This window comes from Triticum urartu, chromosome 6A (assembly GCF_056163025.1).
Source record: "Triticum urartu cultivar PI428250 chromosome 6A, HENAU_Tu73, whole genome shotgun sequence".
NCBI classification, from domain to species: domain Eukaryota; kingdom Viridiplantae; phylum Streptophyta; class Magnoliopsida; order Poales; family Poaceae; genus Triticum; species Triticum urartu.
The window spans coordinates 501,988,441-502,132,619 of NC_141878.1; the positions used below are offsets into that span (position 1 = coordinate 501,988,441).

Consider the following 144,179-nt stretch of genomic DNA (forward strand, 5'->3'; position numbering starts at 1 on the left):
CGTTCTCGATAACATGTGCCGCGTCCTCCTCGTATCCCTCCTCACACGTGTAGAATGTCTGCAATCAAATGAGACAATATTGATTAGTACAATTAATAACTAGCTAGTTGAAGATTTTTAAATGTGTAAAGGAGAAATTACCCAGAACTTTCTGATCACCATGTTTGCCCTCATGTCGCACACGACACCGTCGATAATCTCATCCGGCGGGGCCGGGGCAGCCATGTAGTGCTCCCAGCTCAATCCAAGCTCTGGAAGCCGACCCTCACCAGGCAACGTGACAAACCCCGGGAAGTTTTGCCGGCAAAGAACTCCAAGGACAGAGTTGGGCCGGCGGACACTATGATGGTGGTCCCAACCCCTGCAGCATGACAAGGCCAACGCATTAGTTATTTGAAGAAACGTGAATGCAGAAGGTACAAAAATATTAAATGCACTTACGTACCTCTCCCCATCAGGGAAAATCAACCACCTCTGCTCGCGGGTCACCGGCACGGACGGGAGCCGTGTAGCACCACGCTGGTAGACGTTGCCCCCCTCCTCCCCTTCCTCATCAGTCGGCTCCCCGCCATCATCAGCATGGCCACTCGGCTCCCCGCCATGCTCAGGCTGACCCGACCAGGTACCCCATCCAGACGTGTGCTCCTCCGGGGTCTCGTGGGCCGAAGGCCCGTCGACCCGAGGCTCGTGGGCCGAGGACTCGTGGACCGGAGGCTCGTGGACCAGAGTCCGTGCAGCCTCCTCCTCCTCAGACGAGTCCACCCTAGCAGTCACGTGCTCGGTTGAAACAGCTGGGGGCGGTGGCGAGGAAGGCGCCGTAAGAGTCACCCTACCTCCTCTCCCGCGACCACGTGCTCCACCTCCTCTCTTCTTCTTACCTCGTCCCCTGCTGGGCACCGCGGTCGACGAAGAAGGGCCCGGCGGTGTCGCCATACTGTCCAGCAACGCTCGACGGAGAGGTGCGTGTGGAATGGAAGACCTCGCACCACGCGCCGACGAAGAAGGGACCTCGGCGCGCTCCCGACCAGCGCCCACCATCTTTCAACACCTGCCATGACAAAGAATAAACGAAATTAGTACAACATAAAAAAGTACCGACATGAATAATAATATGTATATCACTTAAGTGTATCATCATCAAGTACAATATAAAAAAATTGAATACCTGACACTACTAATAATCTCGATCAGTATCATCAATAAATGCATAATCATCATCATCACTATAATCAATGATGGGCTCATAGGGTTCATTGGCATCAACATGTGCAAGGCCACCTTGACGTAATTGGTCAAGCATTGACAGGTCATCCGCAGCAGTAACCTCTTCTTGTTCCGGCTCTTCTTGTTCCTCCTCTGGGGTGATGTAGGATTCATTGTCGCTGTCTACTTTAATGTTTTGGGGTGAAGTATAGCGGTTCTTGAAACGCTTTTTGGAAAGACGTGTCTCTTGGAAGAATTCTCCTTCATATGTGTCTGGGTTAATGTGAGGTTCATAATCCTCTTCCTTTGGGGGAGAAAGTCTAGCACGTGGCAGCACTTCATAAACGACATCCCAACCTTTCAGATTTGGATTAGTTTGCCAGGCCCATGGTAGATAGAATACTTGGGTCGCCTGTTGAGCCATAATATAGACATCAGGAACATCTAAATGAGTGCTTTGGTTGATTTCAACTAGCCCTATATGTTCATGAGTCCTAGTCTCCTTCGGCTGAAACCAATAACATTTGAAGACTACGACATTCGGTGGGTTTTCACCATAGAACAGAAGTTCATAAATTGCTTCAACTCTCCCATAATACTCGGTACCTCCTTCGCCGATAGCAGATACACAACAATTTGTAGACTTTCGGTCGGCCATAGATAGCTCTTTGCCATAGGTACGAAAGCGATACCCGTTGATGTCGTACTTGTCAAATGAACGGACCTTATAGTCAAAACCATTAGCGACTTGTCTCAATTCGGCGTCCATAGACTCTGAATTAGCCTACAAGTTTAATATGAAAGGATTGTTGCATTATGCACAAATTAGCGAATGAAATGAAATTGTCTAATAGAAATTACCGTTTGTTTGAACCAAGAGATGAAACCGGGATAGCCAACTCCTTGCTTTGCGAGAAGCTCATACTCTTCGACGGAATCCTTTTGGATCTCCGCTCCATACGAGAATATGGCGACGTATCGACTGTATGACATATCCAGGAATAAGAGTAGTTCAAAGGAAATAGAAGTTGCGAAACAATGTATCGAGAACTTACTCGATGTACGGCCGCACTTCTATCAGGTTGTTGAAGATATACAACGAAATGGTCCGCCATTCTTCGTTATCCAAAGATACTGGATGTGAAACACTAGTTGGTGCGAGATTCCCTTTGAATAGGCTGAGGTTGGATCCACCCTTTTTAGGCTCGTCAGCATTGTACCGAGGCTTCGGATTATGCAAATGACGATTTTTGGCTTCGTAGTGCGCTGTTACGAAGTTTGCCGCCTCCTCTGTGATGAATGCCTCAGCCATCGATGCTTCAATTCTACGTTTATTTTTACATTTTTCTCGAAGCGTCTTCTGCATCCTCTCAGTTGGGTAGCACCAACGATTTTGCACGGCCCCCCCCCAATCTTGCCTCGGTCGGGAGATGCCAAATCAAATGCTGCATTGGATTAAAGAAGCCTGGTGGAAAGATCTTCTCTAACTTGCAGATCAACTCCGGTGCCAACTCTTCCATTTCTTCTAGCACGCCAGGCGATAGTTCTTTCGCACAAAGAACACGGAAGAAATAGCTGAGTTCTGCCAGTACTAGCCATTCATCCTCAGGGATGAAGCCACGCAACATCACCGGCATTACCCGCTCAATCCATATGTGCCAATCATGACTCTTGAGACCAAATATCTTCAGTTTATCAAGATTCGCTCCCCTCTTTAGATTCGCTGCATACCCATCGGGGAACATCAACTGCTGTTGCACCCACAAGAGAATTTCCCTCATAGCTGGCCTTCCAAGATTGAACCATGCCTTTGGCTTCGTCCAGTTCTGCTTTCCTTTCGGTTCTTTCATGTTTTGTAACGGCCTATCACATAGCGCCTCCAGATCGACTCTAGCCTTAGTATTATCCTTTGACTTCCCATCTATGCCGAACAATGTACCAAAAAGTGCCTCGGCGATATTCTTCTCAGTGTGCATCACGTCGATGTTGTGTGGGCAAAGGAGGTCTTTGAAGTAAGGCAGATCCCATAAGCATGTTTTGTGAGTCCACGCGTGCTTAGTATTATACCCCTTGAAGTACCCTGGACATTGTGGATCTGGCTCGAGAGCGTTTAACTGATCGAGGGTCTGTTGGCCTGTCAATGCAGGTGGTGCAGAGTTTTTGACAACTCTACCCCTGATGAAGTTCTTCTTGTCTTTCTTGAACTTATGGCGAGGATCCAAGAACTGTCTATGCATGTCGAAGCAAGAAAACTTGCGACCGGCCTGAAGCCAACGAAACTCAAGAGCTCCCTTGCATGTGGGGCACGGGAACCTTCCATGCACACACCAGCCAACGAATAGCGCATGCGCCGGCAAGTCATGCGTCGAGTACATGTACCAGACACGCATTATGAAGTTCCGTTTGCTAAAGGCGTCGTATGTCTTGAACCCATTATCCCAGGCTTCTTGCAATTCATCCTTAAGCGGCTGCATGTACACATTCATATTTTTGCCCGGATAGTTGGGTCCTGGAATTATCAACGTCAAGAAAATGTTCTTTCTTTGCATAATCTGTCCGGGGGGAGATTGAGTGGAAAGACAAATACGGGCCAACAACTGTATTGGGCTGCCATCATACCAAACACACTGAACCCATCCGTGCTGATGCCGACTCGAGGATGCCTCGGATCTGCCGCTTTGTCAGCATGTAATTCATCAAACTTTTTCCACGCAACACCATCCGATGTGTGTACCATCATCAGATTCCCATCTGCATCTAGTTCGGTTCTTTTGCCTATTTTGTGCCATGTCATCTGTCTGGCCGTCTCTTCGACCATGAAAAGACGTTGAAGTCTTGGTACGATTGGCATATACCGAAGAACACTAACGGGGATTTTGGTCTGTGTCTTCTCACCCATACCGTTGTCTACCACAATATACCTAGAAGACTTGCAAATGGGACAATAGTTCAAGTCCGCATAGTCAAGCCTAAATAAGGCACATCCTTTCTCACAGGCATGTATCTTCTCATAGGGCATCTTCAGTGCACGGAGGATTTTGTCCGACTAGTACAGGTTTGCAGGCATTACATGGCCTTTGGGTAGAAAGCGTCCAAATACTGTCATAATTGTGTCATAGCATTCTCTGCCCAAGTTGAACTGAGCCTTCAGAGCCATTACTTGTGAGATGGCATCCAACTGACAGAGCTCAGTGTGCTTGTGGAGCGGACGTTTCGAAGACTCCAACATTTCATTGAAGGCCTTTGCAGATTCCTCCATCTCCTCGTCCGAATCCTAAGCATCATCATAGCCTTGCACCATGTTTTCCATCCCGGTACCATGCTCGTCCGTGCGACGACGATCCACCTCAGCTCGGTCACATTGGGCAGACTCACCATGAAATGTCCACACCGTATAATCGGGTGTAAAATCACTCTTCTGCAGGTGTTTGCCCATTTCAGCCTCTGTCTTCTTTTCCCAATTGCCGCACCGGAAACAGGGGCACCAGGTTTTCTTTTGGCCATTTGCAAATGCGGCTTGCACAAACCCCTTAGTTTTTGTGAACCATTCAGCGCTCCATTTGTTCTGACCAGTGTGACCGGTATACATCCAAGCACGGTCACTCATCTTGACTTTCAGAGCTACTGGACACACAACAATTATATATGTAATTCACCATGTATATATTCATCAGTTGATCTACTTTGTCAATTTTATTACGTCCATGCAACCTACACTCTAATAGGTAATGATAGGTCCTAATCCCACCCGTGTATGTGTAGATTGGGTTCATTTTCCCATGCTATGCTCCGGATCTGACGCAAAATTTTGGCAGCACGTCCCCGCTGTTCTCCTGATACACGTCTCTGCAATAAACAGAGAGGGTGTGTACCTGGAGAACAACAGGGGAGGCACTGACGAAATATATGCGTCGGATCCGGAGCAAAGCATATGGGAAAACGAACCCAATCTACACATACTCGGGCTGTCCATGGATAGCGTTGGACAATTCGAAAGAATCAAGGTTATAAATATGCAAATGCATGCATATTTATAACTATGACGCTTTCGAACGGGAGACACATATTGGTTACGCATACTGATGATTCAAGACACATATATAGCTAGCTATCAAGTTTCATCGGAATAGATCAAATAATTAATGGGGGAGGAGGACTTGTCATTTGTGCTCACCCATGAATGAAGGGGCAGAGCTCGTCAAACGCACGGCGAGGTCGTCGAACACCAAACCTCGCAGCGATGAAACAACTGCACATTTAAAACTACACGATCAACACAATTATATATGATGTTTTTCATAACAAAATCGAAAAATATATGATCTAACTAATAATTCACAAATATATGACCCCGTCGGCCTCTGGAAGGCCAAAGAACACCTTTTCGGGAGGTGTCGGTGGTCGGGGTGTCCTGTCGGTGTCGGGGTGTCGTGTCGGGGTCAGGGTGCTGTTTCGGGGTCGGGGGGTCGGGGTGTCGTGTCGATGTCGGGGTAGTGCCGTGTCGGTGTCGGGGTGTTGTTTCGGGGTCGGGGTGTGGTGTTGGGGTCAGGGTGTCGGGTCAGGCTCGGGGTCGGGGTGTCGGGTCAGGCTCGGGGGGTCGGGGTGTCGGGGTCGGGGTCGGGGTGTCGGGTCAGGCTCGGGGGGTCGGGGTCGGGGTCGGGGTGTCGGGGTCGGGGTCGGGGTCGGGGTCGGGGTGTCGGGGTCGGGGTCGGGGTCTCGGGGTCGGGGTGTCGTGTCGGGGTGCCGGGTCGGGGTCTGGGTACTGTGTCGGGTCGGGTTTTTTTTCCTTTTCTTCTTCTTCCTCTTCTTCCTTTTCTTCCTTTTTATCCTTCTTCTTCTTCTTCTTCTTCTTCTTCTTCTTCTTCTTCTTCCTCCTCCTCCTCCTCCTTTCCTTTTTCCTCTTCTTCTTCTCCTCCTCTCCTCTTTTTTCTTCTTCTTCTTCCTCTTCTTCTTTTTTCTTCTCCTCCTCCTCCTCTTCTCCTTCTTCTCCTCTCCTCTTTTTCTCTTCTTCTTCTTTCCTAAAACTAAACTAAACCTAAACCTAAAACTAGAAAAACAGAAAAAGGAAAAAACTAAATCTAAACCTAAAACTAAACTAAAACTAAACCTATAAACCTAAAACTAATCCTAAAACTAAAACTAAATCTAAACTAAACATAAACCTAAAACTAAAAAAACAGAAAAAAGGAAAAAAGGAAGCAGAGACTCACCTGGGTGGAGGAGGGGGGCGGTGCGGCCTGGGGCGGCGGAGGAGCGGGGCGGGGCGGCGGAGGAGGGGGGCGGGGCGGCGGGGCGCGGAGGTGCCGGGGCGCCGGGGCGTGGCGGCGCCCAGACGGCAGGGCGGCGGGGGCGATGGGGCGGGGGGGCGCCGGGGCGGCGGCGGGATGGTGGGGCGACGGGGCGGGGGGCGGCGGGGTGGTGCGACGGGGCGGTGGCGAGAGGTGGGAGAGAAAGAGAGAGAGAGGGGGGGTGTGGGGCGCGGCCGTTAACGTTACGTGGGGCCCTCCCTCTTTGCCGTCCGCCACCCTTTGCCGTCCGCCTTCTTGCTCTTTGCCGTCCGCTAGCGGACGGCAAAGAGGGGGGCCGTTAGGTTTTTTTTGCAGCTCGTCAGTGGGGCCCCTCCCTCTTTGCCGTCCGCTAGCGGACGGCAAAGAACTGGCTGATGGTAAATTTGGTCTTTGCCATCAGCCAGTTCTTTGCCGTCTGCTTTTTGGAAGCTGATGGCAAAGAGCTTCTTTGCCGTCTGCTAGCGGACGGCAAAGAACTGGCAGATGGCAAAGTAGCTGATTCCAGTAGTGTTAATGGTAATTAATACTCATGTGATCTTGATCATGAATATGCTTTGTGAGTAGTTACGTTTGTTCCTGAGGACATGTGAGAAGTCTTGTTATAAGTAATCATGTGAATTTGGTATTCGTTCGATATTTTGATGAGATGTATGTTTTCTTTCCTCTAGTGGTGTTATGTGAACATCGACTACATGACACTTCACCAATGTTTGGGCCTAGGGGAAGGCATTGGGAAGTAATAAGTAGATGCTGGGTTGCTAGAGTGACAGAAGCTTAAACCCTAGTTTTTGCGTTGCTTCGTAAGGGGCTGATTTGGACCCATATGTTTCATGCTATGGTTAGATTAATCTTAATTCTTCTTTCGTAGTTGCAGCTGATTGCGAGAGGGTTAATCATAAGTGGAAGGCTTGTCCAAGGAAGGGCAGCACCCAAGCACCGGTCTACCCACATATCAAATTATCAAAGTAACGAATACGAACCATATGAGCATGAAGAAAACTAGTTTGACAACAATTCACATGTGTCCCCGGGAGCGCTTTGCTTTATATAAGAGTTCGTCTAGATTTGTCCTTTGCTACAAAAAGGATTGGGCCACCTTGATGCACCTTGTTTACTTTTGTTACTTGTTACCCGTTACGAATTATCTTATCACACAACTATCTGTTACCGATAATTTCAGTGCTTGTAGAGAATACCTTGCTGAAAACTGCTTGTCATTTCCTTCTGCTCCTCACTGGGTTCGACACTCTTACTTATCGAAAGGACTACGATAGATCCCCTATACTTGTGGGTCATTAGTCGCCAAGTTAGGGTACGAACTCGACCCCTTTGTGCTTTCTCTTAATCCGATTCTTGCACAAATATCATTGCCATTATTCTTACCATGAATGAGATCAATCTATCCACTGAAAATCCCATTAGAATAGATTTGATGCAAAAACTTAGGGTTAGATTTCCGTCGAACTCATCTTGGACCGACCGATCTAAATATTTTGGTCTCACCGATTTGGCCCCGGCCATTGCACATGTACTACTCGGTCTGACCGAAGTGTACGAATCGGTGTGACCGAGTTCACTTTCACTATGAACCCCTAGCATCTCGAAGTCACCGAACTGCATTTCGGTCTGACCAAAATTGTATGTTTAGATTCTAAAGTTGCTTCGGTGTCACCGAGTTTGACATATCGGTAGCTCCGAAATGCTTTCTGTAGAAAACTAAAATTAAGTTTTTGTCTCGACTTTTTGCAAATAGCATGCTTTGTGATGCTCATCCACTCTACCTATACCTATCTATTCAGAGGGTTAGTGTTAGAGATGCCAGACGACAGTGATAGTCAGAACAGGTCAGAGGAGCAGGTGAATCTTAGTGAGGGCACTAGTCCCTCTAACAACAACTATGATGAAGGTAGCAGAAGCACCCCAAGCAATTTGCCTAAGGCTGTAACAAGTACAAGGAATAAGAGAACCTCAGATTCAAAAGATGAGGACTTTGTTGTTGATGAGGAGGTCACCTCAAAGAAGAAGGTGCTCAAGAAGGAATAAGTTGCTGCTGCCATCAAGCCTGGTATGCATAAGAAGGCTCCTGCCAAGAGGAAGCCAATGTCAAAAGCCAGAGCCTCCACTCTAGAAACCATGGAACCAAGAGAGGAAGAGGATGCTGGAGGAAAGAAAAGGAAGGCAAGAGTCAAGAAGACTATGGCCAGAGTTATTGGGAAACCTTCCATGATGAGAGAATCAAATGAGGAAGAGGAGGAGGAAGAGCCAGCTGCACCACCTCCAAAGTCTCAGAAGCTCATGGGAGATGCTATCAAGTCTGGGGCTGCTCCATCTAAGCCCAAGACAACCCCCAAGCCTCCAACTCAAGCTCAAGCCCCAAAACCTTCTGCACCCAAGAGATCGACTAGGAACATTTCAGCTGCAGAGAAGAAGAAGGACCCATTGCCTAAAGTTCAAGAGGATGAGGAGCAGCAAGTGCTCAGAAAATTGAAGCCAGATATTCCTGATCACAATGATGATCATCTAGTTGCTGAGAGTATGAAGCTGAGAAAGGATGTAGGTCTCAGATTGTGGAGACGGATTGATCCATACGCTATAAGGAGGAGAAATGTTGTTGATTATTGCTTTCACACCAAAAACAACAAGATTTCTATGAGACGGTGTTGTTGGACAAGAAGCCCATTGTCAGTGACATGAGATGGGTTGATTGGACATACATTGAGGACAATGAGGATTACTTCCCAGGAGTTCATGAGAGTTTCAGAATGGACGGTGTTGACACTTTTGTTGGACAAAAGTTGACAAAATGGAACGATGAAATGATTATGCAATTCTATTCGACTGCTCATTTCTATCCAGATGGCAAGATAGTCTGGATGACAGAAGGCACAAGGTATCCATCATCAATTGCTGAATGGGCCTAGTTGATCAGTACCCCTGAGGAAGCTGAAGATGACATAGATGTGTATGCCAAGCCCAGGAAGGATCACAACTCTATGGCTCACATGTACAAGAAAATTCCTGATGATGCATTGGAAACTCACAAGTTTGGATCCATCTATTATCTGTTGTCAGGTCTAACCACGATGAACAATATATTGAGGCACACCTTGTTGCCCAAGTCAGGAGATGATAGAATGATCCGTGGTCACTCGATCAACCTGCTTCATATGTTTGGTGTGCCAGAGAAGTTGAAGGTGGTGAGTTTGATTGTTGAAACTGTGAAGAGAACTGCAGCTGATCAGAAAAGATCATGTGGATATGCCCCTCACATCCAGACGCTAATCAACTCCAAGATGGGGACAGGGACATATCTTCTTGATAGAGAGCATCTTCCCCTAAGGCCAGAATTTGAGGACAACGTGGTTGTCATGGATGCGTCACATCCTACTTCAGTAGAAGCTGAGGAGAAGAGAGAGAGAAAGTAAAGACAGCAAAGACTTCAACAATGTCAGATGCTTCAGTTGTCAATCTCAAGACCAAGCAAGATCAACTCAGTTATCTACTTGAGGAAACCGTGAGAATAGAGAAAGGACTAGCCACCCTGACTCAAAATCAAGAGAGTCTTGAGAGGATCTTTGAGACTAAACTTCATGATCTAGATGTGAAGGTCACCGAGATTCAGACCACTGTTGAGAAGCTACAAGAAGAGACTGAAGACAGGAGTGACGCTCCACCGACGCCGCAGACGCGCACACAGCCTACTGTGAGAGTCCGCGGGCAAGGGAGAGGGCGACGGCATCGGAGGTGGCCACATAGTCCTCCTGCTGCCGCCAGGGTTGCTGACGGTGCACGATGAGGATGAGCGGCTCCTCGCAGCTATCTACCGCCGCTCATTTGCGACAACAGAGACGGATGCCCACCGGCTCCATTGAAAAAATGCGAAGACGCTTCAGCTAGGTCTAGAGTAGTCTGCACATAGGTAGGGGAGAGGCCAGCGGCGGAGGCGAGAGCAGCGAAGCTCAAGAGGCAAGAGAACCGCGTCGTCCAGAGGAATGAACCACTTCATCGGCTCCTCCTTGTCCACTGGCTCCATTGAGAAAATGCGAAGACGCTTCAGCTTGGTCTGGAGTAGTCCGCACATAGGCAACGGAGAGGCCAGCGGCGGAGGCGAGAGCAGCGAAGCTCAAGAGACGGATGCCCACCGGCTCCATTGAAAAAATGCGAAGACGCTTCAGCTAGGTCTGGAGTAGTCCACACATAGGCAGCGGAGAGGCTAGCGGCGGAGGCGAGAGCAGCGAAGCTCAAGAGACGGATGCCCACCGGCTCCATTGAAAAAATGCGAAGATGCTTCAGCTAGGTCTGTAGTAGTCCGCACATAGGCAGCAGAGAGGCCAGCGGCAGAGGCGAGAGCAGCGAAGCTCAAGAGGCAAGAGAACCGTGTCGTCCAGAGGAATGAACCACTTCATCGACTCCTCCTTGTCCTCCTCCACGTCACTGGAGGCTCCGATGATGGCTCCGACGACACCCTCCCGCACCCCACCCTGCTCCTGTCGCCGACGCCTACAACAGAGCTGGTAACCGAAAGGGCGATGGGACAGCGAGGAAGTGGTGAAGAAGCTCGACCCTCTCTCCATCTGTATTTTCGTTCTTAGTAATTCTAGTTTAGAACATATGTCTGTCGGCTGAACTGTGGTGCTATTTTGGTCTATGTTCGGATTTTGCGGATTTCTATCTGCCGGTTTATATGTCTGTTTGTTGAATGTCTATTTGTTTCGTTGATGATCTAAGTAGTTTAATTTCATGTTGCATTCTTACTATGAATTTGGTGTATCAGATATAAGGTACACTACTGTGGACGCAGAGATTTAAAAATTGATCGGGCACATCCGCGAACGTATGATTTGGTATGCATGACCGTAGATGCTCTTACAATCAATACGGCTTGTTATCATCTCAGTGAAGTGAAGGGCGTGGACTCTGATGACTAGAGGGGTCGTGGGGCTGAGCACCCCCTCTTGGGTTCTCCTTGTGCATGTGGTTTGGAGACTTCAGACTGATCTTGTACTTTGATTTCCCTCTATCAGTGAAATGATACGCAACACGTGTGTATTCGTGAAAAATAAAAAGAAGGAGGGATCGTATCAGAGCTCTGGCCACAACACAAAGCATTATCCCTGTTTCTTTCAACAATAGCTGTATAGGCGGACAACATCACACCACTCACACACACTCACAATACAATACAATACAATACAACACAATACTGATAGGGTACTGCTACACACAACGTCCCTGATGACATGAGACTGCTGAACAGCAATTCAGCACGCGTTGGGCCTGAACCTGACGACACCCTGGCTGACATCGTAGAGCACCTCAAAGGTACGCTGCTGCACATTGCCGATAATGCCGTGCATACCGTCATCGTCTGTAGGCGCGAACGCGAGGCAGTTCTCCAGCATGATACCGTTGGCATCGAGGTAGACAACAGCGCCCCCGTCCAATACCAGCACGACGGACGGTATCATGACTTTCTCCTGGCCAGCCAAGTCAAAGCACGTGTCCATGAGGCTCCTCGGCGGCGCAGCAGGGTACTGCGTCATGTTGGCCTTGAACGCCGACGAGAGCTCCTGGTACGCCGTTGGTGGTAGCCGCGTGACGACGGTGTCGGAGTCCATGAACGTCCCGGCGGAGAAGACGGTGGGTGGTAGGCTGAGTTGATTTCCGGCCACGATTATGCCCTGGAGGACGACGAAGTAGAACGTCGCCTCCGCTTCGGATCTTACCATCCGGGTCGTCACGAATCCCGACGTGTTGCTGGGCGCACCGAGAGTCAGGAAACCGGAGAGGAACGGGCTAGGCGGCAAGCAGTATGAGAAGGCGTTCCCAAACGTTGCCGCCGTCTGCGACACGAGGGATTGTGCTTTGCCGCCTAGCCCCATGAGCCCGTCGGTTAGGTCATCGAACCCCGTCTCGTCGTGGCTGCACCCAAACTGGAAGCGGAAAGGTGCAACAGCACCCGGGAGTCCCGGCACCATTTTATTTGGTGCGTACAACGACGCCAAGATTCGTGTTTTGGAGACTGTAGTAGCAGGCCATTTACCGTGTCAGGCTAATTAGGCAGGCAATTTGCAGACACTGCAGCAGAGAGAGTAGGTATGGGTGTAGGGCACTGACCAGCTTTGTCAGTCTATTTCGCTCATCTAATAGGGTCGCAGGTAGGCAATAGGTGCATGCAATAGGTGCCCTAGCCTGTATGGCGACATGCATGACATAACGGTCACTGTTCATGAGTGTGACGCATGCAGCAGGCTTATCCTGCATGGTCGTTTTGTGCTGCAATATTCATGAGAGCTCATAGCAGCCTAAGGCCTCATTTGGTTTGGAGGAATTTCATAGGAATTCTAGAGGATAGGATTCTTATAGGAATTATTTTTATTTAGAGCCCTTTGGTTCATAGGAATAGATTTCTATTCCTACATAGGATTGGTTACTATCCTCCACATTTCATATGAAAATAAAAATGAGCCTAGACTCAATGAAAAAATTCATTTGGTGTCAACCAAATGACATCTCATTTTCTATTCCTACTCATAGGATTTAGGATACATGCCATCTTATTTTCTACAAGATTTCTATTTTTACGATAATTCTATCCTATGAACCAAAAAAGACCTAACAAGTTACTTTTTGCTCTAAAAAAGTTACTTTTTGATAGCAATATATATATACGGCTGTTGACCGTGATGGGTCATGGTGGAACCAGAAAGCAGAAACGAAACATTTTCGATGGCACGCGTGACTTTGAACAGTGGATTCAGTAAATACCAACCCTTGTCAAGCGAAGAGCAGAGTATGAATCACGGGCCGACATGTCCAATCGGCGGACTGGAAAGTGACAAAAGAATCTGCCTAAAATGTTACAGTGCCCTACAAAACCCAGTTCGCTCAGTTACTGTTTGAATAGGCCTGCTAAACCAAGTAGTAATGTAGTGCGTGGCATAGATTCCTAGGTCCAGACCGGGGGTGCCGGGGCACCCGGGTCTTGAAAATCCACTCTCAACTGGAAGTTGCTGACGACTGTCGCCGAGCCTGAGCCCGAGCCCGCTAGCGCCAGCGTGTCGGAGCCGTATGTCCCACCGGTGCTCGAGCCGTCGCTGTAGTGTACCAAGTACTGGCAGTCGGAGCTCATGCAGCCGTTTCCCTCCTCTCCGAGCTGCGAGCATTCCGCGGAGCTGCAGGAGATCGCCGCGTAGGTGGTCGACTTGCTGGGGTCGTAGCCGCCCGAGGTGCGCCAGTGCACCCATGACACATTGCTGGCTGTGTCCAGGATCACGGTTTACTGAACCGCCGGGGAGCCGAGGCCGACGGTGATCACATACTCCAGGGTGCCCACGGTGTATCCCAGTTCAGTCGGCACGCTGACCTCAGATTGCTGGATACCGTCGAGGCGGCGCTGGACGTAGGCGGCTCGAACCTTGTCGCGGCGGAGCAGATCCTCCAACGTAGGCGCCTCCTTGGTGGGCAGCGGCGAGCACGGACCGTGCCTGTGGTTCAAGGCAACCGTGGCTCCACCTCTACTGGACGACGATGGAATCATTGGGAAATAAACGCAAGGACGGAAGGAACAAATCGTGAATAAGTTGCAGAAAGCTACGACGATTCGTCCAAACTGGTACTGATCAGTAGTTGTAGGACATACCTTTGGGCTCGGAGCAGACAGCTTGAGGCTTCACTAGTAGAAAACATGGCTTTGGTTCAGGTCGGGTTAGCCCATTAGTCCTGGTTCAGTCAGAACCGGAACCAATGGGGGCATTGGTCCCGGTTCGTGAGCCCAGGGGGCCGGCCGGGCCACGTGGGCCATTGGTTCATATATGTTCATATATGCAAAAGTTCTATATGAATGTGGCTATATGTATGTTCATGGAAAATAATTTTGCTCGATAATCTTTTTGTTCACGATGTTCATATAATTTTTTTCATGTATGTATGAATGTCGATATGAATTGTACATATGATATTTTTTTATTCATAGATGAATATGTATGTGGCTATGTATGTGTATGTGGCTATGTGAATATGCAAAGAAGAGGAGATGAAGAAGATGGTATATTTTCTTATTCGTGGGTGTGTCGAGAGGGTCGTCGATAACTTTAGTACATTTTAGGTAATTTTCATTTTAAGTCATTTTAGGTCGTGGGTGTGTCGAGAGGGCGGCCGAGGGGTCGAGGGTCGTCGAACATGAGAGGGGGGATGATAGATGATGATGAGGGGGGAGGGGGGACGTCGGACATTCAAGAGAGAGGCGGGGAAGAAGGGGAAGAAGAGGGAGAAAAAGAGGAGAGGAAGTCTTCTCCTCCTCTATTCTTTCTTCTTTTCTTTCTTCTTCTTCTTCCTATATGTATTAGTTTTTTTATTTAGGTTGTTAATTAGTAGATATTAATTTTGTTCATATATGTATGGATGCATGTGATATGTATGTATGTATGTATGTATGTATCGGGTATGTCGTTGTCGATATACCCCCTACCCGATAACTTCGACATGAGGGGGTCGAGAGGGGGTCTAGGGTCGCCGAGGGGTCGAGGGTCGTCGAACATGAGAGGAAGAAGAGGATAAAAAAAGAAGAGGAAGAAGAAAAAAAAGAGGAGAAGAAAGAATAGAGGAGATCCGAAAGAATAGAGGAGGATCTCCTCTATTCTTTCTTCTCCTCTTTTTTTTTCTTCTTCTTCCTCTTTTTTTATCGGGAACGAGGGTCGTCGAGGGTCGCCGAGCGGTAGAGGAAACCCTAAATAGCAAGTATCGTGGGTGTGAGATACATGTGGTCGTCGGTGTCGGATACTACATCCACGTCCCGCAAGTGACGTGGGCGACCCTGACCCTCGACGACCTTCATTTCCGATAAAATAAAGAGAAAGAAGAAGAAAAAAAGAGAACAAAAAGAGGTGTCCTCTTTATTTTATAGGAAATGAGGGTCGTCGAGGGTCAGGGTCGCCGAGTGGTAGAGGAAACCCTAAATAGCAAGTATCGTGGGTGTGAAATACATGTGGCCGTCGGTGTCGGATACTACATCCACGTCCCACAAGTGACGCGGGCTTCGACACCCACGTCACTTGTGGGACGTGGATGTAGTGTCCGACACCGACGGCCACATGTATCTCACACCCACGATACTTACTATTTAGGGTTTCCTCTACCGCTCGGTGACCGTCGACGACCCTCGTCCCCGATAAAAAAAAGAGGAAGAAGAAAAAAAAAGAGGAGAAGAAAGAATAGAGGAGTAAGAACCCCTCTATTCTTTCTTCTCCTCTTTTAAAGAATAGAGGAGTAAGAACTCCTCTATTCTTTCTTCTCCTCTTTTTTTTCTCTTCCTTTTTTTATCCTTGAAGCGTTGTCGAGGCCACCCCAAACCCTAGAGAAGCAGCGTCGAGGCCACTAATTAATATTAGTTCTACGTTTGCCACTAATATATCCATCTATCATGTTTGAGTAATAATTGTCATGTTGTCAATATTTGTAGAAACTATGGACACCGCCCGAGACGAAGTACAAAAAGAGTTGTTGGGGGACATAATCGCACGAGGAAGTGATGCCGTCTGCTCGTTGTTTCTCAACGACACCGATGGTCTGGAAGCAGCTGGCTATGATTATGATGGCTCCGGTGACCTAATGCCGGTGCAAGGAGACCGTGAGGACGGCTCCGGTGACCCAATGCCGGTGCAAGAAGGAGACCGTGATGACGTCTCCGGTGACCGAACCGAGTCCGGCCAGGTATATATATTAGTTAAGCTTCTGCTGACTAGCTAATTGATGCATTCATTGTTTTGGTATGTACACATATTAATTAAGTCTTTATTCTTTTTTCTAGCCCTCCGGATCGAGCACAACTTCGGTAAAGAGACGAGGCCCGAAGAAAAAGTTGAGCTCGGATGAAAAGTTTGAGATCATAGCAATCGCGCCCGACGGCCAACCGATTGAACCCCTCCGGACAAAGAGCGCATTTGTTGCTCAGTGCGGGGTTTTGTTTAGGGACAAGATCCTGATCAGCATCCAACAATGGTTAAAGCCGGCTACAGAATACCCTGAGGTGTCTTATGTCAATGATATGCAGAAAAATAATCTTTGGACTGAGCTGAAGTCAAATTTCACCCTACCGCCAGAGGATGATCCAGAGAAGCCAGTTAAAGAGCAATTAATCAAGTCTTTTGCTCTTAAGAGGATGGAAGAACTATTCAGGAGGTGGAAGAAAGAGCTGAATAAGTTTGTCGAAAATGAAGAGACACCAGAATTCAAGGGCAGATATGAGAAGATCAGAGATCACTGGCCCGCATTTGTGGCCCACAAGACATCGGAAAAGAGTAAGAAGATGTCAGCGACAAACAAGCAAAATGATGCGAAGAAGAAGCATCACCATCGCACGGGGTCAGGTGGCTACCTCGTAGCTCGGCCTAAGTGGGCCAAGACTGAGAATGATCTGGTTGATAAAGGGATCGAACCAGAGACAATTAACTGGCCAGACCGTTGCCGGACTTGGTTCTTCGGGGCTGGCGGAACCTTGGACCCTGTAACAGGGAAGTGCATTTGGACGAACGATCAAATGGACATACCAGTCAGGAAGCTTCAGCAGTATATCGAAGCAGCGCAGCAAGGGACGTTCTTTCCAGACAGAGAGAACGACGAGCTCACAATGGCCCTCGGGAATCCTGAGCACCCTGTACGGACACGAGGCACGCCAGGCTCCATTCCGTGGAAGGTTGGGTTTCCGGACGCAGGCGGTTACAAATCCCAGGAGAGGAGGAAAAAATTGCAGCAGACCCAAATGCAGGCGCTGCAAGCAAGGGTACAAGCGATGGAGGAACGAGAAGCAAATCGCAGCAAACGTACTGCCGAAGCTTCCCCCGAAGCTACCCCGCCATCTCAGCGGAGAAGCAGCGTGGCTTCCACCGAGCTGCTTCAGCCGGAGCATGCCTTGACGGCTCCTGCCAGCTATCCCGTGGATGCTATCACGGATTCTCAAAATTGCCACCTTATGACGCAATGGATGAATTTGAAGGTCAAGGCGGCTGTTGGCTCTGTTTATCCTACTGAACCCGGCGCAACTTTTCACTGCCGGCCGATTCCAGAAGGATATGCTAGGGTGATGGTGAATGACATAACGGAGGGATTTGAGGACCTCCAGTTTGACCACCCTACCGGTGAAGGGGAGACTAGGCTGGGGTCTGTTCGGAAGACTCCATACCTATGGCAGAAGGAGCTCATCAACCTTTCGAACTGGACGCCTCCGCCTCCTCCTCCTCCTCCGGCAAGTCAGGGCACTCCGCCTCCTCCACCGCCTCCTCCACCGGCGAGTCAGGGCACTCCGCCTCCTCTTCCGGCGAGTGACGATCAGGGCACTCGACCGGCTCCTTCTCCGGCGCGTGGCGGCACTCCGCCTCCTTCTCCGCCTGCGCCGACGCGCCCGAGTAGCCAGCCTCCTCCTTCTCCGCCTCGTCAGCAAGGGCGGAAGAGACCTGCCGCCGCTCCGGCTGCTCCGGCGTGTCGTAGTCCTTCTCCTCCGCCTCATAAGCAAGTAAAGAAGACAACCACTCCGTCTGCTCTGCCGGCGTCTAGCAGTACAGCCAGAGGCGGGAGGAAATACAGATTCGGTCCTTCTCTGAAGACTCCAGAGAAGTTACCATACGAGAGGACCCCGGAGGAGAACGCCGAGATCGCACGAGAAGAAGTGAGGAACTACTTTGAAGGGGTGAAAGCAAAGAAACATCCACCTCCGGAGGAAAAGGTAGATCCGGTGAAAGCGAAGCGCACTCTGGCTGCCCTGACAAAACCACCCAAGTCTCCGCCGAAAGGAAACTATGAGTGCATTATTGGAAAGGAATTTGCCGAAGCGGAGCGGTCGGGAAGTACTGTCAGTGATCAAAGGTTGAAAGAACGACGAGCTGGGAAACAAATTGCCCAGCTCGGCGAACAAGCGAAGCAATCGTGCCCCCCGCTCAAGGTTCCTAGCGACAACGTCGCTAATGATCCGAGAATGGTGCCCGGTTATAGCAATCTTGGCGATTACCTGCCCGACGATGTACATTATGATTTCATGGAGGTGCAGATACCAAGATACGAGTACGGGAAGCCTCTCGTCAAAGATGAAAGATCTCTATCAACGATGATGCGAAGATTGCATGATTGGTACTTGAAAATCTGCAGAGACTCTGGGGGGAGGAGTACTTTGTATGTGAAAGTTAAAAAGGAGCATGACCTCGTTGGAATTGAACTATTGCCTGTTCCATTCGAGGAGTTCTTTCAGTTTTTCAATCAATTGGCCCTCGATAAAACAACGGTCACCTGCTACTGTCTGTAAGTAGTACTACTTCTGTTATTAAGTCTCTCTATATAGCTCTGCTCTTTCATTGCATGTATTTATAATCATCCTCACTATATTATGCAGATTGAAGATCGCCGAATTAAAGAAAAGACAAGTCGGTGATATTGGGTTCATTAACACATATCTCATAGATGCAACTCAGGTTAAATTTCATGCCGCAGATACCGAGGCCAACTTACTACGATCGTTGGTAATAAATGAAAACAAAGATATAATACTCTTTCCTTACAATTTCAAGTGAGTGTTACTGTCTTGTGCGTATTCGGTTTTCCTTATATATTAGTCAAGGTTATAGTAATGTAATTGATGAGTTATGCATGCATGTGCAGTTATCACTATATTCTCCTAGAGATTAAGCTTGAGTAGGGACTAGTAACCGTCTTAGACTCAAAACGAAAAGATCCCCAGGACTATGCGGACATGACTCAAATGCTCGAGAAGTAAGTTAAATCGATCATTATCCACCATATTAGCAACTTTGTTCATTTCCTGATATATCAAGTAATTGTTTTCTTTGTCTGGCAGGGTTTGGAAAAAATTCTCCAAAAAAGCTCCAGGACTCCCAAAGAAGCTGCAATTTAGACACCCGAAAGTAAGTACTATAGTAGCATGTTCCGCGCATCACCTATTGATTCAAGCGCTAGTTTCATCAATACCATTTGGCATTCTTTCTTATCAGTTTGATTGACCTCTATTTCTTGTAAAGTGGTTGTGGTAGGAACAAGGGAATGATTTCTATGGATACTACATTTGCGAGTCCATCCGCCACACGACCTGTGAGTGGGGCTACACTAACGAACAATATGAAGTACGTAAATAACAACATTCACAATTTTATTTTATTACCATCATTTGTGTTGAGTTTCATTCATTCATATATATATGTATTGACCCCCTTCTTCAAATTAGATGTTTTGGAAGCGGGATGAACTCCTAGCACCAGCTCGCATGCGAGCAATTCAAGAGGAATTGGCGGCATTCTTTCTTGACCATGTGATCGCTGAAGACGGAGAATACTATATGGACCATGAGTCCGTATGATTATATTTGTAAGAGATAATTATTGTATATATGTAGCCGGTAGTGTCGGATAGATATACGAGAACTTGTTGTCCGACCAATCTCTCGGAGACGGAGAGGTGGTCGATATCACTTCTCTCTGTATGCATATATGTTCATGACAATCTTCTGTTTCCTTCATTTGCTTACTAGCTAGCTAGCGTGTCTAGTCCTCTCTATACGTATGTATAGTACGTAGCGTCGACCAAGCACGGACATAAGAGAGGACACTTCTCTCTATTAATTATAGCTAGCTAACACAATATATGAAACACCTAAATTAACCCCCCAAAACCCCAACCCCCCCCTTTAAAAAAAACAAAAATCTCAGCCACAGAAATGCTGACGTGTGGATGCCTATTGGTCCCAGTTGATGCCACCAACCGGGACCAAAGGGTCTCCTGTCTGGACTCCTCGCACAGGCCACGTGGAGGCCCATCTGTCCCGGTTCTGGATTGAACCAGGACTAAAGGGACATGGCATTAGTACCGACCCTTTAGTCTCAGTTCAGGAACCGAGACAAAAGGTTCTTACGAACCGGGACAACAGGCCCTTTTTCTACCAATGCTTGAGCTCGCTCGATGAGAGGATCTTGTAGGTCTGGTCGCCCCCTACACTGCCAACGAGACCATGGCACGTAATCGACACCATCAGGAGAATGAGCTTCGAGAAGAAGGCCATGGGCAGGTGCAGCCGCGTATCGTCGTGCTTGCCTTGCTAGCTACTAGTGATCGAGTGAGTGATTGCAGCGGCTATGCAAACAACGAAGGGGCCGGGCTACTTATAGGAGGAAATGCAGCTTAGGGAGTACTCAGGAAATTTTGCATGTGTGTACTCAGGAGTATCGTCGCCATGCAGTAGTGCGACGGCGTGAGAGGTAAACATCAACGCAAGAATCTTTCTCATGATGTGGCTTCCTAGAGTCGATTTTCACCAAAGTTATTTTAGCCGAAACCAATAACTGCACATGCGGCAGGAAATGGATTGTCATGAAAGAACGGATCAAGTATTAGAGTCGGTTGCAAAGCAAAAAAGTCGACTCCAATGACTCACTCGGTGAGTTGGATTTCGTACGGACTATACGATAAAAAGGTTTCTTGCGGTAGTTCGTTGCAATCGACTACTGCAATAATCGCACATGTGGCAGTATTAGGGGAAATAAGATTGTAAAGAAAGAACCGGCTGAATTGTTAAAAGCCAGCCACTAGTGCGGTTAAGTCTATCACACACGGTTAAAACCTCCTTTTCCACATGGGTGTGTGAACCGTTGCCTTGCAATGTTATTCAATAGGGGTGCATCGCACACTCGCTCTGGGATAACCATGTGTGATAGGATTTGAGGATGCAGACGTTTTTGCAAAAGCAATCATATGCAACGCCTGAACATATCGCAGACCTCATTTTTGAGGTAGGCGTTTGCGATACATACAAAGTCCCACACATTTTGTCCGTAGAGATCATATGGGATGATAGACCTGTCGCACGCGCTATACTGTGGCGCAACATTTATGATGCGCCGAACATCAAAGACGATTCATAAAGAGACTAGATGTTTGATAAGAGGCCTACTATACACACTCTACTCTTCCACGCCATTTGCTATGCAACATACATCACACACTTTTTATACTCCCTTCGTTCATTTTTATAAGACATTTTAGACAGTTGAAATTGAACTGTTTTAGGTGTTGTCTTAAATGTCTAAACAGTCTTATAAAAATGAACAGAGGGAGTAATTGTAAATGTGTGATGTGCTATCCATATTTCACACATTATATATTAGTTAAGTATGTGCAATAAGGGTGCATATCACACACGCTCTTTAATGGTGTATCATTTTCAATGTGTCTATCATCATGCACATCTTTGGAAGACGAAACGTGTGTGTGGTAGTGGTTGATCAGACATATTTGCCGATGTCAAAATGTGTGTGTTGTTGGAGTTCTTTGCACTCGTTTTGCATCAACAAAACGTGTGCGTAATTAAGGCTCATCGCACAAGTTTTGCTTTGTGAAACCATGTGCACTGTAATAACCTGCATAACTCGTTTTTCCCATAGTTTAATCCCTACAGTTGAAAATTCACAAGAATTTGAATGTGAAAGTAGGCAATCACATATTTTCACATCCATCATACATACCCAATTTACATAGGTTCAACCACCATTGCATAATTCAAATCACAATAGCATATGTTCAAGTATTACAGAAGAACCAAATTAAAATAAGAACCACAGTAGCATTAAAGATGATAAAGAGAGAGGCGAAAGAGAAAGAGATTCTGATTGTTGGGTGTAGGTGAAGAAGTTGAATGCTAATATTGTGCCCTCCTCCATGATGGAGTAGACAACTTTAATCTAACCCCTTGTGATGACCCCCATCATCCTTTCCCATCTTGAAGAAGACTTCTAGTCATCATCGTAGTCTGTGTAAAATACTTTCGTTTTCATCCTTATGATAACCTATCATTTTCCTCCACTACCCCGGCCGGTGGGCGCTACCACACACCGCCTCACCGCCCTGCCCTCCCTTCAACCTCCCCCACTGTTGTTGCTAGCCACCGCCCTGGCCATTCCTAAAAACCTCTGGTGATCCATTACTTCATCCTAAGATAGATGGTGGGGCTAGTTTTTCTCCGGCAAGGTCTGGCCAAGAGGTTAGGAAGAAGAAGAAAAAGTGACTGGCACGAGAAAGAATTTTAGGCACCCGAAAATAGCAAATCCGTGTGTTCTTAGGAGTATCGTCGGCATGCAGTAGATGTGCTTGCATTATTGTGCATTGACGATGGTGTTCGTGCACGCATCACCCCGCTTCCCGTTTGCCCCGCCGACGTGGATAGCCATCAACTTTGTGGTGCAAGCTGGCAAATGAAAGCACAGCAGCACAGCACAACACGCATTCTGTAACCAGCAAAAAAATTATCTTGCCATCCTATTGATTGACAGATCTACAAGGCAGTTGAAGCGGAGGTTCTTTTTAGCTCAAAGGACACACCATCATCGATGAGAATGTTCACAGCGACACTCAGCAGGCCTTGCAAACTACATAAGGAGTAGAATCTAAGATATATGATGGGATGCGGTCTACCCCGGGCACAGGCTACAGGGCATCTCTACATTTGTTTACTCCCTCTGTTTCAAAATAGATGACCCAACTTTATATAGGGCACCATGGCACGCATCACCCCGCTTACGGAGGGAGTATATCTGTTGGGAATAAACCATGACCTGGGCACGATGACGACTGTCGTGCGTGCGCCGGGTCGGGTCTAGCAATGAGGTAATGCATACTACACCTGGGAATTTTGTTGCGGTAAGTAGCATGTAGTATGTGATAGAGTGATGTGGATCGAGTCGGTTAGATCATTCCGATGAACCTAACTTCTGCTTGTCCAGATGAGCTCGATCCAGCGCCAGCCATGGTGAAGTAGGGGCCGGTGATGGCAGAGAGATGGCGGCGGTGGTGTGCTTCCCGTGAGCACCGCGCTAACCCTAGATCGGTAGGGGTTGTAGATGGGGATTGTGGCAGCGATTAACCTCGTGACTCGTGCCCCGGCCCCCACCTCTGTTAATATAGCGCAGGTCACAGGGGCCCACCAACCATGGTTTGGTTGGGCGCCCCCGATCAGGGCGCGATGCAAGGGCCCGTTCGACCCGTTGGGTTCGAACGGGGGAGAGATCAACCTAACATTCTCCCCCTTGATCTCAACTTTACTTTTAACCTTATACTTTCTAGTTTATTTGTTTCATCACATATTGGTACATAGAGCATGTTTCATCGTCACAGCTTAATTGCTGATAGAATCATACAGCTACAACATACGTTTTGTTTAGAAACAATTTTTTTCCTTTTGGGGATATCCAGGAATCATAAGGCTTTCCCGTAAACCCATGCTGGCTAAGTGTTCCTTGAACAGATTGGGTGGTAAGCCTTTTGTTAGCGGATCCACAAGCATATCCTTTGTCCTTATATGCTTGAGACTTATAATTTGATCCTGAATTTGATCTTTCACAACATAATACCTTATCTCTATTGTTTTGGCAGCATTACTCTACTTGTTGTGAGCGTAAAATACTGCAGGCTGGTTGTCACAGTATATTTTTAGTGGTTTGTGAATACAAACTATCACTTTCAAGTCGGGTATAAATTTCTTTAGCCATATCGCTTGCCCCGTGGCTTCGAAGCATGCTATGAATTCTGCACACATCGTGGATGATGCAACTATCGACTGCCTGGAGGTTTTCCATGAAATAGCTCCCCCAGCGAGAGTGAAGACGTATCCTGACGTGGATTTTTATCATCTCTGTCCCCCGCAAAATCTGCGTCTGAATACCCTTTTATCTCTAGGGAATCACTTCTCGTGTATATTATCATGTAGTCCTTCGTGCCTTGCACATAACGCAATGATTTCTCTACCATCTTCCAGTGCTCCATGCCTGGACTCTCTTGATATCCACCGAGCACCCCGGTCATAAAAGCTAAGTCAGGGCGAGTGCACACTTGTGCATAGTGTAAGCTGCCAACTGCCGAAGCATATGGTACTGCTTTCATTTGATCGATCTCGTACTGGTTCTTGGGACATTGGAATTTCCCAAAACTATCGCCCTTAACTATAGGAGTAGGTGTGGCTTTACTCGCATGCATATTATACTTTTTAAGAACCTTTTCTAAATATGCTTTCTGCAATAGTCCTAAGACTCCATTGTTCCTATCTCAGTGAATTTCTATGCCCAAAACATTTGTTGCTTCACCAAGATCTATTATGTCAAAATTTGAGGATAAGAACTTCTTTGTTTCTTGCAGTAGACTAACATCACTGCTAGCAAGCAGGATATCATCCACATACAAGATTAGGAAAATATATTTCCCATTTTTAAACTTTGCATAAATGCAATTATCCTCAATATTTTCTCTAAATCCAAAACTTTTAATCATTTGATTAAACTTTAGATACCACTGTCTAGAGGCTTGTATTAATCCATAAATGGATTTCTTCAGGTGGTGTTGGGGATATTATTACTGGAGGTAAACCGGCCTTATGTAGCCGGGTTGACTCTTTGAAGATTAGAAGCCCATGAAGATGTAAAGATGATGGCGCTTTACGGAGGGCCCAAAGGCGGGTTATAGTCTGTAAATGTAAACCGGCCTAGTCATGTAACTTGTATAGTAAGATAGAAAGAGAGAGGCCGAACCGAATACGTTTATAATCCGGCTTCGGGACTCTGTAGTCCGGCGGGCGTCAACCTATGTATATAAAGGGATGACCCGGCCGCGGTTTAGAAACAGACAATAACAACTCGAGAGCCAGACAAAGCGGATTCGCTCCCTGGCCTTCGAAACCCTAGCAATACCAATCACAACTAGACGTAGGCTTTTACCTTCATTGAAGGGGCCGAACTAGTATAAACTCCCATGTCCCCTTGTCCGGTTTAACCCCTTTAAGCTAACCCGTTGCGATGGCTCCACGACTAAGTCCTTTCACGAGGACATCTGCCGTGACAAACCCACGACAGTTGGCGCCCACCGTGGGGCTATCGCACGATGGTTTTGAGTTCTTGAAGGGCAGCTTCGATGGACTCAAGGGATACGCTGTGGGCCGGATGACGAAGATTCGCCGCGGCAAGCTCTACATCGACAACACAGGATGGGGTCCCGAGGCCGATTCAATCGAATACGGGTACCAGGTCCCCTTTGGTGGGATTCACGTCTTCATCGGCAAGATCGGCGAACCGGCCCCCGAGCCAGACATCTGCACCGACATCATCGAAACGGCTCGGCGTGCAAGTTCTTCGCCGGTTCAGCCCAAGGCAAGGCATGTTTTCGTAGGTGTCGTCCATGGATCGGTGTACGAGGACGGACCGGTGTCCGATGGAGAAACCGTAGTCTGCTCTGATGACGAGTCTTCTGGGGAAACCGAATCGCTTTACCAGTTGCAGGATGGCCGGATTGAGGGAGGATCCGAGGGCAACAGTATTCTGGATTCCCCCGGTCTTCCAAACCGGGCAGCCATCTTCATGGCCGGTACACAATCGGCGCCTCATTCATCTACCGCCGCAGCAATGCTCTCCGGTTCAACGACGGCCACACCAGCAGGGGCAAGAAGCTCGGCGCCACCTCTAGCCCAAGTCTTGTCTGATTTGTTCGACGCTCTGGCAACATTGATGTCCGCGGAGGTAGACACAACAGCCAGGGATCAGCATGATGCGGAGATTGTAAAGGTGAAAGATCAGATAGCCCAGACTAAAGCGGACCTCGCAGCAGAGAACGCCAGGATGGCTACGGAGCGGGCCGAGTTGGAAGCACAGGCTTACCGGATTAGACTGGATCAGAATGTTTCAGAGGAAGTCATGAGAAGAAGGTACCGATCACGTCTCCCGTCGGTTTATGAGCCGCAGAATCTTTTCAACACACCAGGCGCAGGAGCTGGTAACCAACCCACGCTAAACCGGGCGGGGGCGCCGGGAGCAGGAGCGCCGGTTCAGCCGCGCACGACGGACCTGCCTCGCCAGAACAACGTTGTGCCATCAACGCCGCCCAGGCATTATTCCAACCCGTTGGACAACATTGTGGCCGCCGCTTCATGCCTGGTGGTCCTCCCAACCGATGGCGAGTCACCAGTTGCAGTGGAAGCGCGTCGGGCCAGGGATCTCCTTCAGACAGCACTAAATCAACAGCAAGCATATTCACACAGCTGTGAGAGGATTCATTCCACTCCCCGTCCAAGCCGGAGTTATAGCAGACACATGGAGGACGAACCGGCCGTGTCCAATAGTGCACGTCGCTGAAATTCGCCACGAGGGAACAACTCGGTTGGGGGAGGTGCTGATGCGCAAGATGTTGTGGACCATTGCCGCGCACGTCGAGAGGTCGAGTTGACAGCTCGACACGGAGCAGGACAGCATACTCCGGTTCACCCCACCGCCTCTGTGGAGCCAGGGGCGATGTTCAGTTCCTTAGGGGTACCGTGTTTAACTCCCACTTTGCGTAATGTGCGACTACCCAAGGATTTCAAGGGACCTCGTAAGGTACCAAATTACACCGCCGATTTGCAGCCAGAGGCGTGGGTGGAGAGCTATGAGATGGCAATGGAGATGTTAGATGTGGATGAGGCGGTGTGTGCTAAATATTTCACCATGATGTTGGAAGGAACAGCTCGCACTTGGTTGAAGAGCTTGCCGACCAACTCTATTGGATCATGCCGAACTGAAGCACCGGTTTATCCAAAACTTCAAGGATACGTGTAAGCAGCCAATGTCAATTGTAGATCTGGTCGCTTGTGTCCAAGAGGAAGGGGAGTCCACGACCCATTGGGTCAAACGGGTCTCGGCGATTTTGCATTCATCAGATCGTATCAATGCAGACACCACAGTGTTAACGTTAGAGGGCAATTGCCATTTCAAACCGTTGAAACAGAAGTTGGGAAGGCTCAAACGTCACTGCAACGACATGTCAACACTCATGGCCGCTTTGGTTAAATATGGCGATCCAGATAATACCAAGGATCCGGATTCAGGGGAGGACAAACCTGAGAAGGGTAAGAAGAACGGCAATGCCAAAGGCCAACAACATAATCCGGTAGGCCATGGAAACGCTGGTAAGCGCAAGGCCGACCGTGGTTTGGACTTTGTCGCAAATACCAACGCACATGAGAATGGCCAGCGCCGTAAAGGCAAGCAGTCCCAGAAGGGTGGAGGTCCAGGCAACAATTTGGAGCGTTTGTTAAATCAGCCCTGTCCAAAGCACGGATCGAAGGAGAAACCGGCATCACATCTCTGGAAAGATTGTTATATCATGCAGGATTTCAAGAATTCCAATATGTTCCAATATGACAGCGGCCCGCCCGGCGGTTCAGGAGGAGGTTTCCACGGGCCGGGTAACGGAGGTGGTGGTTCCGGTTCATGGTTTCCAGGCAATCAAACCGGACACGTCAATCAAGGACACCAAGGCAACCAGGGAGGTTACAACCATCAGGGGAGTCAGCAGCAGCAGTCGGGTTATCAGAGCAATCCCAAACAGCTGAACAGCGGGCAATATCATGTCTTCACTACTAGTTTGTGCAAACATGATCAGAAGCTTCACAAAAGTGCAGTCAACTCTGTTGAGCCGGCAGTACCTCAGTATTTACGTTGGTCGGAGCAACCTATTTTGTGGAGTAGAGAGGATCACCCGCCCCGGGTTGATAATCCAGGTTATTTGTCCTTGGTGGTAGCCCCTCAAGTTGGGGGATACAAGTTCACTAAAGTGCTCATGGATGGGGGAAGTAGTATCAATATTTTGTATTATGATACATTCCGCCGTATGGGGTTGACAGATAAGGATCTTAAACCGTCGAATACGGTATTTCATGGTGTGGTGCCTGGTAAGTCTGCATATCCTGTTGGTAAGATAGCTTTGGAGGTAGCTTTTGGAGATGACTACGATTCAAGGTCAGAAACATTGACATTTGAGGTGGTGAAGATCAAAAGTCCGTACCATGCCTTGTTTGGGCGGCCGGTTTATGCTAAGTTTATGGCAAGGCCATGTTATGTTTACCTACAGCTTAAAATGCCAGGTCATAAGGGGACTATCATAGTACATGGAAGTAGAAAGATTGCTTTGGAGTGTGAAGAAGGCGATGTGGCTTATGCTGAGTCGGTTTGTGCCACGGAGGAGTTAAAATTCTATAAGGAGCAAGTTGATCTGGCAGACATGACCTCCTTAAAAAAGCCAACTACGGAACATGATCCAGCATTGAAGTTCAAATCAGCTACAGACACTAAGATGGTTGACTTTGTCCCTGGCGATTCATCCAAACAGTTCAGCATCAGTGGTAACCTGGATCCCAAATAGGAAAGCGCGCTCATCGAGTTCATCCATGAGAATCGGGACATCTTTGCATGGAAACATTCTGACATGCCAGGTGTACCAAGAGAACTCACTAAGCACACACTCAACATTGATCCTAAATTCAAACCGGTACGACAGTTCCTCCGCCGTTTCAACGAGGAAAGACGCAAGGCTATAGGTGAAGAGGTAGCCCGTTTGTTGGCTGCTGGGTTTATTGTTGTAGTTTTTCATCCAGAGTGGTTAGCCAATCCGGTGCTGGTTCTTAAGAAAAACGGCACTTGGCGCATGTGTGTGGACTACACAGATGTAAATAAGGCTTGCCCTGCAGACCCCTTTGCTCTCCCTCGCATTGATCAGATAATTGATGCTACGGCGGGTTGTGACCGTTTGTGTTTTTTGGATGCTTACTATGGTTATCATCAGATCAAAATGGCAGTTAAGGACGAGGAGAAGACAACCTTTATAACTCCCTTTGGAGCCTTCTTCTATGTTTCCATGCCCTTTGGACTCAAGAGTGCCCAGGAAACTTACCAGCGATGTGTTCAGAATTGCCTTCATAAGCAAATTGGGCGCAATGTTCATGCGTATGTGGATGATATTGTGGTCAAATCCAGAAAGGAGGGAACATTGATAGATGATCTACGGGAAACCTTTGACAATCTCTGGGTTTACAAGATGATGCTCAATCCGGAGAAGTGTGTTTTCGATGTCCCGGCAGGCAAGCTCTTAGGCTTTCTGGTTTCAAATAGATGCATTGAGGCTAATCCGGAAAAGATTGCAGCAATTACGTCCTTGGCTAAACCGGCGTGTATTAACGACGTGCAACGTCTGGCCGGCCGGATTATAGCCTTAAGCCGGTTTATCAGCCGCCTTGGAGAGAAGGCCATCCCCATATATCAGATGCTCAAGAAAACAGATAACTTTGTCTAGAGTGAGGCAGCTGATAAGGCGTTTGAAGATCCGAAGAGGCAGCTAGTGGAACCGCCCGTGCTGGCAGCACCGATCGATAAAGAGCCATTGTTATTATATGTGGCTGCTAATGCCCGGGCTGTCAGCGTAGCCATTGTGGTAGAGCGCAAGGAGCCTGGCAAAGAGTATCCGGTTCAACGGCCGGTTTATTATATCAGTGAGGTGCTCATTGAGTCAAAGCAGAGGTATCCACATTGGCAGAAACTGGTGTATGGGGTGTTTATGGCAAGCCGGAAGCTTAAACACTATTTTCAGGGCCATCCTATCACAGTGGTCAGTTCAGCTCCTCTGGGCGACATCATTCAAAACAGGGAGGCAACTGGCCAGATTGCCAAGTGGGCCATTGAGCTTGGACCTCATGGGCTCAAATATATACCCCGCACGGCAATCAAGTCCCAGGCACTCGTAGATTTCATCAACAATTGGACGGAGTTACAGGCACCTGAGGAGAAACCAGATAATACATATTGGACTATTCATTTTGATGGGTCCAGACAGTTAGAGGGTTCGGGGGCTGGAGTCGTATTAACTTCCCCACGAGGTGACAAGTTTTGTTATGTCCTCCGTTTAATGTTCTCTTGTACTAACAATGTAGCTGAATATGAGGCTTTACTCCACGGTCTTCGGATGGCTAAAGAGATGAATTTAAGCCAGGTTAAGTGCTTCGGCGATTCAGATCTAGTGGCTCAGCACGTGTCTGGCACTTGGGATTCTAAGGACCCACTCATGGCTGCATATCGGCGAGAGGTGGACGCAGTGGCTGGTCACTTTAAAGGTTATCAGGTGGACCATATACACCGGCGGAAGAATGAAGCGGCGGACGCTTTAAGTCGTCTTGGTTCCTAACGTAAACCGGTTCCGCCCAATGTCTTTCTTGATGTATTGCACAATCCGTCAGTCAAAATACCAACCGAAGAAGATTTGGCTATTCCTGATCCGGAGGCTCAGTTGGTGGCAGCTCTGCATGCCATACCGGATTGGACGATTCCATATCTGGATTACATGAACCGGGGCGAGTTACCAGCTGAGGAAATGTTGGCTCGAAAGATAATCCGGCGGTCCAAGTCCATGACCATACTCAACAGGGAGTTACATCGTTACAGTGTTTCAGGAGCAATTCAGCGATGCATTTCTCCTCAAGAAGGTTGTGAGATTTTGCGAGAAATTCATGAAGGGGATTGCGGTCACCACGCCGGTTCAAAGTCGTTGGTTGCCAAAGCTTTTCGCCACGGTTTTTACTGGTTGACGGCGCATGCTGATGCGGAGGATTTAGTCAAAAGATGTGATGGATGTCAAAAGTTTGCCCGCCGTGCGCACGTTCCGGCTCAAGAGTTGCGGATGATTCCAATTACGTGGCCGTTTGCAACTTGGGGGCTGGATATGGTTGGACCCTTCAAGCACTCCAAGGACAAGAAGACCCATCTGTTAGTACCAGTTGATAAATTCACTAAATGGGTAGAGGCAGAGCCAGTCAGCAAGTGTGATGCAGCCACGACGGTTCAATTAATCAAAAAGGTGATATTCCGGTTTGGCTTTCCACATAGCATTATAACAGATAATGGTACTAACTTATCAAAAGGAGAGATGGAAGAATTCTATCAACGTGAGCACATCCCGCTTGATCTAGCATCAGTGGCTCACCCCCAATCAAATGGTCAAGCGGAAAGGGCAAATCAAGAAATTCTACGGGGTATCAAACCAAGGCTTATGGTTCCCTTAAAGAGGATGCCGGGTTGTTGGGTCGAGGAGCTACCTTCTGTGTTATGGAGCATCGACACCACACCCAATAGGTCTACGGGTTACACGCCTTTCTTCATGGTTTATGGAGCAGAAGCGGTTCTTCCCAGTGACATCCGTCACGATTCGCCCTGTGTGGCAGCTTATGTTGAAGCTGATAATGAGAAGGCACGTCAGGATTCTCTGGACCTGTTGGATGAAGAGCGGGATCTTGCAGAAGCACGTTCGGCGATCTATCAACAAGATCTTCGACGTTATCACAGCCGTCGGGTTAAAACTAGAACCTTTCAAGAAGGTGATTTGGTGCTCCGGCTCATCCGGGATCAGACTGATATGCACAAGTTATCCCCTCCTTGGGAAGGACCCTTTATGGTCAGCAAAAATCTGCACAACGGATCCTACTACCTCATTGATGTTCGAGAGCATGAAGACTCACGTCAATCGATGGAGGAGACAAAGCGGCCATGGAACATAGCTCTCCTTCGGCCTTACTATACTTGAAGCCATAGGCTCTTCACCTGTACATATTTATGACAGTGTATATACCATATAATAAACCGGAGCCTCCGTTATAAGCGGGGTATCTGTTCTTTCTTATATCATATGTGTGCTTTTACAAGTTAACGGTTAAAGCGAAGTCTTTGTTAAACCGGCTTTAGCAGCTGCATAAAGATAAAGAAAATCACTAGGGGGCTTGGTCATGTTTGAACCACAGCTACACCTCTTGATAGGCATTTCAGCCACACAAGGAAAAATTTGTGGAGCCAAAGAGAGTATTGTACACAGTACAAACTCAAACATAGGCACACGCTGAGCATCGCTCACAAAGTTACTTGGGGGCTCTTTTTTTGCAAAGCAACAAAGAGTTTGAAAGGACCCTCGTAATTGGCTATCAAGCCATGGCTTGGATGCCTGGTGTATTCACCTAAAACCCCGGGTTAACCTGCCTTCATCAAGTAAGCCACTCCTATCCAGGTAATCCTGGCATGACCCATCGAACGTTTGACAAGTCAATCTTTTACAGACCCTGAACTTGTCATAGTTAAAATGATGGTTGGTTAATTGGAGGCCCATCTTAAAAGGCTTTGTTAAATGGTTTAACTCAGAGGCCTGGCAGCCCATGAAAAGCCTCGATTTGGAGCCTGGCAGCTCGTAAAAAGCCTCGCATATTTTCCTATTTGAATTTTGTTTGTTGACAATCATAAGTATTTTTTGATAAACCGGCGTCCTTGACCCGTTTTGCTTTCCAACCACCAGTTGTTGGCACATGATCAATTATAAACCGGTGGTCATTGACCCGGTCTGGTTTGACTAAATCACCAGTGTTATCAAGAAAATCCGGTAGTTATACCGGTCCGGTTTAATAGATAGACCAGCATTATGAAGATGAAATTATCAAACGTATCGGGTTGGTGTTAAACACCTTTGCTGTATACACGTTTGGTCAATCAATTAGGTATGTTCTGTACATTATTTTTTGTACAAACACTTGATTATTCAGCTAAAGTACTATATACTTCTTGGATATTATGACATGTTTAGCGGTAAACCGCTAGACACTTTTAAGTTTTTTGGACCCAGGAAGGCAAGTCATCATAGGCTATGCATAAAAGATATCCCGAAGGGTGGCACAGATTGTCACAAAGCGTTATGAAACATGCTCGATGGCATGGCAGATAAACAAAGTTTCAGCTATCCGATTACATGAAGCTTCAAAGCGGTTCAAACAGTGCCATTGTTTTTCACAGTAGCCATATAAACCGGCGACCGGATCAGGACTCTTCATCACGACGGTTTGACGGTTGCGGATCAGTTGGTGTCGGCACTTCTTCATCCCTCCCCAGCCGCTGGAAATCAGCCGTTGACCAATCGATTCCAGTTAAATCTTGGAACACTACTTCCTCATGGATAAGATCAGAAGGGTTAATATCAGGAGCATAAGTGTGCTTACGAATCGGAGGCACAAGTTCTTCGACTTCATGGATATCGGCCGGCTGTCTTTTCCCTTCTGCATCATAAAACGGTTGAAAATGGGACAAATCGGTGTCCTCAGCCAATTTGCTGGCCGCTGGCCGCATCTGTTTGGTCATCCTCCGAAGATCATCATTGTCAAAGTTTGAACCGTCTTCTTTAATGCCTGGATATCCTTTAATGATATCCTCCGCTTCAAGGTCTGGAATCCAGGCCTTGGCTCGAATAAGGGCGGTTAATGCTCCTGCTCTCGCAGCGGCTCTTTTCAACTCGACAATACGCGTCGACAACATGCCCAGCTTCTCAAGGGTCTCCTTAATCAATGTTGGCACCGGTTTGTTATAAGCCGCTGTACTAATGGCTCGCTGAGATCCAGAGTATAGCTGCTCAACCAATGTATATGCCGCTTTGAGCTTCATCCGCATATCTGCACCAAGATGAGTGATCTGGGTTCCTGCCAAAGATTTTATCAACATTTTGGTTAGTTTTAAGATTCATTGACTGGTACAACATACATAAGCAGACACTTACCAAAGATATCAGAGGTCATAGCGTTGATTTGGCGCTTCAAACCGGCTAGTTCTTCAACCACCGGTTTCAGGGCTTCCTCGGCATCTACAGATCTTTTGGTCAAACCGGCTTTTTCGGTTTCCCATTCAGCACGATCTTGGTTGAAGGATTCTTTTAATTTTTCCATTCCGGCCAGGGCCTGCGTCAGCTCCTCTTTGGCTTTTGCAGCTTCGGCTTGTTGAGACTTCACATTTTCTTGCAAGTCAGAGTTTTGGGCATCTTTGCTTCTCAGTTCAGCCTGCAACATTGAAGGTATATTCAACAAAACAACATATTTATGCACTAAGTATAAAGCATATAACAAGTTATCCACTTCATACTTGGGGGCTAATGCCTATTTGCTCTCAAATACTACCCTCTATACAAGTCTCCAGAACAATGCAAGCATTATCCTTGACACTTGGGGGCTAATGTATGTTTGTTTTAAACCGGCGGTGTGGATTAAAAACCGGATTAACTTGCCAAGTTAAACCGGCCTTTGGGGGCTATGCTGCAGAACGTTATCTATTTTTTTCAAACATGAGTCTTATCTATGATTGAGGACACGCCTTTGCAAGGATCAATGATGGGATGCTTGAAGTGTTACAAAGACCCGGTTTATGATTAACAATCATAAAACAGCTCTTGGAGGCTACTTAGAATAGTATTTCAGCTATAAATCAATGTACAAGGGAGAAGCATTTACCTCATATCGTTCTTTCATCAAATTCACCAAATCGGCTTCATAATCCCGGTTTGAGTGCAGATGGTTCAAGAAGCTGGAATGAAGCTCATCAACGTTAAGATGAGCATAGTTTGATAAGTCGCTACTCCATTTACCTTTATCCCTGGCAATTTGCTCTTCTTTGGCACTATGCTGAGCCAAAATGATGGGATGACCACGAGAGCTATGGCCTATTCTAGTAATAATAACGTCATCACCTTGGCCTTCAGTATTTTTGGTGGATGATGATGGAATTTCAGTGTCTTTCATTGGATTAGCCCGGTTTGGTTCTGCCGGTTCAGTATCAGGGGCGGCAGGCTCAGCATCTGTTGGTTCGTCAGTATGTTGGCCGTCAAGGGGCGGATCATCAAAAGTTGTTTCAGGATGGAGGCTTTCCGGTTCACCAGTCTGCTCCGGTTCACCTCTTGGTTCTTCTTCTTCGGCAACAGGGTCTTCTGGCGAATTGGTGACCGGAGCTTTCTTGCTGGGTCTGGCTTTGGCCCTGCAAACAGAATAAAAAAGGATTAACATCCTATTCAAAATATGCAGGGCGCATTGAAAGGAAAGGTTTTTCATAACTCACCCGGCCACAGTTTTCAAAGGGGGGGTTGAGTTGCTGTCGATTCACCAGAAGAGGAAGGAGGTGTCAACTGGTAATTTGAATCGGACAGATCAAGAGGCTGTCTGAAATAACCTGCCTTGGGGTAAGAATGGTCAGAAGTAGGAGAGACCTCAGACAGGCGCTTCCGAACCAGAGTATCAGGTAAACCGGTAGAGGTGACCTGTTGGCCACTGTGCCAGGTTGTCCGGCGAGCTTCATGTTGTTGAGTCTTCAAAATAAATGTTGGATCCAAGTGAGCAAGAGGATGAGAAAAGCTTACTTTCCGGATTGCTTGGCGAGTTTTTTGTGTTGGCATAGAGTCTGAACCGGAGGAAAGAGTAATTACCTCTACGTCATCAGCCTGACTAGCTTCTGCCTCCTCCTGAGGAAGATCATTGTTAACAAGATGCATAAAAAGAGATCCAAGTGAGTCAAGTTCTACCTCAACTTATGGGTCATCAATATCTTCATCAAGTTCCATATTAATCCGGTCAGCCGTTTTCCGCTTTGACGTCTGTTTTACGGCTTTGGTCTTCAGGCGGGTTGGTTTGACCACTTTGTCTCCAGTTCGCTTTGCCACTTTCTCTATGGATTTCCGTTTCCAGAAAGGGTCATCACCCTATATATATATATATATAAAGAAGAAGGGTTACAGCTTGTATAAGTTAAAGATATTAGAGATGAATAGGAAGTGTAATGCTTACAGCAGGCGGTTTGTTGTTGGTATAGAAGGGACTCAGACCGGTTTGACTACAGACCAGTTTCGATTCATTCAAAATTTTCTTTACACCTTCAGTAACTTCTTCCTTAGATAATTGGATGTTGCAGTGGCGTTGAGGATCGTCAACTTCACCGGTATATTCGCACATTAAACCGGGACGCCGGCTTAGCGGCAAGATACTCCAGGATATCCAACAGCGTACAAAATCCACACCTGTTAAACCATTTGCCATAAAGGCCCGGAGCTTGGCGATTTGGGGAGCGTATTTTTCCCTTTCTGAAGAGCTCAGGCGTTGTGGCATTGGGTGAGTATTGGATAATCTATGATCACGGAAGCCGGGGAGGGGATTTTCATCCTCAGGCGAAGTGTCTCTGCAATAGAACCATGTTTGGTTCCATTCCTTTGGGTGGCTATGGTGTTTGGCATGAGGAAATTCCACTTCTTTCCGCTTTTGAATCGAGACACCACCAAGCTCTGTGTTCGGGCCATTCACAAACTCTGTGCGCCGGTTTAAGTGAAAGAAATCCCGGAACAATTCTGCAGTTGGTTCTTCTTGTAAATAGACTTCACACAAGACATGGAAATTGCATAAGTTGGAGACTGAGTTGGGACCAATATCTTGTGGATGCAGTTGGAAACTGGCAAGCACATCTCGATAAAATTTTGACCCTGGCGGTTTGAAACCACGGCCTATATGGTCAACAAAGATTACCACCTCGCCTTGTCTTGGGGTTCGAGGATTCTCTGTTCCTGGAACTCGCCATTTGATCTCAGTTTTCTTAGGCAGAGAGCCGATGCTAACCATCTCATTCAATTGAGCCTCAGTAACCCAGGAACGAGCCCAGTTGCAGGCAGTGAATTGTTTGGTCATTGCAAAGCAAACAAACTGAAAATGAAAGGCCGGTTTATAAATTACGCATGATTATACACAAGAGACAAGGGAGTAAGAAACATGCTGATATGATAAATGGTACAACCCAGAGACTAGTATAATGAGAGAGAAAGGTAATGCTAGCACAGGGTTGATCAGACACTGTTAAACCGGAGTATAATTATGAAGGTAACATGCTCTTCCGGTTTATCAAAGGGCTAATGGCATAGACTATTTATACAATGTTAAACCGCTTACATTGGTGCGAGGAGAAACGGATCTCACAGGAACATAGAAACAGATCTCACAGTGATGTATAAAACTTTCGGATCTAAAGATAAGACAGAAAAGCAAGAATAATTGGATCTTGAAGGGGTGCAGAACTGAAGCAATTTTTGACAGACTAGATCGGTTCTTTGCGCATCAGGATTTGTGATGACCATGGTAGGTAAGCTACGAGAAGAGATGCATCAAGCATGAAGTGTCCATCTATTAAAGGAAGAACAGGGAAGAATAGCACTGATGAACTTCGGAAGAACTGCGAAGAATGTTGAAACCCTAGAACAGATCTATGGTGAAAAAAGCAGAGAACTTACCGGAGCTGGTGAGGAAGCGGAAGGGCGCCGCAGTATTCTGGTGCGTTCAGGGTGATGCAGCAGCCAAGGTCGGAGCAGAGGCAACGGTCGACGGTGGCGGCGGAGCTCCAGAGGCTGAGCGGCGCGAGGAAGATGACGTGAAGAGGCACGGGGGGAAATGGTGAAAATGACCCCTCGGTCCTATTTATAAGGCGAAGTGATAAAATGGAAAGTACGGGAATCGAGGAGCCCAAAAAATGGATAAGTTAATAAAGGTGTCGCCTCGATGACTGGATATATATTAAATGAAGGAAATCTCTGACATCAACGGATGGATGACGTCAGGGCGGTTCATCGTAATTTTGAAGTATGACGTCACGGCGGTTTACAAGATCAAAAATGAAGATAAGAGAGAAGATTTTTTCTAAAGTGTGGAAGATTGACATGAACAAGTTCAAACCAATCTGGGGCCTAATGTTGGGGATATTATTACTGGAGGTAAACCGGCCTTATGTAGCCGGGTTGACTCTTTGAAGATTAGAAGCCCATGAAGATGTAAAGATGATGGCGCTTTACGGAGGGCCCAAAGGCGGGTTACAGTCTGTAAATGTAAATCGGCCTAGTCATGTAACTTGTATAGTAAGATAGAAAGAGAGAGGCCGAATCGGATACGTTTATAATCCGGCTTCGGGACTCTGTAGCCCGGCGGGCGTCAACCTATGTATATAAAGGGACGACCCGGCCGCGGTTTAGAAACAGACAACAACAACTCGAGAGCCAGACAAAGCGGATTCGCTCCCTGGCCTTCGAAACCCTAGCAATACCAATCACAACTAGACGTAGGCTTTTACCTTCAAAGAAGGGGCCGAACTAGTATAAACTCACGTGTCCCCTTGTCCGGTTTAACCCCTTTAAGCTAACCCGTTGCGATGGCTCCACGACTAAGTCCTTTCACGAGGACATCTGCCGTGACAAACCCACGACAGGCGGCATCCCATATTTTCCTTGCCTTCCATGATAAAACCCTTGGGTTGTTTCATGTAGACCTTTTCTTTTAAATCACCATTCAGAAATGCCGTCTTAACGTCCATTTGATGTAACTCTAAATCAAAATGAGCAACTAATGCCATTCTGATTCTGAAGGAATCCTTACATGAGACTGGAGCAAATGTCTCATTGTAATCTATCCCTTCTCTATTTGTAAATCCTTTTGCCACGAGTCGTGCTTTATACTTTTCTACATTCCCTTTAGAGTCATACTTAATTTTGTAGACCCATTTACAGCCTACTGTTTTGGCTCCTTTAGGAATTTCCTCTAAGTCCCAAACATCTTTGGAACTCATTGATTTCATCTCGTCTTCCATTGCATTCACCCACTTCGATGAATGAGGGCTTCTCGTGACTTCTTCATATGAGTTGGGATCTTTTTCCATATGAACCATTTCTGTGTTATAAACTTTAAAGTCAGTAGAAATAGCTGACTTTCTTGGTCTTGTAGACCTTCTAAGGGCCTCAGTTTCTGGCACATTCTGTGCCTCAACATCTGGCACTTCTTGTAAAATTTGCTGCTGCACCTCCCTTTCATGCTCAACAACGGGTTCATTCGGCTCCTGACGGACAGGTTCCGGGTCTACTCCCATAGCTGTCATGGGTGGAGTTGCAACTGGTAGTGAGAAAAATGGCTCCTAAATCATCATATTAGGTGCATGCACCCTCTTCTTCTCAAGATCAATTTTCCGAGCTACCAAGCTCGCCCTCATGATTTCGTCCTCTAAGAAGACTGCATGTCTTGTTTCTACAGACTTTGTATATCTGTCTGGGCAGTAGAAACAAAAACCCTTTGATCTGTCTGGATAGCCAATGAAGTGGCAACTCACTGTTTTGGGATCTAACTTTGCAATGTTTGGATTAAACATTTTGGCCTCAGCAGGGCACCCCCACAGCCTGAAGTGTTGTAGGGAGGGCACCCTTCCTGTCCATAGCTCGTACGGTGTTTTGGACACCGACTTGCTTGGTACTCTATTGAGAATGTGAATGGTGGTTTTAAGCGCCTCCATCCATAATCCCAGTGGCGAGTTGGAATAACTCATCATGATACACACCATATCCATAAGTGTACGATTGCGCCTTTCAGCTACTCCATTTTGTTGAGGCTCGCCCGGCATTGAATACTGGGCTACTATGCCAGTCTCCTGCAAGAACTTTCCAAAAGGTCCAGGGACTTGGCCATATGGAGTGTGCCGACCGTAGTATTCTCCCCCACGGTCGGACCTTACTATCTTTATTCTTTTATCATGCTGATTTTCAACTTCGGATTTGAATATTTTAAATTTATCCAACACTTCCGATCTTTCTTTGATTGGATAAATATAACCATAGCGAGAGTGATCATCTGTGAATGTTATGAATGAGTCATATACATCCACACTTTTTACCGGAAATGGTCCAGAAATGTCAGTGTGGATGATTTCTAGTGTGCTTGTGCTATGGATTGCACCTTTTTGATTTGTTTTATATACTTTCCTTTAATGCAATCTACGCATTGTTCTAAGTCTGAGAATTCTAACGACGGAAGAATTTCACTTTTGACTAATCTTTCTATTCCCCCCTTTGAAATATGGCCCAAGCGACAGTGCCATAATTTCGATGAGTCGAATGTTCTCTTTCTTTTCTTTTGTTCTTTATTCACGCCGAAACATGTTCTTTCACATTGCATACAGAATAAACTTTTTCATGAAGTGATAACAAATAAAGCTCATCGTGTAGTAAAGCATCACCCATATAAGCATTATTATACCATATGGCACACTTGCCATGTCCAAAATAGCACATAATTATCTTTGTCCAAACATGAAACGCTAATTAAGTTTCTATTACATGAAGGAACATAAAGAACATCTCTAAGTAGAAGCTTGAATCCATCAGCTAACACCAAGGATATGTCGTCGACAACTTCAACTTCCGCTTGAATTCCATTTGCTACTTCAATGCCTCTCTCTCTTCTTAGCGTAGTCCGGGTCGAATGGAATCCCTGTGAACAATTTGCAACATGAACAGTTGCTCCTGAGTCAATCCACCAAGTAGATTTCGAAAACTGTGTGTACAAGGATTCATTAACTAAGGAAAAAATGTTGTTACCTTGCTTTTTCCATTAAGGACTTCAGCCAATCAGGGCAGTCTTTCTTGTAATGCACGGTCTTCTTACAGTGGAGACAAGTGTCTTTGTCCACTAGGAAAGTGTCGGGGATATACCCCGCGGTATGACCTGGCTGGGACTTGGTGTTTCATTGGTAACCCGTCGGAGGATTGGCGACTCACGAAGTGACCCGCCCGGATCTCTCCACTCACTGATGACCCGGCCGAATCAGGTGACTCATTGGTGACCCGGCAGGCGGGTCAGAGGAGCAACAAGACCGAGTGGCCCAGAAGGCGGTTCATGGAAGTCCGGCTCAAGCTATGGTGGGTCGGCTTAAGAGGAAAGCATATAGAATATTCCCTTACAAAGGAAGCAAGACTAGGACTCTACATGTAATGGAGTAATCCTAATCCTACTAGGATTAGTCATGCAACCCACCCCTTCAACTTATATAAGGAGGGGTGTCGATGTCAAAACCGGCGGATCTCAGGTAGGGGGTCCCGAACTGTGCGTCTGAGGTTGATGGTAATAGGAGAAAGGGAACACAATGTTTACCCAGGTTCGGGCCCTCTCGATGGAGGTAAAACCCTACGTCCTGCTAGATTAATATTGATCAGTATAGGGGTTACAAGAGTTGATCTAACACGAGATCATAATGTCTAAAACCGTACAAGTCTAGTCTATATGATTATGATTGCCTCTATGGACTAAACCCTCCGGTTTATATAGACACTGGAGGGAATTAGGGTTGTACAAAGTCGGTTGCATAGAAAGGGAATAGTACATCCGGCCACCTAGCTTGCCGTCTACGCGAAGGTGAGTCCTATCCGGACATGGGAGAAAGTCTTCTATCTGGTATCTTCATGGCCCAATAGTCCGGCCCATGTCAACAGGCCGGCTGCCCGAGGACCCCTTAGTCCATGACACCCTCAGTAGCCCCATAACCAGACTTCAATGACGAGGTGTCCGGCGCGCAGATTGTCTTCGGCATTGCAACGCGGGTTCCCCCTCCGATTGCTTTAAAGTCCCTGACTTAAAGAGCGGTATTCGGCTTTCCCATTTAATGTCTCGCCCATCGGCTTCCACGCCTTTCTGACTTTGGCTTCCACATGGCGAAAGAATACGAGAGGTTGGGGTATTTTTGCACATACCACCCTGACCATACAAGAGAGGTGCCTATTTAAAGGGAATAGATCTCAGATCCATTCCACACCCTGCGAAAAAATTCTCAGAGCTCACTAGGAGGAACCACTCCAACATGGCTAGTGCTCCCAGCTCTCCCTCTCGTCCCCACGGCTCCGAAAAAGGTGATTGGGAGAGATGTTCTGTATCTCACGGTCAGCTGACGAAGCTGCAAAAACAGGGCTTCCTTCCTCCCACGGATCTGGTCCCCGGCTGAGCAGGATTGACATCCTTCAATGGCGGGGTTCAGGCGGAGAATTTCCCCAATCCGTCCAGGGGGAACGAGTATGCTTCGTTCCCTTCTTGCTAAGAGCCATCGGATTTCCAATTCATCCCTTCCTCCGAGGACCTCTAGAGTATTATGGCCTCCAACTGCACGGTTTCACTCCCGCCTCCATCCTGCACATCACGGCTTACGTTGCTCTATGCGAGCTATTCCTGGGATGTGAGGCCCATTTTGAATTATGGAGAAAAATGTTCTGCCTTGTCCCTCATAATCAAGGGGGATCAATATTCAAAGTGGGAGGAGCCGAGGTATGGCGCATCGTCGGGACCGGATACCTGTCTGGCACGCCGAAGAAGGCTTCCGAAGAGTGGCCTTCCGAATGGTTCTATATCGACAACGTCGCTCTTCCTGACCCAGTCCGAATGGGTCTCCCCGAATTTTCAAGTGCTCCATTGAAGAAACGCCATAGTTGGCACCCTCAGAGCCTCGAGGAGGAGGATAGCGCGTAATTCGGTCAGTTGATGGGCAAGATTAAGATGCTCGCCCAGTCCAGATTATCAATAATCGAGGTAATGGCGATCTCCATAATGCGGGGGGTCCAACCACTCCAATACAGAGGGCTTCCCATGTGGCACTATAATGGGGAAGATGACGCCTCACGCTATGGTCGGAAAGGTCCGAAAACCCCTGCCGCCTTGACCAAAATATTGGCCGAACTATACAAAGGGGAGAAGGAGGAGTTTACCCGTCTCCAGTGTCGAGATGGATTTTCCATGTATAATCCTCCTAGCTGGGTGAGCTCCAATCCCACCATTTTACTCCTCTCCCTGAATCATTTTTGATGGATAGTAACCTATCCACCCGCAACAGGAATGGCGGAAGGCTACCGAGGGGATCCATAGCCCCGCCTCCAGCCGGAGGGTCACAACCGGGAACTTGACCCCGGATTCGAAGAAGATCCGGACATATTTGTGGAGCTCGAGAATGGAGTATTCTATCAGACGAGCTACGATGGTACGGAAGTACCTATCATCGCCAATTATCCCGGCTCCTCCCTACTTCGCATGTAAGTAACTTAAGAGACTCCTTTTTCGAAAGAGTTTCCTTATTATGCCTCTCCCACCGCACTATTTCGTGTTCCAAAGGGGAGGCGCTCGACGTCACAACGTGTACCAGAAGCATCTCCGATGAGAGCGGCGCCCACGCCGAGCACGTCTTCGAAGAGAAAGGAAAACGACAATACAGCAGAACCTTCATCAAAGAGGTAAGAATTTCTTTTTGAAAATAGATCTCCTGATCGCCACATCAAATCATGATGCCATTCGCCGCATTCTATCAGGAAAAGTGTTCGCCGGACTATGTCCGGAGATCCTGCCGGTCGTGCCTCTACTAGTCAGGTTCCAGACCCTGCCCTAAGGACGGGGGCTGACACGGGAGTGGCGCCAAACTGTCCTTCCGCAGAGGATTCGGATGATATGTCCGTCATGAACTCTGAAGTGGAGAGTGCCATGAATCATCATCGTCGGAGGGCCACTCTCCGTGACCCCGACTTTTCAAGGGAGGCATTCGATGCCTTCGGCTCGGTCGATGTGTACATCCGAGCTACTTGAGATGGGCTTGCCAGAGCCACGGACCAGCATCTAAAAGATATGCGGGTAAGTGTAGATTTAATAATCATAGACCAGTAGCCCCCGAGACTTAAAGCAGGTGATATAACTGATTTAAGGATCATTGTATAATCAGGCACTTATGGAGAAGAATAGCCTGCTGTCTCAAGAGTTAGAAAAATGTCGGACTCAACTAACTGCGGCTACCACCGAATTGGAAAAATCCAAGGAGGCACCACCTGGTAATGTTTCTCCCCAGCAGAAAGAAGTATATTCATACACCAGTTATATTAACACTGTTGTGTTTCTGCTGACAGAATCAGTAGAGCAACTGAGAGAGAAACTGAAGGATGCCCAGGCTGGTGAACAAGATGCCAAAAGGCAACATGTGAAAGCCGAACATGTGCTGACGCGGGTCGGGGATGAAAGCAACAAGCTGCAGGATTCCCATGCCCAACTGGGCGAAGAACTAAAAGATGTTTGAGGCCAACTAGCTGACGCCGTCAACGAGAATAGGAGGCTACAAGGCGGCATATTCAGTATGTTTTTCAAACTTTCCTCCCTATAATTCGGCGAGGGCCGAAACTAACAGATTTATGTCTACAGGTATGCTGACTGGCCATCCCGAGGAAGAAATGCCCGGATCTCAAGGCGACCTGCTACAAGAGCTATCCCAGATGCACGAGCGAGTTCGGCAGGCGATGCGCAGTGTTGCCAAGGCTTTATAGCCATTCGCCTCTCCTCCAGGAGGTATGGCGGAGCTCATGGTGCTGTTCAAAGGGGCACGGCGGCGTATTCGATTATGGAAGATATCAGCCTGCCGAGAAGGTGCGCAAGAGGCCTGGGCCATGGTAAAAACACGGTATACCAAGCTTGATCCGAATCATATGGCCCGGGTCGGACCGCTAGGGTCAGATGGGAAAGAAATTCCCGTTAATTTGGTATATGACCAAGTAGAAGTAGCTGCCAAATATTCCCAATAGGATTGTAAGCTAGACAACCTGCTGGACGGTATAGAGGAGGAAGTTTTTGAGTCCAAGTGACTATGTACTTTCCTTAATATATTTGTTCCTAGCTGGATTGTAAAACGATTGTCATGGCCGACCATTTCACTTCGACCTCTGGACCCGAAGGTGCGGAGTGTTTCCGAATACTCGAGCGGTAAAATAGACCGGGGTATGCGTGGAAACCATGCATAGGGGTCATAGTTGCTTGAACAGACAAGTTGTATCCGGCTAGCTATGTTATATTACATTGTGATTGTAAGAAACATATTCCAGATAGTTCCTTTAAGGGTTCCTTTCCCTGGGGTGTGCATGTGTTAATATGCATGTCCGAACTATGATTGAAAACATCACAGTATAGGTAACATATGGGGGTTCATAGTAGAAGAAATGTAAAACATCTTTAGTCTGCCGACCGAATATTCCCTTAAGAACGCTAGCTTTCGGCTTCACCCAGTCTAAGGTACACATCCGGATGACCTGGCAATAACAATCGCAGAGGTGCTCCCTTTATGCCCTAACCAAACTGACGGGAACATAGGGCATAAGCACAGGAGCCAGGCAACCCAGCTTGGCCAAAACTTAAGTCATATCGATGCATATAATGGCGAAGAAAAGGTACATATGAGGAAAAACGCATATGTGATGAGCTTGATGCTCGAAAAATAACAATAATAAGCTTCTGTGGAAGAAGCCCCCAGGTATAATGGACGTACACATTTGAGAATGCGTACGTCATAGATGTATGGTTTAGCCGCACAAAAGCTTTAAGGCTAAAAAAAGAGGGCGAAGAGAGAGGATAAAAAATAATGTAAACAATAGGGAGGAGGAAGCAAACGAAGGGTTCGGCGCTAGGCATAGAATCTTCGGAGTCTGGCCGCATTCTAGGGGTTCGGTTCTAGGCGTTTGTCTGATGCATCACGCACGCGGTACGCCCCTCTAGTGAGAACTTCGTCAATGATGAAGGGACCCTCCCACTTGGCCTTGAGTTTGTCCTTTTTCTTCTCCGGCAAGCGTAGAACGAGTTCACCAACATTGTAAGTCTTGGCCCTTACTTCTCTGCTTTGATATCTGTGGGCCTGCTGTTGACAAAATGCGGAACGGGCTTTTGCAACGTCGCGCTCCTCCTCCAGGGCATCTAAGCCGTCCTGCCGATCAAGCTCGGCCTCTCTCTCTTCGTACATGCGCACTCAAGGTGAGTCATGAATAATGTCGCAGGGTAACCCAGCCTCTGCGCCGTACACCATGAAGAAAGGTGTATATCCGATAGTGCGATTGGGTGTGGTCCGTAGCCCCCAGAGTACAGAGTCGAGCTCCTCAACCCAGTGCTTGTCTGATTCTCTCAAAGACCGCACTAGTCTGGGTTTGATGCCGATCATAATAAGACCATTGGCTCGTTCTACTTGGCCATTTGTTTGCGGATGATAGACGGAGGCGTAATCGAGCTTAATGCCTAAATTAGCACACCAGGCTTTCACCTCACCGACTGTAAAATTAGAGCCGTTGTCGGTGATGATGCTGTCTGGGACACCGTAACGATGCACAACACCGGATAGAAAGTCTATCACTGGTCCAGCTTAGGCCGTTTTAACTGGTTTGGCCTCTATCCACTTAGTGAACTTATCTACCATGACTAGCAGATATTTTTTCTTATGGCTGCCTCCTTTAAGGGGTCCAACCATGTCAAGCCCCCAGACCACGAAAGGCCAAGTGATGGGGATTGTTTGTAGAGCAGTGTGTGGCATATGGCTTTGCTTGGCGAAAAGCTGGCATCCGACGCAACGTTGGATAAGGACCTATGCATCTTCTCAGGCCGTCGGCCAGTAGAAACCTGTACGGAAGGCCTTGCTTACAAGGGCCCAAGCTACGGCATGGTGACCACCGAGACCGGCATGAATTTCAGCCAAGAGCTGCCGCCCCTCTTCCTCGGAGATACATCTTTGGAGTACTCCTATAGCGCTTTTCTTGTAGAGTTCTCCTTCGTGGACCTTATAAGTTTTAGAATGTCGAACAATGCAGCGAGCCTCATTCTGATCCTCAGGGAGCTCTCGCCTATTGAGGTAGGCCAAGAAGGGTTCGGTCCATGTGACGATGACTGCCATGATAAGATGGGTCGATGGTGTTATTTCGGTGGCAGAGCCTCCGATGATATCGGTATGTTCGGAGTCTGGGGTTATGGTCGGATCCGGACTGACGTTGCCGCTCTCCACTTGCCACACCACGGATGGCTTGAAAAGCCTTTCCAAAAAGATGTTAGGTGGCACGGGGTCGCGCTTGGCGCCGATGCGAGCAAGGACATCCACCGCTTGATTACTTTCTCAAGCCACATGGTGAAATTCGAGCCCCTCGAACCGAGCCGACATTTTGAGAACGGCGTTATGGTAGGCCGCCATCTTTGGATCCTTGGCATCGAAATCTCCATTTATTTGAGATATCGTGAGGTTCGAGTCCCCGCGCACTTCCAGGCATTGTATGCCCATGGAGACAGCCATCTGAAGACCATGCAATAAGGCCTCGTATTCGGCTGCATTGTTGGAGTCTGTGTATAATATTTGGAGTACGCACTGAACTATATCTCCAGTGGGGGATGTTAAGACAACGCCCGCCCCTAAGCCCGCCAGCATTTTGGAACCATCGAAGTGCATGACCCAGTTGGAATATGTGATGTACTCTTTAGGGAGTTCGGCTTCTGTCCATTCGGCGTCGAAGTCTTCTAGTACTTGGGATTTCATGGCCTGGTGTGGCTTATATGTTATATCGAATGGAAGGAGCTCAATGGCCCACTTGGCAATCCGGCCCGTGGCGTCGCGATTTTTTTATTATGTCGTTCAGTGGAACTTCGGAAACCACCGTGATCGAGCACTCTTGGAAATAGTGTCGTAGCTTATGGGATGCCATGAAGACCGCGTATGATATCTTTTGATAATGAGGGTACCGGGATTTGCATGGAGTTAGGACAGTGGATACGTAGTATACCGGCTTCTAGAGCAAGAATTGTGTCCGACCTCCTCTCGTTCGATGACGAGTACTACGCTCACCACCTGGTGTGTTGCACATATGTATAATAACATTGGTTCGCTGACGCTTGGCGCGGCTAGGATTGGGTTGCTTGCTAAAAGAGCCTTTATTTCTTCCACCCCGGTCGTTGTTGCATCTGTCCACTCGAAGCGATCGGTGCGTCGGATAAGTCGATAAAGTGGCAATGCTTTTTCTCCTAGTCTAGAGATAAAGTGGCTTAAAGCTGCCATGCATCCAGCTAGTTTTTGGACCTGTTTAAGGTCTGTTGGTGTAGCCAATTGTGATAAAGCTCGGATTTTGGCTGGATTTGCCTCGATTCCTGTACTGGAAACAATGAAGCCCAGTAGTTTTCAAGAGGGGACGCCGAAAACACATTTTTTCAGATTGAGCTTAATGTCATATGTCCGGAGATTGTCGAATGTGAGACGTAAGTCATCTATTAATGACTCGACGCGCTTAGTCTTGATGACGACGTTGTCCACATATGCTTCAAGTGTCTTGCCGATTTGTTTCTCCATGCATGTTTGAATCATGCGTTGGTAGGTGGCACCGGTGTTTTTGAGCCCAAAGGGCATAGTGTTGAAGCAGAAAGGCCCGTATGGGGTAATAAATGTTGTTGCGGCTTGGTCAGATTCCTTCACTTTAATTTGATGGTATCCGGAATATGCGTCGAGGAAACACAGTGAGTCGTGTCCTACAGTGGCATCAATAATTTGATCGATGCGGGGGAGGGGGAATGGATCCTTAGGGCAAGCTTTGTTGAGGTCTTTGAAATCGACGCACAAATGCCAGGATTTATCCTTCTTTGGCACCATCACAAGGTTTGCTAGCTAGTCCGGATGTTTTATTTCTCTCATCAATCCGGCCTCAATTAGCTTGGCTATCTCCTCCCCCATAGCTTGTCGTTTGGGTTCGAAAAAGCGCCGTAGTGTTTGCTTAACTGGCTTATATCCCTTCAATATATTGAGGCTGTGCTCAGCCAACCTGCGTGGGATTCCTGGCATATCAGAAGGGTGCCAGGCGAATATGTCCCAGTTCTCGCGTAGGAACGCTCGTAGTGCGGCGTCCACCATCGGGTCCAGCTGTGCACCGATGGAGGTTGTCTTCTTTGGGTCCGGTGGATGGACTTGAAATTTGACTATTTCATCTGCTGGTTTGAAGGAGGTGGATTTGGAGCGCTTGTCGAGGATTACGTCGTCCCTATCCACCGCCGAGCATAGCGAAGTTTACTCTTCGGCCGCAAGGGCCTCAGAGAGTGCCTCGAGGGCCAGGGAGGCTGTTTTGTTTTCAGCGCGGATGGCTATATCCGGATCACTAGCGAGAATGATAATACCGTTGGGCCCGGGCATTTTGGGCTTCATATACCCGTAATGAGGTATGGCTTGAAACCGTGTGAATGCATCTCACCCCAACAGGGTGTGGTATCCACTGTTGAAAGGGGCCACTTGGAAGGTTATCTCTTCAGACCGATAGTTCTCTGGCGTGCCGAATACCATGTCAAGTGTGATTTTTCCCGCGCACCGTGCCTCCCGACTGGGAATAATTCCTCGGAAAGTTGTGCTACTTTGCTCGATACGGCTTCTGTCTATTTCCATTTTACTGAGTGTGTCCTCGTAGATGAGGTTTAATCTGCTGCCGCCGTCCATGAGCACCTTGGTGAGTTGAAAACCGTCCACAATTGGATTGAGGACCAAGGCAGCTGGTGCCCGGACTGACCGGGTTTTTGGTTCGTCACTAGCATTGAAAGTTATGGCCATGTCGTTCCAAGGATTTATTGTTACGACTTGACAGACTTCGGCAAGGTCACGGAGTGCCCTTTTGCGCCGATTGTTTGAAGCAAAAGTCCCGAAGACCGTCAATACTCTGCGGTCGTCGTGTTCCGGGGGGAGTTGTTCCGACGTATTTTTGGTGAGGATATTGTCGGTGTCAAAACCGGCAGATCTCGGGTAGGGGGTCCCGAACTGTGCGTCTAAGGCGGATGGTAACAGGAGGCAGGGGACACGATGTTTTACCCAGGTTCGGGCCCTCTCGATGGAGGTAATACCCTATGTCCTGCTTGATTGTTCTTGATGACATGAGTATTACAAGAGTTGATCTACCACGAGATCAGAGAGGCTAAACCCTAGAAGCTAGCCTATGGTATGATTGTATGTTGTCCTATGGACTAAAACCCTCCGGTTTTTATAGACGCCGGAGGGGGCTAGGGTTACACAAGGTCGGTTACAAAGGAGGAGATATCCATATCCGTATCGCCTAGCTTGCCTTCCACGCCAAGTAGAGTCCCATCCGGGCACGGGACGAAGTCTTCAATCTTGTATCTTCATAGTCCAACAGTCCGGCCAAAGGATATAGTTCGGCTGTCCGGAGACCCCCTAATCCAGGACTCCCTCAGTAGCCCCTGAACCAGGCTTCAATGATGATGAGTCCGGCGCGCAGTATTGTCTTCGGCATTGCAAGGCGGGTTCCTCCTCCGTATACACCACGGAAGAGTTTGAATACAAGGATAGTGTCCGACCCTGCAAAATAAGTTCCACATACCACCATAGAGAGAATAATATTTCCACAAATCTAATCTGCTGACACGTTTTGGCAGCATGACATCACGCCACGGCCCGGTAATTATTAGAACCATTTTTCTTTAACCAGCTCCGCACATAACGCGAGGCGGTTTCTTGACATGTCTTGTCAAAGCAGAGATCGTGTTCCCCTTATCACGGGATTCTCATCAATACCAACGTGGGTAACCCAACCATGCTTGTTGGTATGACTCCTAGATCTTAGGTAAGTCTCAAATGGCCACGAGGGGGACGCCTGATATTCACCCTCTTTATAAAAGGGCAGGGCTTTTTCTTTTTTTTCCTCCCGCGCTCAATCGAATCCTTCCCCTGCCTCGAGTTCTAACACCCAAAGCTCAGGTCAGGCGCTTCGGACCTTCAATCATGTCCGGATCCAGCCTTCAAGGCCGGTGGATGCCTTCCTCCGTCACAGAGGAGGACATCAAGAAGTTGAGGGAGGCCAGATATCTGACCGCCGAAATTTCGCATAGGCTGCCCGCCCGAGGGCAGGTCGTCCCTACTCCCGAACCCAACGAGAGCGTCGTGTTCATCTCCCACTTCCTCCGAGGGCTAGGCCTCGCTCTGGATCCCTTTGTTAGGGGTCTTATGTACTATTACGGGCTGGATTTTCATGATCTGGCCCCGCATTCCCTTCTTCACATCTCATCATTCATTGTCGTATGTGAGGCCTTCCTCCGCATTGCCCCTCACTTCGGTCTATGGCTCAAGACCTTCGATGTGAAGCCGAAGATGGTCGAGGGGCAGTACGCAGCGTGTGGAGGTGTTTTAATAAGCAAAATTGCTGACGCTCCATGGCCAAAGGGTTCCTTTCCATACGTGTCCGGATTGTGGCAGCGGGAGTTGTTCTACATCACAGTTCCCCGAAGTGCCAAATGGGTAGCTGCCCCCGCCTTTCGCTCGGGCCCCCCACCACAACTGATGTCATGGATCAACAGGGGGCTGAGCTGGGGTCCAGCCAAGGACGTGCCAATATTGCAGAGCCGTATCCGAGATCTCTTCGAGGGAGATTTCAGTCTAGTTATGGTAATGCAAGTTATGCTGGTTCGTCGAGTCCAGCCTTGCAGACGCCGACCCCTCCGTATGTGGGAATTCAACCCGGAAGGACCGTGAGCTATTCAGCATCTCCTCAGCATGACGCACGAGGAGATGTAAAAATCGTTCTTCGGACCCCAAATAGAGTGTCCGGACACCACCGAGGACATGGGCCTAAGCTGTAACCGCCCCGCTGCCCAAGTAAGTAATCCCATGGATGAACACACTCTCCTTTTATTTATCATGACATCATTCTGAAGAATCGCTCTTTGACCAGGAGTGGATAACAAAGGCTAAGCTGATTCGGTGTTGGGCTCCCCTTCCCGGCGGACTGGACAATCCGGTGCTGGAAAAGATGCTCGATCCAGCACCTTGTCTAGTGCCCTCAAAGGAAGATGAAGGGGGGAATAAAGAGGACGAAAGCGGTCCTCCATCGCTATTTATTCCAATCGAGGGAATGAGCGCCTCCGTGAGGGAGGATAACCAAGGGCAAGAATCTGACATTCTTTCTCCCCGGGGAAGGAAGAGGACCACCTCTGAAGATCCGGAAACTAAGGTTTTCAAACGGGAGAAGAAATCTCCGCCAGATGGTCCTGCCTCGGAGGGTATTCTGGCCGCACAATGTCCGCGCGGGGATCAGCCCTCTACCGAGCTGTAAGTAATCAAAAAGTACTTAATAGTGAAGATATCCTATCTTACTTCCGAAGACAATAATCGATGCTTATAAATTGTAGTCCGGATCATAGCCCTTCTCCACAGAGTTCATCTTCAGGGGATCTTCTTCCGGGGATGATGGAGAGCGAAACGCCTCCCCCGGACTCCCCAACTCAAGAAGCGGGCGACCTTGAAGTGTTGTCGCGAAGGGCATCTCCGGATCCACTAGGTCCAGAGGATAACCCTTTGGCTGCCTGGAATCCCCAGTATCTGGCTCCTAAGGAGAGCGACAGCGAGGGTCCGATAGTGTGCGGTCGGACGCGCTGAAGGATCTTTTGAGGCAAGCTGCCGTCTCGGAAGCGCATCATACGCTAATGGGTACGGTAATTGAGAGGATTTCATCCGCTGAAAGCGGGTTGCATGAAGCTTTTATGAGTCTGCTGAAAGGCTTCGAGGTACGTGAAATAATGTATGCTTTTAACAGTACCGCATACGTTAGGTATGCCCATGTAGATAGTAGCCCCTGAGACTCTGGTTGTCGTTGAGAACGGTGGCAAACAGAGGATCATAGTCCCAGGTAATAACCAGACCGCCTTTATGTGCAGGTGGTTGAAGCTCCAGTGGCTAGCCGGACTGATGGATTTGCCGAACTAAAGCGGCAGCTGGATGCGGCAGATGCCGACATCGTGCTTGTCAACAAGCGGCTTGACGAGGCACAGGGTTCGTGATTTTTCTGGTGATCGTCACATAGTAAGAGCAGCATGATGCCAGTATCTTTAATATGTTGTGACTGCAGATGGAGCTGCCACTGTGGAGAACCTTCGGGTGGAGCTTGCCCGAGCCAAGGAGCAAGCAAGGAGTAGCAATGCGGCCGCTGTAAAGGCGGCCGAGGAGTTAAGGGCCGAACAGGCCGCGCATTGCGAGAGCAAAGAAAAAATAGCCAAGATGGTCGTGGAGTTAAAAGATCCCGCTGACCGTTACCGGCTTCTTGAAGAAGAAAACTGGGCGAAGGCGACGGACCTGGAGAAGGCCCGGGTGGCTTCCAAGGAAGCCCGCTCCAAAATTAGAGTGATGAAGGAGGAGCTGAATCAAGCCGCGAATATCATTTCTGGGAAGCCCTTCTTGTTGCGGATTAAGTTCGGAGATCCGAAATATGCTCCTCTGGACCGGCTATGGAGTTCTGCAGACGAGTACATGGATTTGGCTGCAAGTGTTGCTGATGCGGCCGAGTACTTCAAGGATCAGAAAGGTCCCGAAGTGGAGAAGCTGTTCTGGTCACAGTTTCACGCTCTAGTCCGTCCGCTGTTGCTGAATGAGCAATTAACCGGTTGGGCCGAGCTCCATAGGTTGTCCGGACTTGCCATGAGGTCCGTTTGTGGATCACCTGTGGCCGGGAGGGCCAAGGCCGCGTAGCTACTTTAGCTTAGTGCAGCAATTCCTTGAAGTTGTGCCACACATCAGTGCTGTAAAGAGATCAGCGTGCATAGAAGGTGCGCGGATGGCCCTAGCCCGTGTCAAAACATACTGGGCGGATATGGAGGCCACCACTGTTGCGGCACAGGGTTCGGCCATAGACCGAGTGGCTGCCGAGCACTACTTTGAAGAAGTCCTTGAAGGCGCTCGCTCGATAGAGGATCAGTGCTCAAAAAATATTATTTTCTAGTGACATGTAGTCCCATTGTACAAACAATGTTGTTCTGAATTAATCAAGGCTGTATTTATACTTTTGCCCGAAAGTACTATGATACCTCCTGTGCGGCCATTTGTGTATATATGTATATAACCTGAAAGTTTGCAGTCATCGGCTTCCGCCCCCATGCATATAATGCGGGGGTGTTCGCAAAAGATGCATATGCACACCTGATCCAACGTCTTGGTCCGTTAAGGAGGTGATAGCGTAGCGAACAAGGCAATCGGACTATATTGCTTTAAAACTTTCACTTAGCCATAGGAGTTTGATAGTGGGGCTACTACATAGACCCTGGTACTTATGCGCGCGTCCAAATACGGTGCGCGTACGTACATGACCGGGAAATGGCCCTTCGTTAATGCGGATGAATCCCGAAGATTCCGATTAGTCATCGAGTGGTTGACCAGTCTCTCGCTATATCATGACAGTCAGTTTTCGGCTTTCTCTACCGAGGTGCTCATCCGGATGAACCAGGGCACAATCGCAGTAGTTCTCCCAATGCTACCTTAGTCGATATAACGGAACGCAAGGTACCAAAATGTGGGAGCCGGGCAAACCCAACATTTGACCAAAGACATGATTTGGAGATGATGCATATAGGGCCAAACTCGCGATACCGAACACTCCCTAAGGGGTTTGGTCTTTATAACAGATACCGGGCTAAACAATGCCCTTTATAAGAAACCCCATGTGTCCAGTACGTGCAAAATCCTGGCGTGGCCACATGCCAATAACGTCGGCATCCTTCTCGGTTGTATGGAGTATCCGGAGGATGTGAGCAACAAGAGACAGTAAAAAAGGTTTACGCAGGGCCTTAATCTAAACAGAAACCTTCGGGCGGGTCCCTGCAGCACGTCTGCGCCTGTATCTCTGCTGTGCCGTGTCCTGGACGGGTGTAGCACGATTGCAACCTGCAAAAGGAAAGAATTTAGGTGCCGAAAAGAAGAATAAGTTAACAGAATTCCAGAGAAGCCTAGTTGAGCCGGGCTGGCCCAGATTATACGCGGGAAGCCCCTGGTATCATTTTATGAGGGTTCGAAAACCAATCTCATGCATGTATGATGGAACGCCGGACTCTTCTAACCGTGTCCGTGGTCTTGACGACCTGCCATTTTTCTAGTTGGTGAGGCCGCATCGTGTGCGACTGTTAGAGCCGCCGCGTCCTCTTCCGTACATGAAGGATGGTTGGTATTTCCGCTAAATGTAATGACGCCTCGTGGACCGGGCATCTTGAGCTTGAGAAAACCATAATGCGGTATTGCGTTGAAACGAGCGAAAGCCGCCCTTCCGAGTAGTGCTTGGAAATCACTTCGGAATGGGGCGATGTGAAAAGTTAACGTTCCACTTCGAAAGTTATCGGGAGAACCGAATACCACCTCTAGTAGTAGAGAGCCCGTACAGTGGGCCTCTTGGCCTGGTATTACTCCCTTGAAGGTAGTATTACTGTGGCTTATATGTGTCGGGTCTATCCCCATTTTGCGGACTGTGTCTTGATATATCATATTGAGATCAGTGCCGCTGTCCATGAGGACCCTTGTGAAATGGTACCCATTTATTATTGGGTCTAACACCAAGGCCATCAGTCCTTCGCGCCGGATATGTGTATCGTGATTGAAAGTGCAACCATCCCTAGGTGGTTTTGGTAATTCATAACAACATATAGCTCATTGAGCTAATGCTATTCCAAGATGATTATTTCAGGAAAGCTCAATGATTGGCATGGCATGGATGTGAAAGTGGAACCCTCAAAATGCTAAGGAAAAAGGATTGGATCAAGCTCAAAAGCTCAAGACTCTTCATTTTATATTTTAGTGATCCAAGATCACATTGAGTCTTTAGGAAAATCCAATACTATCAAGGAGGGATGAGGTGTTGCTTAATGAGCCTCTTGCTTCATGTGCTTAGTGATATGCTCCAAAAACCCTCAACTACTTTCCCATATCCACATTTGACCTAAACCCTAAGCCAAACTCGGTCCTACCGATTCTTCCTATCCAGCACCACCGAGTTTCACTTGTCATTAGCCACTGCCAAACCCTAGCAATTCAGTTCTACCGATAGGGATCTCGGTCTCACCGAGATGGGATTGCAAACTCTCTATTTCCCTTTCGTAACTTTTTGGTCTCACCGAAAGAGCGAATCGGTCCCACCGAGATTGCAATGTAAATTCAGTGTTTCCCCTTTGTAACTTTTCGGTCTCACCGAAAGAGCAAATCGGTCCCACCGAGTTTGCCTGACCAACTCTCTGGTTAGCTAATTACCAAATTCGGTCTCACCGAGTTTGTGTAATCGGTCTCACCGAGATTACGTTATGCCCAAACCCTAACCATATCGGTCCTACCGAGTTGCATGTCAGTCCCACCGAAAATCTCTAACGGTCACTAGGTTTACCTTTTCGGTCCGACCGAGTTTGTGATTCGGTCCCACCGAGATTGGAAAACTGTGTGTAACGGTTGGATTTTGTGTGGAGGCTATATATACCCCTCCACCTCCTCTTCATTCGAGGAGAGAGCCATCAGAACACATACACCATTCGAACTCGTATGTTCTGAGAGAGAACCACCTACTCATGTGTTGAGACCAAGATATTCCATTCCTACCATATGAATCTTGATCTCTAGCCTTCCCAAGTTGCTTTCCACTCAAATCTTCTTTCCACCAAATCCAAATCCTATGAGAGAGAGTTGAGTGTTGGGGAGACTATCATTTGAAGCACCAGAGCAAGGAGTTCATTACCTACACACCATTTGTTACTTCTTGGAGAGTGGTGTCTCCTAGATTGGCTAGGTGTCACTTGGGAGCCTCCGACAAGATTGTGGAGTTGAACCAAGAAGTTTGTAAGGGCAAGGAGATTGCCTACTTCGTGAAGATCTACCGCTAGTGAGGCAAGTCCTGTGTGGGCGATGGCCATGGTGGGATAGACAAGGTTGCTTCTTCGTGGACCCTTTGTGGGTGGTTGCTTCTTCGTGGACCCTTCGTGGGTGGAGCCCTGTGTGGACTCGCGCAACCATTACCCTTTGTGGGTGGAGCCCTGTGTGGACTCTCGCAACCGTTACCCTTTGTGGATTGAAGTCTCCATCAACGTGGATGTAGGATAGCACCACCTATCCGAACCACGGGAAAAACATCCGTGTCTCATATTGCGTTTGAATTCTCCAAACCCTTCCCTTTACATTCTTGCAAGTTGCATGCTTTACTTTCCGCTGCCAATATACTCTTTGCATGCTTGCTTGAATTATGTGATGATTGCTTGACTTGTCCTAAAATAGCTAAAATCTGCTAAGAACTAAAATTGGGAAAAGGTTAAGCTTTTATTTGGTCAAGTAGTCTAATCACCTCCCTCTAGACATACTTTCGATCCTACAAGTGGTATCAGAGCTTTGGTCTCCATTTGCTTTTATCTCCATAGCTTTGGTGGTCATAGCCTTGGTTTCACAACCTAGGAGAGTATGGCGTCTAGCGAGGGAAATTACCACCGTAGAGGTCCCTACTTTGATGGTACTAATTTTGCTAGTTGGAAGCATAAAATGAAAATGCATATTCTTGGACATAACCCCGCCGTTTGGGCTATTGTGTGTGTTGGTTTGCAAGGTGACTTCTTTGATGGGAGAGAACCAAACCGTGAAGCTACCGCGGATGAGTTGAAGATGTTGCAATACAATGCTCAAGCTTGTGATATTCTCTTCAACGGATTGTGCCCCGAAGAATTCAACAAAATCAGCCGTCTTGAGAATGCGAAGGAAATTTGGGACACTTTGATTGATATGCACGAAGGTACCGACTCCGTCAAGGAATCCAAGTTGGATGTACTTCAAAGCCAACTTGACAAGTTCAAGATGAAGGATGGTGAAGGTGTCGCTGAAATGTACTCTAGGCTTGCTCTCATCACAAATGAGATTGCCGGCTTAGGAAGTGAAGAGATGACCGACAGATTCATCATCAAGAAGATTCTAAGAGCCTTGGATGGAAAATATGATACCGTGTGCACATTGATCCAAATGATGCCCAATTACAAAGATCTCAAGCCAACGGAGGTGATTGGAAGAATTGTTGCTCATGAGATGTCACTTAAGGATAAAGAGGAACTTCACAACAAATCAAGTGGTGCCTATAAAGCCTCATGTGAAGCCCCTACATCATCAAGTGAGAAACAAGACTTCAATGAAGAATTGAGCTTAATGGTGAAGAACTTCAACAAGTTCTACAAGAGTAGAAGCAAAGATAGAAGCTTCAAGTCAAGGTCCTACAATGACAAAAGATCTTCTAGTCGAGAGCGAAACTGCTACAGTTGTGGAAGACCCGGACACTATTCCAATGAGTGTATGGCTCCCTACAAGAGAAGAGAAGATTCTCCAAAAAGAAGAAGCAAAGAATCACCACCAAGAGAGAGGAGGAGTAGAGATGATCGTTATGAACGAAGATACTCACGGAGAAGCAAGGATTCGGAAAGGAAGGAAAAATCATCAAGGAGCTACACAAGACGAAGACATCAAGCTCATGTTGGTGAATGGGTATCCGGCTCCGACTCCGACAGCCACTCCGAGAGAAGTTATCACTCCGACTCCGAAGATACTCAAGATGAAGGTGTTGCCGGTCTAGCACTTGTGTCAACCAACTCCTACGACATATTTGACTCACCAAATGAAGGAATTGGAAGATGCTTCATGGCCAAAGGTCCTAAGGTAACACACCCCGAGTATGTTGATTTCAACAGTGATGAAGATGACTTGTTAGGTGATGATTTGCTTGTTGACAACTCTAGTGATGAATACTATGATGAAACGTCAATTAAACATGCTAATCAAGATAAAACGAATGACAATGATAAGGAGAAGATTGAGGCTCTAACTAAAGAACTAAACACTCTTAAATTAGCTCATGAAACTATCTTCGAAGATCATCGAGAACTTTTAAGAGCTCATGAGAAATTACGCTTTGAAAAGCTCAATCTTGAGCAAGAGCATGAGTTCTTAAAAGCAATCAATGATGATCTCCGCAAGAAAATCTCTTCTTACATTGCCAAGCGTTTACTCTTATCCACTTACATGCCTCAAGTCAAGTCTAGTAACAAGAACAAGAAAGATTCTTCCTCTAGCAGTAACAATGATCATGCTAAATCCAATATTGTTGCTTCTAGTAGTTCTCTTGATTCCACTAATGATTCTCTTAGCCAAGTTACACTTGAGCAAGAAAATAGTTTATTGAAGGGAATTATAGAGAAATGAGTGTACAAAAGCCTTGCCGGGAGTAAGCAATTCAAGGAAATTGTGCGCAAGCAAGGAATGCACTGGAAGAATCAAGGTGTTGGTTTTGAACGAAAGTTCAATGCCAATGGAGTTAAGTGGGAAGAATATCAATACCCCAACACAAAGTTTGTTCCTCAACAAGAGAAGTATACTTCTTTCAAGGGGACACAAGCTCAAGATGATCTTCCACCACAAGACTACAAGCAAAAAGGCAAGGACAAGCTTCAAGAGGAAATTGACGCATTTGAAGAAGCTCCTAAGACCTTAGTCAAGTGGATTCCCAAGACTACTTCAAGTTCCACTTCATCAAGTACGACTACAACTCCAAGGATTCCCATCAAGATGATGTGGATCCAAAAGAAGAAGAACTAGAGAGTTCTTGAGGGTGACTCCGCCAACATACTTCACTCTTATCATTTTGGCAAGAACAAGTGCAATCAACTTCCACATCTTGCACTAGTTCAAGGAGTCACAAACCCTCTTGTTGGTAAGACAAGGGACAAGGTAACCTAAAAGTTTTCATGGACATCATCTTTTGTGTGCATCACTCTATGTCTATGGATATCCTTGTTTGTTCCTTGTGGGACTAACCCATGTAGGTATTGAAAGTGCAATTCACTCAAATGGATAGCTCCAAGTGATCTACATCAACATTGAGCATCCACATCTTCAACATCTACATGAAGTCATCATCGACAAAACCCAAGGTTAGTTCATCCCTCTTAGGGGGGATGTCACATCTAGGGGGAGCTTTACTCTAAGACTTGAGCTAAAGGTACTCTAAAGATGTCAACACAACAATGCTTTATATAAAAGTGGTAACCCCACTTGAGCTTAAACGATGAGTATGACCTATGATCAAGTGCTCTCACTTGACTCCTAAGTCAATATACTCATATATAGATGACCTTGTCATCACAAATTGCTTGATAGATGCTAGAATTGGTTGTGCATGCCTTGCCACATATTTCATTTGCCATCTTATTGTGTGAGCATGCTGGTTGCATATTTTGCTCATTCGAGGACATCCACTTGTTGTTTTGATTATTTGGTTTTATTTTCTTTTGCCAAGTGGATGGACAAGAATGCCTAAGTACCTCCTCTAGCTATCTATGCTTTTCTCGTCTCAAACTCTATTCATGCTGCATCACAAAATTTGATCAAGTCAGATTCGAACCACTCTGTGTGAGGAGCGCTCGGAGTCCCCGATTCGTCATAGACTTAAACTTCCAAAACCTCTTTATGATTCTCGGTCTGACCGATACCCCACTTTCGGTCCTACCGAGATCATTAAGTTGATCTAGGTTTTCGATCTCGGTGCAACCGATTTGAACATTTCGGTCACACCGAGTTTCAGTAACTGCCTGTAGTTATGAATCTCGGTGCCACCGAGTTGTTCCACTCGGTCACACCGACAGGGTCGGGCTATCTATAGTCACGGGCAAAATTTGGAAATTTCTCCGAACCCCTTCGCCCGCGCGATAGCCTGCTCTGCCAACGTGGTCTCCGGATCGTCTTCTCGCCGCCAGCCGCCTCCAGTCGTTGGTCTCCGTCGCCGTCAACGGGAATTCTTCCCCGCCGTTGCTGCCGTAGCGAGTCTCCGCCGAACTAGGGTATGGACTCGATCACAGTGCTATTCCCCGTCCGATTCCTAGCACATTGTGTTCTTCATGATTCTTGCCACGATTGAAACACTCCTATCCAGTCAATACGCCCGTAGATTAGCTTTGATTCAAAAAAATTAGGGATAGGTTTCCGCCGAAACCATCTCGAACCCATCGAGTTGAAAAACTCGGTCCCACCGATTTGGCTTATGCCATTGCACAAGTGAGACTCGGTCTGACCGAGAATTACTTATCGGTGTGACCGATTTTGGAACTCTGTGAAACCCTAGCAGTCTCGGTGCCACCGAACTGTGACTCGGTCCTACCGAGTTCACTGGTTTAGGTTCCAAAACTGCTTCGGTATCACCGAGTTTGAAAATCGGTAGATCCGAGATGATTTCAGTGGGAAACTAAAACTAAGTTTTTGGATCATTCTTTTGCAAAAATCTCTGCATTTTGTGATGCTCATCTTTTCTACCTCATCTATAAACTGTTCACAGGGTCAGCAGTCAGAGTTTGCAGCATGTCTGATCAAAGTGACAGCCAGAACATGTCAGAGCAGCAGGTGCACATGAGTGAGGGCACTAGTCCCTCCAGCTCTTCAAATGAGGGCAGCAGGAGCACCCCTAGCAACTTGCCAAAAGCTGCCACCAGACAGAGGAAGAAGAGAACTTCTGATTCCGAAGATGAAGATTATGTGGCAGAGGAAGAGGCCACATCAAAGAGAGTTGAGCCAGCTCAAGGCACAAAGCCAGGGCTGAAAATCAAAAGGCCAGCAGGCAGGCAGCCCATGTCAAAGGCAAGAGCTTCAACTGAGAAGCCTGCACCCAAAGAGCCAGTTGCTGCTGAGGGAAAGAAAAGAAAGGAAAGGGTCAAGAAGACCGTAGCCATAGTGCTAGGAAAGGCTTCCATCATGGAAGAGGAAGAGGAAGAAGAGGTAGTTGCACCAGCACCCAAGGCACCCAAGCTGATGGGTGATGCCATAAGATCAGGGGCTACTGCATCTAAGCCCAAAGCTGCCTCCAAGCCAAAACCAAAGAGGAATACAAGGAGCATTCCTGCAGCTGAGAAGAACAAGGCCCCAGTGCCTGAAACTGTTGCTGAAGAAGAGGATGAAGAGCAAGTTCTGAGAAAGCTCAAGCGCAAGATCCCAGACCACAACGATGCGCATCCTGTGGCTGAGGACATGAAGCTCAGGAGAGATTCAGGGCTGAGGAAGTGGAGAGAAGCAGACCCGTATGCTTCAAGGAGGAGGACTGCTGTTGACTACAGATTCCACACTAAGGAACAGCAGGACTTGTATGAGACAGTGCTGCTTGATAAGAAGCCAATAGTCTGTGATATGAGATGGGTTGACTGGCAGTACATCAAGGACAATGAGGAGCACTATCCTGGAGTGCAAGACAGCTTCATAGCTTGTGGAGTAGCTGACTTTGTTGGGCAGAAGCTCACAAAGTGGAATGAGGAGCTTATAATGCAGTTCTACTTCACAGCACATTTTTATTCAGATGGGAGGATCACATGGATGTCTGAGGGTACAAGGTACCAATCCACAGTTGCTGAGTGGGCACAGATCATTAATGCCCCAGAGGAGCATGATGATGACTTGGACATATATGCCAAGAAGAAGATGGACCATAACTCTATGTCCAATATGTACAAGGAAATTCCCAATGAAGCTCTTGACACCTTCAAATTTGGGTCTGTGCATTACCTTCTGTCAGGGCTGCCAACTATCAATTGGATCTTGAGGCACACCTTATTGCCCAAGTCTGGAGATCACAAGATGATTAGAGACCATGCTATCAACTTGCTACATGTATTTGATGTACCTCAGAAGTTCAAGATGATGAGCCTCATAGTGGAAACTATCAAAAGGACTGCAGCAGATCAGAAGAGGAGTTGCGGATATGCCCCTCAGATCCAGGAGCTCATTAACTCCAAGATGGGCACGGGCATATATTTATTGGACAAGGAACACATGCCCATCAGTCCAGATTTTGAGGACAATCAAGTTGTCATGACTGAGAACGAGCCATCATCTGCTCAAGCATACGCAAAGAAGGAGAAGGCAAGGAAGGAGAAAGCTGCCAAGATGCCAACTCAAGAGGAGGCATCTGAGTATTTCTTGAAGACCAAACAAGAGCAGCTTGGTTACCTGATTGCATCCACCCTGTGGATTCAGCAAGGACTAGCCACCCTAACTCAAAACCAGGCAAGCCTAGAGAGAATCATGGAACAAAAGTTCTATGACTTGGATGTCAAGGTAACGGAGATTCAGACTACAGTGGAGCAGCTCCAAGATGATATGCAGGAGAGGAGAGGCAGGACTACCACTCATGCCTTTGCCAGAGTGCCACGAGGTCCGAGGTCGTCTGCCGTGCCAGTTGCTGACACAAGAGCCACCACCTCAGCACCAGCTACAGCCTCAGTTCCACCAGCTCTAGCATCTACTTCAGCTCCAACTCCAGCGTCTACTTCAGCGTCTACAGAAGCCTTCATCCTTGGAGTGATCCAGACTCCACCACCACCAGAAGATCAAGCCTGAGCGTCGATCTAGTACTATGCATTTTCTAGGAACTTTTTGGTAACTTGTTGCCAAAGGGGGAGAAAAATGTATAGATCATAGGCTTCGAGAGAGAGAGAGAGTGTGCTTTTCTCTCTTGCCTTATTTGGTGGTTTTTCAGACTTGTTTGCTTTTGAGTGCTTGAGATACTACGTCATTATTTGTGAGACATTGATGATCATGTGCTTGATCATAAGCTACACTTAATGCTTGCTTAATGCTATTATCTTATCTATCTTGTGTGATCTTTCACTATTCTTGGTGATGAGTGCATGTATTTCATTCTTATCATTTTAAGCGCTCCACCAAGATGTATGTGACATGGAAGAGTAACCCATGACTCTAACTCCTTGTGCATTTGCAGTCCAAAGCAAATTTTAAATATGCACAAATTTAGGGGGAGCTCTTACTTATCACATACTTCTCAAAGCGACGATATATTTCATGCTTATTATCATTTGTCAAAGCTTTGATCTATATGTTGTCATCAATTACCAAAAAGGGGGAGATTGAAAGTGCAACTATCCCTAGGTGGTTTTGGTAATTCATAACAACATATAGCTCATTGAGCTAATGCTATTCCAAGATGATTATTTCAGGAAAGCTCAATGATTGGCATGGCATGGATGTGAAAGTGGAACCCTCAAAATGCTAAGAAAAAAGGATTGGCTCAAGCTCAAAAGCTCAAGACTCTTCATTTTATATTTTAGTGATCCAAGATCACATTGAGTCTTTAGGAAAAGCCAATACTATCAAGGAGGGATGAGGTGTTGCTTAATGAGCCTCTTGCTTCATGTGCTTAGTGATATGCTCCAAAAACCCTCAACTACTTTCCCATATCCACATTTGACCTAAACCCTAAGCCAAACTCGGTCCTACCGATTCTTCCTATCCGGCGCCACCGAGTTTCACTTGTCATTAGCCACTGCCAAACCCTAGCAATTCGGTTCTACCGATAGGGATCTCGGTCTCACCGAGATGGGATTGCAAACTCTCTGTTTCCCTTTCGTAACTTTTCGGTCTCACCGAAAGAGCGAATCGGTCCCACCGAGATTGCAATGTAAATTCAGTGTTTCCCCTTTGTAACTTTTTGGTCTCACCGAAAGAGCAAATCGGTCCCACCGAGTTTGCCTGACCAACTCTCTGGTTAGCTAATTACCAAATTCGGTCTCACCGAGTTTGTGTAATCAGTCTCACCGAGATTACGTTATGCCCAAACCCTAACCATATCGGTCCTACCGAGTTGCATGTCAGTCCCACCGAAAATCTCTAACGGTCACTAGGTTTACCTTTTCGGTCCGACCGAGTTTGTGATTCGGTCCCACTGAGATTGGAAAATTGTGTGTAATGGTTGGATTTTGTGTGGAGGCTATATATACCCCTCCACCTCCTCTTCATTCGAGGAGAGAGCCATCAGAACACATACACCATTCGAACTCGTATGTTCTGAGAGAGAACCACCTACTCATGTGTTGAGACCAAGATATTCCATTCCTACCATATGAATCTTGATCTCTAACCTTCCCAAGTTGCTTTCCACTCAAATCTTCTTTCCACCAAATCCAAATCCTATGAGAGAGAGTTGAGTGTTGGGGAGACTATCATTTGAAGCACCAGAGCAAGGAGTTCATTACCTACACACCATTTGTTACTTCTTGGAGAGTGGTGTCTCCTAGATTGGCTAGGTGTCACTTGGGAGCCTCCGACAATATTGTGGAGTTGAACCAAGAAGTTTGTAAGGGCAAGGAGATCGCCTACTTCGTGAAGATCTACCGCTAGTGAGGCAAGTCCTGTGTGGGCGATGGCCATGGTGGGATAGACAAGGTTGCTTCTTCGTGGACCCTTTGTGGGTGGTTGCTTCTTCGTGGACCCTTCGTGGGTGGAGCCCTGTGTGGACTCGCGCAACCATTACCCTTTGTGGGTGGAGCCCTGTGTGGACTCTCGCAACCGTTACCCTTTGTGGGTTGAAGTCTCCATCAACGTGGATGTAGGATAGCACCACCTATCCGAACCACGGGAAAAACATCCGTGTCTCATATTGCGTTTGAATTCTCCAAACCCTTCCCTTTACATTCTTGCAAGTTGCATGCTTTACTTTCCGCTGCCAATATACTCTTTGCATGCTTGCTTGAATTATGTGATGATTGCTTGACTTGTCCTAAAATAGCTAAAATCTGCCAAGAACTAAAATTGGGAAAAGGATAAGCTTTTATTTGGTCAAGTAGTCTAATCACCCCCCTCTAGACATACTTTTGATCCTACAGTGATCCCTACGATAAAAAGTGATCGGGAAGGCCAGCCAGGGGTTGGACCTAGGGGTGACGGGCTCTATGGCGCGTGTGTACCGGAGTGCATGATTGCTTCTCCTCCTTGTCACATGGATCACGTTTACCGCTTTAACCTCCCATGGGAACTTTTTCTGTCCTCCGGTGCTTAGCTAGCGAGGTTCATCCTCGTCTTCGCTTGGTGTCTCTTCCCCTTTGTGTTCGGCGTTTAGCTTACCGGCCTGCTTGAAGACCCAACATTCTCTATGGGTATGATTTGCAGGTTTGTCTGGGGTGTCATGAATCTGACAGAGTTTGTCAAGAATTTTGTTTAGGCCAGATTGTCCTTCTCTGCTGCCTTTGAAAGGCTTTTTCTGCTGACCTGGTCGGGAGCCCCTGAATCCGGTGTTTACCGCCGTATTATCTGGGCTACCTTCTTTATTTGGACGCTTGTTTTTGTTGCGTCGTGATTTACCATTGCCATCCCTTACTTCGGATGTGCTTGGGTCGCTGGTGCTGCTACGGGCCAACCAACTGTCCTCGCCCGCACAAAAGCGGGTCATGAGGCTTGTTAGGGCTGCCATTGTTCTCGGTTTTTCTTGACCGAGGTGTCTGGCGAGCCATTCGTCTCGGACGCTGTGTTTAAAAGTTGTTAAGGCTTCGACGTCCGGACAGTCGACTATTTGGTTCTTCTTGGTGAGGGACCTGTTCCAAAGCTTTCGGGCGGACTCTCCGGATTGTTGGATTATATGACTTAAATCGTCTGCATCCGGAGGTCGGACATAAGTCCCTTGAAAATTGGACCAGAAAGCGTCCTCGAGCTCGTCCCAACTTCCAATTGAGTTTTCAGGGAGGCTTTTCAGCCAGTGCCTAGCTGGCCCTTTAAGCTTGAGGCGGAAGTATTTAATGGCATGGAGATCGTCTCCACGAGCCATGTGAATATGGAGGATGAAGTCCTCTATCCAGACTCCAAGGTATGTGGTTCCGTCGTACGCCTCTATGTTTACTGGTTTGAATCCTTCTGGGAATTCGTGATCCAGCACCTTATCAGTGAAACATAGTGGGTGTGCGGCACCTCTGTATTGGGATGCGCCATAGTGTTCGGACGGTTGTTGTATTCGGTGTTGGTTGTGTACCGTATCGCGCTTCCTAGATCCATAGATAGATCTTGTCGCGTCGGATTTTTGACGCAAGTTCTCATGTAGAACGTGTGTTGATTTATGCGTGTCTTTGTTAGCCGCTCTATCGCGTTCATAGGGCGGTGGATCCGGCCGGTTGGCCGTACCACTTATCGGCTGTATGGGCTCTAAGGCCTCGTCGTCGAATTCCGGTAATAGCTTGTGCTTTGGATAGCTATTTGGGTGGTAGCTTCGACCATACTTTGTTACTTTGTTCCACTTGCTGTTGAGCGTATCTTATGCGACCTTGAGCCTTTGCTTCTGTTTCTTCAGGCTTCTCGCTGTGGCAGTAAGCCTCTTGCGGAGGTTCTCTTGCTCCAAGTGTGTTTCCGGGATGATGGGTGCATCATCGTCCGGACTGTTTTCTTCCCTAGATGGGGATTGATGATGCTTATCTTCGGCGTCATCGTGTTCGGACGTCGGATCTGTACTATGTTTGCTGTTTGCATCTTGATCGTTTTCTGCCACCGAGGTGGTCCAGTTGTCGTCTTTTTCGAAGTCGCGTGGACTATTGTTATCGCTGTTTTTGCTATGGCAGGACTTAGGGTGGCGCCACTGACGTCGGCGCTTGGGTTGCTTCTTGGAGGGGTCATCCTCCGCTTTCTCTTCACCATTGGCTTCGTTGGGGGTGTCCACCATGTACACGTCATGTGATGAAGTAGCGGTCCAGCGCCCTATGGGCGGCGGTTCCGGTTCGTCTCCGGCTTCGTCATCCATACCGTCGAAGTCCTCGGAGCCGAAGTCGAGCATGTCGGTTAAGTCGTTGACAGTGGCTACTAAGTGGGTGGTGGGTGGGCGAGAATTTCTTCGTCGTCCACATCCCATTCTAGCCGGACATAGTTCGGCCAAGGTTCTCCTGACATGGAGAGAGACCTTAATGAATTTAGCACATCTCCAAAAGGTGAGTGCTGAAAGATATCTGCGGAGGTGAACTCCATGATCGGCGCCCAGTCGGACTCCATGGGCGAGGATACGAGCGGCTCGGAGTCCGTGACCGAAGGTGAATCCAATGGTTCGGCAACACGGCTCTCGTAAGGGGTGAGGTCAGTATCCGGCTCTATCGCCGCTGAGAGTACGGCCTCCATGGCGGGGTCCATCCCTCCGCTCTCGGATGGCGCGACTCGCTCCGGATTAAAGGTCGGAGTAGCTGCGGATGCTATCTCCCGAACACCGTCTGATAGCAGAGTTACGTCTTGCTCGTCGTGACTGCACGGCACGTCCGGCATGGGCTCGAATCCGTCAAAGATCAAGTCTCCGCGGATATCGGCCGTGTAGTTCAAGTTTCCAAATCTGACCTGATGGCCAGGGGCATAGCTCTCAATCTGCTCCAGATGGCCAAGCGAGTTGGCCCGAAGTGCAAAGTCGCCGAATATGAAGATCTGTCCGGGGAGGAAAGCCTCACCCTGGACCGCATCGCTAGCGATGATCGAAGGAGCCATCGAGCCTTATGGTGACGACACAAAGGAACTCTCAATGAAAGCACCAATGTTGGTGTCAAAACCGGCGGATCTCGGGTAGGGGGTCCCGAACTGTGTGTCTAAGGCGGATGGTAACAGGAGGCAGGGGACACGATGTTTTACCCAGGTTCGGGCCCTCTCGATGGAGGTAATACCCTAGGTCCTGCTTGATTGTTCTTGATGATATGAGTATTACAAGAGTTGATCTACCACGAGATCAGAGAGGCTAAACCCTAGAAGCTAGCCTATGGTATGATTGTATGTTGTCCTACGGACTAAAACCCTATGGTTTATATAGACACCGGAGGGGGCTAGGGTTACACAAGGTCGGTTACAAAGGAGGAGATATCCATATCCGTATCGCCTAGCTTGCCTTCCACGCCAAGTAGAGTCCCATCCGGACACGGGACGAAGTCTTCAATCTTGTATCTTCATAGTCCAACAGTCCGTCCAAAGGATATAGTCCGGCTGTCCGGAGACCCCCTAATCCAAGACTCCCTTAGATATCCTCGCCACTCTTGGCCACTTGCCGGAGTATCCAACATGCTCTAAGGCTATGGGTAGGTATGGTATCCGGTGTTGTGTGTATTTTGCACGGCCTATCGAGCCATCCCTCTAGAACGGTTCCGTGCCCCGTAATGGGTTTGGATTTCTTTACTGCTGTGTTGGGCGCTCCGCGAGGGTGCATCATTTTTGTCCGGACGAAAGGTTGAGTGGGAGCTGGCGGTTCCCAATGAGCTGGCTGAGTTTTCCAGGCGCTTTCCATTGCGCAGTACTTCTGTAGTATGGTTGCCAAGTCAGCAAAGTGTAATACGTGACGGCGGTCGATAGCGTTGAGGATTCCTTCGTCCGTACAATTACTGCGGAATATTGAGATCGCGTCTACATCGCGGCAATCTTTGATCTTGTTCTTGACAAGGAGGAATCTGGCCCAAAAGTGATGGACTGTTTCCTGAGACTGCTGCCATAGGTATGTGAGATCGTGTATATCTGGATGGGTGGGTGTATTTAAATCCGAACCCTGGACAGGTATTTCCGAGCTTAATAGTTTGGGCTTCGGGAGATCGACCGATTTTTCAGGTCTACCATCTGATTCCAAGTTCGGAGGACAAGGCATGTTGTTCCGTGGACAGGTATCCGGTCCTTCGAGCTCGGAGATCCGAACATAGTCGTCCTCAGAATAGAGGGAGAGTTGTTGTTTTGCTCCTCCACTACCGCTATCTGATGGGTGATTGATGGAGATTTGATTTCTCTCTGATCGGGTTTAAACCCAATCCGACCGTAGTCTGTAGCGACCCCCAAGGCAGCAATGCGATCCAGGAGTTCATTCAAGGACAATAATTCCGTTGGATCCATCTGTTTGGAGTATTCGGAGTCAATTCGGAGGCGATTTTCGATGACCCAAGAGGTCATCGTCGGCTCACCGGCCGAACGGGCGGTCATGACAAAGTCACCCAACGGGAGGGTTTGGCCTGAGGCCAGGGCTCCATCGGCGGTGATGTTGTCCTTGATCACAAGGCGAGCCATCAATCCTGACTTCGACGTCACAGTGGAGCTCGCAATGAAAGCACCAATGTTGGTGTCAAAACCGGCGGATCTCGGGTAGGGGGTCCCGAACTGTGCGTCTGAGGTTGATGGTAATAGGAGACAGGGAACACAATGTTTACCCAGATTCGGGCCCTCTTGATGGAGGTAAAACCCTACGTCCTACTAGATTAATATTGATGAGTATATGGGTTACAAGAGTTGATCTACCAAGAAATCGTAATGGCTAAAACCCTAGAAGTCTAGCCTATCTAATTATGATTGCCTCTACGGACTAAACCCTCTGGTTTATATAGACACCGGAGGGAACTAGGGTTGTACAAAGTCGGTTACATAGAAAGGGAATAGTACATCCGACCACCTAGCTTGCCGTCTACGCAAAGGAGAGTCCTATCCGGACACGGGAGAAATTCTTCTATCTGGTATCTTAATGGCCCAATAGTCCAGCCCATGTCAACAGGCCGGTTGCCCGAGGACCCCTTAGTCTAGGACTCCGTCAAGGAGCAGGGCTCCCCAAGAGAGACATGTTTCACAAGTTAGGTTTAGACAGACAAGTTAATAGCTCTCGAGATAGAGCACCCTTGTAATCGTGATCATCATCATCAATATCAATGAAGCAGGATGTAGGCTTTTACCTCTATCGTGAGGGGCCGAACCTGGGTAAAACCTTGCGTCTCTCGGTTCCGACCAACCCCTTCAAGCTACTACATAGATGCGTTGGCCTCACGACTAAGTCCTTTTCACGAGGACATCTGCCATGACAATTCCACGACAGTTGGCGCCCATCATGGGGCCTGCGCACGGTGGTGTTGAGTTCTTGAAGGGATTTCTCCTAGGGATCAAGAGTTCACAATTTTCTGGATGAAGAAGAGCCGGTTTGGAAGGATCTGTGTCAGCTTCAAGTTCGTCGGACTAGATTTATGATGGGTGAGGTTCAAAGGAAATTAGGGTTACAGTCACCGATGATCCGGTAATTCATCAAAATCTAAAGACGTCAATGTCCGCGACTGTCGCTGACATGCAAGCCAAGACAAACATCTACTGTAGCAATTCATCAGTATCTGGTGAGATTCCTATGCCAGATTGATCACAGTTTTTGCTTGAATCGTGAAAACACCAGAAGTAACAGGGGGGTCAAACCAACTACGACCCGGCCTCTAAGTCGCCGTCGAGCCGCCGTGGCCGATTCTGAGCCGCCATGACCGATTCCCAGCCGCTATGTCCTCAAACGTACTGACTCGTCTTTGAATTTCACCTCCGAGTGGTCTCCGTCTCGAAATCACCGTGAGGCACGTTGAAACCGTCTCGTCGGGGCGCCTCTGATCCATGGCTAAGCCGCCAAGCCATCGCCCTGAGAGCCAGCCAAGAGTCGCCGCTGGGTCTCCACCGCGGTTGAGCCGCCACCACCGTCGCGCCTCGCCTCTTGTCCGAGCTGGCGTCGTGCCTCGCCTCCCGTCCGACGTCGCCTGACCGATGTTGCTTTGAGCCGGCAGCCATTGTTGCTTCGCAGAAGAGGTCGTAAACCGCCCACCTGTGAGCTATTGCCGACCTCACTCCGTCACAAGTTGCCAGCATGGCCTCATCTCTGCCTGCAACCCGCCACGGCCTCAAGTCACTGGTCTTCGCCAGCGTGCCTCTGCGGCTGAGCCGCCATGAGCGAGTTGTCGTTTTTGCCTGCGGCCCGCCGCCCGCCTTAACTACAGTCGGAGAGTCGTCGCCTGCCTAAACCGCCGTCGAGGCTTGTCCGTGAGCCACTAGTATGCTTGTTTGACTTGCCTCAACTTCAACCTCAAGTCGCCTCGTTTCTACATAACCGGCTTACCTCGTTTCTGCTAGTCGCCGCCTTTGCCATAGCTCACCTTGCGAGTCAAATCCGCTCCAGGCCTATGGTTTCAGCGGATGATGTCTCCGCTCCCAAGTCGCCCATCTGCAATCCGAACATCGAGCCACCGCCGCCGTGGCTTTCAAAGTCGACGCCACCTCCACCGGGCCGCCAAGTCACCGGTGTTGCGCCGCTGCAGCCTCGCCTCCATCTCGCAGGGAGCCGTTCCAAGGTGTCGCCCCTCGCCGGAGTTGTCTCTGAGCCGCCGTTACGTGGCCATAGCCGCACCGGACCGGCCTAGTTTGTCATCGAGCCACCCTTGCCGCGTTGAGTTACCACTTCGAGCCCCTCACTGGATTCCACCTCTGCCTCGGTCGTGGAGACGTTGTCGTCTCCAAGCTCATCTTGAGCCGCTGCGAGCTGCCGGCCGCTGCCCTGCCGCCGTGTTTTTCATCCGTGACTGCAGCCTGCGTCCAAAGCCTCGTCCTGGAGCTTTGTTGAGCAGCCGTTGTCGAGCCATCGAGTACCGTCTCCATCCACACCTGACTGCGAGCCGCACCCGCCGTGTCCACCTCACAGCCGCGGCCTCACCTGCACCGACGAGTTACCGCTACTGCCACCCACTTCCCAGCCGCCTTGCGGCCTCACCCTGATGCTGTTACAGCCTCGAGCTGCTCCGAGTCATCACCCCTATACTGCCACCGCGCCACTACGACCTTGAGCCGCATGCGCCGTTGCTCGCTTCAACTTCTGAGTCGCCGGTGCCGTCCCGCATTTCTGCCATGTCTCGTTTGACCCGCCGTTGCTTGCCTCTGTATCAACATGTGTGAGTTGAGCAAGGGTCAAATCCTGGGCGGTTCTATAAAAATCTGTTAAACTGCCGCTGCAGCAAGTCGCCGTCACCAGCTTTGTGCCTGATTTAAGTCGCCATCGGCCTTTGAGCCGTCTGGCCTTGACCTGCCAGCCGACGGGTCGCCTCCGCCGCCTCATTTTTTCAGTCAGCCACCTACGAGCCCGGACCTCGCGTCGCCTCTGCATTCCGGTCCATTGGCCGCGCATACCCCATACAGGGCTTGGACAGAGAACAAGACAGGCGTAATTTCAGTTGCGATGGTTCAGTTTCATCAGGTTCTGGACATGGAAAACACTGGTCTGTATTTCAGATTGACCATATACTGATCACGGTGCAGGAGCTGAAAGCAACATGGAGTTTTCTAGTTAAAATGTTTACAAAAAGAGGAAGTGATGTGAGTCTATGCCACGAGCTTGATCACCTATTGATGGACAGCAGGTCTGATTCCAACAGAAAGTATAGCGGATATTGTACGCAAACTCTCAGTCAAAGTCACCTATCTCTGCGCCATACCAACGAGCCGAGCTGCCTAATGACCGATGGACATGCGCCAAGGATACAAGTTGATGGTCCGTTCAACTCATTTGCAAAATGCGCATGCACAATCATCCGTTAGGTTTGTCCAACTGCGTCTGGCTGTGTACATGCGCAAGTTCAGAGGAATTTCATATGATAGGCTCGTTTCAACAGCAGGCAAAACCAGAGGGTTTTTTCGTTGGCAGAATTGATCAATCAGACTAGGTGGACTACTATTTCCTGGCAGAAAAGACCAAGGCCTCTCTGCCTCGTTTCATTGTCAAGCTGCCGAGTGTTGCCTACGATGGACAACTACTATTGGGGGCAAAAAAACAATTCAAGTTACAACAGTGCTAGACAAAAGAGGGCCACGTGGGTGTTGTACTACATCACATCAGTGAAGCTCAAAGCGTGCATATACTATTCAGCATTATCTCGCACTTGCAGCTGTGTTCATCTGGCAAAAACAAAACCAGGTGTTATTCCTCCTATATATTTTATCAGTACATTTTAATTCCTCTAAATATCATTACACTGCCCTATGGTGTATTATACGCAGGTGAAATTATTGTTATACTGCAGATATGGGGCACGCGCCGACATCAGTCTTCACTAACGATTGTATGCGCAGCACTGCTGGACGAACACACGGTCCGGTCTATGTCAGCACGCGTGTAAGCCGCCGCCCTACTATGCAGTCTACATCAACATCATGGCCGACTTTCTCGTCCGCGCCGGCTTACAACGTCGCGGCCAACTCGCCCGTCCGCACCGGCTTATAATGCCATGGATGACTTGCCTGCCTGCACGGGATGATTCACTAGATAGGACACACAAGTCGCCGCCGCTGTGGTTTATCTTCAACAATCAGCTGGGATGAACCACTGGTTGAATTATTGACGCAAATCATACGAGATCATTTACAGCCTGTCAAAGTCGACCTTAAGTTTCCACGGAGTCACATTGCGTTATCGACGCCAAGGATATACAATGAGTGTTGCGAAGATCATTAACTCTCCACCTTGTTTCGAGCTTCAACATATGACAGCGGTCCGCTGTTCAGCTATATGTCGGTTTATATCACGGCCAAGTATGAAGAATCTCAAGCCAACTCCTTGAGTCGTCTTAAGACTCGGGGGCTATGATGACATGACTCAGCAAATGTTGCTGGTTTTCAGTGAATTCAAGAACTCCGAGTCATTGGAGGAAAAATAACCCGGCCCCGAAGGCTACTGCCCTATTGGTGAAAATTTAAAAGGCCATCAGAAAATTTCTAGCTTAAAAAGAAGGATTCCGGTTCAAAATCCGGCTCACGGGAAATCTGTCTCCCACAAAGCACTCAAGCTCTCAATATTCGGTTTAAAATTCCGGTTCAAGAAGAATTTATCACTCGCAAAGTTCGAGTTCTCAGAAAAAATTAAAGATTGCCAAAAAGAACTTGCTGCTATGATGCACAGTTCAAACATGGGTATCCTGCCTTATGGGTTCATCTTGGTCACTTGGGGGCTTTACTGCTCATATTTGAAGCATAGCTGTGAATATCCCTCTTGATCGGCTCAACGCCACACTTGTCAGTATGTCACTTGGGGGCTTCCTGTTCAAACATAGGCGTATTCGACCAAAGAGAACATAGCGTTACTACCCTCTTGACCAAGTTTGTTCAAACATAGGCGTATTCGACCAAAGAGAACATAACCTTTTCGGGTCATCCTACCTGTAGCCAGCTACTTCAACGCCATCAGGTAATCCTGATTGACCCACCAAACTCTTAATGATCAGTCTTTACGACGTATTCGACCAAGATCTGAGCTTGTTAAGGTTAAAACGTCGGTTTGTCATGTGAGAGCACGGCTTACAGATAGTTAGGATAGATCCAGGCTTCATAAGCCGCCTTCCTTGAAACATGGATAAATCGGCCCGTGATGTATGCTGTTACTCTGACCCCGCATACTCCTGATAAGTCTATAAAGCAAGACCTGACTTTATCTGGGTTCAAATGTCAATTGGGTACTGTGAGTCAGGCTCACGGAAAGCACGTACCTTCCAGCGGCTCGGGCTAGTTTCACCAAAGAAGACACTTTGGCTTGGCGACCTTCGAAAGCCTCGAATTTTTTGCTTTCTTTTCCATTATATGATTTCTTTTTTGCCATTTGGTTTTTACACATCGGGCCAAGCTGTCCTACTTATGGCTCATATTTGAAGCATCTCTCGGCTCTTTGCAACCCGCCAGGATGGCAGACTCTAAGTCGCCAGTATATGATAATAGCCCAACTTGGCTGGATTTTCATGATGATATTGAATGATTGAGGTTTTCAAAACAGGTTATATTATTCAAATATTTAATAGCCAACATGGCTGGATTTTTATTATGGTTATCAATAACCAATATTATGATTGAGGTTTTCAAAGTCGCTTCAGCGCAATGGCTATTATTTTATCAATGGATATAATTTATTCTACAATGGAAGGAATAGTCCCGAGTCGCTGCAGGCTTACGACCCGGCACTTGGGGGCTACCTTATTCAAGTTGACATTACATCAAATATGCAAGTCCCATGTCACTGCCAACATGCACCATGGCACTTGGGGGCTAATGCAAAGTCATTTTTTGCTCACCTTGTCGAAGACCCGACTCATCACATTGTAATGAGCCGGCCCTTGGGGGCTACCAATTGCTCCTGTCAACAATTTAAGGCAATTACAAGTCCCAGGTTGCTGCAAGCATGACAACCCAGCACTTGGGGGCCACATATATGGAGTATTCGGTTTTTATCAGTGACTAAGATGAACAACATGGATTTCTTAGTGGTAGTATTTATATTGAAGCAAGTCTTAAGTCATCACTTTGTTCTGCTCAAGACTTGGGGGCTACAGGTAATATGGATATAAGGAAGAAATATCTTTAAATTCTCAGTTTTGAGCAAACCAGATTAACCCGGTGTCTGCAACAATCATGACTCGGTGTCACCAATAATTATGGCCCGGCTTCAGCAACAATTTTGACTCGGCTTCATCTGTTTATAACCCGGCAATTTTGGTAATCATAAATTGGCAAGTTCTACATCTTCAAGCTGGCTGAAAATCAAATTGATTATGAAGTTGGCCTATTGACCCGGACTTTCCAGAAGGAGGAAATGACAAGGACTTAAGGATGATCAGGTACCGGTTCAGAAAAAAATTAACCCGGAGCACAACGTGTCAAATTTGTTCGTGTGTTTATTTTGCAGGATCAGTTTAACATGGATAAATCCAAATTAAACTGGGGGCTAATGTCGGGGATATACCTGATGTCTACTACACAACCTTCTTCTTGTAGACGTTGTTGGGCCTCCAAGTGCAGAGGTTTGTAGGACAGTAGCAAATTTCCCTCAAGTGGATGACCTAAGGTTTATCAATCCGTAGGAGGCGTAGGATGAAGATGGTCTCTCTCAAGCAACCCTGCAACCAAATAACAAAGAGTCTCTTGTGTCCCCAACACACCCAATACAATGGTAAATTGTATAGGTGCACTAGTTCGGCGAAGAGATGGTGATACAAGTGGTATATAGATACTAGATATGGGTATTTGAAATCTGAAAATATAAAAACAGCAAGGTAAATAATGATAAAAGTGAGCGTAAACGGTATTGCAATGCGTTGAAACAAGGCCAAGGGTTCATACTTTCACTAGTGCAAGTTCCCTCAACAATACTAACATAATTGGATCACATAACTATCCCTCAACATGCAACAAAGAGTCACTCCAAAGTCACTAATAGCGGAGAACAAACGAAGAGATTATGGTAGGGTACGAAACCACCTCAAAGTTATTTTTTTCAATCAATCCGTTGGGCTATACCTATAAGTGTCACAAACAGCCCTAGAGTTCGTACTAGAATAACACCTTAAGACACAAATCAACCAAAACCCTAATGTCACCTAGATGCTCCAATGTCACCTCAAGTATCCGTGGGTATGATTATACGATATGCATCACACAATCTCAGATTCATCTATTCAACCAACACATAGAACCTTAAAGAGTGCCCCAAAGTTTCTACCAGAGAATCACGACGAAAACGTGTGCCAACCCCTATGCATAGGTTCATGGGCGGAACCCGCAAGTTTATCACCAAAACATACATCAAGTGAATCACGTGGTATCCCATTGTCACCACAGATACGCACGGCAAGACATACATCAAGTGTTCTGAAATCTTTAAAGACTCAATCCGATAAGATAACTTCAAAGGGGAAACTCAATTCATTACAAGAGAGTAGAGGGGGGAGAAAACATCATAGGATCCAAATATAATAGCAAAGCTCGCGATACATCAAGATCGTATCACCTCAAGAACACGAGAGAGAGAGAGAGATCAAACACATAGCTACTGGTACATACCCTTAGCCCCGAGGGAGAACTACTCCCTCATCGTTATGGAGAGCACCGGGATGATGAAGATGGCCACCGGAGAGGGATTCCCCCCTCCGGCAGGGTGCCGGAACGGGTCTAGATTGGTTTTCGGTGGCTACGGAGGCTTCTGGCGGCGGAACTCCCGGTCTATTGTGCTCCCTGAAGTTTTTAGGGTATATGGAGATATATAGGCGGAAGAAGTACGTCAGGGGGGCACGAGGGGCCCACGAGGGTGGAGTGCCCGCCCAGGGGGATGGGCGCGCCCCCCTACCTCGTGGCCTCCTCGAAGCTTCCCTTACGTGGACTCCAAGTCTCCCGGGCTTCTTCTGATCCAAAAATAAGTTCCGCGAAGTTTCAGGTCAATTGGACTCCGTTTGATTTTCCTTTTCTGCGATACTCTAAAACAAGGAAAAAACGGAAACTGGTACTGGGCTCTGGGTTAATAGGTTAGTCCCAAAAATAATATAAAAGTGTATAATAAAGCCCATAAAACATCCAAGGTTGATAATATAATAGCATGGAACAATCAAAAATTATAGATACGTTGGAGACGTATCAGCATCCCCAAGCTTAATTCCTGCTCGTCCTCGAGTAGGTAAATGATAAAAACAGAATTTTTGATGTGGAATGCTACCTAACATATTTATCCAAGTAATTCTCTTTATTGTGGCAAGAATATTCAGATCCATAAGATTCAAGACAAAATTTTAATATTGACATAAAAATATAATACTTCAAGCATACTAACAAAGCAATCATGTCTTCTCAAAATAACATGGCCAAAGAAAGCTATCCCTACAAAATCATATAGTCTAGCTATGCTCTATCTTCACCACACAACGTATTTAAATCATGCACAACCCCGATGACAAGCCAAGCAATTGTTTCATACTTTTGATGTTCTCAAACTTTTTCAATCTTCACGCAATACATGAGCGTGAGCCAGGGATATGGCACTATAGGTGGAATAGAATGGTGGTTGTGGAGAAGACAAAAAGGAGAAGATAGTCTCACATCAACTAGGCATATCAACGGGCTATGGAGATGCACATTAATAGATATCAATGTGAGTGAGTAGGGATTGCCATGCAACAGATGCACTAGAGCTATAAATGTATGAAAGCTCAACAAAAGAAACTAGTGGGTGTGCATCCAACTCGCTTGCTCACGAAGACCTAGGGCATTTTGAGGAAGCCCATCATTGGAATATACAAGCCAAGTTCTATAATGAAAGATTCCCACTAGTATATTAAAGAGACAACATAGGAGACTCTCTATCATGAAGATCATGGTGCTACTTTGAAGCACAAGTGTGATAAAAGGATAGTAGCATTGCCCATTCTCTCTTTTTCTCTCATTTTTTTATTTTTTTATTTTTTTTATTTGGGCCTTTTCTCTCTTCTTTTTATGGCCTCTTTTTTTATTTTTTTTCTTTTTCGTCCGGAGTCTCATCCCGACTTATGGGGGAATCATAGTCTCCATCATCCTTTCCTCACTGGGACAATGCTCTAATAATGGTGATCATCACACTTTTATTTACTTACAACTCAAGAATTACAACTCGATACTTAGAACAAAATATGACTCTATATGAATGCCTCCAGCGGTGTACCGGGATGTGCAATGACTCATGAGTGACATGTATGGAAGAATTATGAACGGTGGCTTTTCCACAAATACGATTTCAACTACATGATCATGCAAAGCAATATGACAATGATGGAGCGTGTCATAATAATGGAACGGTGGAAAGTTGCATGGCAATATATCTCAGAATGGCTATGAAAATGCCATAATAGGTAGGTATGGTGGCTGTTTTGAGGAAGGTATATGGTGGGTTTATGGTACCAGCGAAAGTTGCGCGGTACTAGAGAGGCTAGCAATGGTGGAAGGGTGAGAGTGCATATAATCCATGGACTCAGCATTACTCATAAAGAACTCATATACTTATTGCAAAAATCTACAAAGTTATCAAAGCAAAGTATTACGCGCATGCTCCTAGGGGGGTAGATTGGTAGGAAAAGACCATCGCTCGTCCCCGACCGCCACTCATAAGGAAGACAATCAATAAATAAATCATGCTCCGACTTCATCACATAATGGTTCACCATACGTGCATGCTACGGGAATCACAAACTTCAACACAAGTATTTCTCAAATTCACAACTACTCAACTAGCATGACTCTAATATCACCATCTCCATATCTCAAAACAATTATCAAGTATCAAACTTCTCATAGTATTCAACACACTCATAAGAAAGTTTTATTATTAATCTTGTATACCAAGCATATTAGGATTTTAAGCAAATTACCATGCTATTTAAGGCTCTCAAAATAATCTAAGTGAAGCATGAGAGATCAATAGTTTCTATAAAACAAAACTACCACCGTGCTCTAAAAGATATAAGTGAAGCACTAGAGCAAATGACAAACTACTCCGAAAGATATAAGTGAAGATCAATGAGTAGTCGAATAATTATGCAACTCTGTGAAGACTCTCTAACATTTAATAATTTCAGATCTTGGTATTATATTCAAACAGCAAGCAAAGCAAAATAAAATGACATTCTAAGAATAGCAAACATCATGTGAAGAAGCAAAAACTTAGGATCAACCGATACTAACCGATAGTTGTTGAAGAAGAAAGGTGGGATGCCAACCGGGGCATCCCCAAGCTTAGACGCTTGAGACTTCTTGAGATATTATATTGGGGTGCCTTGGGCATCCCCAAGCTTGAGCTTTTGTGTCTCCTTAATTCCTCTCATATCACGGTCTCCCTAAATCTCAAAAGCTTCATCCACACAAAACTCAACAAGGACTCGTGAGATAAGTTAGTATAAACCATTGCCAAAACCTTATCATACTCTACTGTAGAAAATCACTAAAATTATTATTCAACATTGCATACTAAATGCCTCTGCATATTTAATAGTCCTATCCTGAAATAGAATCATTAAAGAAGCAAACATATGCAAACAATGCAAACATAACAGCAATCTGCCTAAACAGGACAGTCTGTAAAGAATGCAGCAACATCCATACTTCCCTAGCTCCAAAAATTATGAAAGAAAATTCCCACCATAGTAAATTTATCAGAGCTTAATATGAAAAAGGTTTCAGCATTTTATCACATTCTGAATTTTCTAGGGAATTATTGCAACAGCGGCAAACTTTCTGTTTTCAAACAGCAACATGTGGACTTGTAACATAGGCATAGTAAAGGCTACCAATGCCACTTTTATTGAAATAAAAGATGCAAAACATTGTTTTAAATAACAGCAAGCAAATACTAACAAAATAAATTGACGCTCCAAGCAAAACACATATCATGTGGCGAATAAAAATATAGCTCCAAGTAAAGTTACCGATGAACGAAGACGAAAGAGGGGATGCCTTCCGGGGCATCCCCAAGATTTGGCTCTTGGCTATCCTTGAATATTACCTTGGGGTGCCTTGGGCATCCCCAATCTTAGGCTCTTGCCACTCCTTATTCCATAGTCCATCGAATCCTTACCGAAAACTTGAAAGCTTCACAACACAAAACTTAACAGAAAACTCGTAAGCTCCGTTAGTATAAGAAAATAAATCACCACTTCAAGGTACTGTAATGAACTCATTCTTTATTTATATTGGTGTTAAACCTACTGTATTCCAACTTCTCTATGGTTTATAAACTCTTTTACTAGCCATAGGTTCATCAAAATAAGTAAACAACACATGAAAAACAGAATCTGTCAAAAACAGAACAGGTCTGCAGTAATCTGAATCAAACGTATACTTACCGAACTCATAAAATTCTCAAATAAATTGCTGGACCTGAGTAATTTATCTATTAATAATCTGCAAAAATAATTAACTCAATAGCACTCTCAAATAAAAATGGCAGCAATTCTCGTGAGCGCTAAAGTTTCTGTTTTTTTACAGCATGATCAACAAGACTTTCCCCAAGTCTTCCCAAAGGTTCTACTTGGCACAAACACTAATTAAAATCTTAAAACCACATCTAAACAGAGGCTAGATGAATTATTTATTATTAAACAGGAGCAAAAGTCAAGGAACAAAAATAAAGTTGGGTTGCCTCCCAACAAGCGCTATCGTTTAAAGCCCCTAGCTAGGCATGATGATTTCAATGATGCTCACATAAAGGATAAGAATAGAAGCATAAAGAGAGCATCATGAAGAATATGACTAGTATATTTAAGTCTAACCCACTTCCTATGCATAGGGACTTTTTGAGCAAACAACTTATGGGAACAATAATCAACTAGCATAGGAAGGCAAAACAAGCATAATTTCAAAACTTTAAGCACATAGAGAGGAAACTTGATATTATTGCAATTCCTACAAGCATATGTTCCTCCCTCATAATAATTTTTAGTAGTATCATGAATGAATTCAACAATATAACCAGCACCTAAAGCATTGTTTTCATGATCTACAAGCATAGAAATTTTATTACTCTCCACATAAGCAAAATTCTTCTCATTCGGTATAGTGGGAGTATCATAAGAGACTTGAATACTATAAATTGTTTCCACATTAAAAGAGTAATGTTCAGAAAAGGGGTAACCATAATCATTGCAAGTTTTATAAATATAATCCCTACTTTTTATAGCATAAGTATCATCACAATAATCATCATAAGTAGGAGGCATGCTATCATCATTATAAATTTGCATATCAAAACTTGGGAGACAAAAAATATCATCTTCAATAAACGTAGCATCCCCAAGCTTGGGACAAACATTAATTTCAGCAAATATATTCTAAAATATGTCATCCTCATCATGTTGGAAATATGCCCTAGAGGCAATAATAAATTGGTTATTATTATATTTCCTTGTTCATGATAATCGTTTATTATCCATGCTATAATTGTATTGATAGGAAACTCAGATACATGTGTGGATACATAGACAACACCATGTCCCTAGTAAGCCTCTAGTTGACTAGCTCGTTGATCAATAGATGGTTACGGTTTCCTGACCATGGACATTGGATGTCGTTGATAACGGGATCACATCATTAGGAGAATCATGTGATGGACAAGACCCAATCCTAAGCATAGCACTAGATCGTGTAGTTCATATGCTATAGCTTTTCTAATGTCAAGTATCATTTCCTTAGACCATGAGATTGTGCAACTCCCGGATACCGTAGGAATGCTTTGGGTGTATCAAACGTCACAACGTAACTGGGTGACTATAAAGGTGCATTACAGGTATCTCTGAAAGTGTCTGTTGGGTTGGCACGAATCGAGACTGGGATTTGTCACTCCGTGTAAACGGAGAGGTATCTCTGGGCCCACTCGGTAGGACATCATCATATGCGCAATGTGACCAAGGAGTTGATCACGGGATGATGTGTTACGGAACGAGTAAAGAGACTTGCCGGTAACGAGATTGAACAAGGTATTGGATACCGACGATCGAATCTCGGGCAAGTAACATACCGATAGACAAAGGGAATTGTATACGGGATTGATTAAGTCCTTGACATCGTGGTTCATCCGATGAGATCATCGTGGAACATGTGGGAGCCATCATGGGTATCCAGATCCCGCTGTTGGTTATTGACCGGAGAACGTCTCGGTCATGTCTGCATGTCTCCCGAACCCGTAGGGTCTACACACTTAAGGTTCGGTGACGCTAGGGTTATGAAGATATTAGTATGCGGTAACCCGAATGTTGTTCGGAGTCCCGGATGAGATCCCGGACGTCACGAGGAGTTCCGGAATGGTCCGGAGGTAAAGAATTATATATAGGAAGTGCCATTTCGGCCATCGGGACAAGTTTCGGGGTCATCGGTATTGTACCGGGACCACCGGAAGGGTCCCGGGGGTCCACCGGGTGGGCCACCTGCCCCGGGGGGCCACATGGGCTGTAGGGGGTGTGCCTTGGCCTATATGGGCCAAGGGCACCAGCCCCAAGAGGCCCATGCGCCAAGAGAGAGAAAAAGGGGAGAGTCCTAAAGGGGGAAGGCACCTCCGAGGTGCCTTGGGGAGGATGGACTCCTCCCCACCCTTGGCCGCACCCTTCCTTGGAGGAAGGGGCAAGGGCTGCGCCTCCCCCTCTCCCTTGGCCCTATATATAGTGGGGAAAAGGAGGAACAAACCAATCTAAGGCCTGGCGCCTCCCTCTCCCTCCCGTGACACATCTACCTCCTCCCGCAGCGCTTAGCGAAGCCCTGTTGGAATCCCGCTACTTCCACCACGCCGTCGTGCTGCTGGATCTCCATCAACCTCTCCCTCCTCCTTGCTGGATCAAGGCATGGGATACGTCTCCCTTCCATACATGTGTTGAACGCGGAGGTGCTGTCCGTTCGGCACTAGGATCATCGGTGATTTGAATCACGGCGAGTACGACCCATCAACCCCGTTCACTTGAACGCTTCCGCTTAGCGATCTACAAGGGTATGTAGATGCACTCTCCTTCCCCTCTTTGCTAGTCTCTCCATAGATAGATCTTGGTGACACGTAGGAAAATTTTGAATTTATGCTACGTTCCCCAACAGTGGTATCAGAGCTAGGTCTATTGCGTAGATTCTATGCACGAGTAGAACACAAAGTAGTTGTGGGCGTTGATTTTGTTCAATATGCTTGCCGTTACTAGTCTTATCTTGATTCGGCGGCATCATGGGATGAAGCGGCCCGGACCAACCTTACACGTACTCTTACGTGAGACCGGTTCCACCGACAAACATGCACTAGTTGCATAAGGTGGCTAGCGGGTGTCTGTCTCTCCTACTTTAGTCGGATCGGATTCGATGAAAAGGGTCCTTATGAAGGGTAAATAGCAATTGGCATATCACGTTGTGGTTTTGCGTAGGTAAGAAACGTTCTTGCTAGAAACCCATAGCAGCCACGTAAAACATGCAAACAACAATTAGAGGACGTCTAACTTGTTTTTGCAGGGTATGCTATGTGATGTGATATGGCCAAAAGGATGTGATGAATGATATATGTAATGTATGAGATTGATCATGTTCTTGTAATAGATGATCATGGAGCCCCAAGATGGAGATCAAAGGAGCTACATGATATTGGCCATATCATGTCACTATTTGATTGCATATGATGTTTATCATGTTATGCATCTTGTTTACTTAGTACGACGGTAGTAAATAAGATGATCCCTCATTAAAATTTCAAGAAGTGTTCTCCCCTAACTGTGCACCGTTGCTACAGTTCGTCGCTTCGAAGCATCACGTGTTAATCGGGTGTGATAGATCCTTTCGTTCACATACAACGGGTGTAAGCAAGATTTACACATGCAAAAACACTTAGGGTTAACTTGACGAGCCTAGCATGTGAAGACATGGCCTCGGAACACAGAGACCGAAAGGTCGAGCATGAGTCGTATAGAAGATACGATCAACATGAAGATGTTCACCGACGTTGACTAGTCCGTCTCACGTGTTAATCGGACACGGCCTAGCTCACTCGGATCATGTAATCACTTAGATGACTAGAGGGATGTCTATCTGAGTGGGAGTTCATAAGATGAACTTAATTATCCTGAACATAGTCAAAAGGATTTTGCAAATTATGTCATATCTCACGCTTTAGTTCTACTGTTTAATTATGTTCCTAGAGAAAATTTAGTTGAAAGTTGATAGTAGCAATTATGCGGACTAGGTCCGTAAACTGAGGATTGTCCTCATTGCTTCATAGAAGGCTGATGTCCTTAATGCACCGCTCAGTGTGCTGAACCTCGAACGTTGTCTGTGGATGTTGCGAACATCTGACATACACGTTTTGATAACTACGTGATAGTTCAGTTAAACGGTTTAGAGTTGAGGCACCAAAGACGTTTTGAAACGTCACGAAACATATGAGATGTTTTGAGGGCTGAAATTGGAATTTCAGGCTCGTGCCCACGTCAAGAGGTATAAGACCTCCGACGATTTTCTTAACCTGCAAACTAAGGAGAAAAGCTCGATTGTTGAGCTTGTGCTCAGATTGTCTGAGTACAACAATCATTTGAATCAAGTGGGAGTTGATCTTCCAGATGAGATAGTGATGGTTCTCCGAAGTCATTACCACCAAGCTGCTAGAGCTTCGTGATGAACTATAATATATCGAGGACATATATGATGATCCTTGAGATATCCGCGATGTTTGACACCGCGAAAGTAGAAATCAAGAAGGAGCATCAATTGTTGATGGTTGGTGAAACCACTAGTTTCAAGAAGGACAAGGGCACGAAGGGATACTTCATAAAACGGCAATTCAGCTGCTGCTCTAATGAAGAAACCCAAGGTTGAACCCAAACCCGAGACTAAGTGCTTCTGTAATAAGGGGAACAGCCACTGGAGCATAATTACCCTAGATACTTGGTAGATAAGAAGGCTGGCAAGGTCGATAGAAGTATATTGGATATACATTGTGTTGATGTGTACTTTACTAGTACTCCTAGTAGCACCAGGGTATTAGATACCGGTTCGGTTGCTAAGTGTTAGTAACTCGAAATAAAAGCTACGGAATAAACGGAGACTAGCTAAAGGTGAGCTGACGATATGTGTTGGAAGTGTTTCCAATGTTGATATGATCAAGCATCACACGCTCCCTCTACCATCGATATTGGTGTTAAACCTAAATATTTGTTATTTGGTGTTTGCGTTGAGCATAGACATGATTGGATTACGTCTATCGCAATGCGGTTATTCATTTAAGGAGAATAATGGTTACTCTGTTTATTTGAATGATACCTTCAATGGTCTTACACCTAAAATGAATGGTTCATTGAAATCTCGATCGTAGTGATACACATGTTCATGCCAAAAGATAGTAATGATAGTACCACCTACTTGTGGCACAACCACTTAAGTCATATCGGTATAAAACGCATGAAGAAGCTCCATGTAGATGGATCTTTGGACTCACTCGTTTTTGAAAAGTTTGAGACATGCGAACCATGTCTATTGGTGTATATGCATGAATAAACTCCATGCAAATGGACCGTTTGGACTCACTTGGTTTTGAATCACTTGAGACATGCAAATCATACCACATGGGCAAGATGACTGAAAGCCTCGTTTTCAGTAAAATGGAACTAGAAAGCAACTTGTTGGAAGTAATACATTTTTGATGTGTGCAGTCCAATGAGTGCTGAGGCATGTAGTGGATATCGTTATGTTCTTACTTCACAGATGATTTGAGTAGATGTTGAGTATATTTACTTGATGAATCACGAGTCTGAATTATTGAAAGGTTCAAGTAATTTCAGGGTGAAGTTGAAAGATCGTCGTGACAAGAGGATAAAAGATCTATGATATGATCATAGAGATGAATATCTGAATTACGAGTTTGGCATAGAATTAAGACATTGTGGAAATTGTTTCACAACTAATACAGCCTAGAACACCATAGTGTGATGGTGTGTCCGAACATCATAACTGCACCCTATTGGATATGATGCATACCATGATGTCTCTTATCGAATTACCACAATAGTTTATGGGTTAAGCATTAGAGACAACCACATTCACTTTAAATAGGGCACCACGTAATTCCGATGAGATGACACCGTATGAACTATGGTTTAGAGAAACCTAAGCTGTCCTTTCTTAAAAGTTTGGGGCTGCGACGCTTATGTGGAAAAGTTTCATGCCGATAAGCTCGAACCCAAAGCGGATAAATGCATCTTCATAGGACAACCCAAAAACAGTTGGGTATACCTCCTGTCTCAGATCCGAAAGCAATTGTTTCTGGAATCGGGTCCTTTCTCGAGGAAAAGTTTCTCTCGAAAGAATTGAGTGGGAGGATGGTGGAGACTTGATAAGGTCATTGAACCGTCTCTTCAACTAGTGTATAGCAGGGCACAAAGAGTTGTTCCTGTGGCACCTACACCAATTGAAGTGGAAGCTTATGATATTGATCATGAGACTTAGGATCAAGTCACTCCCAAACCTCGTAGGATGACAAGGATGCGTACTACTTCGGAGTGGTACGTAATCCTGTCTTGGAAGTCATGTTGCTAAACAACAACGAACCTACGAGCTATGGAGAAGCGATGGTGGGCCCGGATTCCGATAAATGGCTTGAGGCCATATAATCCGAGAGAGGATCCATGTATGAAAACAAAGTGTAGACTTTGGAAGAACTACTTGATGGTCGTAAGGCTGTTGAGTGTAGATGGATTTTAAAAGGAAGACGGACAATGATGGTAAATGTCACCATTAAGAAAGCTCGACTTGTCGTTAAGATGTTTTCCGACAAGTTCAAGGAGTTGACTACGGTGAGACTTTCTCGCTCGTAGCGATGCTAAGAGTCTGTTGGAATTATATTAGCGATTACTGCATTATTTATGAAATCTTGCAGATAGGATGTCAAAATATTGTTTCCTCGACGATTTTCTTGAGGAAAGGCTGTATGTGATACAACCGGAAGGTTTTGTCAATCCTGAAAGATGCTAATAAGTATGCAAAGCTCCAGCAATCCTTCTGAGGACTGGAGTAAGCATCTCGGAGTTGGAATGTATGCTTTGATGAGATGATCAAAGATTTTGGGTGTATACAAAGTTTATGAGAAACTGGTATTTCCAAAGAAGTGAGTGGGAGCACTATAGAATTTCTGATGAATATATGTTGTTGATCGGAAATGACGTAGAATTTCTGGGAAGCATATAGGGTTATTTGGAAAGTGTTTTTCAATGGAAAGCCTGGATTAAGCTACTTGAGCATTGAGCATCAAGATCTATAAGGATAGATCAAAACGCTTAATAGTACTTTCAAATGAGCACATGCCTTGACGTGATCTTGAAGGTGTTCAAGATGGATCAGTCAAAGAAGGAGTTCTTACCTGAGTTGTAAGGTATGAAGTTAAGACTTAAAGCTCGACCGCGGCAGAATAGAGAGAAAGGACGAAGGTCGTCCCCTATGCTTAAGATGTAGGCTCTACAGTATGCTATGCTGTGTACCGCACCTGAAGTGTGCCTTGCCATGAGTCAGTCAAGGGGTACAAGAGTGATCCATGAATGGATCACAGGACAGCGGTCAAATTATCCTTAGTAACTAGTGGACTAAGGAATTTTCTCGATTATGGAGGTGGTAAAAGAGTTCGTCGTAAAGAGTTACGTCGATGCAAGCTTAACACCTATCTGGATAGCTCTGAGTAGAGATACCGGATACGTATAATGGAGCAACAATTTAGAATAGCTCCAAGTAGAACAGTTATTTGGATTAGCTCCAAATAGAGCGTGATAGCTGCATCTAGGAGATGACATAGAGATTTGTAAAGCACACACGGATCTGAAAGGTTCAGACCCGTTGACTAAAACCTCTCTCACAAGCAACATGATCAAACCTAAAACTCATTGAGTGTTAATCACATAGTGATGTGAACTAGACTACTGACTCTAGTAAACTCTTGGGTGTTAGTCACATGGCGATGTGACCTGTGAATGTTAATCACATTGCGATGTGAACTAGATTATTGACTCTAGTGCAAGTGGGAGACTGTTGGAAATATGCCCTAGAGGCAATAATAAATTGGTTATTATTATATTTCCTTGTTCATGATAATCGTTTATTATCCATGCTATAATTGTATTGATAGGAAACTCAGATACATGTGTGGATACATAGACAACACCATGTCCCTAGTAAGCCTCTAGTTGACTAGCTCGTTGGTCAATAGATGGTTACGGTTTCCTGACCATGGACATTGGATGTCGTTGATAACGGGATCACATCATTAGGAGAATCATGTGATGGACAAGACCCAATCCTAAGCATAGCACTAGATCGTGTAGTTCATATGCTATAGCTTTTCTAATGTCAAGTATCATTTCCTTAGACCATGAGATTGTGCAACTCCCGGATACCGTAGGAATGCTTTGGGTGTATCAAACGTCACAACGTAACTGGGTGACTATAAAGGTGCATTACAGGTATCTCTGAAAGTGTCTGTTGGGTTGGCACGAATCGAGACTGGGATTTGTCACTCCGTGTAAACGGAGAGGTATCTCTGGGCCCACTCGGTAGGACATCATCATATGCGCAATGTGACCAAGGAGTTGATCACGGGATGATGTGTTACGGAACGAGTAAAGAGACTTGCCGGTAACGAGATTGAACAAGGTATTGGATACCGACGATCGAATCTCGGGCAAGTAACATACCGATAGACAAAGGGAATTGAATATGGGATTGATTAAGTCCTTGACATCGTGGTTCATCCGATGAGATCATCGTGGAACATGTGGGAGCCATCATGGGTATCCAGATCCCGCTGTTGGTTATTGACCGGAGAACGTCTCGGTCATGTCTGCATGTCTCCCGAACCCGTAGGGTCTACACACTTAAGGTTCGGTGACGCTAGGGTTATAGAGATATTAGTATGCGGTAACCCAAAAGTTGTTCGGAGTCCCGGATGAGATCCCGGACGTCACGAGGAGTTCCGGAATGGTCCGGAGGTAAAGAATTATATATAGGAAGTGCCATTTCGGCCATCGGGACAAGTTTCGGGGTCATCGGTATTGTACCGGGACCACCGGAAGGGTCCCGGGGGTCCACCGGGTGGGCCACCTGCCCCGGGGGGCCACATGGGCTGTAGGGGGTGTGCCTTGGCCTATATGGGCCAAGGGCACCAGCCCCAAGAGGCCCATGCGCCAAGAGAGAGAAAAAGGGGAGAGTCCTAAAGGGGGAAGGCACCTCCGAGGTGCCTTGGGGAGGATGGACTCCTCCCCACCCTTGGCCGCACCCTTCCTTGGAGGAAGGGGCAAGGGCTGCGCCTCCCCCTCTCCCTTGGCCCTATATATAGTGGGGAAAAGGAGGAACAAACCAATCTAAGGCTTGGCGCCTCCCTCTCCCTCCCGTGACACATCTACCTCCTCCCGCAGCGCTTAGTGAAGCCCTGTTGGAATCCCGCTACTTCCACCACGCCGTCGTGCTGCTGGATCTCCATCAACCTCTCCCTCCTCCTTGATGGATCAAGGCATGGGAGACGTCTCCCTTCCATACGTGTGTTGAACGCGGAGGTGCTGTCCGTTCGGCACTAGGATCATCGGTGATTTGAATCACGACGAGTACGACTCCATCAACCCCGTTCACTTGAACGCTTCCGCTTAGCGATCTACAAGGGTATGTAGATGCACTCTCCTTCCCCTCGTTGCTAGTCTCTCCATAGATAGATCTTGGTGACACGTAGGAAAATTTTGAATTTATGCTACGTTCCCCAACACATCAAACATAGCATCCCCAAGCTTGGGCCTTTTCGTATCATAAGCATAATCACTTTCATCATCAATAGTATGGATAGCACCAATAGTATAGGGATTATCATATTCTTCCAAGCAAGTGCCAAAAAGATTTTTCATGATCATAAGAAGTATCATTATCTTCCACAATTATATTTTCATGAGACACAATAGTAATAGGAGTAGCATTATTTGGGGGAGATATCTTTTTACCTCTCTTTCTTTTTCTTTTCTTCTTCTTCACCACATCATGTGTCGGTTCAATCCTCTTTTTGGAGCTCCTTATTAATGAGATTTTTTGAATAGGAGGCTCCTCCTCATTACCTGATTCATCATAAGAAATAATAGAAGGATATTGGGAAGTCTCTTCCCTTTCATTAGTATTCTCTTCATCTTCTATTTGCTTTCTTTTCTTTATGTAATTGGCAATATAAGGATTTTCAATACAATTCACCGCACAATACATATAAATTTTCTCTAGATCAAAATCAAGAAATCTATCAAGATTAAACTTTGGAATACCCTCAGTTATACGTTTCATTTCCTCATACCCCAAAATAAGACTAAGCTCTTTATGATGCTCAAGGGTAATCAAATTATCACAATTTTTGGATACGATTCGGTCATGAAACAATTTGCATTGGAGATTTAAATGACCATATTCATTACAAAGTTCACAAGGGGCACGAAAAATATTGAATTTTTCAGCACAATCATCAAGACTTTCTTGCAACAATTTAGTTTCTAAGTACTTATGCCTCTTGCAATATCTATCATAACTAGTGCAATCATCATTAGTATCATGGATATTCAAAGAATTCGTACTAACAACATTGCAATCATGCTCATCATTCAAAGATTTAGTGCCAAACATTTTATAGATTTCTTCTTCTAGCACTTGAGCACAATTATCCTTTCCATCATACTCACGAAAGATATTAAAAAGGTGAAGCGTATGAGACAAACTTAATTCCATTTTTTTGTAATTTTCTTTTATAAACTAAACTAGTGATAAAACAAGAAAGTAAAAGACTCAATTGCAAGATCTAAAGATATACCTTCAAGTGCTAACCTCCCCGGCAACGGCGCCAGAAAAGAGCTTGATGTCTACTACACAACCTTCTTCTTGTAGACGTTGTTGGGCCTCCAAGTGCAGAGGTTTGTAGGACAGTAGCAAATTTCCCTCAAGTGGATGACCTAAGGTTTATCAATCCGTAGGAGGCGTAGGATGAAGATGGTCTCTCTCAAGCAACCCTGCAACCAAATAACAAAGAGTCTCTTGTGTCCCCAACACACCCAATACAATGGTAAATTGTATAGGTGCACTAGTTCGGCGAAGAGATGGTGATACAAGTGGTATATGGATACTAGATATGGGTATTTGAAATCTGAAAATATAAAAACAGCAAGGTAACTAATGATAAAAGTGAGCGTAAACGATATTGCAATGCGTTGAAACAAGGCCTAGGGTTCATACTTTCACTAGTGCAAGTTCCCTCAACAATACTAACATAATTGGATCACATAACTATCCCTCAACATGCAACAAAGAGTCACTCCAAAGTCACTAATAGCGGAGAACAAACGAAGAGATTATGGTAGGGTATGAAACCACCTCAAAGTTATTTTTTCCAATCAATCCGTTGGGCTATTCCTATAAGTGTCACAAACAGCCCTAGAGTTCGTACTAGAATAACACCTTAAGACACAAATCAACCAAAACCCTAATGTAACATAGATACTCCAATGTCACCTCAAGTATCCGTGGGTATGATTATACGATATGCATCACACAATCTCAGATTCATCTATTCAACCAACACATAGAACCTCAAAGATTGCCCCAAAGTTTCTACCGGAGAATCACGACGAAAACGTGTGCCAACCCCTATGCATATGTTCATGGGCGGAACCCGCAAGTTGATCACCAAAACATACATCAAGTGAATCATGTGGTATCCCATTGTCACCACAGATACGCACGGCAAGACATACATCAAGTGTTCTCAAATCTTTAAAGACTCAATCCGATAAGATAACTTCAAAGGGGAAACTCAATTCATTACAAGAGAGTAGAGGGGGGAGAAAACATCATAGGATCCAAATATAATAGCAAAGCTTGCGATACATCAAGATCGTATCACCTCAAGAACACGAGAGAGAGAGAGAGAGAGATCAAATACATAGCTACTGGTACATACCCTCAGCCCCGAGGGAGAACTACTCCCTCCTCGTCATGGAGAGCACCGGGATGATGAAGATGGCCACCGGAGAGGGATTCCCCCCTCCGGCAGGGTGCCAGAACGGGTCTAGATTGGTTTTCGGTGGCTACGGAGGCTTCTGGCGGCGGAACTCCCGATCTATTATGCTCCCTGAAGTTTTTAGGGTATATGGAGATATATAGGCGGAAGAAGTGCGTCAGGGGGGGCCACGAGGGGCCCACGAGGGTGGAGGGCACACCCAGGGGGCGCGCCCCCCTACCTCATGGCCTCCTCGAAGCTTCCCTTATGTGGACTCCAAGTCTCCCTGTCTTCTTTTGATCCAAAAATAAGTTCTGCGAAGTTTCAGGTCAATTGGACTCCGTTTGATTTTCCTTTTCTGCGATACTCTAAAACAAGGAAAAACAGAAATTGGCACTGGGCTCTGGGTTAATAGGTTAGTCCCAAAAATAATATAAAAGTGTATAATAAAGCCCATGAAACATCCAAGGTTGATAATATAATAGCATGGAACAATCAAAAATTATAGATAAGTTGGAGACGTATCAATACCCCGCGGTATGACCCGGCCGGATATATGACCCGGCTGGGACTTGGCATTTCATTGGTAACCCGCCGGAGGATTGGCGACTCATGAAGTGAGCCGCCCGGATCTCTCCACTCACTGATGACCCGGCCGAATCAGGTGACTCATTGGTGACCCGGCAGGCGGGTCAGAGGAGCGACAAGACCCTGTGGCCTAGAAGGCAGTTCATGGAAGTCCGGCTCAAGCTATGGTGGGCCGGCTTAAGAGGAAAGCATAAGGAATATTCCCTTACAAAGGAAGCAAGACTAGGACTCTACATGTAATGGAGTAATTCTAATCCTACTAGGACTAGTCATGTAACTCGCCCCTTCAACTTATATAAGGAGGGGCAGGGCTCCCCAAGAGGGACATGTTTCACAAGTTAGGTTTAGACAGACAAGTCAATAGCTCTCGAGAGAGAGCACCCTTGTAATCGTGATCATCATCATCAATATCAATGAAGCAAGATGTAGGCTTTTACCTCCATCACGAGGGGCCGAACCTAGGTAAAACCTTGCGTCTCTCGGTTCCGACCAACACCTTCAAGCTACTACATAGATGTGTTGGCCCCAAAACTAAGTCCTTTTCACGAGGACATCTGTCGTGACAATTCCATGAGAGAAAGGTTGTTGCTGATGCTGATGCTGATAGGGAGCTTTTCCTTGTGGCTTTGAAGGAGAACTTTTGTTGTTTTGATTGTAATTCTTTTTCTTGTGATCCTTCACATAGTTGAGTGAACCACCATGTGAGGCTTTGAGTCTATCCTCTTCTTGGACACACATTACTATTGTCTTTTCAATGTCCCATGTTCCAGGTGACATATTGTAGTTTACAACAAAAGTTTCAAACTCCTTTGGCGGTGAAGCCATGACCAGGTGGACCAGGAGCTTTGGTTTGATCTCCAGATCCTCATCCACGGGCTTTAGCTTTGCTGCCATATTGCTCATCCTGAGGATGTGCTCTCTTATTCCATGACTACCATCAGTGTAGCGTTCTGTCACCAGTTGCTCTAACACCTGGGTGGCATATATCTTTGAAGAGCTAGTGAACTGGATCTTTATCTTTGTAAGCAACTCCCCTGCGGAAGTGCACTCTGCAATGGAGCCCACAATGGTGCTCTCAATTGTATTATTTATAAATGTCATGCACTTTTTGTTTGCATTGACCCACTTTTGGTTTTCAATGATGTATGACATCTCCAAAGGAGCATAATCCCCCCCCCCCATATTTTTAGCCCACACAGCATCATCATCAGTGGCCTCTCTTACTTGCTCTATAGGTCTAATCGGCTCTGGTTCATCCAGAACCCAGTCCAGATCAGCACAAACAAATGCCAGTTCAACTTTCTTCCCCCACTCAGTGTGATTGTCAACTTTGAGTGTCGGAACATCCTTTAGGCAACTCATCAAGTGAAAAGCCTCCTGAAATCACAATTTAAGTGACATCAGTATAACAATCATATGCATTAATCTAACGTTGGTCAAATTAAACATACAATTGTCAATGCAATTAAATCTATATTACCGTTGGGCAAAATATTAGAAATAAATGCACCTTCAAATTTCAATAATAAAACATGATCATGTTATTAACAACGTTGGTCATAAAGATAACATAATCATATTCATTTTAATAATCACTTTAACATGCTCTTAAAAATAATTATATTTAAACTTTTATTTTCTTTGAAAAAGGCACTATTAATTATTTACGCAGCGGAAAAACATGAATAAAAATTCTTGAACTTTTACTCTTTACAGAAACTTTTCTTTGACCGAAAAAAAACATTAACTTTTTTATTTTCTCTATTTTCTTTATAAAATTCGTGAACATTTCTTATTTTGAAAATTTTCTATTCTCTGAAAAAACAGAAAATAGCTGCAGCACAGCCTAGCACGCAGGCGCTGCAGTGGAAAGAGCCGGTCCATGGCCTCGCCTGCGCGCCGCCCGTAGCAGTGGCCTCGGCCCAGCGCCGGCGCGCACGCCGCTGCCGCCGGCCTCGTCCACTTTCGGCCCATCGGCCCAATCTAGCGTTAGGGTTTCTGTCACAACCGTCCAATGCAATCTGACGACTAGCTGTTCATTTCGCTGGATCAAAACCAGCTGCGATCGGCCTCCCGATCGAACACTAGCGTCATCCGGTTGCTCACGCGCCTCTCTCTGGCTCTCCTCGTGGCGGCGGAGCCAAGGAGCTGTGCTCCGGCCGCCCGCGACGGTGTCGACTACCACCGTGCCGCACGCGCCTACTCTCCCTTCCCTTTCCCTTCTTCTTTCTGTTCCTCTCCTGTCGGGGAAAAAGGGGCAACGCCCTGGTCGGCTACTCCGTCCACCGGCGACGGTGGCGAGGGCCACCGTGCCGCGTCGCGTTGTGTGATAACCCACAAGTATAGGGGATCGCAACAGTTTTCAAGGGTAGAGTATTCAACCCAAATTTATTGATTCGACACAAGGGGGGCCAAAGAATATTCTCAAGTATTAGCAGCTGAGTTGTCAATTCAACCACACCTGGAAACTTAATATTAGCAGCAAAGTATTTAGTAGCAAAGTAATATGATAGTAGTGGTAACGATAGCAAAAGGTAATAGTAGCAAAAGTAGTGTTTTTGGTATTTTGTAGTGATGATAGCAATAGCAACGGAAAAGTAAATAAGCGAAGAACAATATATGGAAAGCTCGTAGGAAATGGATCGGTGATGGAGAATTATGCCGGATGCGGTTCATCATGTAACAGTCATAACCTAGGGTGACACAGAACTAGCTCTAATTCATCAATATAATGTAGGCATGTATTCCGAATATATTCATACGTGCTTATGGAAAAGAACTTGCATGACATCTTTTGCCCTACCCTCCCGTGGCAGCGGGGTCCTAATGGAAACTAAGTGATATTAAGGCATCCTTTTAATAGAGTACCGGACCAAAGTATTAACACATAGTGAATACATGAACTCCTCAAACTACGGTCATCACCGGTAAGTATCCCGATTATTGTCACTTCGGGGTTAACGGATCATAACACATAATAGGTGACTATAGACTTGCAAGATAGGGTCAAGAACTCTCATATATTGATGAAAACATAATAGGTTCAGATCTGAAATCATGGCACTCGGGCCCTAGTGACAAGCATTAAGCATAGCAAAGTCATAGCAACATCAATCTCAGAACATAGTGGATACTAGGGATCAAAGCCTAACAAAACTAACTCGATTACATGATAAATCTCATCCAACCCATCACCGTCCAGCAAGCCTACGATGGAATTACTCACGCACGGCGGTGAGCATCAAGAAATTGGTGATGTAGGATGGTTGATGATGACGATGGCGACGGATTCCCCTCTCTGGAGCCCTGAACGGACTCCATATCAGCCCTCCTGAGAGGTTTTAGGGCTTGGCGGCGGCTCCGTATCGTAAAACACGATGAATCCTTCTCTCTGAATTTTTTCTCCCTGAAAGGAAATATATATAGTTGGGGTTGAGGTCGGAGGAGCTCCAGGAGGCCCATGTGGTAGGGGGCGCGCCCCCCACCCTCGTGGCTAGGGTGTGGGCCCCCTGGTCTTCATCTTTTGCAAGGATTTTTTATTATTTTCAAATAGACGTGCCGTGAAGTTTCAGGTTATTCTGAGAACTTTTGTTTCTGCACATAAATAACACCATGGCAATTCTGCTGAAAACAGCGTCGGTCCGGGTTAGTTCAATTCAAATCATGCAAGTTAGAGTCCAAAACAAGGGCAAAAGTGTTTGGAAAAGTAGATACGACGGAGACGTATCAACTCCCCCAAGCTTAAACCTTTGCTTGTCCTCAAGCAATTCAGTTGATAAACTGAAAGTGATAAAGAAAAACTTTTACAAACTCTGTTTGCATTTGTTGTTGTAAATATGTAAAGCCAGCATTCAAGTTTTCAGCAAAGATTATAAACTAACCATATTCACAATAACACTTAAGTCTCATGTTTACTCATATCAATGGCATAATCAACTAGCAAGCAATAATAGTAAATCTCGGATGACAACACTTTCTCAAAACAATCATAATATGATATAACAAGATGATATCTCGCTAGCCCTTTCTGAGACAGCAAAACATAAATGCAGAGCACCTTTAAAGATCAAGGACTGACTAGACATTGTAATTCATGGTAAAAGAGATCCAGTCAAGTCATACTCAATGTAAACTAACAGTAATGAATGCAAATGACAGCGGTGCTCTCCAACTGGTGCTTTTTAATAAGAGGATGATGACTCAACATGAAAGTAAATAGATAGGCCCTTGGCAGAGGGATTCAGGGATTTGTAGAGGTGCCAGAGCTCGGTTTTGAAATAGAGGTGGATAATATTTTGAGTGGTATACTTTCATTGTCAACATAAAAACCAAGAGATGGCGATATCTTCCATGCTACACACATTATAGGCGGTTCCCAAACCGAATGGTAAAGTTTATACTCCCCCTCCACCAACAAGCATCAATCCATGGCTTGCTCGAAACAACGAGTGCCTCCAACTAACAAGAGTCCAAGGGGGAGTTTTGTTTGCAATTATTTTGATTTGATTTGCATAAAGCATGGGACTGGGCATCCCGGTGACCAACCATTTTCTCGTGAGTTAGGAGCAGAGTCCACTCCTCTTGAGAATAACCCGCCTAACATGGAAGATACGGACAGCCCTAGTTGATACATGAGCTATTCGAGCATACAAAACAGGATATTTATTTAAAGGTTTAGAGTTTGGCACATACAAATTTACTTGGAACGGCAGGTAGATACCATATATAGGTAGGTATGGTGGACTCATATGGAATAACTTTGGGGTTTATGGAGTTGGATGCACAAGCAGTATTCCCGCTTAGTACAGGTGAAGACTAGAAAAAGACTGGGAAGCGACCAGCTAGAGAGCGACAACAGTCATGAACATGCATTAAAATTAATCAATACTGAATGCAAGCATGAGTAGGATATAATGCACCATGAACATAAATATCGTAGAGGCTATGTTGATTTTTTTCAACTACATGTGTGAACATGTGCCAAGTCAAGTCACTTAAATCATTTAGAGGAGGATACCACCCTATCATACCACATCACAACCATTTTAATAGCATGTGAGCACGCAAGGTAAACCATTATAAGCTCCTAGCTAATCAAGCATGGCACAAGAAACTATGATCTCTAGTTGTCATTGCAAACATGTTTATTCATAATAGGCTGAATCAGGAACGATGAACTAATCATATTTACAAAAACAAGAGAGGTCGAGTTCATACCAGCTTTTCTCATCTTAGTCAGTCCATCATATATCGTCATAATTGCCTTTCACTTGCACGACCGAATAGTGTGAATAATAATAATAGTGCACGTGCATTGGACTAAGCTGGAATCTGCAAGCATTCAATAAACAGGAGAAGACAATGCAATATGGGCTCTTTTGTCATATCAACAATAATGCATATAAGAGCCACTTCAACAATTTAATCATGGTCTTCTCCTATCGACCCCCAAAGAAAAGAAAAGAAATAAAACTATTTACGCGGGAAAGCTCCCAACAAGCAAAAGAAGAACAGGAAATCTTTTTGGATTTTCTTTCTAATTACTACTACAAGCATGGGAAGAAAACTAATTAAAAGCTACAACTAATTATTTTTTTCTTAAGGTTTATTAAACACACAAGAAGAAAGCATAAAAGGAAAATAAACTAGCATGGATATTACAATGAAAAAGTATGAGCACCGACATCTAGCAATGAGTGTGTGAACATGAATATAATGTCAGTGAGAAATACGTACTGCCCCAAGCTTAGGCTTTTGGCCTAAGTTGGTCTATGTCCACGGCTGGCCTGGCGGATATCCATAATAATAGTTGAGGTCGTACTGCAAAGAAGAAGACTCTGATTGCCACTAATTGGCAATCATCTCTGGATCCCAATGGTAATTAGACTGTCATGGAGGATCAACTTGTGGTTCCGACTCTGGCTCTGTGGTTGATGCAGGGTTCCGGTAGGCGTGAAAGCCTCTAATGGAACAAGGTACTGCCCGGCAGATAAATCAAACAAGGAAGGAGCAGGAAGGGTAATAGTCTCAGGATGATGTTTATGAAAGAACAATTTGTATTTAAGCTCCCCTTCCCTATTCTTAACAATAAAATCATGTGCCACCATACTCTTATAATCTAAATAAACAGTGGGCAGCAATTCTTCTTCCTTCTCATAATGCCTAATAGGTATGTTAAAATATGCAGCTAGGCGTGAGGCATAGATGCCTCCAAAGATGGGGCCCTTTGTACGGTTCAGACTTAACCGTTTAGCAATAATAACACCCATACTAACAGAGTTATCACAGAATAAACCGTGGAACAAAATAATAATATCAGGAACACTAAGGTTTCCACAGTTTCCGCGACCAATTAAGCAACGACTAGCAAATATTGCAAAGTAGCGTAAAACAGGAAAATGTATGCTAGTGATTCGTGCATCAGAAACCTTCCTTCTTTCCCCTACAGTGATGGTATCAATAAACCCATCCACATTGCCGCGATGTGGTTCCTCTATCGTGCCCTCGAAAGGAATCAAACAAACCCGACAAAAATCATAAAGTGACATCTCCTTATGCTCATCATATAAATAAAATTCCACCATAGGTGGTGAGCTCCTAGGATGGAAATGAAAGTTTTGCACAAAGATATTGGTGAGTAAGAGATACTATGCGTGTTGGTCGTGGAGGAAGGCGGTGAGGCCTGCATTCTCAGTCAATTCATAAAAATCATTGAGGGATTCGTGGATTAGGGGGTCTCCGGACAGCTGGACTATATCCTTTCGCTGGACTGTTGGACCATGAAGATACAAGATTGAAGACTTCGTCTCGTGTCCGGATGGGACTTTACTTGGCGTGAAAGACAAGCTAGGCAATACAGATATGTATATCTCCTCCTTTGTAACCGACCTTGTGTAACCCTAGCCCCCTCCGGTGTCTATATAAACCAGAGGGTTTTAGTCCATAGGACAACATACAATCATACCATAGGCTAGCTTCTAGGGTTTAGCCTCTCTGATCTCATGGTAGATCTACTCTTGTAATACTCATATCATCAAGAACAATCAAGCAGGACCTAGGGTATTACCTCCATCGAGAGGGCCCGAACCTGGGTAAAACATCGTGTCCCCTGCCTCCTGTTACCATCCGCCTTAGACACACAGTTCGGGACCCCGGCTGCTCTCAAGAAATCATCGGAAGGCCATTCACACGGCCGAACCTTCGTGGTGCGAGGCAGATTATACTTGGGCTTCTCTGCTTTTTCATTTTGCTTTTCCTTCGAACTTCAGCTTGATGAGCCCTCAAAAATCTCTTCATTATTTCCTGAAAAATTCTGAAATTTTTAGTAACTTCTAAATAAAAGTAAACCAAACTCAACAAAATTGATAGGAACTACTCATACAAGTGCCTAGAGCCTATATCATGCATCAAAACTACTTTTGACCATATAAATTTGACATGCAAGCTCAAGAAAAGGGTCACCTAAGCAGCACAAATTTGCAATGAGTAAAGCACTAGAACAAAAACTAATTGGACCAATGGAGGAGTCACATACCAAGGAACAATCTCCCCAAGCAGTTTTGTGAGAGGTGCTTTGAGCAAGGAGATAAAAAATGGCAGCAAAATGAGCTTGGACTCGGGTATGAACTGGATATTCGTGTTTGTGGGAGGAAGAAGAAGTGTGTGGGTGCATGAATAAGTGGAGGAGGGCCACCATGGGCCCACGAGGCAGGGGGCGCGCCCAGGGGGGTAGGGCGCGCCCTCCACCCTCGTGGCCAGGTGGATGACCCCCGTGCTGTGTTCTCAGTGCCAAATATTCTCAAATATTCCAGAAAAAAACATATTTAAATTTCACGGCATTTGGAGAACTTTTATTTTCGGGGTATTTTTATATTGCACGGATAATTCAGATAACAGACAGAAAATAGTATTTTTATTTTATTTAATATAAATAACAGAAAGTAAAATGAGGTACAGAAGGTTGTGCCTTCTAGTTTCATCCATCTCATGCTCATCAAAAGGAATCCACTAACAAGGTTGATCAGGTCTTATTAACAAACTCATTCCGAATAACATGGAACCGGAGAAATTTCGAATAACACTATGTTACCTCAACGGGGATATGCAGATCCCCAATAATAAGAATATCATATTTCTTCTTGACAGTAGGAAGAGGAAATTCAAAACCTCCAAATATAATCGATGGAATTTTTGCAATAGAGTTGATACTATGAACTTGAGGTTCTTTCCTCGGAAAGTGTACCGTATGCTCATTACCATTAACATGAAAAGTGACATTGCCTTTGTTGCAATCAATAACAGCCCCTGCAGTATTCAAAAAGGGTCTTCCAAGAATAATAGACATACTATCGTCCTCGGGAATATCAAGAATAACAAAGTCCGTTAAAATAGTAACGTTTGCAACCACAACAGGCACATCCTCACAAATACCGACATGTATAGCAGTTGATTTATCATCCATTTGCAAAGATATTTCAGTAGGTGTCAACTTATTCAAATCAAGTCTACGATATAAACAGAGGGGCAAAACACTAACACCGGCTCCAAGATCACATAAAGCAGTTTTAACATAGTTTCTTTTAATGGAGCATGGTATAGTGGGTACTCCTAGATCTCCAAGTTTCTTTGGTATTCCACCTTTAAAAGTATAATTATCAAGCATGGTGGAAATTTCAGCTTCCGGTGTCTTTCTTCTATTAGTGAAAATTTCTTTCACATACTTAGCATGAGGATTCATTTTAAGCATATCAAATAATCACATATGCAAAAAGATAGGTCTAATCATTTCAGCAAAGCGCTCAAAATCTTCATCATCCTTTTTCTTGGATGGTTTGGGAGGAAAAGGCATGGGTTTCTGAACACATGGTTCTCTTTCTTTACCATGTTTCTGTTGGGGAACGTAGTAATTTCAAAATTTTCCTACGCACACGCAAGATCATGGTGATGCATAGCAACAAGAGGGGAGAGTGTGATCTACGTACCCTTGTAGATCGACAACGGAAGCGTTTGGTTGATGTAGTCGTACGTCTCCACGGCCCGACCGATCAAGCACCGAAACTACGGCACCTCCGAGTTCTAGCACACGTTCAGCTCGATGACGATCCCCGGACTCCGATCCAGCAAAGTGTCGGGGAAGAGTTCCGTCAGCACGACGGCGTGGTGACGATCTTGATGTACTACTGTCGCAGGGCTTCGCCTAAGCGCCGCTACAATATTATCGAGGACTATGGTGGCAGGGGGCGCCGCACAGGGCTAAGAATATGATCACGTGGATCAACTTGTGTGTCTATGGGGTGCCCCCTGCCCCCGTATATAAAGGAGCGGAGGAGGGGAGGGCCGGCCCTCTCTATGGCGCGCCTAGGGGAGTCCTACTCCCACCGGGAGTAGGATTCCCCTTTCCTATTCCAACTAGGAGTCCTTCCATGTAGTAGGAGTAGGAAACAAGGAAGGGGCGCAGCCCCTCCCGCTAGTCCAATTCGGACTAGGCCTTGGGGGGGGGGGGCGCGGCCTGCCCTAGGCAGCCCCTCTCTCTTTCCCGTATGGCCCAATAAGGCCCAATACTTCTCCAGGCGAATTCCCGTAACTCTCCGGTACTCCGAAAAATACTCGAATCACTCGGAACCTTTCCGATGTCCGAATATAGTCGTCCAATATATCGATTTTTACGTCTCGACCATTTCGAGACTCCTCGTCATGTCCCCGATCTCATCCGGGACTCCGAACTCCTTCGGTACATCAAAACTCATAAACTCATAATATAACTGTCATCGAAACCTTAAGCGTGCGGACCCTACGGGTTCGAGAACAATGTAGACATGACCGAGACACGTCTCCGGTCAATAACCAATAGCGGGACCTGGATGCCCATATTGGCTCCTACATATTCTACGAAGATCTTTATCGGTCAGACCGCATAACAACATACGTTGTTCCCTTTGTCATCGGCATGTTACTTGCCCGAGATTCGATCGTCGGTATCTCAATACCTAGTTCAATCTCGTTACCGGCAAGTCTCTTTACTCGTTCTGTAATACATCATCTTCACAATTAACTCATTAGTTGCAATGCTTGCAAGGCTTATGTGATGTGCATTACCGAGAGGGCCCAGAGATACCTCTCCGACAATCGGAGTGACAAATCCTAATCTCGAAATACGCCAACCCAACATGTACCTTTGGAGACACATGTAGAGCACCTTTATAATCACCCAGTTACGTTGTGACGTTTGGTAGCACACAAAGTGTTCCTCCGGTAAACGGGAGTTGCATAATCTCATAGTCATAGAAACATGTATAAGTCATGAAGAAAGCAATAGCAACATACTAACGATCGGGTGCTAAGCTAATGGAATGGGTCATGTCAATCAGATCATTCACCTAATGATGTGATCCCGTTAATCAAATAACAACTCTTTGTCCATGGTTAGGAAACATAACCATCTTTGATTAACGAGCTAGTCAAGTAGAGGCATACTAGTGACACTCTGTTTGTCTATGTATTCACACATGTATTATGTTTCCGGTTAATACAATTCTAGCATGAATAATAAACATTTATCATGATATAAGGAAATAAATAATAACTTTATTATTGCCTCTAGGGCATATTTCCTTCAGTCTCCCACTTGCACTAGAGTCAATAATCTAGATCACATCGCCATGTGATTTAACATCAATAGTTCACATCTTTATGTGATTGGTTCACATCTCCATGTGACTAACACCCAAAGGGTTTACTAGATTCAATAATCTAGTTCACATCGCTATGTGATTAAGACCCAAAAAGTGATCATGTTTTGCTTGTGAGAGAAGTTTAGTCAACGGGTCTGCCACATTCAGATCCGCATGTATTTTGCAAATTTCTATGTCAACAATGCTCTGCATGGAGCTACTCTAGCTAATTGCTCCCACTTTCAATATGTATCCAGATTGAGACTTAGAGTCATCTGGATCGGTGTCAAAACTTGCATCGACGTAACCCTTTACGACGAACCTTTTGTCACCTCCGTAATCGAGAAACATATCCTTATTCCAGTAAGGATAATTTTGACCATTGTCCATTGATCTACTCCTAGATCACTATTGTACTCCCTCTCTTAACACAGTGTATGGTATACAATAGATCTGGTACACAGCATGGCATACTTTATAGAACCTATGACTGAGGCATAGGGAATGACTTTCATTCTCTTTCTATCTTCTGCCGTGGTCGGGCTTTGAGTCTTACTCAACTTCACACCTTGTAACACAGGCAAGAAACTTTTTCTTTGACTGTTCCATTTTGAACTACTTCAAAATCTTGTCAAGGTATGTACTCATTGAAAAAACTTATCAAGCGTCTTGTTCTATCTCTATAGATCTTGATACTCAATATGTAAGCAGCTTCACCGAGGTCTTTCTTTGAAAAACTCCTTTCAAACATTCCTTTATGCTTTGCAGAATAATTCTACATTATCTCCGATCAACAATATGTCTTTCACATATACTTTATCAGAAATGTTGTAGTGCTCCCACTCACTTTCTTGTAAATACAGGCTTCACCGCAAGTCTGTATAAAACTATATGCTTTGATCAACTTATCAAAGCGTATATTCCAACTCCGAGATGTTTGCACCAGTCCATAGATGGATCGCCGGAGCTTGCACATTTTGTTAGCACCTTTAAGATTGACAAAACCTTCTGGTTGTATCATATACAACTCTTCTTTAATAAATCCATTAAGGAATGCAGTTTTGTTTATCCATTTGCCGGATTTCATAAAATGCGGCAATTGCTAACATGATTCGGATAGACTTAAGCATAGATACGAGTGAGAAACTCTCATCGTAGTCAACACCTTGAACTTGTCGAAAACCTTTTTGCGACAATTCTAGCTTTGTAGATAGTAACACTACTATCAGCGTCCGTCTTTCTCTTGAAGATCCATTTATTTTCTATGGCTTGCCGATCATCGGGCAAATCCATCAAAGTCCATACTTTGTTCTCATACATGGATCATATCTCAGATTTCATGGCCTCAAACCATTTCGCGGAATCTGGGCTCATCATCGCTTCCTCATAGTTCACAAGTTCGTCATGGTCAAGTAACATGACCTCCAGAATAGGATTACCGTACCACTCTGGTGCGGATCTCACTCTGGTTTACCTACGAGATTCGATAGTAACTTGATCTGAAGTTACATGATCATCATCATTAGCTTCCTCACTAATTGGTGTAGTAGTCACAGGAACAGATTTCTGTGATGAACTACTTTCCAATAAGGGAGCAGGTATAGTTACCTCATCAAGTTCTCTACTTTCCTCCCACTCACTTCTTTCGAGAGAAACTCCTTCTCTAGAAAGGATCCATTCTTAGCAACGAATGTCTTGCCTTCGGATCTGTGATAGAAGGTGTACCCAACTGTCTCCTTTGGGTATCCTATGAAGACATATTTCTCCGATTTGAGTTTGAGCTTATCGAGATGAAACTTTTTCACATAAGCATCGCAACTCCAAACTTTAAGAAACGACAGCTTAGGTTTCTTGCCAAACCATAGTTCACACGGTGTCGTCTCAACGGATTTAGATGGTGCCCTATTTAACGTGAATGCAGCTGTCTCTAATGCATAACCCCAAAACGATAGTGGTAGATCGGTAAGAGACATCATAGATCGCACTATATCTAATAAAGTACGGTTATGACGTTCAGACACACCATTACACTATGGTGTTCCAGGTGGCGTGAGTAGTAAACTATTTCACATTGTTTTAATTGAAGGCCAAACTCGTAACTCAAATATTTTACCTCTGCGATCATATCGTAGAAACTTTTATTTTCTTGTCACGATGATTTTCCACTTCACTCTGAAATTCTTTGAACTTTTCAAATGTTTCAAACTTATGTTTCATCAAGTGGATATACCCATATCTGCTCAAATCATCTGTGAAGATTAGAAAATAATGATACCTGCCACGAGCCTATTCATCGGACCACATACATCAGTATGTATGATTTCCAACAAATCTGTCGCTCGCTCCATTGTTCCGGAGAACGGAGTCTTAGTCATCTTTGCCCATGAGGCATGGTTCGTAAGCATCAACTGATTCATAATCAAGTGATTCCAAAATCCCATCAGCATGGAGTTTCTTCATGCGCTTTACACCAATATGACCTAAACGGCAGTGCCACAAATAAGTTGCACTATCATTATTAACTTTGCTTCTTTTGGCTTCAATATCATGAATATGTGTATTACTACGATCGAGATCCAACGAACCATTTTCATTGGGTGTGTAACCATATAAGGTTTTATTCATGTAAACAGAACAACAATTTATTCTCTTACTTAAATGAATAACCATATTGCAATAAACATGATCAAATCATATTTATGCTCAACGCAAGCACCAAATAACACTTATTTAGGTTCAACACTAATCCCGAAAGTATAGGGAGTGTGCGATGATGATCATGTCAATCTTGGAACCACTTCCAACACACATCGTCACTTCACCCTTAACTAGTCTCTGTTTATTCTGCAACTCCCGTTTCGAGTTACTAATCTTAGCAACTGAACTAGTATCAAATACTGAGGGGTTGCTATAAACACTAGTAAAGTACACATCAATAACATGTATATCAAATATACTTATGTTCACTTTGCCATCCTCCTTATCCGCCAATCACTTGGGGTAGTTCCGCTTCCAGTGACCAGTCCCTTTGCAGTAGAAGCACTTGGTCTCAGGCTTAGGATCAGACTTGGGCTTCTTCACTTGAGCAGCAACTTGCTTGCTGTTCTTTTTGAAGTTCCCCTTCTTCCCTCTGCCCTTTTCTTGAAACTAGTGGTCTTGTCTACCATCAACACTTGATGTTTTTCTCGATTTCTACCTTCATCAATTTCCGCATTACGAAGAGCTTGGGAATCGTTTCCGTTATCCCTTGCATATCATAGTTCATCACGAAGTTCTACTAACTTGGTGATGGTGACTAGAGAATTCTGTCAATCACTATCTTATCTGGAAGATTAACTCCCACTTGATTCAAGCGATTGTAGTACTCAGACAATCTGGGCACATGCTCACTAGTTGAGCGATTCTCCTCCATCTTTTAGCTATAGAACTTGTTGGAGACTTCATATCTCTCAACTCGGGTATTTGCTTGAAATATTAACTTCAACTCCTGGAACATCTCATATGGTCCATGACGTTCAAAACGTCTTTGAAGTCCCGATTCTAAGCTGTTAAGCATGGTGCACTAAACTATCAAGTAGTCATCATATTGAGCTAGCCAAACGTTCATAACGTCTGCATCTGCTCCTGCAATAGGCCCGTCACCTAGCGGTGCATCAAGGACATAATTCTTCTGTGCAGCAATGAGGATAAACCTCAGATCACGGATCCAATCCGTATCATTGCTACTAACATCTTTCAACACAATTTTCTCTAGGAACATATCAAAATAAACACAGGGAAGCAACAACGCGAGCTATTGATCTACAACATGATTTGCAAAATACTACCAGGACTAAGTTCATGATAAATTTAAGTTCAATTAATCATATTACTTAAGAACTCCCACTTAGATAGACATCCCTCTAATCCTCTAAGTGATTACGTGATCCAAATCAACTAAACCATGTCCGATCATCACGTGAGATGGAGTAGTTTCATTGGTGAACATCACTATGTTGATCATATCTACTATATGATTCACGCTCGACCTTTCGGTCTCCGTGTTCCGAGGCCATATCTGTATATGCTTGGCTCGTCAAGTATAACCTGAGTATTCCGCGCGTGCAACTGTTTTGCACCCGTTGTATTTGAACGTAGAGCCTATCACACCCGATCATCACGTGGTGTCTCAGCACAAAGAACTTTCGCAACGGTGCATACTCAGGGAGAACACTTCTTAATAATTAGTGAGAGATTATCTTATAATGCTACCGTCAATCAAAGCAAGATAAGATTCATAAAAGATAAACATCACATGCAATCAATATAAGTGATATGATATGGCCATCATCTTGTGCTTGTGATCTCCATCTCCGAAGCACCGTCGTGATCACCATCGTCACCGGCGCGACACCTTGATCTCCATCGTAGCATCGTTGTCGTCTCGCCAATCTTATGCTTCCACGACTATCGCTACCGCTTAGTGATAAAGTAAAGCATTACAGCGCGATTCCATTGCATACAATAAAGCGACAACCATATGGCTCCTGCCAGTTGCCGATAACTCGGTTACAAAACATGATCATCTCATACAATAAAATTTAGCATCATGTCTTGACCATATCACATCACAACATGCCCTGCAAAAACAAGTTAGACGTCCTCTACTTTGTTGTTGCAAGTTTTACATGGCTGCTATGGACTTAAGCAGGAACCAATCTTACCTACGCATCAAAACCACAACGATAGTTTGTCAAATTGGTGCTGTTTTAACCTTCGCAAGGACCGGGCGTAGCCACACTCGGTTCAACTAAAGTTGGAGAAACTGTCACCCGCAAGCCACCTATGTGCAAAGCACGTCGGGAGAACCGGTCTCGCGTAAGCGTACGCGTAATGTCGGTCTGGGCCGCTTCGTCCAACAATACCGTCGAACCAAAGTATGACATGCTGGTAAGCAGTATGGCTTATATCGCCCACAACTCACTTGTGTTCTACTCGTGCATATAACATCAACACATAAAACCTAGGCTCGGATGCCACTGTTGGGGAACGTAGTAATTTCAAAATTTTCCTACGCACACGCAAGATCATGGTGATGCATAGCAACGAGAGGGGAGAGTGTGATCTACGTACCCTTGTAGAGCGACAACGGAAGCGTTTGGTTGATGTAGTCGTATGTCTCCACGGCCCGACCGATCAAGCACCGAAACTACGGCACCTCCGAGTTCTAGCACACGTTCAGCTCGATGACGATCCCCGGACTCCGATCCAGCAAAGTGTCAGGGAAGAGTTCCGTCAGCACGACGGCGTGGTGACGATCTTGATGTACTACTGTCGCAGGGCTTCGCCTAAGCGCCGCTACAATATTATCGAGGACTATGGTGGCAGGGGGCGCCGCACAGGGCTAAGAATATGATCACGTGGATCAACTTGTGTGTCTATGGGGTGCCCCCTGCCCCCGTATATAAAGGAGCGGAGGAGGGGAGGGCCGGCCCTCTCTATGGCGCGCCTAGGGGAGTCCTACTCCCATCGGGAGTAGGATTCCCCTTTCCTATTCCAACTAGGAGTCCTTCCATGTAGTAGGAGTAGGAAACAAGGAAGGGGCGCAGCCCCTCCCGCTAGTCCAATTCGGACTAGGCCTTGGGGGGGGCGCGGCCTGCCCTAGGCAGCCCCTCTCTCTTTCCCGTATGGCCCAATAAGGCCCAATACTTCTCCAGGCGAATTCCCGTAACTCTCCGGTACTCCGAAAAATACTCGAATCACTCGGAACCTTTCCGATGTCCGAATATAGTCGTCCAATATATCGATTTTTACGTCTCGACCATTTCGAGACTCCTCGTCATGTCCCCGATCTCATCCGGGACTCCGAACTCCTTCGGTACATCAAAACTCATAAACTCATAATATAACTGTCATCGAAACCTTAAGCGTGCGGACCCTACGGGTTCGAGAACAATGTAGACATGACCGAGACACGTCTACGGTCAATAACCAATAGCGGGACCTGGATGCCCATATTGGCTCCTACATATTCTACGAAGATCTTTATCGGTCAGACCGCATAACAACATACGTTGTTCCCTTTGTCATCGGCATGTTACTTGCCCGAGATTCGATCGTCGGTATCTCAATACCTAGTTCAATCTCGTTACCGGCAAGTCTCTTTACTCGTTCTGTAATACATCATCTTCACAATTAACTCATTAGTTGCAATGCTTGCAAGGCTTATGTGATGTGCATTACCGAGAGGGCCCAGAGATACCTCTCCGACAATCGGAGTGACAAATCCTAATCTCGAAATACGCCAACCCAACATGTACCTTTGGAGACACATGTAGAGCACCTTTATAATCACCCAGTTACGTTGTGACGTTTGGTAGCACACAAAGTGTTCCTCCGGTAAACGGGAGTTGCATAATCTCATAGTCATAGAAACATGTATAAGTCATGAAGAAAGCAATAGCAACATACTAACGATCGGGTGCTAAGCTAATGGAATGGGTCATGTCAATCAGATCATTCACCTAATGATGTGATCCCGTTAATCAAATAACAACTCTTTGTCCATGGTTAGGAAACATAACCATCTTTGATTAACGAGCTAGTCAAGTAGAGGCATACTAGTGACACTCTGTTTGTCTATGTATTCACACATGTATTATGTTTCCGGTTAATACAATTCTAGCATGAATAATAAACATTTATCATGATATAAGGAAATAAATAATAACTTTATTATTGCCTCTAGGGCATATTTCCTTCAGTCTCCCACTTGCACTAGAGTCAATAATCTAGATCACATCGCCATGTGATTTAACATCAATAGTTCACATCTTTATGTGATTGGTTCACATCTCCATGTGACTAACACCCAAAGGGTTTACTAGATTCAATAATCTAGTTCACATCGCTATGTGATTAAGACCCAAAAAGTGATCATGTTTTGCTTGTGAGAGAAGTTTAGTCAACGGGTCTGCCACATTCAGATCCGCATGTATTTTGCAAATTTCTATGTCAACAATGCTCTGCATGGAGCTACTCTAGCTAATTGCTCCCACTTTCAATATGTATCCAGATTGAGACTTAGAGTCATCTGGATCGGTGTCAAAACTTGCATCGACGTAACCCTTTACGACGAACCTTTTGTCACCTCCGTAATCGAGAAACATATCCTTATTCCAGTAAGGATAATTTTGACCATTGTCCATTGATCTACTCCTAGATCACTATTGTACTCCCTCTCTTAACACAGTGTATGGTATACAATAGATCTGGTACACAGCATGGCATACTTTATAGAACCTATGACTGAGGCATAGGGAATGACTTTCATTCTCTTTCTATCTTCTGCCGTGGTCGGGCTTTGAGTCTTACTCAACTTCACACCTTGTAACACAGGCAAGAAACTTTTTCTTTGACTGTTCCATTTTGAACTACTTCAAAATCTTGTCAAGGTATGTACTCATTGAAAAAACTTATCAAGCGTCTTGTTCTATCTCTATAGATCTTGATACTCAATATGTAAGCAGCTTCACCGAGGTCTTTCTTTGAAAAACTCCTTTCAAACATTCCTTTATGCTTTGCAGAATAATTCTACATTATCTCCGATCAACAATATGTCTTTCACATATACTTTATCAGAAATGTTGTAGTGCTCCCACTCACTTTCTTGTAAATACAGGCTTCACCGCAAGTCTGTATAAAACTATATGCTTTGATCAACTTATCAAAGCGTATATTCCAACTCCGAGATGTTTGCACCAGTCCATAGATGGATCGCCGGAGCTTGCACATTTTGTTAGCACCTTTAAGATTGACAAAACCTTCTGGTTGTATCATATACAACTCTTCTTTAATAAATCCATTAAGGAATGCAGTTTTGTTTATCCATTTGCCGGATTTCATAAAATGCGGCAATTGCTAACATGATTCGGATAGACTTAAGCATAGATACGAGTGAGAAACTCTCATCGTAGTCAACACCTTGAACTTGTCGAAAACCTTTTTGCGACAATTCTAGCTTTGTAGATAGTAACACTACTATCAGCGTCCGTCTTTCTCTTGAAGATCCATTTATTTTCTATGGCTTGCCGATCATCGGGCAAATCCATCAAAGTCCATACTTTGTTCTCATACATGGATCATATCTCAGATTTCATGGCCTCAAACCATTTCGCGGAATCTGGGCTCATCATCGCTTCCTCATAGTTCACAAGTTCGTCATGGTCAAGTAACATGACCTCCAGAATAGGATTACCGTACCACTCTGGTGCGGATCTCACTCTGGTTTACCTACGAGATTCGATAGTAACTTGATCTGAAGTTACATGATCATCATCATTAGCTTCCTCACTAATTGGTGTAGTAGTCACAGGAACAGATTTCTGTGATGAACTACTTTCCAATAAGGGAGCAGGTATAGTTACCTCATCAAGTTCTCTACTTTCCTCCCACTCACTTCTTTCGAGAGAAACTCCTTCTCTAGAAAGGATCCATTCTTAGCAACGAATGTCTTGCCTTCGGATCTGTGATAGAAGGTGTACCCAACTGTCTCCTTTGGGTATCCTATGAAGACATATTTCTCCGATTTGAGTTTGAGCTTATCGAGATGAAACTTTTTCACATAAGCATCGCAACTCCAAACTTTAAGAAACGACAGCTTAGGTTTCTTGCCAAACCATAGTTCACACGGTGTCGTCTCAACGGATTTAGATGGTGCCCTATTTAACGTGAATGCAGCTGTCTCTAATGCATAACCCCAAAACGATAGTGGTAGATCGGTAAGAGACATCATAGATCGCACTATATCTAATAAAGTACGGTTATGACGTTCAGACACACCATTACACTATGGTGTTCCAGGTGGCGTGAGTAGTAAACTATTTCACATTGTTTTAATTGAAGGCCAAACTCGTAACTCAAATATTTTACCTCTGCGATCATATCGTAGAAACTTTTATTTTCTTGTCACGATGATTTTCCACTTCACTCTGAAATTCTTTGAACTTTTCAAATGTTTCAAACTTATGTTTCATCAAGTGGATATACCCATATCTGCTCAAATCATCTGTGAAGATTAGAAAATAATGATACCTGCCACGAGCCTATTCATCGGACCACATACATCAGTATGTATGATTTCCAACAAATCTGTCGCTCGCTCCATTGTTCCGGAGAACGGAGTCTTAGTCATCTTTGCCCATGAGGCATGGTTCGTAAGCATCAACTGATTCATAATCAAGTGATTCCAAAATCCCATCAGCATGGAGTTTCTTCATGCGCTTTACACCAATATGACCTAAACGGCAGTGCCACAAATAAGTTGCACTATCATTATTAACTTTGCTTCTTTTGGCTTCAATATCATGAATATGTGTATTACTACGATCGAGATCCAACGAACCATTTTCATTGGGTGTGTAACCATATAAGGTTTTATTCATGTAAACAGAACAACAATTTATTCTCTTACTTAAATGAATAACCATATTGCAATAAACATGATCAAATCATATTTATGCTCAACGCAAGCACCAAATAACACTTATTTAGGTTCAACACTAATCCCGAAAGTATAGGGAGTGTGCGATGATGATCATGTCAATCTTGGAACCACTTCCAACACACATCGTCACTTCACCCTTAACTAGTCTCTGTTTATTCTGCAACTCCCGTTTCGAGTTACTAATCTTAGCAACTGAACTAGTATCAAATACTGAGGGGTTGCTATAAACACTAGTAAAGTACACATCAATAACATGTATATCAAATATACTTATGTTCACTTTGCCATCCTCCTTATCCGCCAATCACTTGGGGTAGTTCCGCTTCCAGTGACCAGTCCCTTTGCAGTAGAAGCACTTGGTCTCAGGCTTAGGATCAGACTTGGGCTTCTTCACTTGAGCAGCAACTTGCTTGCTGTTCTTTTTGAAGTTCCCCTTCTTCCCTCTGCCCTTTTCTTGAAACTAGTGGTCTTGTCTACCATCAACACTTGATGTTTTTCTCGATTTCTACCTTCATCAATTTCCGCATTACGAAGAGCTTGGGAATCGTTTCCGTTATCCCTTGCATATCATAGTTCATCACGAAGTTCTACTAACTTGGTGATGGTGACTAGAGAATTCTGTCAATCACTATCTTATCTGGAAGATTAACTCCCACTTGATTCAAGCGATTGTAGTACTCAGACAATCTGGGCACATGCTCACTAGTTGAGCGATTCTCCTCCATCTTTTAGCTATAGAACTTGTTGGAGACTTCATATCTCTCAACTCGGGTATTTGCTTGAAATATTAACTTCAACTCCTGGAACATCTCATATGGTCCATGACGTTCAAAACGTCTTTGAAGTCCCGATTCTAAGCTGTTAAGCATGGTGCACTAAACTATCAAGTAGTCATCATATTGAGCTAGCCAAACGTTCATAACGTCTGCATCTGCTCCTGCAATAGGCCCGTCACCTAGCGGTGCATCAAGGACATAATTCTTCTGTGCAGCAATGAGGATAAACCTCAGATCACGGATCCAATCCGTATCATTGCTACTAACATCTTTCAACACAATTTTCTCTAGGAACATATCAAAATAAACACAGGGAAGCAACAACGCGAGCTATTGATCTACAACATGATTTGCAAAATACTACCAGGACTAAGTTCATGATAAATTTAAGTTCAATTAATCATATTACTTAAGAACTCCCACTTAGATAGACATCCCTCTAATCCTCTAAGTGATTACGTGATCCAAATCAACTAAACCATGTCCGATCATCACGTGAGATGGAGTAGTTTCATTGGTGAACATCACTATGTTGATCATATCTACTATATGATTCACGCTCGACCTTTCGGTCTCCGTGTTCCGAGGCCATATCTGTATATGCTTGGCTCGTCAAGTATAACCTGAGTATTCCGCGCGTGCAACTGTTTTGCACCCGTTGTATTTGAACGTAGAGCCTATCACACCCGATCATCACGTGGTGTCTCAGCACAAAGAACTTTCGCAACGGTGCATACTCAGGGAGAACACTTCTTAATAATTAGTGAGAGATTATCTTATAATGCTACCGTCAATCAAAGCAAGATAAGATTCATAAAAGATAAACATCACATGCAATCAATATAAGTGATATGATATGGCCATCATCTTGTGCTTGTGATCTCCATCTCCGAAGCACCGTCGTGATCACCATCGTCACCGGCGCGACACCTTGATCTCCATCGTAGCATCGTTGTCGTCTCGCCAATCTTATGCTTCCACGACTATCGCTACCGCTTAGTGATAAAGTAAAGCATTACAGCGCGATTCCATTGCATACAATAAAGCGACAACCATATGGCTCCTGCCAGTTGCCGATAACTCGGTTACAAAACATGATCATCTCATACAATAAAATTTAGCATCATGTCTTGACCATATCACATCACAACATGCCCTGCAAAAACAAGTTAGACGTCCTCTACTTTGTTGTTGCAAGTTTTACATGGCTGCTATGGACTTAAGCAGGAACCAATCTTACCTACGCATCAAAACCACAACGATAGTTTGTCAAATTGGTGCTGTTTTAACCTTCGCAAGGACCGGGCGTAGCCACACTCGGTTCAACTAAAGTTGGAGAAACTGTCACCCGCAAGCCACCTATGTGCAAAGCACGTCGGGAGAACCGGTCTCGCGTAAGCGTACGCGTAATGTCGGTCTGGGCCGCTTCGTCCAACAATACCGTCGAACCAAAGTATGACATGCTGGTAAGCAGTATGGCTTATATCGCCCACAACTCACTTGTGTTCTACTCGTGCATATAACATCAACACATAAAACCTAGGCTCGGATGCCACTGTTGGGGAACGTAGTAATTTCAAAATTTTCCTACGCACACGCAAGATCATGGTGATGCATAGCAACGAGAGGGGAGAGTGTGATCTACGTACCCTTGTAGAGCGACAACGGAAGTGTTTGGTTGATGTAGTCGTACGTCTCCACGGCCCGACCGATCAAGCACCGAAACTACGGCACCTCCGAGTTCTAGCACACGTTCAGCTCGATGACGATCCCCGGACTCCGATCCAGCAAAGTGTCGGGGAAGAGTTCCGTCAGCACGACGGCGTGGTGACGATCTTGATGTACTACTGTCGCAGGGCTTCGCCTAAGCGCCGCTACAATATTATCGAGGACTATGGTGGCAGGGGGCGCCGCACAGGGCTAAGAATATGATCACGTGGATCAACTTGTGTGTCTATGGGGTGCCCCCTGCCCCCGTATATAAAGGAGCGGAGGAGGGGAGGGCCGGCCCTCTCTATGGCGCGCCTAGGGGAGTCCTACTCCCACCGGGAGTAGGATTCCCCTTTCCTATTCCAACTAGGAGTCCTTCCATGTAGTAGGAGTAGGAAACAAGGAAGGGGCGCAGCCCCTCCCCCTAGTCCAATTCGGACTAGGCCTTGGGGGGGGGCGCGGCCTGCCCTAGGCAGCCCCTCTCTCTTTCCCGTATGGCCCAATAAGGCCCAATACTTCTCCAGGCGAATTCCCGTAACTCTCCGGTACTCCGAAAAATACTCGAATCACTCGGAACCTTTCCGATGTCCGAATATAGTCGTCCAATATATCGATTTTTACGTCTCGACCATTTCGAGACTCCTCGTCATGTCCCCGATCTCATCCGGGACTCCGAACTCCTTCGGTACATCAAAACTCATAAACTCATAATATAACTGTCATCGAAACCTTAAGCGTGCGGACCCTACGGGTTCGAGAACAATGTAGACATGACCGAGACACGTCTCCGGTCAATAACCAATAGCGGGACCTGGATGCCCATATTGGCTCCTACATATTCTACGAAGATCTTTATCGGTCAGACCGCATAACAACATACGTTGTTCCCTTTGTCATCGGCATGTTACTTGCCCGAGATTCGATCGTCGGTATCTCAATACCTAGTTCAATCTCGTTACCGGCAAGTCTCTTTACTCGTTCTGTAATACATCATCTTCACAATTAACTCATTAGTTGCAATGCTTGCAAGGCTTATGTGATGTGCATTACCGAGAGGGCCCAGAGATACCTCTCCGACAATCGGAGTGACAAATCCTAATCTCGAAATACGCCAACCCAACATGTACCTTTGGAGACACATGTAGAGCACCTTTATAATCACCCAGTTACGTTGTGACGTTTGGTAGCACACAAAGTGTTCCTCCGGTAAACGGGAGTTGCATAATCTCATAGTCATAGAAACATGTATAAGTCATGAAGAAAGCAATAGCAACATACTAACGATCGGGTGCTAAGCTAATGGAATGGGTCATGTCAATCAGATCATTCACCTAATGATGTGATCCCGTTAATCAAATAACAACTCTTTGTCCATGGTTAGGAAACATAACCATCTTTGATTAACGAGCTAGTCAAGTAGAGGCATACTAGTGACACTCTGTTTGTCTATGTATTCACACATGTATTATGTTTCCGGTTAATACAATTCTAGCATGAATAATAAACATTTATCATGATATAAGGAAATAAATAATAACTTTATTATTGCCTCTAGGGCATATTTCCTTCAGTCTCCCACTTGCACTAGAGTCAATAATCTAGATCACATCGCCATGTGATTTAACATCAATAGTTCACATCTTTATGTGATTGGTTCACATCTCCATGTGACTAACACCCAAAGGGTTTACTAGATTCAATAATCTAGTTCACATCGCTATGTGATTAAGACCCAAAAAGTGATCATGTTTTGCTTGTGAGAGAAGTTTAGTCAACGGGTCTGCCACATTCAGATCCGCATGTATTTTGCAAATTTCTATGTCAACAATGCTCTGCATGGAGCTACTCTAGCTAATTGCTCCCACTTTCAATATGTATCCAGATTGAGACTTAGAGTCATCTGGATCGGTGTCAAAACTTGCATCGACGTAACCCTTTACGACGAACCTTTTGTCACCTCCGTAATCGAGAAACATATCCTTATTCCAGTAAGGATAATTTTGACCATTGTCCATTGATCTACTCCTAGATCACTATTGTACTCCCTCTCTTAACACAGTGTATGGTATACAATAGATCTGGTACACAGCATGGCATACTTTATAGAACCTATGACTGAGGCATAGGGAATGACTTTCATTCTCTTTCTATCTTCTGCCGTGGTCGGGCTTTGAGTCTTACTCAACTTCACACCTTGTAACACAGGCAAGAAACTTTTTCTTTGACTGTTCCATTTTGAACTACTTCAAAATCTTGTCAAGGTATGTACTCATTGAAAAAACTTATCAAGCGTCTTGTTCTATCTCTATAGATCTTGATACTCAATATGTAAGCAGCTTCACCGAGGTCTTTCTTTGAAAAACTCCTTTCAAACATTCCTTTATGCTTTGCAGAATAATTCTACATTATCTCCGATCAACAATATGTCTTTCACATATACTTTATCAGAAATGTTGTAGTGCTCCCACTCACTTTCTTGTAAATACAGGCTTCACCGCAAGTCTGTATAAAACTATATGCTTTGATCAACTTATCAAAGCGTATATTCCAACTCCGAGATGTTTGCACCAGTCCATAGATGGATCGCCGGAGCTTGCACATTTTGTTAGCACCTTTAAGATTGACAAAACCTTCTGGTTGTATCATATACAACTCTTCTTTAATAAATCCATTAAGGAATGCAGTTTTGTTTATCCATTTGCCGGATTTCATAAAATGCGGCAATTGCTAACATGATTCGGATAGACTTAAGCATAGATACGAGTGAGAAACTCTCATCGTAGTCAACACCTTGAACTTGTCGAAAACCTTTTTGCGACAATTCTAGCTTTGTAGATAGTAACACTACTATCAGCGTCCGTCTTTCTCTTGAAGATCCATTTATTTTCTATGGCTTGCCGATCATCGGGCAAATCCATCAAAGTCCATACTTTGTTCTCATACATGGATCATATCTCAGATTTCATGGCCTCAAACCATTTCGCGGAATCTGGGCTCATCATCGCTTCCTCATAGTTCACAAGTTCGTCATGGTCAAGTAACATGACCTCCAGAATAGGATTACCGTACCACTCTGGTGCGGATCTCACTCTGGTTTACCTACGAGATTCGATAGTAACTTGATCTGAAGTTACATGATCATCATCATTAGCTTCCTCACTAATTGGTGTAGTAGTCACAGGAACAGATTTCTGTGATGAACTACTTTCCAATAAGGGAGCAGGTATAGTTACCTCATCAAGTTCTCTACTTTCCTCCCACTCACTTCTTTCGAGAGAAACTCCTTCTCTAGAAAGGATCCATTCTTAGCAACGAATGTCTTGCCTTCGGATCTGTGATAGAAGGTGTACCCAACTGTCTCCTTTGGGTATCCTATGAAGACATATTTCTCCGATTTGAGTTTGAGCTTATCGAGATGAAACTTTTTCACATAAGCATCGCAACTCCAAACTTTAAGAAACGACAGCTTAGGTTTCTTGCCAAACCATAGTTCACACGGTGTCGTCTCAACGGATTTAGATGGTGCCCTATTTAACGTGAATGCAGCTGTCTCTAATGCATAACCCCAAAACGATAGTGGTAGATCGGTAAGAGACATCATAGATCGCACTATATCTAATAAAGTACGGTTATGACGTTCAGACACACCATTACACTATGGTGTTCCAGGTGGCGTGAGTAGTAAACTATTTCACATTGTTTTAATTGAAGGCCAAACTCGTAACTCAAATATTTTACCTCTGCGATCATATCGTAGAAACTTTTATTTTCTTGTCACGATGATTTTCCACTTCACTCTGAAATTCTTTGAACTTTTCAAATGTTTCAAACTTATGTTTCATCAAGTGGATATACCCATATCTGCTCAAATCATCTGTGAAGATTAGAAAATAATGATACCTGCCACGAGCCTATTCATCGGACCACATACATCAGTATGTATGATTTCCAACAAATCTGTCGCTCGCTCCATTGTTCCGGAGAACGGAGTCTTAGTCATCTTTGCCCATGAGGCATGGTTCGTAAGCATCAACTGATTCATAATCAAGTGATTCCAAAATCCCATCAGCATGGAGTTTCTTCATGCGCTTTACACCAATATGACCTAAACGGCAGTGCCACAAATAAGTTGCACTATCATTATTAACTTTGCTTCTTTTGGCTTCAATATCATGAATATGTGTATTACTACGATCGAGATCCAACGAACCATTTTCATTGGGTGTGTAACCATATAAGGTTTTATTCATGTAAACAGAACAACAATTTATTCTCTTACTTAAATGAATAACCATATTGCAATAAACATGATCAAATCATATTTATGCTCAACGCAAGCACCAAATAACACTTATTTAGGTTCAACACTAATCCCGAAAGTATAGGGAGTGTGCGATGATGATCATGCCAATCTTGGAACCACTTCCAACACACATCGTCACTTCACCCTTAACTAGTCTCTGTTTATTCTGCAACTCCCGTTTCGAGTTACTAATCTTAGCAACTGAACTAGTATCAAATACTGAGGGGTTGCTATAAACACTAGTAAAGTACACATCAATAACATGTATATCAAATATACTTATGTTCACTTTGCCATCCTCCTTATCCGCCAATCACTTGGGGTAGTTCCGCTTCCAGTGACCAGTCCCTTTGCAGTAGAAGCACTTGGTCTCAGGCTTAGGATCAGACTTGGGCTTCTTCACTTGAGCAGCAACTTGCTTGCTGTTCTTTTTGAAGTTCCCCTTCTTCCCTCTGCCCTTTTCTTGAAACTAGTGGTCTTGTCTACCATCAACACTTGATGTTTTTCTCGATTTCTACCTTCATCAATTTCCGCATTACGAAGAGCTTGGGAATCGTTTCCGTTATCCCTTGCATATCATAGTTCATCACGAAGTTCTACTAACTTGGTGATGGTGACTAGAGAATTCTGTCAATCACTATCTTATCTGGAAGATTAACTCCCACTTGATTCAAGCGATTGTAGTACTCAGACAATCTGGGCACATGCTCACTAGTTGAGCGATTCTCCTCCATCTTTTAGCTATAGAACTTGTTGGAGACTTCATATCTCTCAACTCGGGTATTTGCTTGAAATATTAACTTCAACTCCTGGAACATCTCATATGGTCCATGACGTTCAAAACGTCTTTGAAGTCCCGATTCTAAGCTGTTAAGCATGGTGCACTAAACTATCAAGTAGTCATCATATTGAGCTAGCCAAACGTTCATAACGTCTGCATCTGCTCCTGCAATAGGCCCGTCACCTAGCGGTGCATCAAGGACATAATTCTTCTGTGCAGCAATGAGGATAAACCTCAGATCACGGATCCAATCCGTATCATTGCTACTAACATCTTTCAACACAATTTTCTCTAGGAACATATCAAAATAAACACAGGGAAGCAACAACGCGAGCTATTGATCTACAACATGATTTGCAAAATACTACCAGGACTAAGTTCATGATAAATTTAAGTTCAATTAATCATATTACTTAAGAACTCCCACTTAGATAGACATCCCTCTAATCCTCTAAGTGATTACGTGATCCAAATCAACTAAACCATGTCCGATCATCACGTGAGATGGAGTAGTTTCATTGGTGAACATCACTATGTTGATCATATCTACTATATGATTCACGCTCGACCTTTCGGTCTCCGTGTTCCGAGGCCATATCTGTATATGCTTGGCTCGTCAAGTATAACCTGAGTATTCCGCGCGTGCAACTGTTTTGCACCCGTTGTATTTGAACGTAGAGCCTATCACACCCGATCATCACGTGGTGTCTCAGCACAAAGAACTTTCGCAACGGTGCATACTCAGGGAGAACACTTCTTAATAATTAGTGAGAGATTATCTTATAATGCTACCGTCAATCAAAGCAAGATAAGATTCATAAAAGATAAACATCACATGCAATCAATATAAGTGATATGATATGGCCATCATCTTGTGCTTGTGATCTCCATCTCCGAAGCACCGTCGTGATCACCATCGTCACCGGCGCGACACCTTGATCTCCATCGTAGCATCGTTGTCGTCTCGCCAATCTTATGCTTCCACGACTATCGCTACCGCTTAGTGATAAAGTAAAGCATTACAGCGCGATTCCATTGCATACAATAAAGCGACAACCATATGGCTCCTGCCAGTTGCCGATAACTCGGTTACAAAACATGATCATCTCATACAATAAAATTTAGCATCATGTCTTGACCATATCACATCACAACATGCCCTGCAAAAACAAGTTAGACGTCCTCTACTTTGTTGTTGCAAGTTTTACGTGGCTGCTATGGACTTAAGCAGGAACCAATCTTACCTACGCATCAAAACCACAACGATAGTTTGTCAAATTGGTGCTGTTTTAACCTTCGCAAGGACCGGGCGTAGCCACACTCGGTTCAACTAAAGTTGGAGAAACTGTCACCCGCAAGCCACCTATGTGCAAAGCACGTCGGGACAACCGGTCTCGCGTAAGCGTACGCGTAATGTTGGTCCGGGCCGCTTCGTCCAACAATACCGCCGAACCAAAGTATGACATGCTGGTAAGCAGTATGACTTATATCGCCCACAACTCACTTGTGTTCTACTCGTGCATATAACATCAACACATAAAACCTAGGCTCGGATGCCACTGTTTGGGGAATGTAGTAATTTCAAAATTTTCCTACGCACACGCAAGATCATGGTGATGCATAGCAACGAGAGGGGAGAGTGTGATCTACGTACCCTTGTAGATCGACAACGGAAGCATTTGGTTGATGTAGTCGTACGTCTCCACGGCCCGACCGATCAAGCACCGAAACTACAGGACCTCCGAGTTCTAGCACACGTTCAGCTCGATGACGATCCCCGGACTCCGATCCAGCAAAGTGTCGGGGAAGAGTTCCGTCAGCACGACGGCGTGGTGACGATCTTGATGTACTACTGTCGCAGGGCTTCGCCTAAGCGCCGCTACAATATTATCGAGGACTATGGTGGCAGGGGGCGCCGCACACGGCTAAGAATATGATCACGTGGATCAACTTGTGTGTCTATGGGGTGCCCCCTGCCCTCGTATATAAAGGAGTGGAGGAGGGGAGGGCCGGCCCTCTCTATGGCACGCCTAGGGGAGTCCTACTCCCACCGGGAGTAGGATTCCCCTTTCCTATTCCAACTAGGAGTCCTTCCATGTAGTAGGAGTAGGAAACAAGGAAGGGGCGCAGCCCCTCCCCCTAGTCCAATTCGGACTAGGCCTTGGGGGGCGCGCGGCCTGCCCTAGGAAGCCCCTCTCTCTTTCCCGTATGGCCCAATAAGGCCCAATACTTCTCCAGGCGAATTCCTGTAACTCTCCGGTACTCCGAAAAATACTCGAATCACTCGGAACCTTTCCGATGTCCGAATATAGTCGTCCAATATATCGATTTTTACGTCTCGACCATTTCGAGACTCCTCGTCATGTCCCCGATCTCATCCGGGACTCCGAACTCCTTCGGTACATCAAAACTCATAAACTCATAATATAACTGTCATCGAAACCTTAAGCGTGCGGACCCTACGGGTTCGAGAACAATGTAGACATGACCGAGACACGTCTCCGGTCAATAACCAATAGCGGGACCTGGATGCCCATATTGGCTCCTACATATTCTACGAAGATCTTTATCGGTCAGACCGCATAACAACATACGTTGTTCCCTTTGTCATCGGCATGTTACTTGCCCGAGATTCGATCGTCGGTATCTCAATACCTAGTTCAATCTCGTTACCGGCAAGTCTCTTTACTCGTTCCGTAATACATCATCTTCACAACTAACTCATTAGTTGCAATGCTTGCAAGGCTTATGTGATGTGCATTACCGAGAGGGCCCAGAGATACCTCTCCGACAATCGGAGTGACAAATCCTAATCTCGAAATACGCCAACCCAACATGTACCTTTGGAGACACATGTAGAGCACCTTTATAATCACCCAGTTACGTTGTGACGTTTGGTAGCACACAAAGTGTTCCTCCAGTAAACGGGAGTTGCATAATCTCATAGTCATAGAAACATGTATAAGTCATGAAGAAAGCAATAGCAACATACTAACGATCGGGTGCTAAGCTAATGGAATGGGTCATGTCAATCAGATCATTCACCTAATGATGTGATCCCGTTAATCAAATAACAACTCTTTGTCCATGGTTAGGAAACGTAACCATCTTTGATTAACGAGCTAGTCAAGTAGAGGCATACTAGTGACACTCTGTTTGTCTATGTATTCACACATGTATTATGTTTCCGGTTAATACAATTCTAGCATGAATAATAAACATTTATCATGATATAAGGAAATAAATAATAACTTTACTATTGCCTCTAGGGCATATTTCCTTCAGTTTCCTAGCAACAAAGTCTTTCTTATCATAACGTTGATTCTTTGATTGTGGGTTATCAAGATCAACAGCAGGTTCAATTTCTATATCATTATCATTACTAGGTTGAGCATCATCATGAACATTATCATTAACATTATCACTAGTTTCAGGTTCATTACCAGATTGTGTTTCAGCATCAGAAATAGAAATATCATTTGGATTCTCAGGTGTTTCAGCAATAGGTTCACTAGCAGCATGCAAAGTCCTATCATTTTTCCTTTTCTTCCTTTTAGAAGGACTAGGTGCATCTATATTATTTCTCTGAGAGTCTTGCTCAATTCTCTTAGGGTGTCCTTCAGGATACAGAGGTTCCTGAGTCATTCTACCAGTTCTAGTAGCCACTCTAACAGCATAATCATTATTCTTACTATTCAATTCATGGAGCAAATCATTTTGAGCCTTAAGTACTTGTTCTACTTGAGTGGTAACCATAGAAGCATGTTTACTAATAAGTTTAAGTTCACCTTTGACATTAGCCATATAATCACCCAAGTGTTCAAGCATATTTGAATTTTATTTCAATTGTCTACCAAAATAAGCACTGAAGTCTTCTTGCTTAACCATAAATTTATCAAACTCATCTAAGCATGGGCTAGCAAACTTAGTAAATGGAATTTCAGCTTTATTGTATCTATAGAGAGAATTTACCTTTACTACCTGTGTCGGGTTATCAAGACCATGTATTTCTTCAATAGGTAATGGATTAAGATCATATGTTTCTTCAATAGGCGGTGAATTAAGACTGTGTATTTCTTCAATAGGAGGTAAAGTCTTAACATCTTCAGCTTTAATACATTTTTCTTTCATGGATTTCTTTGCCTCTTGCATATCTTCAGGACTGAGAAATAGAATACCCCTCTTCTTCGGAGTTGGTTTAGGAATAGGCTCGGGAGCTGGCTCAGGAAGTGTCCAATTATTTTCATGTGTCAACATATTATTCAATAGAATTTCAGCTTCATCCGGTGTTCTTTCCCTGAAAACAGAACCAGCACAACTATCCAGGTAATCTCTGGAAGCATCGGTTAGTCCATTATAAAAGATATCAAGTATTTCACTTTTCTTAAGAGGATGATCAGGCAAAGCATTAAGTAATTGGAGAAGCCTCCCCCAAGCTTGTGGGAGACTCTTCTTCAATTTGCACAAAATTATATATATCCCTCAAAGCAGCTTGTTTCTTATGAGCAGGGAAATATTTAGCAGAGAAGTAATAAATCATATCCTGGGGACTACGCACACAACCAGGATCAAGAGAATTAAACCATATCTTAGCATCACCCTTTAATGAGAACGGAAATATTTTAAGGATATAGAAGTAACGAGTTCTCTCATCATTAGTGAATAGGGTAGCTATATCATTTAATTTAGTAAGATGTGCCACAGCAGTGTCAGATTCATAGCCATGAAAAGGATCAGATTCAACCAAAGTAATTATATCAGGATCAACAGAGAATTCATAATCCTTATCAGTAACACAGATAGGTGAAGTAGCAAAAGCAGCGTCAGGTTTCATTCTAGCATTAAGAGATTGCTGCTTCCATTTAGCTAATAACCTCTTGAGCTCGTATCTATCTTTTCAAGCTAAAATAGCTAGAGCAGCTTCTTTTTCAAAAGCATAACCCTCAGGAATAACAGGTGATTCATATTTATTAGGGGGAGAGTCTTCATCATCACTTTCATCAATATTATCAGTTTCAATATTTTCATTCTCTCTAACCCTAGCAAGTTGTTCATTAAGAAATTCACCAAGTGGCATAGTAGTATCAAGCATATAAGTAGTTTCATCATAAGTATTGTGCATAGCAGAAGTGGCATCATCAATAACATGCGACATATCAGAACGAATAACAGAAGCAGGTTTAGGTGTCGCAAGCTTACTCAAAACAGAAGGTGAATCAAGTGCAGAGCTAGATGGCAGTTCCTTACCTCCCCTCGTAGTTGAGGGATAAATCTTGGTTTTTGGATCTCTCAAGTTCTTCATAATGATAAGCAGATATAAATCCCAAGTGAATCAAAGAATAGAGCTATGCTCCCCGGCAACGGCGCCAGAAAATAGTCTTGATAACCCACAAGTATAGGGGATCGCAACAGTTTTCAAGGGTAGAGTATTCAACCCAAATTTATTGATTCGACACAAGGGGAGCCAAAGAATATTCTCAAGTATTAGCAGCTGAGTTATCAATTCAACCACACCTGAAAACTTAATATCTACAGCAAAGTATTTAGTAGCAAAGTAATATGATAGTAGTGGTAACGATAGCAAAAGCTAATAGTAGCAAAAGTAGTGTTTTTGGTATTTTGTAGTGATGATAGCAATAGCAACGGAAAATTAAGTAAGCAAAGAACAATATATGGAAAGCTCGTAGGCAATGGACCGGTGATAGAGAATTACGCCAGATGCGGTTCATCATGTAACAGTCATAACCTAGGGTGACACAGAACTAGCTCCAATTCATCAATTTAATGTAGGCATGTATTCCGAATATAGTCGTACGTGCTTATGGAAAAGAACTTGCATAACATCTTTTGTCCTACCCTCCTGTGGCAGCGGGGTCCTAATGGAAACTAAGGGATATTAAGGCATCCTTTTAATAGAGTACCGGACCAAAGCATTAACAGATAGTGAATACATGAACTCCTCAAACTACGGTCATCACCGGTAAGTATCCTGATTATTGTCACTTCGGGGTTAACGAATCATAACACATAATAGGTGACTATAGACTTGCAAGATAGGATCGAGAACTCTCATATATTGATGAAAATGTAATATGTTCAGATCTGAAATCATAGCACTCGGGCCCTAGTGATAAGCATTAAGCATAGCAAAGTCATAGCAACATCAATATCAGAACATAGTGGATACTAGGGATCAAACCCTAACAAAACTAACTCGATTACATGATAAATCTCATCCAACCCATCACCGTCCAACAAGCCTACGATGGAATTACTCACGCACGGCGGTGAGCATCATGAAATTGGTGATGGAGGATGGTTGATGATGACTGTCGGTGTCAAAACCGGCGGATCTCGGGTAGGGGGTCCCGAACTGTGCGTCTAAGGCGGATGGTAATAGGAGGCAGGGGACATGATGTTTACCCAGGTTCGGGCCCTCTTGATGGAGGTAATACCCTACGTACTGCTTGATTGTTCTTGATGATATGAGTATTACAAGAGTTGATCTACCATGAGATCGTAGAGGCTAAACCCTAGAAGCTAGCATATGGTATGATTGTATGTTGTCCTACGGACTAAACCCTCCGGTTTATATATATACACCGGAGGGGGCTAGTGTTACACAAGATCGGTTACAAGGGAGGAGATATGCACATCCGTATTGCCTAGATTGCCTTCCACGCCAAGGAGAGTCCCATCCGAACACGGGACGAAGTCTTCAACCTTGTATCTTCATAGTCCAACAGTCTGGCCAAAGGATATAGTCCGGCTGTCCGGAGACCACCTAATCCAGGACTCCCTCAGTAGCCCCTGAATCAGGCTTCAATGACGATGAGTCAGGCGTGCAGTATTGTCTACGGCATTGCAAGGCGAGTTCTTCTCCAAATACTTCATGGAAGATTTTTGAACACAAGGATAGTGTCCGGTTCTGCAAAACAAGTTCCACACCCCACCGTAGAGAGAATAATATTTCCATAAATCTAATCCGCTGACACATTTTGGCAGCACAACATCACGTCACGACCCGGTCCTTATCTGAACCGTTTTTCTCAACCAGCGCTGCGCATATTGCGAGGCGGTTTTTCTGTCACGTCTTGTCAAAGCAGAGATCGTGTCCCCCTTATTACAAGATTCTCATCAATACGGACGTGGGTAACCCAACCGTGCCTGTTGGTATGACTCCTAGATCTTAGGCAAGTCCAAAACGGCCACGAGAAGGATGCTTGATATTCACCCTCTTTATAAAGAGGACGAGGCCTTTTCTTTTTTCCCTCTCATGCTCAATCGAATCCTTCCCCCACCTCGAGTTCTAACACCCAAAGCTCAGGTCAGGCGCTTTGGACCTTCAACTATGTCCGGATCCAACCTTCAAGGTCGGTGGATGCCTTCCTCTGTCATAGAGGAGGACATCAAGAAGCTGAGAGAGGCCAGATATCTGACCGCCGAAATTTCGCATAGGCTGCCTGCCCGAGGGCAGGTCATCCCTACTCCCGAACCCACCGAGAGTGTCGTGTTCATCTCCCACTTTCTCCGAGGACTAGGCCTCGCTCTGGATCCCTTTGTTAGGGGTCTTATGTTCTATTATGGGCTGGATTTCCATGATCTAGCCCCGGATTCCCTTCTTCACATCTCGTCATTTATTGTCGTATGTGAGGCCTTCCTCCGCATTACCCCTCACTTTGGCATGTGGCTCAAGACCTTCGATGTGGAGCCGAAGATGATCGAGGGGTGGCACGCAGAGTGCGGAGGTGCCTTAATAAGCAAAATCGATGATGCTCCATGGCCAGAGGGTTCCTTCCCAAAGGTGTCCAGATTGTGGCAGCGGGAGTGGTTTTACATCACAGCTCCCCTAAGTGCCAAGTGGGTAGCCGCCCCCACCTATCGCTTGGGCTCCCCATCGCAACTGATGTCATGGATCAGCATGGGGCTGAGCTGGGGTCCAGCAAAGGACATGCCAATATTGCAGAGCCGTATCCAAGATCTCTTTGAGAGAGATTTTAGTCTGGTTATGGTAATGCAAGTTATGCTAGTTCGTCGAGTCCAACCTTGCAAACGTCGGCCCCTCCGTATGTGGGAATTCAACCCGGAAGGACCGTGAGCTATTCAGCATTTCCTCGGCATGACGCTCGAAGAGATGTACAAATCGTTCTTCGGACCCCAAATAGAGTGTCCGGACACCACCGAGGATGTGGGTTTGAGCTGCAACCGCTCTGCTACCCAAGTATTAATCCCATGGCCGAACACACTGTCCTTTTATTTATCATGACATCATTCTAAAGAGTCGCTCTTTGACCAGGACTGGATAACAAAGGCGAAGATGATCAGGTGTTCGGCCCCCTTTCCTGAGGGCTTGGACAATCCGGTACTGGACAAGATGCTCGAGCCGGTGCCTTATCTAGTGCCCTCAAAGGAAGATGAAGGGGGGAATAAATAGGGTGAAAGTGGGCCTCACTCGCTACTCATTCCAACCGGGGGAATGAGTGCCTCCGCGAGGGAGGATAACTAGGGGGAGAATCTGACATTCTCTCTCCCCGGGGAAGGAAGAGGACTACCTCTAAAGATCCGGAAACTAAGGTTTTCAAACGGGAGAAGAAATCTTCGCCAGAGGGTCCTGCCTTGGAGGGTATTCTTGCCGCACAATGCCCGCGTGGGGATCAGCCCTCTACCGAGCTGTAAGTAATCAAAAAGTACTTAATAGTGAAAATATCCTACCTTACTTCCGAAGACAATAACCGATGCTTATAAATTGTAGTCCGGATCGTAGCCCTTCTCGATAGAGTTCGTCTTCGGGGGATCTTCTTCCGGAGATGATGGAGAGTGAAATGCCTCCCCCTGACACCCCGCCTTATGAGGCGGGCGACCCTGAAGTGTCGTCGCGGAGGGTATCTCCGGATCCGCCAAGGCCAGAGGATAACCCTTTGGCTACCCGGAATCCCCAGTATCCGGCTCCTAAGGAGAGTGGCAGCAAGGGTCCGGAACCGTACAGTGTGCGGTCGGACGCACTGAAGGATCTTCTGGGGCAAGCGGCCGTCTCGGAGGCGCATCATACGCTGATGGGTACGGTAATTGAAAGGATTTCATCCGCTGAAAACGGATTGCATGAAGCCTTTATGAGTCTGCGAAAGGCTTTGAGGTACGTGAAATAGTGTATGTTTTTGATAGTACCGCACACGTTAGGCGTGCCCTATGCAGATAGTAGCCCCTGAGACTCTGGTTGTCGTCGAGAATGGCGGCAACCCGAGGATCATATTCCTAGGTAATAACCCGACTGCCTTTTGTTGGGGACCGTAGCAGAAATTCAAAATTTTCCTACGTATCACCAAGATCTATCTATGGAGAGACTAGCAACGAGGGAAGGAGAATGCATCTACATACCCTTGTAGATCGCTAAGCGGAAGCGTTCAAGTGAACGGGGTTGATGGAGTCGTACTCGTCGTGATTCAAATCACCGATGATCCTAGCGCCGAACGGACGGCACCTCCGCGTTCAACACACGTACGGAACGGAGACGTCTCCCATGCCTTGATCCAGCAAGGAGGAGGGAGCGGTTGATGGAGATCCAGCAGCACGACGGCGTGGTGGAAGTAGCGGGATTCCAACAGGGCTTCGCTAAGCGCTGCGGGAGGAGGTAGATGTGTCACGGGAGGGAGAGGGAGGCGCCAGGCCTTACATTGGTTTGCTCCTCCTTTTCCCCACTATATATAGGGCCAAGGGAGAGGGGGAGGCGCAGCCCTTGCCCCTTCCTCCAAGGAAGGGTGCGGCCAAGGGTGGGGAGGAGTCCATCCTCCCCAAGGCACCTCGGAGGTGCCTTCCCCCTTTAGGACTCTCCCCTTTTTTTTCTCTCTTGGCGCATGGGCCTCTTGGGGCTGGTGCCCTTGGCCCATATAGGCCAAGGCACACCCCCTACAGCCCATGTGGCCCCCCGGGGCAGGTGGCCCCACCCGGTGGACCCCCGGGACCCTCCGGTGGTCCCGGTACAATACCGATGACCCCGAAACTTGTCCCAATGGCCGAAATAGCACTTCCTATATATAATTCTTTACCTCCGGACCATTCCGGAACTCCTCGTGACGTCCGGGATCTCATCCGGGACTCCGAACAACTTTCGGGTTACCGCATACTAATATCTCTATAACCCTAGCGTCACCGAACCTTAAGTGTGTAGACCCTACGGGTTCGGGAGACATGCAGACATGACCGAGACGTTCTCCGGTCAATAACCAACAGCGGGATCTGGATACCCATGATGGCTCCCACATGTTCCACGATGATCTCATCGGATGAACCACGATGTCAAGGACTTAATCAATCCCGTATTCAATTCCCTTTGTCTATCGGTATGTTACTTGCCCGAGATTCGATCGTCGGTATCCAATACCTTGTTCAATCTCGTTACCGGCAAGTCTCTTTACTCGTTCCGTAACACATCATCCCGTGATCAACTCCTTGGTCACATTGCGCATATGATGATGTCCTACCGAGTGGGCCCAGAGATACCTCTCCGTTTACACGGAGTGACAAATCCCAGTCTCGATTCGTGCCAACCCAACAGACACTTTCAGAGATACCTGTAATGCACCTTTATAGTCACCCAGTTACGTTGTGACGTTTGATACACCCAAAGCATTCCTACGGTATCCGGGAGTTGCACAATCTCATGGTCTAAGGAAATGATACTTGACATTAGAAAAGCTATAGCATATGAACTACACGATCTAGTGCTATGCTTAGGATTGGGTCTTGTCCATCACATGATTCTCCTAATGATGTGATCCCGTTATCAACGACATCCAATGTCCATGGTCAGGAAACCGTAACCATCTATTGATCAACGAGCTAGTCAACTAGAGGCTTACTAGGGACATGGTGTTGTCTATGTATCCACACATGTATCTGAGTTTCCTATCAATACAATTATAGCATGGATAATAAACGATTATCATGAACAAGGAAATATAATAATAACTAATTTATTATTGCCTCTAGGGAATATTTCCAACAGTCTCCCACTTGCACTAGAGTCAATAATCTAGTTCACATCGCCATGTGATTAACACTCACAGGTCACATCGCCATGTAACCAACATCCAAAGAGTTTACTAGAGTCAATAATCTAGTTCACATCACTATGTGATTAACACTCAATGAGTTCTGGGTTTGATCATGTTGCTTGTGAGAGAGGTTTTAGTCAACGGGTCTGAACCTTTCAGATCCGTGTGTGCTTTACAAATCTTTATGTCATCTCCTAGATGCAGCTACCACGCTCTATTTGGAGCCATTTCAAATAACTGTTCTACTTGGAGTTATTCTAAATTGTTGCTCCATTATACGTATCCGGTATCTCTACTCTGAGCTATCCGGATAGGTGTTAAGCTTGCATCGACGTAACCCTTTACGACGAACTCTTTTACCACCTCCATAATCGAGAAAATTCCTTAGTCCACTAGTTACTAAGGATAACTTTGACCGCTGTCCTGTGATCCATACTTGGATCACTCTTGTACCCCTTGACTGACTCATGGCAAGGCACACTTCAGGTGCGGTACACAGCATAGCATACTGTAGAGAGCCTATGATAAAAGCATAGGGGACGACCTTCGTCCTTCCTCTTTCTTCTGCCGTGGTCGAGTTTTAAGTCTTAACTTCATACCTTACAACTCAGGCAAGAACTCCTTCTTTGACTGATCCATCTTGAACACCTTCAAGATCATGTCAAGGTATGTGCTCATTTGAAAGTACCATTAAGCATTTTGATCTATCCTTATAGATCTTGATGCTCAATGTTCAAGTAGCTTAATCCAGGCTTTCCATTGAAAAACACTTTCCAAATAACCCTATATGCTTTCCAGAAATTCTACGTCATTTCCGATCAACAACATATATTCATCAGAAATTCTATAGCGCTCCCACTCACCTCTTTGGAAATACAAGTTTCTCATAAACTTTGTATAAACCCAAAATCTTTGATCATCTCATCAAAGTGTACATTCCAACTCCGAGATGCTCACTCCAGTCCTTAGAAGGATTGCTGGAGCTTTGCATCCTTATTAGCATCTTTTCAGAATTGACAAAACCTTTCGGTTGTATCACATACAACCTTTCCTCAAGAAAATCGTCGAGGAAACAATGTTTTGACATCCTATCTGCAAGATTTCATAAATAATGTAGTACTGCTAATACAATTCCAACAGACTCTTAGCATCGCTACGGGTGAGAAAGTCTCACCGTAGTCAACTCCTTGAACTTGTCGGAAAACATCTTAACGACAAGTCTAGCTTTCTTAACGGTGATACTTACCATCATTGTCCGTCTTCCTTTTAAAATCCATCTGTACTCAACAGCCTTACGACCATCAAGTAGTTCTTCCAAAGTCTACACTTTGGTTTCATACATGGATCCTCTCTCGGATTTAATGGCCTTGAGCCATTTATCGGAATCCGGGCCCACCATCGCTTCTCCATAGCTTGTAGGTTCATTGTTGTCTAGCAACATGACTTCCAAGACAGGATTGCGTACCACTCTGAAGTAGTACGCATCCTTGTCATCCTACAAGGTTTGGGAGTGACTTGATCCGAAGTTTCACGATCACTATCATAAGCTTCCACTTCAATTGGTGTAGGTGCCACAGGAACAACTTCCTGTGCCCTGCCACACACTAGTTGAAGAGATGGTTCAATAACCTCATCAAGTCTCCACCATCCTCCCACTCAATTCTTTTGAGAGAAACCTTTCCTCGAGAAAGGACCCGATTCTAGAAACAATCCTTTATTGCTTTCGGATCTGAGACAGGAGGTATACCCAACTATTTTTGGGTGTCCTATGAAGATGCATTTATCCGCTTTGGGTTCGAGCTTATCAGCCTGAAACTTTTTCACATAAGCGTCACAGCCCCAAACTTTTAAGAAATGACAGCTTAGGTTTCTCTAAACCATAGTTCATACGGTGTCATCTCCTCGGAATTACGTGGTGCCCCTTTTTAAAGTGAATGTGGTTGTCTCTAATGCCTAACCCATAAACTATTGTGGTAATTCGATAAGAAACATCATGGTATGCATCATATCCAATAGGGTGCAGTTATGATGTTCGGACACACCATCACACTATGGTGTTCCAGGCTGTATTAGTTGTGAAACAATTTCCACAATGTCTTAATTCTGTGCCAAACTCGTAATTCAGATATTCATCTCTATGATCATATCATAGATATTTTATCCTCTTGTCACGACGATCTTTCAACTTCACCCTGAAATTACTTGAACCTTTCAATAATTCAGACTCGTGATTCATCAAGTAAATATACTCAACATCTACTCAAATCATCTGTGAAGTAAGAACATAACGATATCCACTACACGCCTCAGCACTCATTGGACTGCACACATCAAAAATGTATTACTTCCAACAAGTTGCTTTCTTGTTCCATTTTACTGAAAACGAGGCTTTCAGTCATCTTGCCCATGTGGTATGATTTGCATGTCTCAAGTGATTCAAAATCAAGCGAGTACAAAACGGTCCATTTGCATGGAGTTTCTTCATGCATACACACCAATAGACATGGTTCGCATGTCTCAAACTTTTCAAAAATGAGTGAGTCCAAAAGATCCATCAACATGGAGCTTCTTCATGCGTTTTATACCGATATGACTTATGTGGCAGTGCCACAAGTAGGTGGTACTATCATTACTATCTTTTGGCATGAACATGTGTATCACTACGATCGAGATTCAATAAACCATTCATTTCAGGCGTAAGACCATTGAGGGTATTATTCAAATAAACAGAGTAACCATTATTCTCCTTAAATGAATAACCGTATTGCGATAGACATAATCCAATCATGTCTATGCTCAACGCAAACACCAATCTCGATGCGATGCTTGATCATATCAACATTGGAAATACTTCCAACACATATCGTCAGCTCACCTTTAGCTAGTCTCCGTTTATTCCGTAGCTTTTATTTCGAGTTACTAACACTTAGTAACCGAACCGGTATCTAATACCCTGGTGCTACTAGGAGTACTAGTAAAAGGACACATTAACATAATGTATATCCAATATACTTCTATCGACCTTGCCAGCCTTCTAATCTACCAAGTATCTAGGGTAATTCTGCTCCAGTGGCTGTTCCCTTTATCACAGAAGCACTTAGTCTCGGGTTTGGGTTCAACCTTGGGTTTCTTCACTAGAGCAGCAGCTGATTTGCCGTTTCATGAAGCATCCCTTTGTTCCCTTGCCCTTCTTGAAACTAGTGGTTTTACCAACCATCAACGATTGATGCTCCTTCTTGATTTCTACTTTTGTGGTGTCAAACATCGTGAATATCTCAAGGATCATCATATATGTCCCTGATATATTATAGTTCATCACGAAGCTCTAGCAGCTTGGTGGTAATGACTTCGGAGAAACATCACTATCTTATCTGGAAGATTAACTCCCACTCGATTCAAATGATTGTTGTACTCAGACAATCTGAGCACAAGTTCAACAACTGAGCTTTTCTCCCTTAGTTTGCCGGCTAAGAAAATCGTCGGAGGTCTTATACCTCTTGACGTGGGCACGAGCCTGAAATTCCAATTTCAGCCCTCAAAACATCTCACATGTTTCGTGACGTTTCAAAAACGTCTTTGGTGCCTCAACTCTAAACCGTTTAACTGAACTATCATGTAGTTATCAAAACGTGTATGTTAGATGTTCGCAACATCCACACACAACGTTCGAGGTTTAGCACACTGAGCGGTGCATTAAGGACAGAAGCCTTCTAAGAAGCAATGAGGACAATCCTCAGTTTACGGACCTAGTCCGCATAATTGCTACTATCAACTTTCAACTAATTTTCTCTAGGAACATATCTAAACAGTAGAACTGAAACGCGAGCTACGACATAATTTGCAAAATCCTTTTTGACTATGTTCAGGATAATTAAGTTCATCTTATGAACTCCCACTTAGATAGACATCCCTCTAGTCATCTAAGTGATTACATGATCCGAGTGAACTAGGCCGTGTCCGATCATCACGTGACACGGACTAGTCAACGTCGGTGAACATCTTCATGTTGATCGTATCTTCTATACGACTCATGCTCGACCTTTCGGTCTTCTGTGTTCCGAGGCCATGTCTATGCACATGCTAGGCTCATCAAGTCAACCTAAGTGTATTGCGTGTGTAAATCTGTCTTACACCCGTTGTATGTGAACGTAAGGATCTATCACACCCGATCATCACGTGGTTCTTCGAAACGACGAACTGTAGCAACGGTGCACAGTTAGGGAGAACACTTCTTGAAATTTTAATGAGGGATCATCTTATTTACTACCGTCGTTCTAAGCAAATAAGATGTATAAACATGATAAACATCATATGCAATCAAATAATAGTGACATGATATGGCCAATATCATATAGCTCCTTTGATCTTCATCTTGGGGCTCCATGATCATCTTGTCACCGGCATACTCATCGACATGTAAGTTGTGATTCCTTTGAAAAGAACATGATCAATCTCATACATCACATATATCATTCATCACATCCTTTTGGCCATATCACATCACATAGCATACCCTGCAAAAACAAGTTAGACGTCCTCTAATTGTTGTTTGCATGTTTTACGTGGCTGCTATGGGTTTCTAGCAAGAACGTTTCTTACCTACGCAAAACCACAACGTGATATGCCAATTGCTATTTACCCTTCATAAGGACCCTTTTCATCGAATCCGATCCGACTAAAGTAGGAGAGACAGACACCCGCTAGCCACCTTATGCAACTAGTGCATGTCAGTCGGTGGAACCTGTCTCACGTAAGAGTACGTGTAAGGTCGGTCCGGGCCGCTTCATCCCACGATACCGCCGAATCAAGATAAGACTAGTAACGGCAAGCATATTGAACAAAATCAACGCCCACAACTACTTTGTGTTCTACTCGTGCATAGAATCTACGCAATAGACCTAGCTCATGATGCCACTGTTGGGGAACGTAGCAGAAATTCAAAATTTTCCTACGTATCACCAAGATCTATCTATGGAGAGACTAGCAACGAGGGAAGGAGAGTGCATCTACATACCCTTGTAGATCGCTAAGCGGAAGCGTTCAAGTGAACGGGGTTGATGGAGTCGTACTCGTCGTGATTCAAATCACCGATGATCCTAGCGCTGAACGGAAGGCACCTCCGCGTTCAACACACGTACGGAACGGAGACGTCTCCCATGCCTTGATCCAGCAAGGAGGAGGGAGAGGTTGATGGAGATCCAGCAGCACGACGGCGTGGTGGAAGTAGCGGGATTCCAACAGGGCTTCGCTAAGCGCTGCGGGAGGAGGTAGATGTGTCACGGGAGGGAGAGGGAGGCGCCAGGCCTTAGATTGGTTTGCTCCTCCTTTTCCCCACTATATATAGGGCCAAGGGAGAGGGGGAGGCGCAGCCCTTGCCCCTTCCTCCAAGGAAGGGTGCGGCCAAGGGTGGGGAGGAGTCCATCCTCCCCAAGGCACCTCGGAGGTGCCTTCCCCCTTTAGGACTCTCCCCTTTTTTTTCTCTCTTGGAGCATGGGCCTCTTGGGGCTGGTTCCCTTGGCCCATATAGGCCAAGGCACACCCCCTACAGCCCATGTGGCCCCCTGGGGCAGGTGGCCCCACCCGGTGGACCCCCGGGACCCTCCGGTGGTCCCGGTACAATACCGATGACCCCGAAACTTGTCCCGATGGCCGAAATAGCACTTCCTATATATAATTCTTTACCTCCGGACCATTCCGGAACTCCTCGTGACGTCCGGGATCTCATCCGGGACTCCGAACAACTTTTGGGTTACCGCATACTAATATCTCTATAACCCTAGCGTCACCGAACCTTAAGTGTGTAGACCCTACGGGTTCGGGAGACATGCAGACATGACCGAGACGTTCTCCGGTCAATAACCAACAGCGGGATCTGGATACCCATGATGGCTCCCACATGTTCCACGATGATCTCATCGGATGAACCACGATGTCAAGGACTTAATCAATCCCGTATTCAATTCCCTTTGTCTATCGGTATGTTACTTGCCCGAGATTCGATCGTCGGTATCCAATACCTTGTTCAATCTCGTTACCGGCAAGTCTCTTTACTCGTTCCGTAACACATCATCCCGTGATCAACTCCTTGGTCACATTGCGCATATGATGATGTCCTACCGAGTGGGCCCAGAGATACCTCTCCGTTTACACGGAGTGACAAATCCCAGTCTTGATTCGTGCCAACCCAACAGACACTTTCAGAGATACCTGTAATGCACCTTTATAGTCACCCAGTTACGTTGTGACGTTTGATACACCCAAAGTATTCCTACGGTATCCGGGAGTTGCACAATCTCATGGTCTAAGGAAATGATACTTGACATTAGAAAAGCTATAGCATATGAACTACACGATCTAGTGCTATGCTTAGGATTGGGTCTTGTCCATCACATGATTCTCCTAATGATGTGATCCCGTTATCAACGACATCCAATGTCCATGGTCAGGAAACCGTAACCATCTATTGATCAACGAGCTAGTCAACTAGAGGCTTACTAGGGACATGGTGTTGTCTATGTATCCACACATGTATCTGAGTTTCCTATCAATACAATTATAGCATGGATAATAAACGATTATCATGAACAAGGAAATATAATAATAACTAATTTATTATTGCCTCTAGGGCATATTTCCAACACCTTTATGTGCAGGCGGCTGAGGCTTCGGTGGCTAGCCGAACTGATGGGTTTACCGAGCTAAAGCGGCAACTTGATGCGGCCGATGCCGATATCATGCTTGTCAACCAGCGTCTTGACGAGGCACAGGGTAAGTGATTTCTCTGGTGATTGTCACATAATAAGAGGAGCATGATGCCAGTATCTTTAATATGTTGTGACTGCAGATGGAGCTGCCACCATGGAGACCCTTCGGGCGGAGCTTGCCCGAGCCAAGGAACAAGCAAGGAGTAGCAATGCGGCCGCTCTAAAGGCGGCCGAAGAGTTGAGGGCCGAACAGGTCGCGCATTGCGAGAGCAAGGAAAGAATGGCCAAAATGGATGTAGAGTTAAAAGATGCCGCTGACCATTACCAGCTTCTTCAAGAAGAAAGCCGAGCGAGGGCGACGAACCTGGAGAAGGCCCTGGTAGCTGCCAAGGAAGCCCGCTCCAAAATTAGAGCGACGAAGGAGGAGCTGCATCAAGCTGCAGATATCGTGTCTGGGAAGCCCTTCTTGTTGCGGACTAAATTCAGAGATCCGAAGTATGCTCCTCTTGACCGACTATGGAGTTCTGCAGACGCCTACGTGGATTTGGCTGCAAGTGCTGCTGATGCGGACGAGTACTTCAAGGATCAGAAATATCACAAAGTGGAAAAGCTGTTCTGGTCACAGTTTCATGCTCCAGTCCGTCCGCTGTTGTTGAATGAGCGAATGGCCGAGTGGGCCGAGCTCCATAGGTTGTCCGAACTTGCCATGAGGTCCGTTGTGGATAATCTGTGGCCGGGAGGGCCAAGGCCGAATAGCTATTTTAGTTTAGTGCAACAATTCCTTGGTGTTGTGCCGCACATCAATGCTATGAAGAGATTGGTGTGCATAGAGGGTGCGCGGATGGCCTTTGCCCATGTCAAGACATACTGGGCAGAGATGGAGGCCACCACTGTTGCAACACAGGGTTCGGCCATAGGCCGAGTGGCTGCCAAGCACTACTTTGAAGAAGTTCTAGAAGGCGCTCGTTCGATAGAGGCTCAGTGCTCGAAGAATATTATGTTCTAGTGACATGTACTTCCATTGTAAAAACAATGTTTTATTGAGTTATCAAGGCTGTATTTATACTTTTGCCCGAAAGTACTATGATGCCTCCTGTGCGGCCGTTTATGTATATGTGTATATAACCTAAAAGTTTGCAGTCATCGGCTTCCTCCCCCACGCATATAATGCTGGGGTGTTCGCAGAAAACGTGAATCCACACTTGATCCAACGTCTTGGTCCATTAAGGAGGTGGTAGCGCAGCGAACGAGGCAATCGAACTATATTGCTTAACACTTTCACTTAGCCATAGGAGTTTGATAGTGGGGCTACTATATAGCCCCTGGTACTCTGCGCTCGTCCGAATACGGGGCGCATACGTACATGACCGGGAAACGGCCCTTCGTTAATGCGGAGGAATCCCGAAGATTCCGCTGAGTCATCGAGTGGTTGACCAGTCTCTCGCTATATCATGACAGTCAGTTTCGGCTTTCTCTACTGAGGTGCTCATCCAGATGAACCAGGGCAAAATCATAGTAGTTCTTCCAGTGCTACCTTAGCCGATATAACGGAACGTAAGGTACCAAAACGTGGGAGCCGGGCAAACCCAACATTTGACCAAAGACATGATTCGGAGCTGATGCATATAGGGCCAAACTTGCGACGCCGAACACTCCCTGAGGTTTTCGGTCTTTATAACATATACCAGGCTAAACAATGCCCTTAATAATAAACCCCATGTGTCCAGGTACGTGTAATATCCTGACGTGGCCACATGCCAATAACGTCAGCATCCTTCTTGGTTGTGTGGAGTATCCGGAGGATGTGAGCAACAAAAGACAGTAAAAAAGGTTTACGCGGGGTCTTAATCTAAAAAGAAACCTTTGGGCGGGTCCCTGCTGCACGTCTGCGCCTGTATCTCCGTTGTGCCATGTCCTGGACGGGTGTAGCACGATTTTCATCTATAAAAGGAAAGAACTTAGGTGAAAGTTGTTGTGCCAAAAAAAAGAATTGGTTATTATCAATGAACTATCAAAATTCAAGAGAAGTCGAGTTGAGCCGGGCTGGCCCTGATTACATGCGGGAAGCCCCTGGTATCGTCTATGAGGGTTTGATCATCAAACCAATCTCATGTATATGTGGTGGAGCGCCGGACTCGTCTAACCATGTCTGTGGTCTTGACGGCCTGTCATTTTTTTCTGGTTGGTGAGGCCGTCTAGTTCGCGGCTGTTAAAGCCGCCGCATCCTCTTCCGCACGTAAAAAACGTTCGGTATTTCCGCTAACTGTGATGATGCCACGTGGACCGGGCATCTTAAGCTTGAGAAAAGCATAATGCGGTATTGCATTAAAACGAGCGAAAGCCGTTCTTCTGAGTAGTGCTTGATAGCCACTTCGGAATGGAGCGACGTGGAAAGTTAACCTTTCGCTTCGGAAGTTATCGGGAGAACCGAATACAACCTCTAGCAGTAGAGAGCCTGTACAGCGGGCCTCTTGGCCTGGTATTACTCCCTTGAAGGTAGTATTACTGTGGCTTATTTGTGTCGGGTCTATCCCCATTTTGCGGACTGTGTCCTGATATATCAGATTTAGATCGCTGCCGCCGTCCATGAGGACTCGTGTGAAATGGTACTCATTTATTATTGGGTCTAACACCAAGGCCGCCAGTCCTTCGTGCCAGATACTTGTCACGTGATCCCTACAATCAAAAGTGATCGGGCAGGCCAACCAAGGGTTGAACCTAGGGGTGACGGGCTCTATGGCGCGTGTGTCTTGGAGTGCATGCTTGCTTCTCCTCTTCGTCACATGGATCACGTTTACCGTTTTAACCTCTGGGGGGAACTTTTTCTGTCCTCCGGTACTTTGCTGTCGAGGTTCATCCTCGTCTTCGCTTGGTGTCTCTTCCCCTTTGTGTTCGGCGTTTAGCTTACCGGCCTGCTTGAAGACCCAACATTCTCTGTGGGTGTGATTTGCAGGTTTGTCGGGGTGCCGTGAATCTGAAAGAGCTTGTCAAGAATCTTGTTTAGGCCAGATGGTCCTTCTCTGTTGCCTTTGAAAGGCTTTTTCCGCTGACCTGATCGAGAGCCCCTGAATCCAGCGTTTACCGCCGTATTATCTGGGCTACCTTCTTTATTTCGCTGCTTGTTTTTGTTGTGTCGTGGTTTTCCATTGCCATCCCTGGCTTCGGATGTGCTTGGGTCGCTGGTGCTGCTACGGGCCAACCAGTTGTCTTCGCCCACGCAAAAGCGGGTCATGAGGCTTGTTAGGGCTACCATTGTTCTCGATTTTTCTTGGCCGAGGTGTCTGGCAAGCCATTTGTCTCGGACACTGTGTTTAAAAGCTGCTAAGGCTTCGGCGTCCAGACAATCGACGATTTAGTTCTTCTTGGAGAGGAACCTGTTCCAAAGCTTTCGGGCAGACTCTCCGAACTATTGGATTATATGACTTAAATCGTCTGCATCCGGAGGTCCGACATAAGTCCCTTAAAAATTAGCCTGAAATGCATCCTCGAGCTCCTCCCAACTTCCAATTAAGTTTTCAGGGAGGCTTTTCAGCCAGTGCTGAGCTGGCCCTTTAAGCTTGAGGGGCAAGTATTTAATGGCATGGATATCGTCTCCGCGAGCCATATGAATATGGAGGATAAAGTCCTCGATCCAGACTCCAGGGTCTGTGGTCCCGTCGTACGCCTCTATGTTCACTGGTTTGAATCCTTCTGGGAATTCGTGATCTAGCACCTCATTGGTGAAACATAGGGGGTGTGCGGCACCCCTGTATTGGGATATGCCATGGTGTTCGAACGGTTGTAGTATTCGGTTTTGATTTTGTGCCGGAGCGCGCTTCCTAGATCCATAGATGGATTTGGTCGCGCCGGATTTTTGGCGCAAGTTCTCACGTAGATCGTGTGTTGAGTTATGTGCGACTTTGTTAGCCGCTCTATCGCGGTCACATGGTGGTGGATCCGGCCGGTTGGCCGTATCATTTTTCGACTGTGTGGGCTCTAAGGCCTCATGGTCGAATTCAGGTAATAGCTTGCGCTTTTGATAGCTATTTGTATGGTAACTTCCACCATACTTTGTTTCGTTGTCGAGCACTTTGTTCCACCTGCTGTTGAGCGTATCTTGTGTGGCCTTAAGCCTTTGCTTCTGCTTCTTTAGGCTCCTCGCTGTGGCAATAAGCCTTCTGCGGAGGTTCTCTTGCTCCAAGTGCGTTTCCGGGATGATGTGTGCATCTTCGTCTGGACTGTTTTCCTCCCCAGACGGGGTTTGATGAGGTTTATCCTTGGCGTCGCCGTGTTCGAACGCCGGATCCGCACTATGTTCGCCGTTTGCATCTTGATCGTGCTCTGCCACCGGGGCGGTGCAGTCATCGTTTCTTCTAGAGTCGACTGGACTGTTATTTCCTCTTGCGCTGTTATCGCTTTTTTTGCTATGGCGGGACTTAGAGCGGTGCCGCTGACGTCGGCGCTTGGGTTGCTTGGAGGGGGCATCCTTCGCTGTCTCTTCTCCATTGCCCTCTTTGGGTGTATCCACCATGTATATGTCATGTGATGAAGTAGTTGTCCGGCGCCCTGTGGGCGCTGGTTCCTGTTCGTCTCCTGCATCTTCGTTCATGCCGTCGATGTCTTCGGAGTCGAAGTTAAGCATGTCGGTTAAATCGTCGACAGTGGCTACTAAGTGGGTGGTGGGTGGGCAGCGAATTTCTTCGTCGTCCGCATCCCATTCTAGTCGGACATAGTTCGGCCAAGGTTCTCCTGACAGGGAGAGACACCTTAATGAATTTAGCACATCGCTGAAAGGTGAGTGCTGAAAGATATCCGTGGAGGTGAACTCCATGATCGGCGCCCAGTCGGGTTCGACGGGCACGGATGTAAGCGGCTCGGAGTCCGTGGCCGGGGATGAATCCAGTGGTTTGGTGACACGGCTCCCGTAAGGGGTGAAGTCAGCATCCGGCTCTATCGCCGCTGAGAGCGCGGCCTCCGTGGCGGGGTCTATCCCTCCGCTCTCGGATGGCGTGATTTGCTCCGGGTTGACGGCCGAAGTAGTTGCAGATGCGATCTCCCGAATACTGTCCGACGGTAGAGTTATGGCATGCCCGTCGTGACTGTGCGGCACACCTGACATGGGCTCGAATCCGTCGAAGATCAAGTCTCCGCAGATATCGGCCGTGTAGTTCAAGTTTCCGAATCTAACCTGATGGCCAGGGGCGTAGCTCTTGATGTGCTCCAGATGGCCAAGCGAATTGGCCCGCAGTGCGAAGCCGCCGAATACAAAGATCTGTCCGGGGAGGAAAACCTCACCCTGGACCGCATCGCTACCGATGATCGAAGGAGCCATCAAGCCTTATGGTGACGACATAATGGAACTCTCAATGAAAGCACCAATGTCGGTGTCAAAACCGGCGGATCTCGGGTAGGGGGTCCCGAACTATGTGTGTAAGGCGGATGGTAACAGGAGGCAGGGGACACGATGTTTACCCAGGTCCGGGCCCTCTTGATGGAGGTAATACCCTACGTCCTGCTTGATTGTTCTTAATGATATGAGTATTACAAGAGTTGATTTACCACGAGATCGTAGAGGTTAAACCCTAGAAACTAGCCTATGGTATGATTGTATGTTGTCCTACGGACTAAACCCTCCGGTTTATATAGACACCGGAGGGGGCTAGGGTTACACAAGGTCGGTTACAAGGGAGGAGATATGCACATCTGTATTGCC

The 144,179-nt window shown here is 45.7% G+C and overlaps 2 protein-coding genes across 4 annotated transcripts; both read right to left on the minus strand.

The window, feature by feature from the left end:
• Positions 1 to 11,752: 11,752 nt before the first annotated feature.
• On the minus strand, positions 11,753 to 20,547 carry LOC125526585 (aspartyl protease family protein At5g10770-like). Of its 3 annotated transcripts, XM_087526990.1 has the most exons (5): positions 20,450 to 20,547; positions 19,908 to 19,918; positions 14,133 to 14,166; positions 13,489 to 14,029; positions 11,753 to 12,424 (listed from the first exon to the last, which is right to left on the minus strand). In XM_087526990.1, the coding sequence occupies exons 4-5, from the start codon at positions 13,621 to 13,623 to the stop codon at positions 11,753 to 11,755; spliced, it is 807 nt and encodes a 268-aa protein (XP_087383116.1). In that variant the 5' UTR covers positions 13,624 to 14,029; positions 14,133 to 14,166; positions 19,908 to 19,918; positions 20,450 to 20,547. The 3 variants fall into 3 exon arrangements, with proteins under 3 accessions (XP_087383116.1, XP_087383118.1, XP_087383117.1); XM_087526992.1 differs by lacking the exons at positions 14,133 to 14,166; positions 19,908 to 19,918; positions 20,450 to 20,547 and adding an exon at positions 17,107 to 17,123 and having other exon boundaries at positions 13,510 to 14,008; XM_087526991.1 differs by lacking the exons at positions 19,908 to 19,918; positions 20,450 to 20,547 and having other exon boundaries at positions 11,753 to 12,403; positions 13,468 to 14,035; positions 14,139 to 14,149.
• A 19,846-nt stretch (positions 20,548 to 40,393) lies between these two features.
• Positions 40,394 to 94,160, minus strand: LOC147965901 (uncharacterized). Its single transcript, XM_087527925.1, has 3 exons — positions 93,590 to 94,160; positions 40,553 to 40,647; positions 40,394 to 40,444 (listed from the first exon to the last, which is right to left on the minus strand). The coding sequence occupies exons 1-3, from the start codon at positions 94,158 to 94,160 to the stop codon at positions 40,394 to 40,396; spliced, it is 717 nt and encodes a 238-aa protein (XP_087384051.1).
• Positions 94,161 to 144,179: the final 50,019 nt, after the last annotated feature.

Excerpts from the sequence above, each read along its gene's own strand:
- LOC125526585 (XM_087526990.1), bottom strand. The coding sequence starts at position 13,623 with ATGAGCTCCGACTGCCAGTACTTGGTACACTACAGCGACGGCTCGAGC. Across the intron at positions 12,425-13,488 it reads TCAGCAACTTCCAGTTGAGA|TTTGGGTGCAGCCACGACGA; the intron begins GTGGATTTTCAA and ends TTCCGCTTCCAG.
- LOC147965901 (XM_087527925.1), bottom strand. The coding sequence starts at position 94,160 with ATGTCATACATCATTGAAAACCAAAAGTGGGTCAATGCAAACAAAAAG. Across the intron at positions 40,648-93,589 it reads GCATCAGCATCAGCAACAAC|CTTTCCTAGTGGACAAAGAC; the intron begins CTTTCTCTCATG and ends ATATCCCCGACA. Across the intron at positions 40,445-40,552 it reads TGAAGTCCTTAATGGAAAAA|ACAGGGATTCCATTCGACCC; the intron begins GCAAGGTAACAA and ends TGCAAATTGTTC.